At 44.1% G+C, this 140452-nt stretch overlaps 1 protein-coding gene across 1 annotated transcript; it reads right to left on the bottom strand.

Moving 5' to 3' along the window:
* Window positions 1-32870: 32870 nt before the first annotated feature.
* Window positions 32871-76201, bottom strand: LOC144592365 (neuromedin-K receptor-like). Its single transcript, XM_078396920.1, has 5 exons — window positions 75810-76201; window positions 55695-55871; window positions 49168-49318; window positions 44931-45127; window positions 32871-35012 (listed from the first exon to the last, which is right to left on the bottom strand). Exons 1-5 carry the CDS (start codon window positions 76199-76201, stop codon window positions 34697-34699), a joined length of 1233 nt encoding a protein of 410 aa, XP_078253046.1. The 3' UTR covers window positions 32871-34696.
* Between the last annotated feature and the right edge of the window lie 64251 nt (window positions 76202-140452).

The raw sequence follows: 140452 nt of genomic DNA, 5'->3' as shown, positions 1-140452 counted from the left end.
CTCTCCCTCCCTCTTTAGCGAACAGCTCGCAGAGGCTGTCAGGATACTTAGCGTGTGTTGTCTCTGTTACATTTCCCCCCTTTTGAGTGTATTGTGAATTGGATGACTCTGGACCTTGAGAATATTTAATCTCACATAATTTAGATATCTAAGTCCTTGCCATGTTACAATTCTATGTACAAAGCATGGCCATGCAAATAGTATTTTAAACTATTTGTGCTACTCTTAAAGCATCATTTTATCAGTTCTTATCCGTTCTCCAACATTCGGACCTTTAATCTTTGATAATGCTTCTGCAGGTAAAGTTTCATGTTTAACTTTCTCTCTATTCCCACTTTCCAACATTTGAACATCATATAAAAATGAGAACAACAACAATGATTCTAATGTGGGAAGCAATCCTTATTCGTGGATGATTTTGTTTCCCAGTTCCAAACCACCTGCTGCTTTCCCAACTTTGTTTAAACTTCCTTCTCTGATTGAGCTGGAATTGTTCCATCTCTGAGATGTAAATTCTCGGTGAGGTTATATATAATCTTGAGCTGCTCTGACATCGATCAGTATCCTATGTGTTTTCAGTATGATCAATAACTTCACTTTACAGTATGTCACATAGCTCTATAACACAAGTAATTTCTGCTCATATTTACAGTTCTATTTTCGTGCCTGTAAGCCAATATTCTGATAATTAGATTTCTTTTTTTTGCTTGCTATTTCAGGGTCGCCTGATCATTTTTCCTGGTTTGTTCCACTAGTGATGGTAGGTGGACGGGAGTCAGAGACGACATCTCATAAGCATCCACTGTAAGTGGTGCTGGGGGCTACGATGTTCATTGAATCATTGTATTTGATTGTATTTGATCCTGCTTTGCCTGAGTCCAGCAAAAACCTGTACACTGAGGTACTTGCTTTATTCACAACAGTGGGGCCCAAGATATTTAAGGAACAGGAAAGTACCCGGTTGATCAATCTTGAGCATAACTTTCTGATTTGCCTTGTATTCGATAAGCTTCACCTTGTCACTGTCATATACTTTATTACATTTCTTCATCTGTCATATCTTAACCACGGCTGCCATTTGTACAGCCTGCTTGTTGTCCTGTAGCTGTTATTCAACCTTTTCATGACGAAGGGCCATCACTTTGGGTGCTGAGATGTCAAATGCCAGGAGATATTCCCCTGGAGCCTCTCCTAGGCTGTCCTGTCATCTCCTCGGCTGTCCTGTCATCAAAACATGAGGGGTGAGCGCAATCAAGCTTGATGCTGTTTTTCTGCATGAGATCAAAAAGCAAGCAGAGTATTCCATTTGGAATTGTTCTATTGAACAGTTTACTGAATCATGGTTTTCATGGTTTTATTTATTCTTTCAATTTTCCCATTCGACTGTGTAGCTATGCTGTATGGAATTTCTGGTTTATTCCCATTCAGGAAAGTATGCATGACCTGGTCAGATTCAATACAGTGTGATTAGCAGTACATCAGCCATTGGTTTTAGTTGTCAGCCCTGGTGAGAAAAGCTTCAAGTCATTTGCTAAACTTCTCAGTGATTACCAGGATATATCTGCATCCCCCTTTGCATGATAGTAGGAAACAATATCAACTATCTGTAAGTTTGTCTAGGGTCCATTCACTGGTCTGTATGCCTGAGTTCTCCTTTATTAGCATGCTGATCTGGATTATTTGGGGCATACACCAAACAATTATCCATATAGTGCTTCATATCCTTATCCATGTTGGGCCGCCAACACAAAATTTAATTCTCCACCCCTTGGTGCAATGAATATCATGGCATTGGTATATTATTTGAATACGACTTTGGATGAGTACCACACACCATTTACAGTATCCTTAAGGTCAACATCCTCCACTTGTATCGTAGTTTTCCATTTATCATATAAGATAGAGCATGTTCCATCTCAGATTGGTTTTTGTTCATTGTCCATGGTTTGAGATTTAGTTTTAAAGCTACAGTATGAAAAAAGGTTCTTCGGCCCATCATATCCATGCCATCTATCGGTCACCTGTTCACAAAGGTTCTATGTAATTCCACTTTCTCATCCACTCCCTACCCATTTGGGGAAATTTACAGAGGCCAATTAACCTACAAACCCACAAGTCTTTGTGATGTGGGAATAAACTGGAGCACCCGGAGGAAACCCAAACAGTCATAAGAAGTATGTGGAAACTCCACAGAGATCGCACCCGAGGACACCAAGGCCACGCTTGGCCAGGCTGACTCCACAATGCTGTCAGGACAATGTACCTGCATGGTCAGGCCATGTACCTTGCACTTACAACAACTCGGACTTGTAAATGGCGGCAAAAACTGCTGATTCTGCGTACTGCTTCAGTATACTAATGCTATACACTTGTAGTGTATCTGAGATGCTTATCTAAGATGTATCTAAGTGCATGTGTATGGTAATACTTGTATTGAATTGCAGACAAATATGAATTTCACTGTACCTTGGTACATTTGACAAATGAAATGCCATTGAACCATTGAACCTTTGAGTCGAAGGCAGTAACATACTGAACCTGTGCGGGTTGTGCATTACCATTTCTGGACTGGTTGCTACAGCAGGTACGATTGGTGGGGGTGGTTTTATTTAACCCCTGTAATCAGTGGTGAATCTCCAAGAACCATCCATCTTCCCAGCTGGCCAAATAGATTAATTATTTGTCAATGCCGCTGGGTGCAGCAGTGTCTGTTGACAGGCTGGTTGTTACCTTTGAAACTTCCCTTCCACTTGTTTCAGGAATCCACATAGTCTATGTGGTCTTGGATCAGGGCCATAGGTGACCACTTTGTTCCTCATCCGCCCACAATCATGTCTATGGTGGGGGGAAGTGAAGACGTCTACGTGCTGACTAATCTCTTGCACCACTGGGCTCTGGAGGTTGAACCCTTAACTCTGCAGTGGTACAGATAGTAGTACAGGAGACTCCAGTAGCCCCACAAAAATGCCGTCTCCTAGCTCGCTTTCTGCCTGCCAGGTAGGTGTTCTATGGGTTCATCCCATTCCCTCCCATTAGGCACGACACACCCTTGTTCAAGAGGTCTGACACTGTATAAAAAGATAACGTTAGTGATTTTTCTTGTATCGGTACTGTTTACTGACACCGCTGAAAAGTTAAAGATCATTATTTCATTTTCCGGCGATGTAACGCATATGTTTATTAATCGTGCATACGAAGCACTGGTTTATCACAATCTGTCCCTGCAGCCAGCACCACAGGAGTGGGCGCCTATCCCATTTTCTGGGTTCTTTAAGCAATACATCTCTATGTTCTGCGCACTGGCAGGGTGCTTGGCATTCTCAGACACAATAGCCCCCTCGATCACAATTGTAACATTAACTGCTGTCCCTGACTGAAGGCTCAGTGGAGCAGCGGTAGATTTGCTGCCATACAGCACCAGAGACCTGGGTTCAATCCTGACTATGGGTGTTGTCTGTACGGAGTTTGTACATTCTCCCTGTGACGGCGTGGGTTTTGCCTGGGTGCTCTGGTTTCCTCGCACACTCCAAAGACGTGCGGGTTTGTAGGTTAATTGGGTTTGGTAAGCTGTAAAATTGTTACTAGTGTGCAGGTTAATGTATTGACCAATCATCCATTGCCACACTAGGATGCCAAATGTTGGCCCGATTACCTCTTTCGAGTATCAACTGACATGTCGAAGATAAGACTCTAAACCAACTTTTCGCACAACTTAATCTTTATTAGCGCTCAGGTTAAATTTGCACACATGCAAACCACTGACTGCTAATAACCTTTTCATTTGACTTACTGTTCCAGTTTATCATTTCTTTTACTAATTCGGAAGACTCACGGTTTAGACTCAGCTACCACCTTTGTGAATGAACAGGTCAGATTTACATTGTTGATTGGGGGGTGAGGGTAATCTTAGTCTCGAACTCATGGCCCTGCTTCTTGCAATGGTTGTTCCTGGGTTATCACTATCAATGTTCCAACCTGCTCTTCTTTTGTATAATTTTACCTTCAGTCTTCAGAAGGAAGCCTCTTGTTTTTATTCTAGCCCATGGCTCTCACGACTTTGAAGTCAATCATTTCAAGTTGCCACTCATCAATGGATTGAATAAACAAAAGATACCCTCTTTCCTTATCAGACTAGAGAATTAAAAATTATATTGCTGCTTGGTCATATTTTTCTTCTCATCATATATTCCCTTTATAAAATGGCCATTGCCAGATGCTTGATCCTGTCTGCACTGTTTATTCCAGGTCACATCACAAGGCCATAACCCAATCTTCATAATCATACTTTATTAGCCAAGTATGTTTAGCAACATACAAGGAATTTCATTTGTCAACATTTTCAGCTGGTTCTCACTAGGTGTCGGTCATGTGACTGTGCTTCACAGCTTCTTTGTTTTCCTGGTCATGGTTTGTTCTCTCTCTTTCGTTCTCTCCCTCTCTCTCTCTTTCGTTCTCTCTCTCTCTCTCTTTCATTCTCTCTCTCTCTCTCTCTCTCTCTCTCTCTCTCTCTCTCTCTCTCTCTCTCTCTCTCTCTCTCTCTCTCTCTCTCGCTCTATATATATATATATATATATATATATATATATATATCTCGTTTCCTCTGTCGGGATTCTTGACATCTTGTTTCTGGTTACACTCCGCTTGTGAAAAGTAGCTAACATGGAGCAGGCAGGTACAGCCAGAGTCTCTTGTAAACTTGTAGGGGTGGCACAATGGCGCAGTGGTAGAGCTGCTGCCTTACTGTGCTTTCAGCGTCAGAGATCTGGGTTCGGTCTTGACTACAGGTGCTTGACTGTGCGGAGTTTGTACGTTCCCCCTGTGACTGTGTAGGTTTTCTCCGAGAACTACGGTTTCCTCCCACATCCCAAAGACATATAGCTTTGTAGGTTAATTGGCTTTGTATAAATGTAAATTGCCCCTCGTAGGATAGTATTAATATGGAGGGATCGTTGGTCGGCGCGGACTCGTTGGGCTAAAGGGCCTGTTTCCGTAATGAACCTCTAAACTAAACTAAACTAAGCTAAATGTAAAGAAATGTTGAAATTGAAAGGAATCTCAACTTTATTCCCCCTAATATCTTAATAAAACAAAGTCCTGGCAAAGATGAATTAGCCATGAAGGCACAAAATAACACCAATGTTAATCATTATTATTTTGTAGCAACGTGTCTATGCTTTGGGAATACAGATCTGTCAAGTGAAGCCATAACCCTTTTTAACAACATTATTAACTTCAAACAAAACCCAGAGTGTATTTGTGAGCAGCCGAGGAATATGACAAAGAGCAGATTGAGGATGTGGAGAAACTGGAGGAAGGGAGGAGGCAAACTAAACAACCTCTCCATCTGTGTTACCTGTGAAGCACTTATATGAGCATGATTTCAGTCACAATTTTCCTGTTCGACCACCAACAGTTCCCCACACCTCTGTTGTTGACCATCAGTGTATTCAGATGCAAACAATGGAAAACTAAAAACCAAGTCAAATTTATAATTGAAATCACACCATATTTCAGAAGGAGATTCACTAATCACCCGGCCACCCCTTCAATGCTTTATCCTTCTTGTGACCTCTGCAGTGCGATACCAGTGACTGGAGTCAAGTAGGTGGGAGGATAATGACCATCAAGCAGGGTAAAGCTGTGGCTTTGAAGGTTGATCCCATGCAGCTCCAAGCCTAGAAGGTCCAGATGGGGAAGCATTATCTCGGCATGGGTGGCAACAGTCTTGGCTGGCTGGCTGATCAGCAACAACATCATGGGTAGAGTGGCAGGAATGGGAAGCTGATTGCTTCCAGTTTGAGAGGACAGCATGTTCACACTCCATGCAATCTTTGCCATTCCCCAGGGCTTAGAAACATAGAAATTAGGTGCAGGAATAGACCATTCGGCCCTTCGATCCAGCACGGCCATTCAATATGATCATGGCTGGTCATCCAAAATCAGTACCTTCCTGCTTTCTCCCCATATCCCTTGATTCCATTAGCCCTAAGAGCTAAATCTAACTTGTTTCTAGCATGTGCTGAAGGAAGTAATAACAATCCACATCCACAGGGTCATCTGAACATCCACTGAGCGAGGCAGATATGAAAGGGATGACTTTTGCAGATGACACTGCAGATGAAGCTTTCTTGCAGGTATCCCCTTGTACTGTGCATTTCACATGGCATTATAATCAAGCTTCCTTTGGTACTGTCCCTGCTATGTCCTTAATGGAGTCCTCTGGCAGACCTTGTCCTTGTGCCGCTTGTGCTTCCTACCAGGCACCACTGGGTTTCCAATGTCCAGATGTGACCTCCAAAAGAGAGGGTGGTCTGACAATGCAATCTTCTCTGGATATTGTGGTTGTCTCACTGTTGAATAGTTAGGTAGTGCATACACTCTAACTGCTCATGGTTGCCCATTGTTCACCTTCAGGTCCACCCGGTTCCTTGACATTGACTTCCCTGGCTATTTGTTCTCTCTGTCTGTTAAAGTGTATCAAGAGGGTCTCCGCGTGTCTTATAGATGTGCAAATCTTTGCTACTTTCCCCTTTCTCTAATGGGAATCAAATTACAGCATCCAAATCTTTGAAGCCTGCTCTCTGCAATGTGGCAATGTTCCTCATTGTTTCCCGACTGGAATTCATTTTGAGTCATTCTGCTACACAGCATGGAAACAAGTCCTTTGGCATAACTCTTTTATGTTGACCAAGTTACTTAACTGACCTCGTCTAACTTGCCTGCGCCTGACCCACATCTTTCCAAACCTTTCCTATCCTTGCACCTGTCCAAGTGTCTTTTCAGTGTCATAATGCCCCTATCACTTTCTCTGGCACCTCATTCCATGTACATGTGTGTGTTCGTAACATTTTCTGTGTGAAAATGTTGCCCTTTTAAAATATTTTCCCTCTCACTTTAAACCTATGGTTTTTGACTTCACTACCCTGGGGAAATGACTGTGACTGTTCACCTTATCGATGTCCATCATGATTTTATATACTTCTATAAGGTTACCCCTCAGCCTTTTAGATCTAGCCTATCCAGCCTCTCCTTATAACTCACACCCTCCAGTCCCTGTAACACCCCTGTATATATATTTTTCCACCTTCTCCAGTTTAATGACATCCTTCCTATAACAGTTGACCAGAACTGTACGCAGTACACCAAATATGGCTGTACGAACATCTTGTATGGCTGTATCATGATGTACTAACTCCAGTGTATGAAGGAACTGCAGATGCTGGTTTACGCCAAAGATAGACACAAAATGCTGGAGTAACTCAACGGGTTAGGCAGCATCTCTGGTGAAAAGGAATAGGTGATGTTTTGGGTCGAGACCATTCCTCAGCCTGAGAGTCAGGGGAGAGGAAACTAGAGGTATGAAAAGGTACAGAACAAATTAGAGTCAGCACCGATGACCAAGGAAAGGTGGAGCCCACAATGATCTATTGTTGCATGTGGAGGAGGTGATAATGAAGGGATACGAATAGTGAAACTAGCAAGGCGACAGTGAAACTAGTGTGGGGGAGGAATGGAGAGAGAGGGAATGCAATGGTTACTTGAAATTAGAGAAATCAATATTCATACCGCTGGATTGTAACTGCCCAAGCAAAATTTTCTTTTCAATCCACAATTCACTTGTGACATTTGAAAGATTACTTTGAGCATGCTGAATGCCATGGATTCATGATAGCAGAAGTGCGAGTGTATAAATATCAGAAAAGAATGAAGAGACTGAGTCTCTTGAGAAACGAATGCCAACGGGTGACCTGATGGAGGCCTTTAAAACGATGAAAGATTTTGATAAAACGAATGCAGACGGCAATTTTCTACTTCTGGGGAAGAGCATAACTGGACAGAGTGGCACTGTGGTGCAGAGGTAGAGTTGCTACCTTACTCACCGGAGACCCGGGTTCAATCCTGACAACAGGCGCTATCAGTTCATAAGTGATAGGAGCAGAATTAGGCCATTGAAATGTTTCAAAGGTCTTTTATTGTCACGTGTACCAATTAAGGCACAGTGATATGCCAATTACCATACAGCCATACGGAAAAAAAAAGCAACAAGACACTCAACTACATAAAAGTTAACATAAACATCCACCACTGCGGATTCCCCACTTTCCTCACTGTGATGGAAGGCAAAAAAGTCCAATCTCCTTCCTCTTTACTCTCCCGTGGTCGGGGCAATCAAACCATCCGCAGTCGGGGTCGTTGAAGACCCCAAGTTGTGGCGATGGAAGCTCCTGTGTCGGGGTGGTTACATAGAAAATAGGTGCAGGAGGAGGCCATTCAGCCCTTCGAGACAGCACCGCCATTCACCCTGATCATGGCTGATCATCCACAATCAGTAACCTGTGCCCAACTTCTCCCCATATCCCTTGATTCCATTAGCCCCCAGAGCTCTATCTAACTCTCACTTAACCTCATCGTGATTTGGCCTCCACTGCCCTCTGTGGCAGAGAATTCCACAAATTCACAACTCTCCGAGTGAAAAAGTTCCTTCTCCTGCGCTTGGAGTTCCCCGAAATCGGTCTCTAACCAGAGACTGCGAGCCCCGCGATGTTAAATTCCGCAGGCACCCACGGTTGGAGCTCCAAGGTCGATCCCTGGCAAAGGCATCGCGAGCTCTGTGATGGTAAGTTTGCAGGCTCCCCGCGATGGAGCTCCCGGTCGATCTCCAACAAAGGCCGCCAACTCCTCGATGTTCGGCCACAGTGCGCACGGAAATATGATACAGAAAAAAAATTGCATCTCTGTCGAGGTAAGAGATTAGAAAGTTTCCCCCAACCCCCTCTTCCACCCCCCACATAAAACAAGCTAAATAACACTAAAAACATACATTTAACACATCCTATTTAAACACAAAGAAGGAACGGACAGATAGACTGTTGGCGAGGCAGCCATTGCTGGCACCACTCGGCCCATCAAGTCTACTCCGCCATTCAATCATGGCTGATCTATCTTTCCCTCTTAACCCCATTCTTCTTCCTTCTCTCCACAACCCCTGACCCTCGTACTAATCAAGAATCTATTTATCTCTGCCTTAAAAGTATCCATTGACGGCCTCCACAACCTTCTGTGGCAATGAATTCCCAATGAAGTCTGTATGGAGTTTGTACGTTCTCCCTGTGACGTTGTGGGTTTTCTCCGGGTGCTCTGATTTCCTCCCACATTCCAAAGATGTGCAGGTTTGTAGATTAATTGGCTTCTGTAAAATTGTCCCTCGTGTATAGGATAGAACTAGCATATGGGTGATCGTTGGTCATCACAGACTGGGTGGGCCAAAGGGCCTGCTTCCTCGTTGTATCTCTAAACTAAACTAAACAAAACATCGATACAAAAATATCATGACAAAAATCCAGTAGGGAATTCAGAAGAAACTTCTTCAATTAAAGTGTGGTGAGAATGTGGCACTAATTATCACAAGGAGGTGTTGAAGTGAATGGCAGCTCATTGTTCGAATGACTAAATTGTGAGCTGCTGTTTGGCCATTCCATAGTGTAGACATTCCTCATGCTGGTAAACACAAAATGCTGGAGTAGCTCAGCGGGTCAGGCAGCATCTCAGGAGAGAAGGAATGGGTGACGTTTCGGGTTGAGACCCTTCTTCAGACTGAAGCAGGGTCTCGACCCGAAACACCACCCATCCCTTCTCTCCTGAGATGCTGCCTGACCTGCTGAGTTACTCCAGCATTTTGTGTCCACCTTCGATTTAAACCAGAATCTGCAGGTTTTTTTTCCTACCATCCCTCATGCTTCTGGGAATGAGAGTGTGGAATTATTCATGACCTTACTAATATCTACGTTGCGATCCTCTGGATCTACAGACTTCTCACTGCTAGATTAATGATTAGTACTGCCCATGGTGTATGGGTATTGGCACAGAGCTACAGTTGCAGGGGAAAGTACCTGGGGAGGGGGTGGTTTGTGTGGGAAGGGGCGAGTTTACCAGAGAGTTGCGGAGGGAGAAAAAAAGCGGAAGGGGATGGAGATGGGAAGATGTTGCTAGTGGTGGGATTGGAGGTGGTGAAAATGCCAGAGGATTATGTGCTGTATGTGAAGGCTGAGGGGGGTGAAAGAAGTCCTCACCTTTCAGATGCAACACCAGTCCCTATACCTCCCCCCGGAGACAGAGGTTTACTTGTACCTCCTCCAACCTCATCTACTGTATCCGCTGTTCCAGGTGTGGACTCCTGTATATCGGCAAGACCAAGCGCAGGCTCAGTGATCATTTCACTGAACATCCTCACTCAGTGTGCCTAAACCCACATGACAATAAAGCACTCTTGACTCTCTTGACTCTAGCTAACAATTATCTATTCTACATTTTTCTTGATCTCCACCCCCTTTGTCTTGTTTTTACACCTTACATTTCCTTATCTTTGTGTCACCCTATCCCCTGATTCTGTCTGAAGAAGGGTCTCAACCCGAAATGTCACGCATTCCTTCTCTCCAGAGATGCTGTCTGTCCCGCTGAGTTACTCCAGCATTTTGTGTCTACCTGGTTTAAATCAGCATCGTCAGTTCCTTCCTACAACATTCTACCACAAGTCTGCCTGGAGCGCAGTAAACATGAAGCATGTGCTTAAACCAGGTTCACTCTTTGCTTTTAGTTTCTGAAGGAATGTGAACTCGAGTGTACCTGGGATAACCCTCTGTGGAGTTTGGTTGAAAGAATATATTTGATGGTTATGCTAAAACCAGAGGTTTGTTCAGGAGGCCCTATAGAAAGCCAGTGAGACAGCTAACACAAGCCAACTTTCATTTTCTGGCTGATCTGTCATCATAGAGTCAAAGATAGATGCAGGCCAGTCAGCCCACTACATTCACTGCAACCAGTGGGATTCCTTGTATTCATCCCATCTGTTAGTACTTCACCTGACAGATGGGATTAATATGCTGAGAAGAATCTTTTTCACCCAGTGAGTAGTGAGTACTTGGAATGCACTGCTAGGGAGAGTAGTGAAGAGAGTTGCTGACAGCATTTAAGAGGTGTCTAGATGAGCACTTGAATAATTTATTCTATGTCCAAGTGATTCACATGCTGCTAGACACCTCTTAAATGCTGCCGACAACTGTACTTCCATCACTTGCTCCAGCAGTGCATTGCAGGTACTCACTACTCTCTGGGTAAGAAAGGTGCTCCTCAGATCCCCCCTACATTCTTATTTCGTCTCTCATCACAAGTGAAGCGCTCTATCCCATTCAAGAGAGAGCTAGATAGAGCTCTTAAGGATAGCGGAGTCAGGGGGTATGGGGAGAAAGCAGGAACGGGGTACTGATTGAGAATGATCAGCCATGATCACATTGAATGGCGGTGCTGGCTCGAAGGGCTGAATGGCCTACTCCTGCACCTATTGTTTATTGTCTATTGTCTAAGAACATCCTGGTGAATCTCCTCTGCACCCTCTCCAGTGCTATCACACCTTTCCTATAGTGTGGTGATCAAAATGCATGCTGTATTCCAGCTGAGGTGTGACCAAGGTTTTATAAAGATGGGGAATAACCTCCCTGATATATTCAATGCCCAGACTAAAGGAAAACAGCTTCCCATATGCCTTCTAGGGAGGTTGATAACGTGTATTTATTTAGCTGAAATACCACCTTCAAGGAATTGCATGCCAAGGTCCCTCTGTTCCTCAATTCTCCCTAAGATCTTACATCATAGTGTATGTCCTAGTCTCATTAGTACTCCCAAAATGTATCATCACACATTTATCAGGATTAAACAAAATCTGCTATTTCTGAGCCCATTTCAACAACACATCGTTATAATCCTGCAGCCTAAGGCTACTGTCCACGCTATCAACAACTCTGACAATCCTCATGTCAGTTTAAAATTTACTGATCACACCTCCTACATCTACATCAATATCATTCACATATATTACAAACAACAAAGGTCCCAGTACTGATCACTGTGGAGCATTACTAGTCATAAGAATCCAGTCACAAAACTACCCTCTACCATCACTGTTTCTGTCCGGTTGTCATGCTAATTTTAAATCCAATCTGAAATCTGCAATCTTATCTACCCGTACTTTGCTATCAGCCCCGGGCTTATCAAACATCTATTTAATTCTGCCTCAATACAAGCTTCTGCTTCCCTTGCCCTTTGAAAAAGAGTTTCTGTTATTCGTGTACTTTTGAGAAGTACAATTTAATGTTATCACTGACTACCAATGGGAGACTCCTTAATCTGAAAGAGTGACTCATAATTCTAGATTTTCCAATAACAGGAAACATCCTCTCAACATGTGCTGTGCCAAGTGTTTCAATCAAGTTGCCTCTCAATCTTCTAAAGAGCATTCTAAACTCACTCTAAACAAGTCCGATGGAGGCAATTTTTCCAATTGTTCCTTTGAAGGCAGCCTAGCCATCCGAGCCACCATACTGGTAAACCTTTTCTGAATTGCTTCCAAAGCATCAGCATTCATCCTGAAATTAAACCGACACCATTCCTGGTACTGCAGATGCTAATACTCTATATAATTATAGCATAACCCCTCTGCTTTAGTACTCAGCATCCTTCACAATAAATCGTAACATCACCTTAGTTATATATACCATCCCTTTATTAATCCTCATTAATCCATTCCACCCCCCCCCCCCCCCATCCTCATCAACTCCTTCAGATTCTACCACTCGCCCTCAGACCAGAAGCAATTTACAACAGCTAATTAACCTACCAACCTGCATGTCTGTGGGATGAAATCCAAGTATCGGGAGGAAATCCATGCAATCACATCTCCTTAGATTTTCTAGCTACTGGCAGTACCCTAGGATTCCTCTGCACCACAGAGTTCTGAAGCTATTTACCATTTAGGTACTTTTTATTTTTTCAGCCAGAATGAATAATTTCAAGTTTTCCTGTGATATACTTCATTTGCCAGTTCTCCACCGACCCAATTAACCTGCGTTTATCCCTTTGTAATCTCCTTCTGTCCTCTTGGCAACTTACTTTCCTATTTACCTGTGTCATGGGCAAATTCAGCAATCATCTTTTTGGAGCCTACGGCAAAGTTATTTGTATAAATTGTAAATTAATTATATCATTGAGATACTCGCGCCAATCCCAGTGGCATCTTGCCATCATGGAAAGGACCCAGCTTGCTGAAGACAGAGCTCACACTGGCATTGCAAGTGGATCATTCATGCACACTTCCTGAGTGGAATGAGGCCTGTGATACCGAATTTGCCCAGTCATCGGTTGATGGAAATGGAGCCTTACATAACGCTAAACTCCTGAAACGCACAATTTCTTGCAAGTTCCAACGTGCTTAAAGTTTCTTTGAGTTGTGCAACAACCTCACTGACCTCGCGGAACCTCTGGCCCATGACTATTTAAAGTAGAGGAGCAATTGGATGTAAGAACAGAAAATACAGGTGGAGAGTCACAGGCTATGTCTCCTCAGTTGCTGCCTGATCTGCTGAGCTTTTCCAGTATTTTCTGGTTTTATTGCAGATTTCCAGTTCCTGCGTTTTTTTTTAATTCCCAGGGAGTATTTGGTGTGGTATTGAGAAACTTGAGGCCATGAATCAGGAGTACCCGGAAACCCCGTATAATAGGTGGAAAGTGAGACCACCTTACAAGCTACTTACCTGTTCACTTGCTCTTCATCCTGCTCCTACCCCACCTGTGAAAGTGTCCTGCACTGACCCCATCAGTCACCTCAGAACCCACAAATCTGGCTGGAAGTACGTTATCTGGATCTTGAGCAGTTGCCTAATAAGAAGACTTTGCTCCACATAGCCATTCTGCTTGCTTTGTCATTAGGTTACTGCACTAATGACTGACTGTGTCTGCTAGTTTCTGCTCCAAAAAATATGTCTGCACTTCCCCTGGAAGTTTGGCCTTCCAATACATAGCAGGGCCAGACTTTGCTTGCATTGTGACATTGCAACATTTGTACATCAGGGTTTTCCCCCTTATTACTCTACATGGAAGTAAATCTGTCCAAATATGAAACACTCACCATGTGAAACAAGTTCTTAACATTGGACATAGTGGGCTTTCTCACCTGTTCATTGTGCAGTCATGGTTTAAATTGTAATAACACTGATGAAAAGTAGGGCACAGCTGCATTGCAGGCAGCTGGTGGACCATTTAATCAGCGAGGCTTTCAGTAATGTCTAATTATATTATCATTACATACCTTCTGCAATGACCAGGTAGCTGCACATAATTTAAATCTATAAGTCATCAAATATCTAATTGTACAAGAGTCCAAACATCATATTCAAAATGAAACTTTAAGTTTCCAACTGAAAGGTCATTAAAATTCAAATGTCCAGTAGATTTCTCACTTCACGACACCAGAGACCTAGGTTCAGTCCTGTCCTTGAGTACTGTCTGTGTGGAGTTTGCATATTCTCCCTGTGATTGCATGGATTTCCTCCCGATGCATTGGTTTTCACCAACATCCCACAGACATGCAGGTTGGTAGGTTAATTAGCTGTTGTAAATTGCTTCTGGTCTGAGGGCGAGTGGTAGAATCTGAAGGAGTTGATGAGAATGGGGATGGGGGTGAGAGGAATGGATTAATGAGGATTAATAAAGGGATGGCATATATGTAATGTAGGATTAGGGTCTTGGTCAGTATGGACTTGGTGGGCCAAAGGCCCCATTTCCATGTTGTCTGTCTCTGTGAGCCTGTGATGTTTCTACCTTTTATGTGTGTATTTTGGACTCACTGTTGTCATATCGTTATATTGTATAGTTCTGGCCTCTTCCATCAGAAGTTTAACTTCTCTCAATTTATATTTGTGCCCTTTTGTTTTCCAGTCTCATTCAGATTATTTTTATGCTCATTCACTAGGTTTTAAGAATTTCTGTACTTAAATATTTCTGTTTGTCTACTATTCCAAGCTGTTTTTCATTGAGAAAATATATTCTGATCAATCATTCTTAGTTCCAAACCAGACAACCTTATACGTTACCTCATTAAATTCTATTCTGTTATACTTTGGTATCTGAGATAATCTATGAATATCAATTTATCACTTTCTGGTCCAGTTGCACTATTTACTGTGGCATCAAACTGCCTGAGCATTACGATTACTCACACATTTGTTAAAAGGTTATGATATGTAAAAGAGCCCTGGGACATCATGAGTCATACCCTGCCGTTTTGAATATATAGATATTAACTCAACACCATGTATTCCCTGTCAAAGCAAGTAACTTGTTTTCACTTCCATGGATTATTTTTTTATTAACAACTTGCCCAGTTGAATGCCATAGAAACATAGAAACATAGAAAATAGGTGCAGGAGTAGGCCATTCGGCCCTTCGAGCCTGCACCGCCATTCAATATGATCATGGCTGATCATTCAGCTCAGTAGCCTGTACCTGCCTTCTCTCCATACCCCCTGATCCCTTTAGCAAAAAGGGCCACATCTAACTCCCTCTTAAATATAGCCAATGAACTGGCCTCAACTACCTTCTGTGGCAGAGAATTCCACAGACTCACCACTCTCTGTGTGAAGAAATGTTTTCTCATCTCGGTCCTAAAAGACTTCCCCCTTATCCTTAAGCTGTGACCCCTGGTTCTGGACTCCCCCAACATCGGGAACAATTTTCCCGCATCTAGCCTCTCCAACCCCTTAAGAATTTTATATGTTTCTATAAGATCCCCCCTCAGTCTTCTAAATTCCAGCGAGTACAAGCCCAGTCTATCTAGTCTTTCCTCATATGCAAGTCCCGCCATCCCAGGGATCAATCTGGTGAACCTTCTCTGTACTCCCTCTAAGGCAAGAACGTCTTTCCTCAGGTTAGGAGACCAAAACTGCACACAATACTCCAGGTGCGGTCTCACCAAGGCCCTGTACAACTGCAGCAGAACCTCCCTGCTCCTAAACTCAAATCCTCTTGCTATGAATGCCAACATACCATTCGCTTTCTTCGCTGCCTGCTGCACCTGCATGCTTGCTTTCAATGACTGGTGCACCATGACACCCAGGTCACGTTGCATCTCCCCTTCTCCCATCATGAAAACACACAAATAACATCAGTCGACTCTTGCTATTGGATTCTATTGTTTATTGTCTCAAAACACAACCGTGTTCATTATATATGACATGATCTTTACTGGCTATCTGATCAGCTTACATTCATCTACATGCACAGAAATTCAGTTTTCATAATTGATTCCAGTGACTATTATTAGATTAAAAGTCTTAACACTTCTTATTACACATTTCCTATATTTCTCAAGTAGTAAATTGGCAATGACAGGTCAGTCATTTTGCCATCTGTTTGTGCAGATGGCAAATTATTATTAGAAACATAGAAACATAGAAAAATAGGTGCAGGAGTAGGCCATTCGGCCCTTCGAGCCAGCACCGCCATTCAATATGATAATAGCTGATCATGTAAAATCAGTACCCCGTTCCTGCTTCTTCCCCATATCCCTTGATTCCATTAGCCCTAAGAGCTAAATCTAACTCTCTCTTGGAAATATCCAGTGAATTGGCCTCCACTGCCTTCTGTGGCAGAGAATTCCACAGATTCCCAACTCTCTGGGTGGAGGATTTTCCTCATCTCAGTCCTAAATGGCCTACCCCCTAAACAGTAGCCTGGATATAGGTGTGAGTTGCACCAAGAGTTAAAATTGGCATGTAACAAAGGTAACGCCACTGTGGTTATGGGGGATTTCAATATGCAGGTATACTGGGAAAATCAGGTTGGTTCTGGACCCCAAGAAAGGGAGTTTGTAGAGTGCCTCCAAGATGGATTCTTAGAGCAGCTTGTACTAGAGCCTACCAGAGAGAAGGCAATTCAGGATTTAGTGATGTCCAATGAGCCAGATTTAATAAGGGAACTCAAGGTAAACGAACCACTTGGAGGTAGTTTCCATAATATGATTAGTTTTAATCTGCAATTTGAGAGAGAGAAGATTAAACCAGGAATGTCAATGTTGCAGTTGAACAAAGGGGACTATGAAGGCATGAGAGAGGAGCTGGCCGAGGTCAAATGGAAAATGATCCTAGCAGGAATGTGGGTCCCTTGAAGGCAGAAACGGGTGAAATTATTATGGGTAACAAGGAAATGGCGGAAGAGTTGAACAGGTACTTCGGATCTGTCTTCACTGAGGAAGACATAACAATTTCCCAGATGTACTAATGAACAGAGGATCAAGGGAGACAGAGGAAGTGAAATAAATTTGCATAAGGCGAGAAATAGTATTGGGTAGACTGATGGGACTGGGCTGATAAATCCCCAGGGCCATAATGGTCTGCATCCCAAGGTACTCAAGGAGGGGCTCTAGAAATCGTGGACACATTGGTGATCATTTTCCAATGTTCAATAGATTCAGGATCAGTTCCTGTGGATTGGAGGGTAGCTAATGTTATCCAACTTTTCAAGAAAGGAGCGAGAGAGAAAACGGGGAATGAGAGACCAGTTAGGTTGGCATCGGTGGTGGGGAAGATGCTGGAGTCAATTATTAAAGAGGTAATAATGGCGCATTTGGATAGCGGTAAAAGGATTGATCCAAGTCACCATGGATTTATAAAGGGGAAATCCTGCTGGACTAATCTTCTGGAATTTTTTGAGGATGTGACAGGTAAAATGGATGAAGGAGAGCCAGTGGATGTAGTGTATCTAGACTTTCATAAAGCCTTTGATAAGGTCCCACACGGGAGATTAGTGAGTAAAATTAGAGCACACGGTATTGGATAGGTTGAGTGAGTGGGCAGATGCATGGCAGATGCAGTTTCATGTAGATAAATGTGAGGTTATCCACTTTGGTGGCAAAACAAGGTGGCAGATTATTATCTCAATGGTGTCAGATTAAGTAAAGGGGAAGTGCAACGAGACCTTGGTGACCTTGTACACCAGTCATTGAAAATAAGCGTGCAGGTACAGCAGGCAGTGAAGAAAGCTAATGGCATGTTGGCCTTCATAACGAGAGGATTTGACTCTAGGAGCAAAGAGGTCCTTCTGCAGTTGTATAGGGCGCTGGTGAGACCACATCTGGAGTATTGTGTGCAGTTGTGGTCTCCTAATTTGAGGAAGGACGTCCTTGCTATTGAGGCAGTGCAGCGTAGGTTCACAAGGTTAATTCCTGGGTTGGAGGGACTGTCATATGAGGAAAGATTGGAAAGACTGCACTTGTATTCACTGGAGTTTAGAAGGATGAGCGGGGATCGTATAGACATATAAAATTATAAAAGGACTGGACAAGCTAGATGCAGGAAAAATGTTCCCAATGTTGGGGGAGTCCAGAACCAGGGGACACAGTCTATGAATAAAGGGGAGGCCATTTAAAACTTAGGTGAGGTAACTTTTTCACCCAGAGAATTGTGAATTTGTGTAATTCTCTGCCACAGAAGGCAGTGGCGGCCAATTCACTATCTCCTCTTTTTCTCCTCTTAATATTTAAAATGAGCATGAATGATCTGATAATAATCACAACTCTGCAGTCTTCACCACTTGAAGAAATGATGTTAATGCATTGGAAACAGTTCAAGGAAGATTTATTGGACAAATGCCTGGAATGGAAAGGTTGTCTAATAAGAGGTGGAACAGGCTAGTTAATTCATTGAAGCCTAGGAGGGAATTGGATTGAATCATATAAATTCCTGAGAGATCCTAACAGTGTGGATGTGGAGAGGAGGTTTCCTCTTGTGAACAAATGTAAAACTAGGGTCATCTTTAAATATAATGGATTGTCCACCATTGTTTATCAAGAATCACTCTACCTCAAACTTATCAAAGCCTCTTTAATGAATGCAGAACTCATCTGTCCAACCTTCTCTTATTAGACAACCTTTTCCATTCCAGGCATTTGTCCAGTAAATCTTCTTTGAACTGCTTCCAATGCATTAACATCTTTTCTTAAATAAGAACACAATAATGCACACAGTACTCTAAATCTGACCTAAACAAAGCCCTGTACAATGGAAATATAAACTGCCTTCTATTGATTTAGTTCTCATGGTAATAAATGAGAACATTTTTGGACAGTCATAGAGCATGGAAAGGTCCCTTCAGCCCCCTGAGAACATGCTGATTAGTGAGCAGCTGTTTACACAAATCTTTTTATTTCCCCCACACTTCCGTTAATTCCCCCCTGTTCGTGTTTTGCCAATTAACCCATCAACCTGCGCATCTTTGTCATATGGGAGAAAATCGTACCAGTCTGGGGAAGCCCATGCAGTCACCAAAATAATGTAGAAACTCGGCATAGATTGCAATATCTACTGCCTGATCCATCTACAGACCCCCCTGGTGTTTCTTACCCTACTGCTTTGTTACTCACTCAATGTAGGCCCAGGGATGCTAAAAGAACGATGATATATTTCGAAGTCAGGATTGTGCATGACTTGAAAGGAATTTGTAGGTTTCATTGCTTCCCTGCCGACCTTTTGGCCAATAGAGTTTGTTGGTTGGCTGGTTCTGCAGAAGATGCCCTGGCGAATGGCAGTAGTGCATTCCGTCATACGTGCATACATTGTGCATTGGGGGCAGTGGGAATGACTAGTTAAGAGAGTGGATACAGTGTCAATCGTGCAGGCTGGATGGTCATGGATGATGTCAAGCCACTTGATTTCTATTGGTGCTGCCTTTATCCACTGAGTCACTCTGACCTGTTTCTTGTAGATACTGTAAAGCCTTTGGGAATGAGGAGCTGAATTTAACTCAATGGAATATCGGGTCCCTGCACATGATGATGATACTGATTTACTCAATTACAAGAGTCAAGAGTTTTTATTGTCCTATGTCCCAGTCATCACGGACCTGAGGTGACCTGCACGAGTCCTCATAGATATGTCATCAACTATATGCACAATTGTATAACTCATACTGGATGACAGTAGCATCCCAGTCTTAAACCGAACAGTGTTAACACCAATTATGGGCTAACACTTGACCAGAAGTTGAACTGCACGATCACGTCCACATAAATCTTCCAAATCAAAGTTGATGTAGGATGCTCTGGGATCAGGGGTCACTCTCTGGCTCCTCAAAATCTCTCTATCATCTAAACGATTCAAGTGATGAGCATAAACACATGTTTGGATGAAATAAATGGTACAGCCCTGCATGATATTGACCCATCAGAGAACAGTTTGTCTGAACAATGTACTTGCAATGGAACTCAATATTGGGTCTGCTTTCAAGTCCCACAATTAGGTGGGATCAAGGCAGAGTGTTAAAAGAAGGGAAGGAGGACTTTTGAAATCAAAGGGGGTATTAGCCACTCTTTTTCCATCCTGAACTGGGTGGCAGCAAGAACTCTGGCAACAACTAGTCAACCTTCTATTTAAATATTTAGCTGAACACCATCCAAATCAGTACCTGCTGAGCGATTTCAACACCAGTATTGGAAAGGATAACAGTGACTAGAGAGGTGTGATAGGATTAAATGGTACAGAGCAAATGAAGATCAACGCGCTCTCCAGATATTGTGGCAGAACACAGTTCACTCATTGATAATAATACTATTATACAAAACAACAAAACCAATCTGACATGGATGAACACACAATCCCCAAAATTGAACCAAGCCAACTACTGTATGCCTGCAAATGCCTTTCATGCCTAGATAGAGCTCTTAAGGATAGCGGAGTCTAGATAGAGCTCTTAAGGATAGATGAGTCAGGGGATATGGGGAGAAGGCAGGAATGGGGTACTGATTGATAATGATCAGCCATGATCACATTGAATGGTGGTGCTGGCTCGAAGGGCCGAATGGCCTCCTCCTGCACCTATTGTCTATTGTCTATGAGATCCTTCTCTCTTGGGCACAGCAACTGTGTGTTTTATGGTGATACAAGCATTTACACAAATCCTTCAGTCATTTTGTGTGCTGGCAATCTGTTGGTCTTATCTCAGATTCTGACAGTGGGAGTGTCCTTTTCGAGGTGTAACCAACAATGTTGCATTTTGCAAAGCTCAAAAGTACTGGGAATTTCAAAAAACGAATGTGAAATGTTTACCAAGTTTATATCAGTGAATTATGTCACTACAATAAATCATTAACACTGCACAGTTGCCAAAATATAATTGCAGATAGAACAAAGCCACATCGTTTTTCTCAAATTGTGGAGTATATAGGCAAATAAATAAATGATGGGTCTTTGTCCGAAACATTATGGAGGGCACTGTATGTCATCATCAGCCAACAAGATACCACTTTGTCTCAATTACCAAAGGCTGCAGAATGCTACACAGACCAGAGACGATGAAAAAATCCTTATAACTGCACATAGTACCCATCAACACAAGTGCCCAAAATCAGCAAAGCTGCTTCCAAAATTGCAAATCTTAGTTTAGTTGTAGTTTAGTTAAGTTTAGTTTAGAGATATAGCACGGAAACAGGCCCATTGGTACGCCGAGTTCGCGCCGACCAGCGACCCACACACATTAACACAATCCTACACACACTAGGGACAATTTACACTTAATTCAAACCAATTAACCTCCAAACCTGTATCTCTTTGGAGTGTGGGAAGAAACCGAAGATTTTGGAGAAAATCCCCGCAGTCACGGGGAGAACGTATAAACTCCGTACAGACCGCACCCGTAGTTCGGATCAAACCCGGGCCTCCAATGCTGCAAGCGCTGTAAGGCAGCAACTCTACTGCTGCACCTGCCTTAGTAGGCAACTCAGTGGTACAGTTGGTGGAGCTGCTGCCCACAGCTCCAGTGACCCAGGTTTAATTCTGACCTCCAGTGCTGCCTGAGTGGAGTTTACACATTCTCCGTGTGGATTGTGTGGGTTTCCCATGGGCGTTTCCGCTTCCCCCTCATCTTAAAGATATGCACATTGGTAGATAAAATGGCAGATGTAAGCCACCCCAATTGTACAGATGAGTGGTAGAACCTGATTGTGGGGGAGGGAGGGGGTTTCGATAGAAATCTGTGGAGAATAAAATGGGAGTAGTGCAGGAATCATGCAAATGGGTGCTTGATGGTTGGTGAAGAATGGTTGGGCTGGCTGGTCTGTTTCCATGCTGTCTGCTTCATTACCATTCACTCTAGTCTCAGCTGACACTTGACAACAGCCCTACTCTGCGTCCACAGAGAATGGAGCCGGTGCTTTGATACAGATAAATCAATACTCATGTTAAAAAAAAGGCTACATCACAAGTAGATTTGATGAGATCCGTGTCAAAATCTTAGGCAGTAGCATTTATTGACAAGCAGAATCTTGCTCTCTCCTGGAAACAGGATAAGGGACAAGCACCAGCAGAGCAAGTGAAGAAAATGCAATTTGAGTGAAGGAGAAAAAAGTCGCTAAAGCACAGCAATAGAAAGATGCCCAGAAAGATGTTATTTGAAGTGTACAGACTATTTAAATCTGGCATAGCTCTCTTGAATTTGACTGATTCTACAACTCTTCAACAAAGGCAAGAAAAATATCATGGAAATATACACTGAACAGTTCAATAATTTACACAACAGATCATCCACGGTGAACCAATGTACTCTTGATTAACCACCTGAGAAACCCACCGAAGAACACTTCAACTTCCAGACAAAGACAAAAACAAAGCTCTGTCAAGGCCTGTGGCAAGGAGGGATTTCCAGTCGAACTGTGCAAAGCTGCAGACCTAAAGGTGATCAAAGATAGTGATCTATGATATGTAGTGCCAAAAGCGTAGCCGACTCCTAGTGTTGTATGTGCATCCACAAACGAAGTTTACAACAGATTTGTTATCAATGGAAAGTTAATGGAAAGTTCATTTAGGTTCATTTGCAAACAAAATGCTGCAGTGTGGGTCGCCAAGTTTACATTTCTGCACAAAATGACAGATACGTCCACTTGCTTGGGAGAATGACCAGAGGACATGGAGTGAAAAGCAACTGTAATAGAGGGAGGAGGATTAGTGGCCAATGGGTTTTACGTAGGTGCCAATTTCCAATACACTTATCAGGGAGTAATTCTCCCACCCAAATCTGTGCTTCAATGAAGATATCAGAGGCAAAGAGTTTGGCAGCTTCTTTGTGTTGAGAAGAGACTGAAAGTTTCTTTCCTTCGGTAGCTTGGGTTGATGTTTTTCTGTGTGAATGTCCTGGAAATATCTGTAGAATGGATTGCTTTACATTGTTATCTTTCCAAAATTTCCTGTTTCGAAAATTATTTTCTGAATCTCATTACATTTTTTGCTGGGCTTTGATTCCTCATCCCTGTATCTGCTTACAGTGCATTAGTTCAAATGCTTCACCAGAATTAAGCAAAGGCTCCACTTCCTCCAGGAGCACACTCATGTGTTGTGTCATGTGTACCCAACTGCTATTCTTCTTTCAATTCAGTAATACTTCTCACATTCCATGGGTTCTTGGTGAGTCAGGTTATAAGATTATTTTTGGTCAATTCACGTCTGCAAGGTGGTCATCTTCTACCTTGGCAACACCAACGGACCTGGAAATGATGCTTGATTATATCATAATTTCACAATCTCCCTTTTACATTTGTTTAGAGTGGTCTGATTTCAACATTCAATCCAGAGTCTGTATTCGGAGTGAACTGCTATATATTTGCAAGCATTGATGTTCATGCAATTTAAATTGTTCTTAACATAAACTGCTGTGCTGTCAGCATAACATTTCATCACAAGTTTCCAACAACATATATAGATATCTATTCCAGCACAAATTCCATGATATATTCTGGTTGGCCACCAATTCTCCAGGACCCGGTCACATCTGGGTCATCATGACCTGGTTAATCTGCAATGTTCTTCACCTGCAGCAAGGGTTGCAGTGCATCTTATGCTAGATTCCAAAAACACATAAAAATGCAGATGCTACAATCTTGGGAAAAAAAGTGCTGGAGGAACTCAGCAGGTCAGGCAGCATCCGTGGAGGAAATGGACAGATGACATTTTGGGTTTTGATCCTTTTTGTGAAGGTGAGAAAGCCGGAAAAGAGAGAAGTCTAGCATGTGATAGGTGGAGTTGGGTGGCAAATGGTTGAAATGTGACAAAAGCTAGAGGTGAAAAGGTGACAGAAGGTGTAGGACAATGGAAGAAGGGGAGTGAAATGTAAAGCCAGAGGGATGGATATGGTGTGAGTGGACGGGTGGAGGGAGGAGTTGGGGAGGGGAAATAGAGGGGAAGAAAGCGAAATATGGGACTGAAGAACAGGGCAGGGTGACGGGTGACGGGAGATGGTGAAAGGAATGTGTGCGCAATTGGGGAAAGTGTGGGGGGTGGACATATTACTTGAAATTTCTATCAAATTGGAGAATTCAATGTTCATACCATTGGGTTGTAAGCTACCCAAGTGGAATATGCTGATCTTCTACTTTGCACGGGGCCCCACTCTGGCAATGGAGGAGGCCAAGGATAGAAAGGTCAGTATAACATTTGCACTCGAAAAGTACTTAGATCTCCAACAAGAGTGTATTGACCACAAACGCGTCAGGATTAGCCACATGGAAATATCATGGCTACAAGAACATGTCAGAGAATGGGTACAATGTGGCAAGAGATTCACCTCTTGTCACCAGCAAGCTTTTCCACCCTCTTCAATGTACAAGTCAGGAACGTGATGGAATATGCTTCACCTACCTGGATGAGGGCAACACTAACAACTCTCCAGAAGGCTGACACTACAAAGCAAATCTCTTGAATGGAACAAATACTGGGGAAACAAACACTGCAGATGGTGTAAATCTGAAATAAAACCAGAAAATTTTGGAATAGAAACAGAAAATAGGTGGAGTTGGTCATTCGGCCCTTTGAGCTAGCACCGCCATTCAATAGGATCTTGGCTGATCATCTAAAATCAGTACCCTGTTCCTGTTTTCTGCCCATATCCCTTGATCCTGTTAGCCCTAAGAGCTATATCTAACTCTTTCTTGAAAACATCCAGTGAATAGGCCTCCACTGCCTTCTGTGGCAGAGAATTCCACAGATTCACCACTCTCTGGGTGAAAATGTTCGTCCTCATCTCAATCCTAAATGGCCTACCCCTTATTCTTAAAGTGTGACCCCTAGTTCTGGAAACCCCAACATCGGGAACATTTTTCCTGCATCTAGCCTGTTCAATCCCTTAAATTTGTTATATGTTTCTATAAGATCCCCTCTCATCCTTCTAAGTTTCAGTGAATATAAGCCCAGTCGATCCGTTCTTTCCTCATATGTCAGTCCCGCCATCCCGGGAATTAATCTGGTGAACCTACGCTGTACTCCCTCAATTACAAGAATACACAATAGAATAGGCAGGAGCTGTGGAGAGTCAAACTTGGTTGATTAACATGGTCTTTCAGCAGTTAGAAATTAAAAAATCCAGAGAGGATAGAAGGCTGGCTGAAGAAGGGTCCTGACGTGAAAGCTATCCATGTTCTCCAGAGATGCTGCCTGACCCGCTGAGTTACTCCAGTACGTTGTGTCATATCTTGGTTGATCCTGTTGATGTAAGCTTGAAAGTTTCGGTATTTTAAAATGTTGAATTCAGTGGGTCTCAATGTTCCAAATTGGAAGATGAGATTCTGTTTCTTACTCTTATTCATCTTAATCTTATTCTAGAATCGCAGGATCAGGTGTGGTCACAGAAGACTGGAAAATTGCAAATGTTACTCCGCTGTTCAAGAAGAGAGCAGAGCAAATGAAGTTAGCCTGCCTAACTTCAGCGGTTGGTAAGATTTTAGAATCCATTATTAACCTGTTCGCTGCCAAAAAAATTATCACTATTGACCATGACCCGAGTTTAAGCGGGGGTGGCACTGAACAGGTTAAGGGTGAGGTTTCCGAGTACTTAGAATCAGCATGGTTTTGTGAAGGGGAGATCTTGCCTGACTAATCTGTTGGAATTCTTTGAGGAAGTAAATAGCAGGATTGACAAAGGAGAGTCAGTGGATGTTGTTTACCTGGATTTTTAGAAGACCTTTGATAAAGTGCCGCACTTGAGTGCAATCAAACTTGGGAGTGCTGGTGCAGGATTCCCAAAAGGTTCATTTGCAAGTTGAATCGGTAGTAAGGAAGGCAAATACAATGTTAGCATTTATTTTGGAAGGACTAAAATATAAAAACAGGGATGTTATACTGATGCTTTATCTGACGATTGACAGATCGCATTTGGAGCAGTTTTGGGCCCCTTACCTGAGGAGGGATGTGCTGGTGTTGGGGTCCAGAGGAGGTTTACGAGAATAAACCCGGAATGCTTGGGTTAACATATCATCAGCATTTGATGGCACTGGGCCTGTACTCGGAGTTTAGAAAGATGCGGGGGTGGGGGGAGCTTCAATGAAACTTACCAAATAGTGAAAGGCCTAGATAGAATGGATATGGGAAGGATATTTTCATGTGGTAGAGTCTAGGATCGGAAGGCACAAACCTGAGAATAAAAAGACGTACCTTTAGAAAGGAGATGCAGAGGAATCTCTTCAGTCAGAGGATGGTGAATCTGTGGATGTTGAGCCAAGTCATTGGGTATTTTAAAGTGTAGAATCGCAGATTCTTGATTAGTGCGGGTGTCAAAGTTTACTTATGAACCTGTATCGCCAGACTTGAATGTCCGAGATCTGGTCCTCAGTAGATCGCAAACCTCCTGGTTCATCCTAGGCTTCGACTATGGGTACATTAAGAAGCCCTTGGTGGGAACACAATCCTCCACACGCTTCCTTATGAAGTTCATAACAATCATGGTGTATTCATTCAGGTTCATTGCCGAGACTTTGAACATCGCCCTTTGAACAAGTAGTCGTGTCCTCAGTCAATGCCTATGCACAGCAGGAAGGACCACTGCCAGGGGTCTGATTTCCTAAAATATTTCTCTCAACATAAGAATAATACTGTTGTAAATATTTGTAAATATTTTGTAAGCTGTTGTAACTAACAGAGCGAAGAATGTATACGTATATACATGTTCCATCAGATAAACCAAAGTCATAACTGTGCAAAAGGGCTCTGGATTTGTGTCAATTGGGGCCAAACACGATTATTTTAAGTGTTGCATTCGGATGCTAATTGAGAAGCTGGACAGAAGCTGGGAATGTGCAGACCAATTATCTGAGGTCTTCACAAAAATCTTCAACCTGTCCCTTTTAAAATCCACCATCCCTCCCTGCCTGAAGTCCGCCACAATCATCCCACTGCCGAAAAAGTCTGTCATCAGCGGCCTTAACGACTACCGTCCGGTAGCACTCACACCGGTCATCACAAAGTGCTTCGAGAGACTGGTCCTGCAGCACATCAAAGCCAGCCTCCCACCCACCTTCGACCCATACCAGTTTGCCTACAGAGCAAATAGGTCTACAGGGGATGCCATCGACACTGCTCTTCACACTGCACTGACCCACCTTGAACACCAGGGGAGCTATGTGAGGATGCTCTTCCTCGACTTCAGCTCTGCCTTTAACACGGTCATCCCGAGCAGACTGGTCACCAAACTTTCTGACCTTGGATTTTCCCAAACCATCTGCCAATGGATCAAGGACTTCCTGACCAACCGCCCCCCAGACCGTCAAAATAGGCCCTCACCTCTCCTCCACCATTACACTGAGCACCGGCTCACCACAGGGCTGTGTGTTGAGCCCCATCCTTTACTCCCTCTACACTCACGACTGCGCCCCCACCCATCCCACCAACACCATCATCAAGTTCGCGGATGACACGACTGTGGTTGGACTCATCTCAGGAGGAGATGAGACAGCCTATAGGGATGAAATCCAAAGGCTGGCAGCATGGTGTCCAGTGAACAATCTTGTCCTGAACTCCTCCAAAACAAAGGAACTTATAATTGACTTCAGGAAAACCAGTGTAGAATACGACCCACTCTACATCAATGGGGTCTGTGTGGAAAGGGTACCCGCTTTCAGGTTCCTGGGTACGCACATCGCAGAGGATCTTACCTGGTCTACCAACACCATCACCACAGTAAAGAAGGCACAGCAGAGACTCCACTTCCTGAGGATCCTCAGGAAAACCAACCTGCAGGAGAAGCTCATGATGTCCTTCTATCTGGGCGGCACGGTAGCGCAGCGGTAGAGTTGCTGCTTTACAGCGAATGCAGCGCCGGAGACTCAGGTTCGATCCTGACTACGGGTGCTGCACTGTAAGGAGTTTGTACGTTCTCCCCGTGACCTGCGTGGGTTTTCTCCGAGATCTTTGGTTTCCTCCCACACTCCAAAGACGTACAGGTATGTAGGTTAATTGGCTGGGTAAATGTAAAAATTGTCCCTAGTGGGTGTAGGATAGTGTTAATGTGCGGGGATCGCTGGGCCGCACGGACTTGGTGGGCCGAAAAGGCCTGTTTCCGGCTGTATATATATGATATGATATGATATCGCTGCTCCATCGAGAGTGTGCTGGCATACTGTATAAGCACATGGTATGCCAGCTGCTCAGAAAAGGACAGGAAGGCCCTTCAGAGGGTCATCACGACGGCCCAGAAGATCATCGGCTGCTCACTGCCCTCCCTGGAGCACCTGTTCAGCCTACGCTGCCTCAGTAGAGCAGGCAAAATAATAAAAGATCCATCCCACCCCGGCCACCGTCTGTTTGTTCATCTGCCCTCTGGTCGACGTTTCAGGTCGATGAAATCCTGAACAAACAGACTTAAGAACAGTTTTTACCCCAGGGCCATACGAGAACTGAACACTACCTTCTGCACTAGGCAACACTGTTAAAAAATCTTTTGTACTTAATATAATTGTATTTATTTGTTTTTGCATTTATTGCATATATGTTTTTACGCACCGTCAGGATTGGCTATTTTTTAATTTCGTTGTACTCGTTGCAATGACAATAAATGAATATTATTATATTATTACTACAAACTGATCACGTTGGTATTAAAAGGCTACCTCCATTTTACCTGGTGCCGATAGGATGCATACTAAGCTGCTAAAGGAAGCAAAACAGGGAAATTACAGACGACCTGTAGTGTCAACAGTTTACATCACCATTTAACCAATGTTTCATCTAATTTGTTTACACTTTTTTTCTCACTGCATTTTCTCAAAGCACTCTCTGCATTTTTTGCTGTTGATCTGACTCTAATGTTCTTTCCATGATCAAGCCGGGCTGGCACTGGCAGAAAGCTGGTGCAGCAAGATCCCATGAAAGAACCAGAGGCCGATGATTAAGTGAAGATGGTTTTAATCAATGATGTTGAATGAGGAATGAATATTAGACAGGAGAATCTATTATATTATTGCACTTTGATTTTTTTTTGCTCTATTTCGGATTGCACTCTAATCTTGCAGCATTCTGCTGTTTTAGCACTTGTATTTATTGTATTTATTATTACTGTATATATATATAGTTTACTCTGTGAGCTTCATATGAACAAGGAATTTCATTGCACCTTGTTGTACATGACAATAAATTAATCTGAGTCTCATCTGCATGGGGAGGAGCAGACTGACCCCCTGCTATAAAACTTCACAACAATGACCTGGACTGTTTCCTTAAGTGTTCAGAATGATTGAATCACAACCTGCTGGCTAAAAGGTGAGACTAAACAATTTATTCAAGATTGACAGAGTAAGGTGTGGGTTTCTCAATGGGAATCTGTTTGTTATAGTGAAGAGGTTGAGGAAATGGAAGAGGGAAGATTGTAGGCTCAGAGTAAGGCTTTGTCTTTTGTCTTCTTCACTTATAATATCTAACTTGTTACCCGAACTTCTTGGCACTTAGTCCCCTACATGCCCTTTGGTTTTTACATGGCACACATCGGAAATACTCCTCTGAATTTTGTCTCGTTTGACAGTGCCACATATTGGAAGTCATAAGCCTTGATATGGTATTTGGTCCACATAATTGGTTTTATTCTGATTACATTGTGTATTTACAACCAGACTGAAATATATTTTGAAACAAATCTTAAAATATAGTAAGACCACTTCTAGTAAGACTACTTCTATATTTTAATCACACAATCTGTACTGAAGGACATAAACACATTGTATAAAGAATTCTGCATTTACAACAATAATGTTAAAGGCTTAATAAATAATGTACATCAGTACAACTCTATTCATGTCATACAAGTTAAATATTGTGAGCTGTAAAGAATATTTATTCCTTTAAGAGGTAATTGCTTTCAATGCATACTCAATATAACATCACATCAATGACTGTATTCGAATACATTTACATCTGAAGTATTTTTGACTACATTAAAATTAGGCTTCACTTAGTTTAATCAGTAAAATGTAGTTCGTAAAAGCTGAAAAAAATACAATATACTAGGTAGCATCAGTGAAGACTCAACTTTAAGTATTTGTCCTTTTCTGAAGACTGAGCATCGTTTAAATAAGAGCATAGTGAGTGAAAGAGCAGTGGTGAGTGGAAAGGCTGGAATAGTAAAGCAAATGGAAAGGAATCAGAAGACCTGTGACATATTTGGCTGAAGGACCGGAGATAATTAAATGGCAGAATTCAGAGAACAAAGGAGACAAGATACTGCATGTTTGAATAGTAGAATATGGGAAAAGGAAGTATGCAAACAAAGAGTAAAGGTATTCAGTCTGAGGCTGCCTAATCTCTGCTTAGCTTCCTTATTCCACAGGAGACCACTTGAACAGTGAATATGGCAGGTTAGCTCACTGTATGCAAGTTGTTGGCTCCATTATAGTCAATTCTTCCCTTCTACTGCCCTGCTGTGTTGCTTGCTCTACTGAGTGATAGGAATTTCAACTGTAACTCCATTAGAGCAGCAGCAGAATGGACCCCAGCCACCTGCTTAGGGACTTATGAAGTCTAAGAATTTGGTGCGAAAGAAGTCAAAACTGAGATTCCATTTTAACATGAAAACCACAAATCATCTCTGACAGTGAATCACCTAACATGAACGAAAGTGATAAACTGAAAATTGACTGAATAAGACATCTAACAAGAATGAAATAACTACAGATTTAAATTATTTCAACAGTGCTGGAAAATGCTTAGCTTCTCTTTAAATTACATAATACCAATAGTACTGCTGCACTATTCACTAACCTCCTAACAGAGCAATGGCATTGCCTCATGGGATGATTTTCTGTAAATAAATTAAATTCTGCACAGATTGAAAACTTCAATTAAAATATATCCAGCCTGCGATCACATACACAATAGGATAGAGTTCTCCTGATCCTTACCTTCCACCCCACCAGTCTCTGCATCCAACATATTATTCCCCGACATTTCCGCCACCTTCAATGTGATCCCACCACAAGTCACAGCTTCCCAACCCAACCCCATTCTGCAGAGACCACTCTCTCTGCAACTCCTTGGTTCACTCATCCCTTTCCACCCAAACTGCACTCTCCCCAGGTAGTCTCCCCTACAACTGCCGGCTATGTAACATGTGTACCCAGACCTCTTCTCTCACTCTCAACCAGTGACCCCAGCAGCATTTCCACATGAGACAGAGGTTCATGTACACCTCTTCAAACCTCATCTACTGCATCGGTGCCCGACATGGCCTTCATTATCAGCAAGACCAATTGTAGACTATGTGACTGTTCTGCTGAACACTTGATCTCTGCCAGCCAGGGTCTGCTGGATCTTCCTGTTTCTAACCATTTGGACTTATCTTCCTATTCCTATACTGACCTTTCTGGACCTCATCCTCCACCATTGCCAAAATAAGACCACTCACAAACTGGAGGAACAGCACCTTATATTCTGTTTGGGTAGTTTACGACTCAACAGTATGAACACTAAATTATTTGACTTCAAGCAATACCCTTGCTACATCCATTTGCTTTCCTGTGCCCCCACCTCCACCGCAGAGCACTCACATATCTCCCAACCCCCCATCACCCTTCTCCTCCCCCCATCATATACTCATCTTCCATCTCTGAATCTCCCATTCCCATTCCCCCCTGTCCTGTTCCACCCATATCCCTCCCTCCATTTTACACCACCTCCTCCTCTCCCTATCTGATACCCTTTGTCTCCTTTACATCTATTGCCTTTGTCACTTAGACCACCTATCTGGCTATCAAACCCTCCTCACCTGTATCCACCTATCTCTTACCAGGCTTTGTCCCAACCCCATCTCTCCTTTCAAGCTTTCATCCCCCTATTCCAATCAGTCTGAATAAGAGTCCCCAACCCAAAATGTTGCCTGTCCATTCCCTCCTCAGATACTGCTTGACCCATTGAGTTCTTCCAGCAGTTTGTGTTTTGCTCAGGATTTCAGCATCTGCAGTTTCTTGTGTCGACAAAGGCATTAATGTTGGGTCACAGCCTGATTGGGAAGGAAGGAGATAAGGGTTCTGAAATGTTTGATTAATTGCTTGGTTTTTCAAACTGAAAATAATTTTAAACCACACAACTGGAAGTTGCAGGAGTGGTATTGCAGAAAAGAAAGCTGATTGCAGAGAACTCTTTAATTATATATTTAGGAATCCACAGTCTATCTAACAATGCACGTCTTCCAACTTTCTATCTAATCTATGCAAGTGATTGGGAAACAAAGACACCGCTGCTGCTTCTGAGTTTTATTGCTCTGATTTGCTTAGAAAAGACATCATGGAAACCAGAGGAACGCACAGTGGACCTGAAATTCCAACATTTAAGCTGGAATGATCCTGACAGTGTTCTTTTAAATTCTGATGGCATTTCTAATGCTAGTTGATATTGTTAATCTCATGAACTGTTGAATATGATGGTTGACATGCTCATCAGGGTCCAATAATGGATGGCATTTATTCCTTGAGACAAGGACTTGTTAAAGGAAGTATTACAGGGCATGAGACTCCATAACCGTGTCAGTAGATTGGTTTACCCAATGAATGCAGGATCAAATCTGAATGTGGCTCTTTAAGAATTTGAATATGTTCTATTAAGATATCTGGCCACAAACACTGTTTGGCAGTATTTTGAATCTTTCAGATTAATATACGTTAATCTGAATAACCTGTGGTTTAACATGGTCAATTTATATGCGTTTGCAATACCACAATAATATACTTGACTCTTGATGATCTTGCCGTGGAAATAGCCTGGCAAAACATTCAGTTTTACTAAAAAACATTAATAAACACAACCGTTCATAAAAATCACCACCAGATTCTCAGAGAAACCACACATAGACAATGTACAGGTTCTGTCAATTAACAATTTAAAAAAAAATCGAGTATTACATTTTGCATTGAGAGCATTAATCCACCTGCAATGATCAGATTTGTTTTGCTTTCATCCAATCACATGCAGTCATGATGAGCCAAATATGATGCGAAAAGGAGGAAGAGGAAGATAGTCTGTGGATTCCTAAATATATATTTTGCAGCTGGGGGCATTATTTTGTGCAGCATTTTATTCAGTGCCACGAATAAATGAATATAAAGAATAGTATACCGTCACGGATATGCACATTTAAGATTTAATTCTTAATATCTTGTACAGAATGGCTAAAAGCACAGCATGATTATTGGATTCCCTTGGGTCATGTTGAAATATTTTTGTGCGTTAGGGAACTGGCAACATCTGCTTGTCACTGTGAATGTTGAACAACTGTTGACACTTACAGTGGCCGATGTGTCATCACTAATTGTAATTAGCTACTCTTAATGCAGCAGACAAAATCCTCTTGTCTGCACTTCAGAAAGTTGCTTTGAAACATTGGATTTGTTGACGCGCAATGGCTGCTTTATTTTTGTTCTTTTGTGACATCTCATTCCTTTTCCTACTCTGCTTCAAACTCTGAATATGTTCCCACTATAAATACATTTAAGGAAACCACAAGGTTGGGGAATTTAGCAGAATAAACTCTTCATTCTCCCCATTAGCAAAGCTCGAATGTGATTGCTTGAGAAATATATGCACAATCCAAAAATCAGTCGAATAGACAATGAACAGCTGTGCACACCAGTACTTTGCCAATGGTAACGTTTCTATTTATACATTTACTCTTAATAGACAAATAATATACAATATAATTTAAAAATCCAATCTGTCTCTATTACAAAAAATATGTACAATCCTGGTAGTGATAGAACAGAAATGGTACAGGGCGCACATCCTGCTTCTACTGAGCATTTCCAAAAGGTACTTAGTACACCATGGCCCTGTTTCCACCTTCTATCAGGAAAAGAACAAACGTGAAACTTGAGAGCACCTATCAGAACTGCAGGCCTCAGATTTTAACTACTTTTTGCTTTTAAGCCAAGTCATTGGGAAAGACAAAAGATTTTGAACAGCAAGATCCCCGAAAGAGTAAATACCCATCTAATCTTTTTTTGCTACTGAGTGGTTGCCATTGGTCAGGACAACTCTCCGATGTTCCTCAAAGACTGAGACAAAACATTAAAAAGTTACTGGAAATGTGCTACCTAATGTTCACTGCATGTTTGCTAAAACTGGAGCTACAGTTTCTCAGGTTATCTGTTTTGGTCTTCATGGACCACTGCCCAAGTAATACTACACCTGGCAATAAAAGTTCACCACTGCAAGTTTCACACACATGTATGTGAAACCTGCATTTACAAGCCGCAACGGGGACCAACTTGCAGAAACAGGGGTGACCATTAGCCATGCTGTTGCAGTGGTTAGAATCAACAATGGGAATCGAGCTGTGCATTCAGTTCTGCTTTCACCCCCTGGAGGCCATGAAAAATGGCACAATTTTGTCATTCAAAGGATACCAGTGTAGTAATAGCAACCAGTTCAAGTGCTGAAATGGGATTGAACCCAAGGCTTTGTGCTCAAGAGGGGAGAGTTGTAATTACAAAGCCAAAATGACATCCAGGAAACAGCCTCCATGTTGAATGGCACCAATTGTGCATGCCCAGTTGACTAATTAAATAACACAATCTATTGCTCTATGAGTAGTCGTCCAAAGATGTGTTTACTTGGCTAAAGTAATTCGAACTTCGGGAAGTGTTTTTAGAACTATTTCGAGCATGTCCATTGAAATTCACATTTCTTAAAACTGCACTCTTTTTCATGCATGTCTCCACACTATCGGTTTTAGATGTGTCGAACTCCACTGTCATGTTGGATTCCATGCGGGTGATGGTGTAGGCGCTGTTCTGCCGAGTAGGGTGAAACCTGTTCGACTGTAGTTCTAGTTCATCGTAGGTAGAAAATACAATGAAGGGGCACCACTGGAAAGCCCTCTTGAACCCAGCTCGAAATCTGCAAGCATATCAACAAAAAGAATGATGTGGCCACACGTATTTCCTCATTTTAGGGGAGCTGCACCCATAAAATGTTGCAGCAAAGGCTACGGGATCAGACAATATCCCATCTGTAGTAATGAAGACCGATACACCAGTAATAGCTACACTTTTCGCTAAGTTGTTTCTATACAGTTATGACAGGTGTCTCACTGACAACGTGGAAATAGGCCAGATACGTCTTATTCATAAAAACTAGGACAAATCGAATCCTGATAATACTGCACTATCAATCTACCCTCAATCATCACCACAATGATGGAACTGGTCATCTATCAACAGTATTATCAAGCAACACTTACTTATCAATGGCCTTGCCAAGAACGCACCTTTAGGTGTTGCTAGCCCTGACAACTCCAGGACTTAACACAGCCTTGATCCTAATACAGACCAAAGAGCTGAACATAAGAGGCAAGGTGGGACATTAAGGCAGCATTTAAAGGGATGTGGTAACAAAGAGGGCTGGTAAAACTAAAGTAATTGGACATAAAGAAAAAGAACCATTGGTTGGAGTCATATCTTCTACAAGGGAAGATGGTTGTTGCACCTGGGTTGTCCCAGATCAACAATAACACTGCAGGTGTTCCTCATGGCAATGTTCCATGCTAAACCATCTTCAGCTTCTTCATGAATGACTTCCTTCCATTATTATTATAGAACAGGGAATGTCTGCTGATAATTGATCAATGCTCAACTTGCAGTTCATCAGCAAATAAATCAACCCATGTTTACATGCAGCAAGACCGAGACACCACGGGCTGGACCGATAAGTGGATAGTAACATTAATACCACAGAGGTGCCATATAATGACAATCTCCAACAAGAGGAAATCCAGCCACTAATCCTTGCCTTGGCTGACATTAACATCCTGAGAACTTCCCAGTTCTCTGACCAGTCTTACTATCTCCGACTACATTTTACCTCTGTTTGCGTTGTTGTTACCTTCTCCCAGCTAGCAATGATCTATTTTACATTTTTCTTGATCTTCATTCCCTTTGCCCTGTTTTCACACCTTCTCACTTCCTTATCTATCTATCTCCCTCCCTCCTGGCGTCAGTCTGAAGAAGGGTCTCGACCCGAATCGTCACCCATTCCTTCTCTCCAGAGATGCTGCCTGTCCCACTGAGTTACTCCAGCATTTTGTGTCTATCTTTGGTTTAAACCAGCATCTGCAGTTCCTTCATACACTTAACATCCTGAGAGCTGGCGTCACCACTGTTCAGAATCTTTACTTGTCCAGTCATGTACTCTCAATTTCTCTGACTTCCTTGTATCTGCTCCCAAGATGAGGTATTCCAATCTAGGACATCCAAGATGTCCTCATCCTTTAGTAAACATGGTATCCCCCCCCTCCTCCTGTCATATATCAACACCTCACCTACATCTCCTAGATCTGCTCTGCTTCCCCTCCCCCCCAGACGCAACAGAGGTAAGAGTTCCCCTGGTCCTCACCTTTCACCCCACCAGCTACTGAATCCAATATATTATTCTCCGACATTTCCATTACCTCTACCGTGATCCCACTATCAATCACACCTTCCCATCCCCACCCCTTTCCACCTTCCACAGAGACTACTCCCTTGGTTCATCGGTGAGACCAAGTGTAGGCTCGATGGCCATTACATCAAACACTTACTCTTGGTCCGCCAAGGGCTGCAGGATCTCCCAGTTGCTATCCATTTTAACTCCTCTTTCTCTTCCTGTGCTGACCTTTCTGTCTTGGACCTCCTCCAGAATGAGGCCACACGCAAACTAGAGGAACAACATATATTCTGCTGGGTAGCTTCCAACCCAATGGTATGAACATTGAATTCTCTAATTTTAAGTAACTGCATAACCTTCCCCCTCTCTTCTTCCCCTATGTAATCCTCCTTCCCCCTCCTCTGTGCCGCACCTGGACTCATCTCTCCTCCCCTTATATTTCTTCTTCCAGCTTCACAATTTGCAACTCTTCAATCCTTTTGTCTCACACTTTCTGTTTTTTCATCTCTAGCCTTTGTTCAATCGTCTGCCTATCACCTGTATCAGCCTATTATTTGCCAGGTTTGTTCTGCTCCTCCCCATTCCAACTTTCTCCCCCCCCACCCCACCTACAATCAGTCTGAAGAGGGTGCCGACCCAAAATGTTGCCAATCCATTCTCCTCGAATGCTGGGTGACCCGCTGAGCTACTCCAGCACTCTGTGTCTTCATCAGTTATGTAAATAGCGGGTGCAGGAGGAGGTGAGAGGCTGGATGTCCTGTGGTGAGTGTCTAATCTCCGGATGATATTAAAGCCTTTTCCCTGTTGGCAAGTTTAAATTGGGATGTAATGGAATATTCTGCAATTGCCTGGATGAGAACAAAGCAGGCCATCAACTCTCAGGAACTTATATGATGGACTCAGCAGTCCACTGAGTGTTTGGGAGTTCCAAACACTACCCTTAATGTTCATTTACTCCATCATTCCTGCACTATGACTACAGTGTATAACATCTACAAAATATACTACAGCTATTTGTTCAGATGACTCTGTTAGTACCTCTCAAACAGACAGTGTTCACTGTCAAATATGAGAGGGGCTTCTTGTGCATGAACACACCATCACTTGTACACTCCACCCCTAGTTGTTCATCCTGACGGTCATATATGGCCCTCCTTCATCATTGTAGAGTGAAACTCCTGTAACTCCCTGCCCCACAACATGTGGGAGCATCTTCAACAGAAGGACTGCAGTGATTTAAGAAGGTAGTTCAACACTATCTTCTCAATGGCCAGTGGGGATGAGCAAAACATATTGGCCTTGCCAGTGATACCCACATTCCAATAGAGACATATTAAAACCAAGTCACATCAGTGTAAGTACATCCTTCAGTTATCTCCTGCACTGAGGGTTCATAAGTCCAGAGGGAAGGAGTGCAAGTTGCTACACCCTGCAGATGGAGAAGGGGATAAAATGAACACAGTACTTTTATCAAGAGGCAAGAAGTCACAGCCAAAGTTTGTTGGGTCAACAGAAGAACTAAGTTTTCTCCACCCCCAAGGATAAAGAAATAAACTCTCTCTGTGGTTCTGTGACAGGAGAGACTAGATATAGATCAAAATTCCATTAGCCTTTTTGCTTATTTTCTGTGCCTTCCTACAAGCCTCTTTGGACCTTCACAGCTTCTTGCTTTCATTGCTTTGGAAGTACATTTTTCTATTCTATTGAGGTCCAAAAACGATGACATTTTGACAGCCTACTAAGAAGTATACTTGGGAGAATTCTTTGTTATCCATTTGCATAAATGATTAAATATTAAATGGAAAATCTCTAGTAAATAAATGTCTGTGCAGACAAGTATAAGATCTTCTGTTTTGTAATTTGATGCTTTCATCTTCACTGCTTGGAACTTTCTAACTCTATGTCTGCACAAAGGTAGATATGTGCCTTTCATTCCCACGATCTGAGTGATTTATAAATACAATGGTTCTGGATTTGGCCAAGACTGACCGATGCGATGAGACTGTTCACAGTAAACTGGGCAAATCTGTTAATCGGTAAAATGATGGTGTAGTTGGTTGTGAGTGGTGTTCAGAAAATAACTTAATGTGATACACAATCACTTTGAACCCCAAAGGGGCAAGAACATTGCTTGATGTAAAAAAACAGCCATTGGTGACTAATGTTCAGCATCAAATAAAATCAAGCATATAAAATGGCAAAAACTAGCACATTTCCAGATATCAGGCAAACAAAGGATAAAATAAAAGTGACAAAATAATTAGAGCTACAAGAAGACGTACAGGTATGTAGGTTAATTGGCTGGGTAAATGTAAAAATTGTCCCTAGTGGGTGTAGGATAGTGTTAATGTACGGGGATCGCTGGGCGGCACGGACTTGGAGGGCCGAAAAGGCCTGTTTCCGGCTGTATATATATGATATGATGATATGATAAGAGGAGATTGTAAATTTTGCAAAGAATGTCAAAATCATTGCTGAAGAGAATTTGAACTATTATTTACTGAAAAGGAAGTGTTTAGGAGCCTGTTAAGGACCTTAACAGCTAAAAAGTGATATCAATAATGAAAATGTGAGTCATGAAGGGAAAGAGATTCTGTTTGACCTAATGAAACCAATATTGGATCATAGATGCGATCATGCCATTTGGAGTGACATATTGCAGAAGACGCAAAAAATGGTGGAGTTATGGGAAGTGAAGAAGGCTGTTAAAGGATACAACAGCATATATAGTTACATATATAGTAGGAGAAATGGCAGGTGGGGTAAAATCCAGGCAAATGTGAGATGTTGAACTTTGGGAATTCAAATGTAAGAGGAATGTATGGCAGACTCCTTAACAACATTATGTACAGAGGGATCTTGGGTTGAAGTCCATAACTGAAAGCAGCAACACATGAAGATAGAGTAGTAAAGAAGGCATATGGTATGCTCGCCTTTGACAGTCTGGGTATTGACTATAACAGTCAGGAAGTCATGTTGCAGCTTTATAAAACTTTGGTTAGACCTCATTTAAAGCATTGTGTGTTGTTCTGGTTGCCACATAACAGGGAGGATGTGGAGGCTTTGGAGAAGTCTCGGAAGAGTTTTACCAGTATGCAGCCTGGATTAGTGGGTATTAGCGATAAGGAAAATTTAGACAAACTAGGATTGTTTTCTCTGGTGCACTGATAGGAATTTATATTAGAGGGAATAACTTTAAGAAAGGAGAGGGAAACTTGCAGAGCAAGTTAAAGAAAAAGACAGAGTTGTAGGTGACGAGACCACACTGTCAAGTGTGGGTGGTGGAAACAGATATGATAATGGTGTTAAAGAGGCTTTGAATGGGCAGATGAATGTGCAGAGAATGATGGGATGGGGATTGTGTGTAGGCAGAAAGGATTAGTTTAATTTGGCATCAGGTTTGGCACAGGTATCATGGGCCCTTGGGCCTGTTCTCGTGCTGAACTGTTCATGCTCCGTGTTCCATCTCCTTAACAAGAATTTAACATCTTTATAGGTCTTTAACTTTACAGGTCTCTTTCCAATCCTGTTTTGAATAGAATCATACTCCGAACACCATAAAAAAGTTCATGAACCATTGGACTGTTAATTAAATCTATCTCATACATCAAATAACTTTGGATACGTAACGCCATCTCTGAATCTGATTGGGTGCCTGCACTTGAAAGTAAGACTCTCAGTTCAATTATACTATTTCTGCAGCTACTGATCTGCTCAAACCCTCAACTTTTGTACCAGTTCCCATTAAACCTATTGCTTTCCCTTGCCAAGGCTACACCTCAGGACTCATCTCCATGCCATTATGCAAGGATTGAGACCTAAACTCCTTTTGCAGATAATTCGGTTGGTCTCCTATTGTTAGATCTGACTAGATCACATTAAACATTGTTGGTCCTGTTCTTTTTCACCAAAACTGCACACAATTTCAGGATTTGCATGGAATACAAAAGTAATCCAATCGCCTTTTCTCTACTACAAACTGTCTTCTTAAAACTCTTACCCTGACTCTTCCACTTTTCCTCCAAGAAGTGTAACGATCTCATGAAATCTTTGACATAGAGATGAACTGCCTCTTGTCCTTTCTCTCATCTAAACCACCAGCCCAGATAACACTCTGGGCTTTTGACCTCAACTCAATATCTCTCCTTTCTCCCTCCAGGTCCTTTGAAAAATCTATGAGGTCCATCTACTTTCTCAACCCTATTCTTATGCTGACTACCTAAATTTCCTCCCTGGCTTCCATGCTAGATGATATTGTCAACAGTTTTCTCTCCTTAGGTACTGCATCCTTAACTTCTGATCTGCCATCATCACCCACTCCTTAAGATAGCACCACTTCATGCTTTAGGCACATGCACATTAATAGTCTGAAATAGGTTGTCGGCTCCAAAATCCAAGCCTTTCTTTCCAGGAACTCCATGTTAGAATCTCTTCAAGTACACTTCAACCAAAAGAACTTAGATCAAAATGACAAATTATATCCTATGCGGTGTGACATAGTTATTGGGTGACGTTTCGGGTCGAGACCCTTCTTCAGACTGATGTCTGGGGGGCGGGACAAAGGAAGGATATAGGTGGAGACAGGAGGATAGAGGGAGATCTGGGAAGGAGGAGGGGAAGAGAGGGACAGAGGAACTATCTAAAGTTGGAGAAGTCAATGTTCATACCACTGGGCTGCAAGCTGCCCAGGCGAAATATGAGGTGCTATTCCTCCAATTTCCTATTTCACATAGGCATGTTGACAACACGCAGCTGAATCCATGAGCACCACTCTTGACCATCCACTCTCTTCAAATAGTCAGGCACCTAACATATCAGTTATGCAAAAACTTCATCCAATTAAATGATGGATAGAACAAATCTTTCCTCTTCAATTACTTGTGAATTGTGAGCAGCGGATGCCGCTGCACTCTGGTATTTGACATAAATAGTTTCATGACAATGTCTGCCTGCGCTATCCAACTAGAAGCACGGAACTGGTTTCTGACCAATTTCCATGAGTAATATTGCTTTTCTTATGTTCTCACACTGCAGCATTCAATGCTTTCACTTTCTCAGTATTGTCTTCCAGTACAAGAATATTATTGGCTTTGAAAACAATTCCCTCACTCTCCATAAAATTTGAATGATTCACAAACTTCACTCTGCACTCTGTGGTTCCCTGTGAATCGAGCTTATACTTCAGCTGCCATTTCTTCTCTCACCAAAGTGCTGTTGCAGCATTACAGCCACTCGCGAATGCACTTTAACTCTCAACTTGTTCCGTTATTTGCAGGCTGATACCGCCGGCTTCAGTTTTACTTGAAAGGTCAATGAGTGTAACTTTGAGGATAGCTGCTGATTCAGTCAAAAACAGATACCTGGTGCTTTCTCTGTCTGCTTTTCATCTGCTGAAAGGACACTCATGAAAGAATGTACTGAGTCAACAAACAGGAGAGTACCCATTTTTGGCCATTTTGATTGAGACCATGGGACATTCACAGAATTGGTAAGATAATTGGTCCTAAAGGATCCATACTGATATTTTTCTTGATTTAAGAAAAAAATTCCACTCCTTGCCGCTAATCGTAATGTATCTTAATGTGATTGCAGCATACTGCTGAAATGTTGATGTTTAGTTTAACAAAGATAGATTAGCACAGCACAGAACAACTCTTGCGGCCTCTTTCAATGCATATGCTGAACACGATACCAACACCAACTCCTATCTGCCTGTACATAATTCACATGTCTCCATTCCCTGCATGTCCTTGTGCATATCCCAAAGTCTATTAACTGCCCCTATCATATCTGCATCCATTACCACCCCCAACAGTACGTTCCAGGCACTTACCACCCTCTGTGTAAAAAACTTGCCCCGCACATCTCCTTTAAACTTTTGCACCTCTCACCTTAAAGATATGCCTCTAGTATTTGATATTTTAATCCTGCAAAAAAAGGTTATGAGTCTCTACTCTTATCCATACCTTTCATAATTTTATATACTTTTATACGATACGATAAAGTTTATTCATCCCCGGAGAGAAATTGGTCTGCCAACAGTCACAACACCACAAGGTACACAAAAACCTGAAATTTAAAGTGAAAAGAAAAGACAAGTGACTGTTGGCTGGCTGCCGTGTGCACAGCGCCTTCACCGGAACAAATGCACAAACAGACATCCCCTGGGAAGAGGATTCTAAACTAGAGTGCCCCCCTCCCCCACACCAGGTCCCCCATTGTTCTCCCACCGTCCCTCACAGCGGTCCCCCCATGCCGGGTCCCCATTGTCTTCCTTCCCCCCCCCCTCCCTCGTGCTCCACTGCCACCGAGGTTCCCACTGCTGCCGCCGATGCTCCGTTGCTGCCGAGGCCCCCATTGCCGCCGAGGTTACTGATGCCGCCGAGGCCCACCACCACCGAGGATCCCGTTGCCGCCGAGGCTCAAGCTGCCGCTGAGGCTCAAGCTGCCGCTGAGGCTCCTTCAGCATAGACAGGCCTCACCGTCCGGCATCGCCGCAGTTCCCTGGGAGGTCTGTGGGGCAAGTCAGGCCTGCCGGGGGAGCGTTCCGGTCCTCGGTCGTTGTTCTGGTCGTCGGCGCCGCGGATGTTCGGCGGGTGGATCGGGCCCACGCGGCTCCCCGGGACATGACGTCTCCTCTCAACCTCCGACATTTGAGAGAAAACAATTCAAGTCTGTCCATCTTCTCCCTGTAGCTAATACCTCCTAATCCAGGCATCATTGTAGTAGACCTCCTCTGCACTCTTTCCAAAGGCTCCACATCCATCCTGTAATGGGGCAACCAGTATGCTTGCCTGCATTGGTCCGGGCACTGAGTACAAGACTCAAGAAGTCATGATACTTTATTCTAACTGTATCATGTAAGGAACTCACCATGCAAATAGTCTGTCCACCAGTCTTATTAAAATAACAACATACAAATACACATGACTTTCCATTCTACTCAATTGTCAGATATCCTGGAGTAATTAAATATTACGATTGTCTTCACTTGCTTCCACAGAGAGTTCGATGCCTCCCCATTCACCTCTTACCCTGACAACTTTGTGAAACTGAGTCAGACTGCAATGTGCAAATTCTGAATCAGAAAAGGTTACAGCATGAAAGGAAACCATTTGCTCCACCAAGTGTTCGATGCAAGTGATCCCTCCTGACATCTCTGCTTTGCCCTATAAATTCTGTCTTTTGAAGTATTTACCATTTACCTTTTGATCACTACTACACCCTTGGCAGTCATTCAAGACCCAACCACTTGTGTGAAAAAAGTAATTTGTCATGTTGCGTTTTTTTCTTTTGGCACCAGGTTTATTCTGGTAAACCTGAAACACTTCAGCGGTTGGAGTCATACCACACTCACAGTAAGATGATTATGATTGTTGAAGGTCAATCATCCCAACCCCGATAATCATTACAAAGCTTGCTAAGGGCAGTATCCTATGCCCAGCCATCTTCAGCTGCTTCTGAAAGACCAATGTTTAAGTGAGCCATGGAGATATCCACCGATGATTACAGAAAGTTTAAATCCATTTGCAGCCACACCGTGACTGAAGGAGTTCATGTCTGCATGAACAGATATGGGCGGATAAGTGACAAGTAACATTCATGGCACAAAAATGTCAGGCAATGTCTTCAACAGAGATTCCCACTGTTACATTGTTGGGTCTCCAAACAGAAAATCCTGGATAATCACCACCAGAGACTCAAGTGGACCAGTGACTTGTTCTGAAGCTCAACAAGAGCTCAGAGCTCAATGACTCACCTCCTATGCGCAAAGCCTTTTGACCATCTGCAAGACACAATTCAAAAGTGCGATGGAAAAGATTCCACTTGATGTCTAGAACTTGATGACTCTTGATGCCTGGAACTTCACACAATGCTCCACTTGTATCTAATCCAAAGTTTCAAAAGATGCATTATGACCTCCTTATTCTTAGATTCATAGAGCCAAAGAATCATAAAGGACCTCAGCCCACCATGTCCATGCTAACGATCAAATGCCTATCTATACTAATCACATTTACTAGCACTTCGTCCATAGCTTTCTGTGAGTAGGCAATTCAAGAGCTCATCCTAAAACTTAAATGTGTGAGAGTATCTATTTCCAGCCCTTTTGTCTTGTACACTATATGTCATACAGCATGGAAACAGGCCACCTACTTTAGTGTCATCTGCAAACTTACTAATCATGCCTTGTACATTCTCATCCAAATCATTAATATAAACCACAAACAGCACCAATCCTGGATTCACACCATTAGTCACTGTTGCAATGTTCTGAGTAATCTCCAACTTGATCACCTAGGCAATCAGAGGAACAGCAGGGTGTTAATCGTAAATCGTTTGGATTGAAATGTTGAGGAGAAATACAGCTTCAACCGAGAAGGTTTGACTTACCGGCTGTTTAGGCAGCAGTATATGATAGGGTTGTGCATGTTGGAACTCATTGCCAGTAGGAACACAGCCAAGTAAACCTGTTGTATTGGCTTCCAGGTGTTTATTCCTGGATACTGCTTGGTGACGAGAAAGAAGATGTGATAGGGCAGCCAGCAAATGGTGAAGGTGAAAACCACCACAATCATCATTTTAACAACCTATACAGAAAAGCAAATGAGCAAGTGAATAATAATCCAAGAAACAATGCATTCATTAGTTCCAAACATATGGCAAAGTGATGAAACTCATTAAATGGAGAGAAACTCATTTAGCTGCAGCCTTTTATGATGCCAGGACAATACTTCACGGCTCATGAAATGCTTGAAGAGTTACTTCTGCAGTCGTATGGGGAAACAGTAACAAACTTCACAGTGGAATCCCACAATAATAAATGGCCAAATCATTTTGGAAATACTCTGCAGAATCTCAACAAGTGTTAATATTTCAGGTCAGTGACTTTTCATCAGGCCATTAATGTACAATATTAGTTCTGTTTTTCTCGAATGACCAACTGGGTATTTCCATTACTTCACATGTTATTTCAGATTTCTAGCATCTGCAATGTTTTACTTTTGAGTAGATCAACTTTGGTAGTGGACAAATAATAACTGTATTGGTGCACCGAGCTGTGTTGTGGGACATTTTATGCCCAGCGCAGACAGCAGGCAGTACCATGTTTTCTGCTACCTAAAACTAGCCTTGCCCATAAGTCTAAAATTCTTCTCTTTCTATGTTCCAATTCCGTCCCAACTAATGGCTGGCTAAATAGTGCCAGAACAACAACCTTGCTCTCAATGTTAGAAAAAAAGAGAAATTGATTGTTGATTTTAGAAGAGGAAGCCGGAGAATGAACAAACCTGTGTCTGAAGAAGGGTTTCGACCCGAAACCTCACCCATTCCTTCTTTCCAGAGATGCTGCCTGTCCCGCTAAGTTACTCCAGTATTTTGTGTCTACCTTCACCAACTCTCAACTCAGTTCCACCAGCCATCACTGAAATGACTCTATGTCCACCCTTGCTCTCCCTGACCTTGTTAACTTTTGTGGGCTGCCTGTGCCTCAATGAATCACATTTAAAATTCCCATCTTGATAATAAAACCCTTTCAGAACACACTCTTCTCCAAGTCCCATCTTCAGCTCATCAACTGCCAAGAACTTAGGCTTGGGGCACTCTGGCCCTCCCCATCGTTCCACTTCCAGAGTCTGCATCAGCTGCCTGGGCATCAGAAGCATAAATACCTGCAATAAACCCCTCCACTCTCACTCTCTTGCTTAAAGACAATCATTTAACAATCAACTGTCTTAATTTCTGACGAAGGGTCTCGATCCGAAACATCATCTAATCCTTTTCTCCAGAGATGCTGTCTGACCCGCTGAGTTAGTCCAGCTTTTTGTATCTATCTTTTGTCTTAATTTATAAGAAAATAACTGCAGATGCTGGTACAAATCGATTTATTCACAAAATGCTGGAGTAACTCAGCAGGTCAGGCAGCATCTCGGGAGAGAAGGAATGGGTGACGTTTCGGGTAGAGACCCTTCTTCAGACCCTGTCTTAATTTCTCTGTCTGTGTCTTGGTGTCTAGTATTTTTCATGACATTTTCATGAAATGCCTCCTGACCTTCTCCAAAGTTAAATGCTCAATATAAAGGTAACTGACATTGAAGTGAAACGGTTTTGTCAGAAACTCAATTGATGAGCTGTTGTTTGTTTGATGCTTACGGATATGACAATCCTGTCAAAAAGACTAAAAGTAATTCCTATCAATACCTAGAATCCAACAAAAAGGATCATTAATATTCATCCCCCAGGAGGTATTCATGTAGCGAAAGCGTTGTCAGGCAGTGGCAAAGCAAATATCGTGCAGTCTTCCAGTCCAGTTGATTCGCAGTTAAGCATCTTCTGGAAGTCACTTTCAATATTTCACTACAATCTGTATGCCACCTTTTATACTCTTCACTTTCCATTCTTTTTGCTCAATTAAATTAAGAATAAAGTTTATTTTCTAAATCTTAAAATCTACATTATGTTATTTAATGGTAATCATGAGCCACACCCGTGCAAAAATTTACAGTGTGAGGTAACGTCACTATTGATTGATAGATTGTCAGTGTAGAAAAGATGTGCTGAGGCAAAAGAGCAACCATGGCCAAAGAATGGCAGAGTAAGCACAAGGGGTGGAATATCTTCCTTCTGCTTCTATTTTTTACGTCTGCATAAACGCAATAGACCACTTTGAAAATGATAATGCAGCAAATACAAAAGAACACAACAAAATAAGAATAGGAATGGACTGCTTAACCCCTCAAGCTTGTCCTGCCATTCACTATGATCATGGCTGATCTTCCCCTAGCCTCAACCCCCCATCATTTAGTTCCCCATACCCACAAATTCTCTCATCTTTCCTGTCCCCTTCGATGGATGTAAAAAAGCAAGTGCCATGTTTTTGTGCACATGGTGGGCTGAAGGGCTACAACTCGCTGCCCCATTGCCAGGGAAGTTTTCATATGGAATAATAAAACAAACCTGATTTGTATGAATGCCTGCATTTAAGGAAAATCTACATTGCAAACCTATCCTGCTCCTGTGGATTGAAGGTAAAGGAGTTTTCTTTCCTTGAGTTTAGCCAAGCTCCCCAAAGTAGTAGAGAGCAGCAAACTGTGACAGAGGAAGAGATCAGTAGCAGCAACCTTAAAGGTGAGAGTGGGAGTTTCCTTGAACTCGTGGGCAAAGTGTTCAAAGTGTGGGTAAGATGATGCTGAACAAAAATAAGAAATTGTACTGATGTCACTTCGGTTTGCTTTCTCTAATTTTAAGATCAAGGGCAAATAAACATCCTACTGCAGAACATGTTGCTGAATTTCACAATGATACTAACATGTCGAGATCAGGGGCAATATTGCTTTATTTCAAGTTCGGACAATTTTTTTGAGTTGCACAAACAAATTTCTACACCTAATCCACGTTCCATGCCAGATACTGAAAGGATTGCTGTACTTTAATCAACAGGCAATGTTCAGATGGTCGAGTTGACGTTCTCAGGTGGAGGTAAAGTGATTAAGGCACAAATTAATTTTCTGTCCGACACTCTCTCTGACCTCTTTTTGGCCTGGTAGTCCTGCACTATGCCAATGATAATTCAAGGAATAGCTAGTTTTCCATTGAGGTGGTACAGGTGGTTATGTTACTGAATCAGCAGTCACCTACAGTCGCACTGTACACGAGTTCTGAGTCCAGCACGGCAGATGGAGAAATTTAAATTCTTGTAATTAAATAAAATCTGTATTTTCTTTAGAATAGCTTGTCCATGTATTGGAAGCCATGAAACAACTGGTTGTAATAAATACCCATCTGGTTCACTAATCTCCTTCAGGGGAGAAAATCTGTTGTCTTTACCAGTTTGTTTTATACCTGCCTTCAAACTAATCCATGTGATTAACTCTCCATTACGTCTTTGGTTCAGTGGTAATTAGGTTTGGACTACAAATGGCAAATAAATAAATGAACAAATAAATAAAATAGCTTAGGAGAGTTAGGGACATATTGCCAATAGCCCAACCAATACTTATCCTTGAACCAATATTATTAAAACACATTATTGAGTTATTGCACTGTTATCAGCATAATTTTGTGCATTGCAGGTGGCCATTCTTCAAAACCACTTTGATGGCCATAGCTATGAAAGACACAATGTAAATGCAAGCCCCCTTCCTTCTTTCAGGAGCAGACCATTGGAGTCTGCAAATGCATCTGGGTGGGTAGCAGGGAAGAGAGGGGGTATTGGGGGGGGGGGTTGGGTTGTTACCTAAAATTGGTGAATTCAAATGCTCGTTCAGTTATTGTTCTTTTGGTCTTTGAGTGTGTCAGAAAGGCGGCAGAAACATGGCATTTTCAATACCAGCATTGTGATAATATAAAATGTGACAATATAAAATGTGACAATGTGCTAATCCAAATGGACATTATGGCTCTGTGTTATACAGAATAACTAGTATGATAAAAGGTTTCTGTGTTACATAGAAAATAGGTGCAGGAGGAGGCCATTCGGCCCTTCGAGCCATTCTAAAGTGAAATTATTTGTCTCAACCTCAGAAACATTTTGCACCATGTAACGTACAATGCTTCATTAAAAGCGACAAATTCTGTCAGAGTAAAACAACATTAGTTGCTTCTGAACATTTACAGCAGATCTTGCATTCACCTTTCGTTTAGCTTTGAGCTGGTCATGGTAGTTGTCAGATGTGTCACCAGGAATTTCTCCGCCCCAGAGCGTGATTCCAACAATGGCGTAGGTAATACCCATCACAACTAATGGCAGCACATATCCCAGAATCAGCAAAGCAATTTGGAATCTATAAGAGAGAGTTAAAGAATAAATGATAGCAAACTCCAAAGACGTACAGGTATGTAGGTTAATTGGCTGGGTAAATGTAAAAATTGTCCCTAAATTGTGTAGGATAGTGTTAATGTACGGGGATCGCTGGGCGGCACGGACTTGGAGGGCCGAAAAGGCCTGTTTCCGGCTGTATTATATATGATATGATATGATATGATATGAAACCGGTTGACAAAAAGGTAATAATTTCTCATAAAAATATGATGCTCAGGACGTTAACACTAGTCAGTGGAGTAGATCTGTAATTAACCTAGTTGGCTTCTCTGACAAATATTTTTCAAAGATAATAAAGCTACTGAAGTGCATTTAAATATTTTAAAAATATATATTAAATCCCAAGCCATCACCTAAGCTGCCAGACTTCCTATTCATTCCCCATATCATCTATTTCCTATGGCTTTGTGGGAGCATCCCTTGCTCCTGGTTTGATTCTCATTCCAGATGTTACCACTACTGGAGACTCTCTTCAGTCATGCACTCTCGTCATTCCAATCCTCAGCCTGATGCCTTCGTTCATACAAACCAACTTTGGATTGTTTCATATTTTGTATATCTTATTTGAGGGTTTGCTGAAGTCTTGCCCCCAACTGCACAACCTCAGTCCTCTGCCATATTTTGCAGCTAGTTCCACACCACATCTGCGCTACCTTTGAGCCTAATCATTCAGTTACCACCCTCATGTTATCTTGCCTTACTTCATCACATCTAACCTTTCATAAACCACAACGAAAATCAGTATCTCCCTTCTAATTTCCTGCTTGGTGCCCACAGTATGGGGGCTTGGTGATACAGTATGGAACAGGCCTTTGAGCCTAACTTGCCAACACCAGACACATGTCCCAGCTACACTAGTCCCACCTGCCTGCGTTTGGTCCATTACCCTCCAAACCTGTCCTATCCATGTACCTGTCTAATGGTTTCTTAAATGTTGGGATAGTCCCTGCCTCAACTACCTCCTCTGGTATCTTGTTCCATACACCCACCACCCTTTGTGTGAAAAAGTTACCCCTCAGATTTCTATTAAATCTTTTCACCTTCACCTTAAACCTATGTCCTCTGGTCCTTGATTCACCTACTCTGGGCAAGAAATTCTGTGCATCTACCCGATCTATTCCGCTCATGCTTTTAGACACCTCAAAAAAATCACCCCTCATCCTCCTGCGCTTCAAGGCCCACAAAACACCCCCTCCTCCTGAAGTTGTTATTACTATAGAGGGCTGGCTGCCCATTACTTCAGATACTAAGGTTATAATCAACAGGTATCTGCCATCTGGAGATTCCAAACCAAGTACAGGCTTCCATTTAAAACACTCTGGTGTGCTTGTCCTCTGTATTTATCACTGATATTACTTGAATTGGGTTTAGAGAATCAAACAAAATTACTTATGAAGGCAGAAGAGCCTCCATGAGAAAAATAATGGACCTGGGGTTCAAGTTACTCTCTGGACACACAAGAAACTTGCAAAATTGGAGGATTTTAAAAAATCAGGTAAAATATCAAACTGAGCTCCTATTTGTCTTCTCAAGTGAATGTAAACAATCTCAGGAAGCTATTCAAAGAAGTGGGGAGCTTGCTCCACTTTTAATGGCAACCAGGAACTCAACAAGCAACATTATTAAGCATTACTGCATTGCTATTTATTGCCTCATGGTGTGTTTATATTGGCTGCTGTGCTGGAACATTGTAACAGTAAATCATTGACTGTAACAAGTTCTGTGACATTTTCAGATCCGGAACAGCATAATTTGTTCAAATTAAATACCATCAGCCATCCACTTTATGGGAAGGAGTGTGTCTTCCTGGGACCTATGGCAGCAGAGGAGAACATTTCCTGAGGCTCCCCTAATACCAGTTCTGCTGCAGGGTCTGCCAGAGGAGCTCTCTAACACTGTCACTTTGCATTTCACTGAAACACTGATATGCCTTGTGGCGTTGTGAATGACGTCAGGTTCAGCAGTGGCCACACTGACGCTCGCAGTAGGGTGAACTCACATGAAACATTTTGTTTACTGTGGTAAGAAAGTTCAGGACCGCATGGGGGCACTGACCCTCACCATCGCACCCTCGCGTGTGAGGTGGCACTGATGATCTCGGGGCTGTAACGGCAGCCTTTGAAGGAGGAGGCTTGGCAATCTCAAGCTTCTCCCTGCAGTTGACCCCTGCTTTAAGAGGAGGCACTGGCAATCTTAGGTTTATCCTGGCGGCTCAGTCTTTGCCTATGTGTGGGCACAGTCCTTCGTTGTCCATGGACAGGAAGAGGTACTGGCATTTCAGGCTTTGCCCAGCTACTCAGTCTCAGCCTCAGTAGAGATGCTGGCTGTCTAGGGCTTCTGCCCAGCAACTCAGTCATGACCACACAGTAGTGCTGGTGATTTCACGGTTGTCCCAGTGGCTTAGTCTTCCTCAAATCTGCAACAACGGAAAACAGCTAGCAGGGAGGCCACCCACCTTCTCCTCCTTCCTCTCTTCCTTCCTCCCTCCCTTCCTTCCTATCTCATCTTCTCCACTCTGGTAAGAATGCCTGGGTTTACTAGGGCATAGGTTGACAAGGTTCAAGTAGCCAAACACTATCAGCTAATAAGACTCAGCCAACCATACCAATGATGCTGGGGTTTGGCCTCTCCTGGCCTGTCAGCCAATGCTAATGATCAGCGCGGCATCCAAGGGAGAGGGCGCTGCCACAGCCTCCATTCCAAATACCATTTGTGTTTACCACAAGCAACAGTACCCACACAGAGTGATAATTATAATTGTGGAGAGCAAAATGCAGAATACAAAGTCTGGATGAGGAGGTCTGAAATTCAGTCCCATATTTTATAATTTAAGAGATTAAAACTTGTAAGGAAACTCAAAATTAATCACAAATGAATAGACATTGGAGAATAATTTGTAAAGCTGTTCACTGAGTCCCTGTTATTCCCCAACAGTTCCAGCGACAACAAAGACTTACAGCGTTGACTTGTAATGCTGGGTTGAATACATGTGGCATTCGTCTACAGGATAAAGGGTTCCTTTGAACTGTGGAAAATAATGCTGATGCATTGAGGATCTTCCCCCTGCACATTTATGTACAAGACATGGGTATGAATGGTAGGTCCAGAATTTATTACCCATTAATATCTAAACACAAGGTGGCAGCCAGAATCACTGCAGCTCTTACAATGAAGTTAAGCCATTGTACTGCTTGCATCTCTTGGAATAATGACCAAAATAACAATGAGTGATAGACAATAGACCGGGTTGAGTTGTCATGTGACCTAGAGGGAATTTCATGTCATTACGTTCCTGTGTGCAGAATGTTAATGCCTTTTGCAGGAGTAGCATTTACTGGGTTAAGAGTTGTAACTGAAGAAGCTTCATGAGTTACTGAGTGAATCTTGTTGATGCCATACAACACTGTCATGGGTGCGGCAGCTTTTCCTGGATGACACAAGATTCTTCAGAGCTGTTTTAGCTACCATCACTCAAACCAGTACAGAGTATCTGGTCACAATGCCAAGCCATGCCATGTAAACGTTAGGTTGCCAGAATTGACGACATTTGCTTCAGTATAACCAGCTTTTAAACTTCTATTTTTGATTACTAATGATCCCCTGGAGGTTAATGGCATGAACTTCCCAGAATATGAAGAGAGGGTGATTAGATTCTTGTTGGACATGGCCATTGCCTTGCCATTGTGTTGCTGCAAGTTATGTGGCAGTTATCAGCTCAAGCATCAGTGTTGTCCAGTCCTTGCTGCATATCAGCGTCAACAAATTTATTATGAGTTAAAATTGAACAGAACATTAATAATCATTGCACATTACCACTTAAGGTCTTGATGATATAGGGAACATCATTGCAAAGGATGACGAAAGTTGCACCTAGAACATTTCCTCAAGGTGCCCACAACAGTGTTCTAGGTAAAGGACAAAGGATTGAGAGGATTCAATGCAGAAGAAGAAATTCAGAACTCGTAAAATTGAGAGTGGCGAATGTTTCCAAACATTCAATAGACTAGATGTTACCTTTGGGAAAAGTCAAATTTGCAAAGTTGGACTGTCCTCAACACATGGGAAAACTGCCTCTTGCAATATTGGTGTTCAGCTCCTGAAAAAATCAGTGCAGTGCTATTAGAAGTAGGAAATGACATCCGAAATCTGTGGTCTGTTCCATTGAAAAAGAATGAAAAAGAATGCTTTAGAGATTGTGGAGACAATGATAGTGATATTTCAAGAATCACTGGAGTCAGGAGTGGTTCCAGATGATTGGACAATTGCAAGAAGCCGCTGCACAAGAAGGGAGCAAAGCAGAATAGTGGGAACTAAAGGTCGGTTAGTCTGCCTTCGGTGGTTGGTAAGATTTTGGAGTCCATTATAAAGGATGAGGTTATGGAGTACTTAGAAATTCACAATAAAATAGGCCGAAGTCAGCGTGGCTTTGTGAAGGGTCGGTCTTGCCTGACAAATTTGCTGGAATTCTTTGAAGAAGTAAATAGCAGGACAAACAAAGGAGAGACAGTAGATACCGTTTACCTAGATTTCCAGAAAGCTTTTGATAAGGTGCCACACGGGAGGCTGCTAAGGAAGATGAGAGGCCATGGTATCGAAGGGCGGATACTAGCATGGGTAGCAGGTTGGCTGGATGGCAGAAGGCAAAGAGTGGCAATAAAGGGGACTTTTTCTTGTTAGCTGCCAGTGACTAGCGGAGTTCCGCAGGTATCGGTACTGGGGCCGCTACTCTTCACGTTGTATAGTAATGATTTGGATGAGGGGATTGAAGGCTTTGTAACCAAGTTTGCCGATGATACCAAAATAGGTGGAGGGCAGGTACTGTAGAGAAAGCAGGGACTCTTCAGAAGGACTTGCATAGGTTGGGGGAGTGGGCAGAGAAGTGGCAGATGGAATATAGTGCAGCAAAGTGTGGAGTCATGCATTTTGGTAGTAGGAATAAAGGCATAGATTATTTTCTAAATGGGGAGAGAATACAGAAATCGGAGGTGCAAAGAGACTTGGGAGTGCTGGTGCAGGATTCCCAAAAAGTTAATCTGCAAGTCGAATCGGTAGTAAAGAAAGCAAACGCAATGCTAGCATTTATTTCAAGAGGGCTTGTATACAAAAACAGGGATGTAATGTTGAGGCTCTATAAGGTGCTGGTCAGGCCGCATTTGGAAGATTGTGAGCAATTGTGGGTGCCATATCTGAGGAAGGATGTGCTGGCTCTGGAGGGGGTCCAGAGGAGGTTTACAAGAATGATCCCAGGAATGAGTAGGTTAACATATGATGAGCGTTTGATGGCACAGGGCCCATATTCACTGGAGTTTAGAAGAATGAGAGGGGAACTCATTGAAATAGTGAAAGGCTTGGATAAAGTGGATGTGTAGGGGATGTTTCCACTAGATCATGACCATCAGCTTGTCCGGCAGTGCCATGTCCGCCGGCCGGCTCCAGCAGACAAGCCACGCCCAGCGCCACCAGATCACTGAGCGCCTGGGGAGAGAGGAAAGAGGGGAGAGAGGAAAGAGGGGAGAGAGAGCAGGGTAAAAAAAACAGTTTTCAAGAGAGTTAGATTTAGCTCTTAGGACTAAAGGAATCAAGAGATATGGGGCAAAAGCAGGAACGGGGTACTGATTTTAGATGATCAGTCATAATCATATTGTATGGCAGTGCTGGTTCAAAGGGCCGAATGGCCTACTCCTGCACCTATTTTTCTATGTGTCTATGGGGAGAGTTTAGAACTAGAGCTCAGCCTCAGAATTAAAGGGTGTTCTTTTAGGAAGATGAGGAGGAATTTCTTTAGTTAGAGGTGTGGTGAATCTGTGGAATTCTTTGCCACAGAAGGCTGTGGAGGCAAAGTTAGTGAATATATTTATGGCAGAGATAGATGTTTTTTTTTATTAGTATGGGTGTCACAGGTTATGGGGAGAAGGCAGGAGAATGGGGGTAGGAGGAAGAGATATATCAGCAATGATTGAATGGCGGAGTAGACTTGGCCCAATTCTGCTCCAATCACTCATGATGATTTTATGAATGTATTGCGGGAAAATGTTCATTTGTTTATGTTTCCCTGCATAAAGTTATCATATTAGATTGTTGTATAACATACCTTGAACTGCTTGGTGTTGAAGCTGGCTATATGAAATGAAATCATGTTTTTTTCCCATCATGTTGATAAAAATGATATAAAAAGTAATAGTAGTCTTACAGTTTCCGGTTTTACATTCCAAACTCATGCAGCAGTTTACGTCCTCACTCACTCAGCCTCAGATGTGCACATCACTATTCCAAACGCGTAGTGCAAAGGCAGTGCTGTGCTTATGGGACCCCTTTGCGTAAAATTCGCTCACACTTACATGAAATCTCCTGGCCAATTCAGTTGGCAAAGAACACGCCCTGGCTGCTGTCTGATTTCTGAGTAATAGCACAGAGGGAATGCAAGGACAGTGGCCAAACCCCAAATGCTTGCAATGATGACTTTAGTTACTGTTGCTGACATTCTTGGCTGTAGAGGATGTATAATGGCCATGTACCTGCAGAAACAAAAATATGACCATTTAGGTACATCCAACAAAACATGTTTTACACTGGGCAAATTATATTCATTCCATTCTTTGTAATATTTGGAAGTAAAACACTTTCTGGTATGTCATTTGAATTTTCCTTCAAGCAACAATTCCATGGGGATAATAAGCATTTCCTATTTATTTCAAGCGTGCACAGCATTTTCGTCCAGCAATTACAAATGTTTCTGCTTCTAAGAACACAAGTAAAAGCAAGTAGACCCTTCAGACCTTTGTGACTGATCCTCCATTCAGCAAGATTGTGGATTCTACCTTTTGCGCTAACCTACTTTATTCCCTTAATATCCAGTAATGTAACACTTTGTCTTGAATACGTCAGTGGCTGAGCCTCCAAAGTGCCCTCGGGTAGAGAATTTCAAATTCAAATATAATGATCCATTTGTATCATCAGCACAAATGTATTACTTGATCCCTCATTTAAATCATTTGTGGAGACGGAAAAGTTGGCCCTTGCACCAAGTGCTCCGATATACTATTAGCCACAGTCTTTCTACCTGAGAATAATATGTTTAATCTTACTTGTGGCACTTTACCCGGAAATCCAAATACACCCATAGTTCACCCATAACTATTTTACCAGTTACAACTTCAAAAATTTCAGATTTGTTACTTCTCATAAATCCTTCTCAACTCTGCCCAATATATTATTACTTTTTATTAAATACATAATTTGGATACTTATCGGACAGTATCCCTATTAGCAGGCAGAAGCGACTAGTCTAACTTGACATTATGTTTGACACAGACACATCATGGGCCAAATGGTCTCTTCCTGTGTTGTACTTTTATGATTTATTTAGATACCACTTCTTTAACAATACTTTGCAGTATTTCTCCATCTTCTGTTGTCAATCTCACAAGTATGTACTTTCTTCTTTTCTCTCTCCCTCATATTACTCTGATTCGGCTGTGTGGAATTTACACATTATTTTTGTGGTGACACAGATTTTTCTAAATAATCCAGTTTCCTTCCACATCCCAAACATTTGACAGGTTTGTGGCAATTTATATTAGCCAATTAATACATAGAAACATGTATTGTTGGATGTACCTTAAGTGTTTGAATCCAGAATTCCAATCCTGGAACACCTTGAATACTGGGAATAGGCAGAAGTGTTTCCTGTCAAAGGCAAAACATTGCTGCTGTTTTCAAGTAGCCTCACTGAATGGCAGTCAGGAAAATGAAATAGAAAGCATTGCTTTACCCAGTCTCAAGTTACTTTGGGCACAAGCACTCATCGTCACTTATGTTCTCACTTCCCTTCATTTCCCCTGATATCCCCAGAATAAAAAAAGTTTACTGACTTGATAACACCACATTTATTGTTCTAATCTTCAGATGCATTCCCTGGACTGACAGCAGGGAAAGCTTGAGCCATGACAAAAAGATTTATTCACAGCAAAATGAATGTTAAATATTGACTGGTTAGAATGGGTGATGATTTAAGCGAAGCTCACTAAATGGACAAGAAGTTTCAAATCATTAATAATCCTAAAGTTTCCTTCCAAACTGATGAGGGAGACGTTTCCGTTTCTACACTCGGGGTGGCACAGTGGTGCTGCAGTAGAACTGCCAGAGACTCGGGTTCAATCCTGACTGTGCAGTTTGTATATTTTCCCCGTGACTGCGTAGCTTTTCTCTGGGAGCTCTGGTTTCCTCCCATATTCCAAAGACTTGCAGGTTTGTAGGTTAATTGGCTTCTGTAAATTGCTCCTAATGTGTAGAATGCAAAAAAGTAGTATAACATAGAACTACAATATGGGGGTGATCGATGGTCGGAGTGGAGTCTGTGGACAAAGGACCTGTTTTCATGCCGTATCTCTAAACTAAACTATACAATGTTTTGTGACATCAGCCCAAAAATCATTGCAATGAATAAAATTTGTTACAAGGGGAAGCCACTGTTCTTTTTTGTAGAAAATACAGCCATCAATTTGCATACACCAAGGCACCACGAATTGTCATATTATAATGATTGGAATAATTTGTTTTATTGTTGTTGGCTATTGGATGAATATTATACTTTAGGAAAAATCTCCTGCTTTCTTCAGCTTCATACCAGGAGATGCTTTGCATTCACTCAAGAAAACAGAACATGTTTAACATCTCCATGACGATAGATAGCATTTCAATAGTTTGGGCCAGCCTTCAGCAATGTCAGACTATCTTGCCAAGCGGAGTTTGGTGTCACATGCACAAAGACGTGAGATAGAGACACAATGTAAGATCTTGCTTGCAGAGCGTCACAGACATGGATGAAGACTATAACAGTGCCCTCTCTCTTGGATATTGCTCTGATACCTTTAACTGGCTGATAGGCCAGGAGAGGATAGTCCTACACACTAGCACAAAGGAAAATGGTTGCGGTGACTGGAGTCATCTCAGCCACAGAACATCACTGCAGGAGTTCCTCTGCTTCATGTCCAGGGCTCAGCCACATTCAGCTGCTTCATCAATTACCTTTCTTCAGTCGTGAGGTCGGAAGGAGGGATGTGCACTGAATGTTGCACAATGTTCAGCTCCACAGATACTGAAGCCATTCTAAGTCCAAATGCCGAAAGACCTGAACCATGTCTAACAATAGGCTGATAGGCGGCAAGTAAGATTCACCCACACAATTGCCAGGCTGTGACAATAACAAACGAGAAAATCCAACTATCATCTCCTGACATTCACTGGGATTTACTTATTCGAATCCGCAATATAGATTCCTGGGGATTATCATTAACCAGAAACTGAACTAGATTAGCTATTTACACAAAGTGGCTAAAAGAGGAGGTTAGGGGCTAATGATCTTGCAGCAAGCAGGGTGGCATGGTGGCACAGCAATAGAGTTGCTGCCTTACAGCACCCCAGGTTCAATCCCGACTACGTGTAATGTCTGTATGGGTTTGTACGTTCTCCCCGTGACCTGCGTAGGTTTTCTCCGAGATCTTTGGTTCCTTCCCACACTCCAAAGACGTACAATACAATACAATATCTTTATTGTCATTGTACAAGTACAACGAGATTAAGAATGTCACTTCCATATCGTGCTATAAAATAAATAAATAAATCACGGCGAAAACGGAAACAACAGGGGGGGGGGGGGGGGGGAGGAAAGGAAACAAGGTAAAGTGCAAAAAAGGTTCATGCAGGGGTCAGTTGTGCCAGATGACCTAGGGTTGTAGGTACAGGTTTGTAGGTTAATTGGCTTGGTATAAATGTAAATTGTCCCTAGTGTGTGTATGATAGTGTTAATGGTTTGGTATAAATGTAAATTGTCCCTCGTGTGTGTAGGATAGTGTTGAGGAGCGGGGATCGCTGATCGTTGCAGACTCGGTGGGCTGAAGAGCCTGTTTCCACACTGTATCTCTAAACTAAACTAAACTAAAACAAGCGACTCCACTCCTAACTCCCCAAAACCTGTCCCCCATCGACAAAGCTCAAGTCAGGAGCGTGATGGAATACTCTCCATTTGTCCAGATGGGCACATCTTCAACAATACTCAAGAGCCTTGATACCAAACAGGACACAGTGGTTCCCTTAATTGACACCCATTCACATTCATCCCCTCACCCCACCCCTGACACAGAGCGGCAGCAGTTTGCACCACCTACAGGATGCTCTGGAGCAAGTCATTGAAACTCTTGTGAAGGCACCTTCCAAATCCATAAGAATGACTAGGGCAGCCAAAGCATGGGGCCACCACTACCTGGAAGTTGCCCTGCTAGCCAGACACCATCCCCACTTGGAAACGTGTCACTGTTCCTTCACTGTTGATAGGTCAAAGTCCTGGAACTCACTCACTCACACACTCACAACACAAGGATTGCAGCAATTCAAGAAGGCATCTCACCTGCACCTGCACCTTCTCAAGAGCATCTAGAGATGAGTAATTCAATGCTGGCACAGCCTGTGATGCTCACATCCCTTGAATGAATGTTTTAAATAAAGAGTGGATTCACCGATACCAATTTAAGAACTCGACTTCACAGATTAAGAAGTTCTCTGTCCAATTTAGTTTTCATATCAACACATCAGAATATCTCTGCAGTAAACCCTGGCAAAACCCTGCAGTGCGTGTTCAGAATTCTCTCTCTGAGCTTCCGGAAAGCCGCGGAGAAGCCGGGACTGGAGCAGGCCAGAGCGTGGTCTCGCGAATCGACAGAGCTTTTTCTAATTAGCTTAATTAATTCGTGTGCAACTTTTTGCACTGATGAGTAATGAATTCCTTCTCAATTATTTTTTAATCTAAATCTGTGCCAAATTTCAAGTAGATACCAGAGATGGGTCACGAAAGTTAAAATCTAGACACATTTTCGATGTTCGGCCGTGGTCTAGTTCTGATGTGCCTTCTGATGAAGGGATTATCATTCTCAAAATAATTCGTTTCTCTCCCTGCCTGACCCATGGAACAATAAAATATCTAGTTTTATTCTTGATTTCTTGCAACTATATCTTTTGTTCTTTGGCACCATTTCCCACTCCTCAAACAAAATAATTCACTCTTCCTCTCCATGTAACTAACCCCAATGGCTGGAGCGTCTGCCTGCAGATTGTGACAACAATGCTACACACTCGTATTGACTGTGCACTTAAATTCCACTGGCAGTTCTCTGGCTCTAAACAAAATTCATTTAGAATCAGCTCATAAATCACCTATTGACGCGTAATGATACCAGTCTAGGTATCCATGGTTTAAGTGCTGCTTCCCCATACCTAACCCCCACTGTTAATTAACACCGGGTGGTGCCACCAGCAGTGGCCATCTCGCCAACAGTCTGTCCTTTCTTCTGTTTTTGTTATTTGAAGTATGTGTTAAAAAGTTTTAGTATTCCTTGGTTTGTTTTATATGGGGGGGGGGGGGGGGGTTGGGGGAAACTTTTTTTCACTTTCATACCTCGATGGAGATGCGATCTTTTCCCGTATCGTATCTCTGTCCCCACTGCAGCCTAACATCGTGGAGTTGGCGGCCCTTCCCGGAGACCGACGGGCGCTCCAAGCCGCAGGAGTCTGCGGGACTTTAACATCGCGAAGTTTGCGATCCCTTTGCCGGGGATCGAAGCTCCAACCGTGGGGCCTGTGGACTTTAACATCGTGAAGCCCACGGTCTCTGGTAAGAATAGGCTGACTCAGGAGCTCCATGTCGCGGAGAGAGTTTCAAACACCCCGACGCAAGAGCTTCGATCACCCCGACGAGGGCTTCGATCGTCGGCTGTGGGGACTTTGATCGCCCCGACTGCGGATGGTTTGACTGCCCCGACCGTGGGAGAACAAAGAGGAAGTTGTTTGAACTTTATTGCCTTCCATCCCAGTGAGGAATGTGGAATCCACTGTGGTGGATGTTTAAGTTAACGTTTATTTTATGTGGTTGTGTGTCTTGTTGCTTTTCACTTAGTCTGGCTGTATGGTAACTCAAATTTCACTGTACTTTAACTGGTACATGCAACAATAAACTGACCTTGAAACCTTGAATTGCACTAATTAATTACATCTCTTGTTCATGTTCACAAGAGCTCTCCAAATGAGCAGGGTGCAGGGATTGATATCAATTCTGCATGGCTCTCGTGCAAAAGCTTGGAAAACCATGGGAAGTGTAAAGTACTGTCCACTGACTACTAGTGGTAACCATTTTTTGGTATGTGAATGAATTTCCACTAGACATCAATTGTACAATGCGTAAAACATAAGCTATGTGATGCACAACTTATGCTTGGACTGCTACATTTTGGAAGTGAAGTAAGGAGCAGTTCAAACAACAGCTGCAGCTTCAATTTCTTGGAAACAAATACAATCCAGATTATTGAACTCTCCAATATTAGGTAACTATCAACCTGCCCACCCCATCTTTCCCCCCACTCCACTCGCCCTCTTCCCTGTGCCCTACCTGGACATGCACCTATTTCTTCCTTCCCCTTCCACCTACATTCCTTCCTCCAACTTCACAACTGTTCAATGCTTTTGTATCACACCTTGTTTTTCCATCCCTGTCCTTTGTCCAATCATCTGCCTGTCACCCCCCCCCCCCCCCCCCCCCCCCCCTCACCTGTATCCACCTATTATTCGCAAGGCTTTGTCCTGTCTCTCTTTGTCCTGTCCGCAAGGCTCTCTTCCAACTTTCGGTTCCCCCCACTCCATCACCACAACCAGTTTGAAGATGGGTCCATCCCAAAATGTCACCTCTCCAGTTATAGAGCTGGTAGAGCTGCTGCCTCAGCGCCGGAGACCAATGGTCGATCCGGACCTTCGACGCTGACTGCGCAGAGTTTGCACATTCTCCCTGTGGCTGCGTGTGTTTCCTAATGGGTGCTCCAGATTTCTCTCACATCCCTAAGACACGTGAGTTTGTTGGTTAAATTGGCCTCTGTAAATTGCCCTTGTAGTGTCTAGGAAGTAGGATAACATATAACTATATGTGATGGTTTATCATCAACCATGATCAATGGTTGTCATGAACTCAGTTAGCCGAAGAGCCTGTTTCCATGCTGCATCTCTAAGCCAAATTAAACAGGGATTAACACGGGTGACAAAATGTAAAGTAATGGCATTGCCAGAATTGGTATACAACAGCCAATAGGAATACAAGTTGCTCTGAAAACCCTGAACCTCACACTTTGTTACCCAAGCAGGGGAGGAAACTATCCACCGCACGAGGGCAGGGAACTGCAGGAAAACACAGGGAAACAGAGTTAGTGATTCATGTTGGTGAATTTCCTTGGGTCAGCTGCACCCCAGCAATCTCCAACCACTTCTGTGTGAATTTGTGCATCGGACTTGGGGAGACACAAGCCGCTCGCTGTTCCTGGTGGCTCTTATCTTCCCAACATACAACATACATCATTCTATCTGCAATCCTGCTCAGAAGATGAGTTCTTAACTGTGTTCTTAAAGCACATAATCCATATCAGCAGGTTTTGAAATTACTCAACTAATGTTCATTAAAGAACAGGTGAAGTTAAAAAAGTTCCTTGATATAAATGCTACAATAGTATCAAAACTAGAAAAGGATTGTCTCCTAAAAATGTTTAAATAGATAAAGGACAACAAATTGGAAGGACAAGGAACTGCAGATGCTGGAAGCACAGTTGGAATAGCTCATCAGGTCAGACAGCATCTGTGGAGGGAATGGACAGGTAACGTTTCTGGTCAGCTTCCTTCCGCAGACCGATTGTAATAAGGGGAGAAAGCTGGAAAAGAGGAATGACGGGCGCAGAGCAAAGTCTTCCATTATTCAATTATGGACACCATAGTCAAACCGCCATCACCTATATCCATCTATCACTTGCCAGGCTTTGTCCCACCCCATCTCATTTCCAGCTTTCTGCCCCATACGAAAATCAGTCTGAGACATGGTCCCAACCCAAAATGTCACCTCTCCATTCCCTTCACAGGGAAAATCCAAATTTGACAAGAATTGCAAAGTCTTAAACCAGCATCTGTATGTAGTTCCTTGGATTTCCTTTTTGCAAAATCGTCTTGTTGTGTACGAAATTGTAAATCAGTAATAAAACCATTGTCAAGTCAAGCATGTTTAAACAAAAATGTAAATAAATTAAGATGGGGTGATGAATAACAACTTGAACACAATTGGTATGCCAGAGAAAAGTTGATTTTTAAAGTATCATCAGGCTCTCAACCAAAATTTTTAAATTGGTGAAACACAATGAAGGCAATGCATCACGAGCCACCTACATCAAATGATGAGGTTGAACACCAAATCCAAATTACCTGAAGCAAATGATGTTTAATGAACCACGAGACTTTACAATTTGGTGACAATGATGTGGTAAATCCATAGAGACCACAAAAGTTCCTGAACTTTAATTTATTGTATTGGGTCCAAATGGCCTTATTCCCAATGACACAAATTGAATGGAATTTTCCCATACAGTCAGTTCAAGGATGGTTTGGATTAAAACCAGGAGTGATCCCAACTTTTAAAGTAGAATAAAATGGGTTGCATACCCCAAGATGGAAAACCCTATCAAACAGAATATTGAAAACTAAGAGGCAAGAATGTTTAATTGCCACATTCACTGGGAATGGAACAATCCAAATCTTACTTGCTACACCTTTGCAGCGACATTAAATGCAAAAGCACAACAAATAAATACAGTAAATAAAACAAGAAATTATCAACTATACTAGGTAAACAGACTTTAGTAGTTCTCAGGCCCCCATCCTTCTTCTTAACAGTAGCAGTGAAAAGAGGGTATGGCCAGGGTGTTGTGGGTCTTTGATGATATTAGCTGCCCTCATGTGCCAACACTTCATGTGGATCCCTTCGATGGTGGGGAGGTCAATACCTGTGATGGACCAGGCGAAGCCCACCACCTTCTACAGCCTCTTTTGTTCTTGACAGCTTGAGTTACCAAATACAGTCATGATGCAACCAGTCCGAATACTCACTATTGTGCACCTGGACACATTTGATAGAATATTCAGTGACATACTGAATCATCTTAATCTTCTGAGGAAGTGGAACCATTGTTGAGCTTTCTTTGTGATTGCATGAATGTGCTGGGCCCAGGACAGATCTTCAGAGATATGCACTTACAGGAACTTGATGCTGTGGCCTTTCTTCAGGTTCATGGATCTTCCGTTTTCCTTTTGCAAAATCAGCAATCAGCTCATTGGTCTTGTTTACATTAGATTTAAGATTGCTATTCTGGCACCATTCACTCAGGTTATCAATTTACTTTCTGTACGTTGACTCTTTGCTGCCCATTATTCACCCAACAACGATAGGATTGGTGAATTTAAGGACAGCATTGGAGCAGTGACTGGATACGCAGTCATGGGTATAGAGAGACTAAAGCAGGATAATGAGCATGCAGCCTTGAAGTGCTCCTGTACTGATGGTCAGCAAGGAGCATTATTGCCAATTTATACTGATGGAGGTCTGCCGATGTGGAAGCCGGAGATCCAGTTGCAAAGGGATGTGCAGAGATGCAGTAGACAAAGTGCCAAAATGTTTATTACCATGACTATGGCCTATTAGAATGGAATCCATTCTCAGGAGATTTACAAAGATCATAATCAGCAGACAGACAATTTTCTTCAAACCTGGAAGTTAGGATTTCATTAGTAGAAATGCAAAATGCAACAAAAATATTGATGCAGAACATTATGGCTGATTCAAAGAGGCACAGAAGAGATTTGGCGTTGATGTTTATGAATTACATTTTTAATTCTGCAGACCACATATTAATAAACCTTTACAAGGAACCTGTATTGAAAAACAATGCATTCATTTCCTTTGAATTATTTCTGAATGCCAATACCACTAAACGGTCCAGTTTAGTTTAGTTTATTGTCACATGTACTGAGGTACAGTGAAAAGCTTTTTTGTTGCATGCTAACCAGTCAGTGGAAAGACTATATGCGATTACAATCAAGCCGTCCACTGTGTACAAATACAAGATAAAGGGAATAGCATTTAGTGCATGCTAAAGTCCAGTAAAGTGCGGTCTCCAATGAGGTAGATGGCAGCTCAGATGGTGCCTCAGAACCGCTTTCTATTTGGTGATAGGATGGTTCTGTTGCCTGACAACAGTTAGGAAGAAACTCTCATCAATTCGGGAGGTATGCATTTTCACACCGAACATCCTGAACTTCCTAAACCTTCTAAGGAATTAGAGACGTTGATGTGCTTTCTTGACCATTGCTTCAATGTGGCTAGTCCAGGACAGGTTGCTGGTGATATTTACTCCTAGGAATTTGAAGCTTTCAACCATTTCTAGTTTACCACTGTCAATGTATACTGGGGTATGTGTACCACTTTGCTCCCTGAAGTCGATCACTATCTAGTTTGTCTTGATACCAGGTTACGAGGTTCTCAATCTCCTTCCTGTACTCCGTCTTATCATTATTTGTTATCCAGCTCACTATGATGGTGTCGTCTGTGAATTTGCAAATTAAGCCTCAAATCAATCTATGAATCCAAATCTGATCAAAATTGTATTGGATACACTATGGTGCACATTTGACAATGTGGGGTGAGTATACATTCTGTCACTGACCTGCAGTGCACTTACTGCTTTCCTTTCAACATTAGGGGATTTAAAAAAATCTCATAAGTTTGCTTCACAGGTTGTGCATTATCTTTGAATGGGCGAGTTTGTCTAGGTGTCATCCTACTGCAGCCTCATGTAACAGTTTGCCATCTTCCTGTTGGCTCATTCTTTAGCCAATCTGCATCCATTGATGATCTCCACTAAACAGCTCCACCATTTAGCTGAACATAATTTTCCATGTACTCTTATCATTCAGCCACAACCAAGATAATCATCTACAATAGTATTTGTTTCCAGTCTACATCAGCACATCCAGATGACTTTAAAAGCCATCATCATCATCATATATATACAGCCGGAAACAGGCCTTTTCGACCCTCCAAGTCCGTGCCGCCCAGTGATCCCCGTACATTAACACTATCCTACACCCACTAGGGACAATTTTTACATTTACCCAGCCAATTAACCTACATACCTGTACGTCAATTGTATCAAAAACACAAAGGGTTCCACGACAATGTCGATAAAAGGATTTGAACAGATTAGTGATCAATCTGCTGCCAGATATTCTCCACCAACTGGACAGCAGATTTCAAACTTGATACTATTCAAACAAGAGGGAAAAATATGGGAACAAAAAGAAACTCAAAAGTACAGCAGTTGCTACCTGGATCATCAATTTACAGCCAAAGCAGAAATTCCCTAACTTTATGGTCGTAAATATCCTCAAACCCGTTACCTTTGGCAAAGGTGGAGGTAGATATTGGAGCAGACGATGCTGCTTGCTGGCAATAATTCCACTGAGACTGGTGCACCGGTCAGCTTATTCCTGCCTGTGCTCGTTCCTGCTCCTTAAGTCAGCTGCTTAAACTGGGAGACCGTCCTTCAACTTTTTTTAAAAGAAAGATGCAGCATGGAAACAGGCCCGATTGTAGGGTCAGTGCTTTTTCTGGCTCGAAAGGGTTAAAAACGAGACTTTAAAAATGTTAGTAATCTTTTCGTAGCATTAAAAATTCTAAAGTTTAAAAATTAAAATGTATTAACTAAATTTTGGCAGTTAAGCTCTTAAACAGCTTAAACAGTGTAGAGGATGACAATCCACAATAAACGCCAACAGCAAGAAATGATACGAGTGCGAGCATATTTTGTCTACAAAAAAGCACAGTGTAGCTTTGCACAGCACAGAAACAGGCCCTTCAGCCCACCATGTCCTTGCAGACATACCCTTTTATTCTAATTCTATTAGTTCACAGCCTTACATTTCCACGTGCTAAAAAAATGAATGTTCTGAGAGTAACTACTCCCACCATCCTATCAGGCAACTTGTTCCAGATTGCAAGCGCTCTTTGGGTGGAAAAATCTTCAGTTATCTCTATTCCTCTTACTCTACTTAGCCAATGCCCACTGGTTTTAGACATTTCTGCCAATGGAGATATTTCTCATTACTCACCTTGTCATTTCCACTCAGAATTTCATATACCTCCATCGGCACCTCAGTTACCTCCACTCCAATGAAAGCAAACCCAACCTACCCAGTAGGTGTGGTCCAGATAGCTGTGGGAGTCAGTAGGTTTGTAATAGATGCCAGTCGATAATCTATCTCCTCTGATGGAGTCAGTGGAAACTGAAAGTCATTAAATAGACAAAGGGCGTGTGAAGAGTCTTGAAGATAGGTGGGAGGAGATTGGACCAGGTGGGATAGGATGGAATTGATGTATGTGGAAATTATTTCAGTGTGGCAGGAACAGACAGAAACAATGGGTCTGCCAAGGTAGCTCTGCTTATGGATTTTGGGGAGAAGGTAAAACCGGGCCGTCTGGGGTTGGGGAATGATAAGGTTGTCAATGGGGTTCAAAAGGATGGTATTCTGGTACAACAAGTAATTAAGAATGCTAATACAATGCTATTTTTTGTTGCTCAGGACAATGAAATACAAAAGCAGGAGATCGTGCTTGTAATGTAATGCTTTGGTGAGACTTAATTGGAAATAGTGCCCGGCATTAGCCTTATTGTGAATGAAAGGATATTATTGCAATGGAAACAGTCATAGGATCAGAGAGTTAAACTGCACCAATACATGCTGTTCAGCTCCATTTGTCCATGCCAACCAGGTTGCCGAGCAGAGATGACCCAATTTGCCTACGCCCCGCCCATATCCCACCAAAACCTTTTCTAAGGGTGACCAGAACTGTACAAACCATGCCAAATGTGGTCTCATCAATGCCTTTTACAGCTGCAACATGACATCCCAACTGCTGTACTCATCTCTGGGGAGAAGGAATGGGTGATGTTTCGGGTCGTGACCCTTCTTCAGACTGATGTCAGGGGAGTGGGCGGGACAGAGATAAAATGTAGTCAGAGACAGTAAGACTGGTGGGAGAACTGGGAAGGGGGAGGGGATGGAGAGGGAGGGAAAGCAAGGGCTATTTGAAGTTAGAGAAGTTGGAGAGGTGTAAGCAACCCAAGCGAAATATGAGGTGCTGTTCCTCCAATTTGCGCTGAGCCTCACTCTAACAATGGAGGAGGCCCAGGACAGAAAGGTCAGATTGGGACTGGGAGGGGGAGTTGAGGTGCCGAGCCACCGGGAGATCAGGTTGGTTAAGGCGGACTGGGCGGAGGTGTTCAGCGAAACGATCGCCGAGCCTGCGCTTGGTCTCGCCGATGTACAGGAGTTGACACCTGGAACAGCGGATACGATAGATGAGGTTGCAGGAGGTGCAAGTGAACCTCTGCCTCACCTGAAAAGACTTGTGGGGTCCTTGGATGGAGTCGAGGGGAGAGGTAAAGGGACAGGTGTTGCATCTCCTGCGGGTGCAGGGGAAAATACCTGGGGAGGGGGTGGTTTGGGTGGGAAGCAATGAGTTGACCAGGGAGTTGCGGAGGGAATGGTCGCTACGGAAAGCAGAAAGGGGTGGAGATGGGAGGATGTGGCTAGTAGTGGGATCCTGTTGGAGGTGGTGAAAATGTTTGAGGATTATATGCTGTGCGCGACGGCTGATGGGGTGTAAGGCGAGGACAAGGGGGACTCTGTCCTTGTTACGAATGGGGGGAGGGGGAGCAAGAGCAGAGCTACGGGATATGGAGGAGACCCTAGTGAGAGCCTCGTCTATAATGGAAGATGGGAACCCCCGTTTCCTAAAGAATGAGGACATCTCCGATGCCCTGGTATGGAAAACCTTATCCTGGGCACAGATGCGGTGTAGACGGAGGAATTGGGAGTAGGGGATAGAGTCTTTTTAGGCGAAGAGTGTGCGAGGTGCCTTGGACATAGGTAGGGAGTATATGCTGTACTCAGTACTCTGACTGATGAAGGCAAGTCTGCCAAAAGCCTTCTTCACAAACCTGTCACTTGTGTTTTGCGCTCCAACACTCTTTAGGAATCTACCATCTATCAGGCAAGTCCTGCCCTGGTTTGTCTTACCAAAATGCAATACCTAGTACTCATTTGCTTTTCTTCACTGGCGCAGTTGATCAAGATCCTCTGGTCATCTTTAGCCTATGCACTGAACTATACCACTAATTTGTATGTCATCCACAAACTTATCTCACGTAGAAAAGAATTGATAAAACATTCACATCAGTCACAATGATCTTTCTAAAGGACAGACTTTGGGTAGAAACAAGGAGTGATTCAGCGGGTCAGGCATCATCTCTAGAGAACATGGATAGGTGAAGTTTCAGGTCGGGACCCTTCTTCAGACTGATTGTAAGATGGGGGGGGGGGGGGAGGTGGGTGATGGGAGGAAGGAAAAAGCTGGAAGAGGAGAGGTAGGACAAAGCCTGGAAGGAAACAGGTTGCTGCAGGTGAAGGTTCAAGCTCAAGGTCAGCTTATTGTCACATGTACCAATGAAGGTACAGTGAAATTCAAATTACCATGCAGCCAGAAAAAGAAGCAACAGGAAACACAACTATATAAAAGTTAACATAAACATCCACCACAGCAGACTCCCCACGTTCCTCACTGTGATGGAAGGCAACAAAGTCTAATCCTCTTCCTCTTTATTCTCTCACGGTTGGGGCAGTCGAACCATCAGCAGTCGGAACGATCGAAGCTCCCGCGACTAGCGATCGAAGATCCCGCGTCATGGCGGTCGAAGCTCCTGCAGCTTAGAGCTCCCGAAGTCGGTCTCTAACCAGAGACCGCGAGCTCCACAATGTAAAAGTCCGCAGGCTCCCGCGGTTAGAGCTCAGAGGTCGATCCTTGGCAAAGGGATCACCAGCTCGGCGATGTTAAGTCCTGCAGGCTCCCGCAGTTGGAGCTCCCGAAGTTGGTCTCCAGAAACGGCCGCCAACTCGTCGATGTTAGGCCGCAGTGCAGACGGAGATACGATACGATACGAAAAATCGCATCTCCGTCGAGGTAAGAGATTAAAAAAAGTTTCTCCCAACCTCCCCCTCAACTCCCACATAAAACAAGCTAAAGAACTCTAAAGCATACATTTAACACATACTGTCAAATAACAAAGAAGGAAGGGACAGACTGTTGGCGAGGCAGCCATTGCTGGCGCCACCCGGTGGTGAGAGGTGGTTTTACATGGGCAGATGGTGGACAAGAGCCAGAGATGAAAAGACGGAAGGTGTGAGACAAAGGATTGAAGAGTTGCGAATTGTGAAGCTAAAGGAACTAGTCTATACCTCTTCTAATTCGGATGTTTCTGTAAGGTCTCAATAAGTTAATAAATGTGTCAGTAAGTTAAAATTATGGATTAACAATTCATTGCCCACAAAAGATGCAATAACACATTTTTTAATTGCAATTTTCTCCTTAAATGCTTCAAAGAATAGTTAAATGTGAAAATGCTATTTCATTTAATATTTTAAACTGTATGCATTCCAGGTCTTATTTTGCTTTCTATATAATATTTAAAATATTAATTAAAATGAGTATTCCCTGGTTTCAGTCTGATAATTCTTCAGGCACTATGGCTGTGTCGGTGATGGTGGAGACCAAGGATTTAATGTCCCACAGCAACCAATGTTATAAACGGGGAAGTGAATTGTTGTAATTTTGTGGCAGCTTTCTTCAACATCAGTGGTGAATGTTGTCATTGTATAGTTTTAACAAAAAATCCAGGACAACCTAAAGTGAAGTGGTATATAAAAGTAGCAAAGATAGGTCGACAGAATATACTGTGCCTTAACAGAAAGATAGCAAGGGATTAATAGGGACATCTGTTATTTTGCTGCAAATTTGGAAACTGCTCCTTACCCCTCCAACCACACATAGTAATGATATACAGCTCTGTGTTTGTTGAAGTATTCAGGATACGATTTAAGACTTGTACCTTGACAGTTTTAAAACACCAAGTCTACGGGAGCTAATTCACAGTCACAGTAATTCATGCCAAAAAACAACGTACTCAATGATCCCTTTCCTTCTCTGTCGCACTCAGTTAATAGAGAGATATCATTTGTTAAACTAATTGTTCTCTTATATTGGAACTGCTTCATGCTTGCGAATTTCTTCTCAAAGGTCCTTCCCAGATGCAGATCATTTTATGTTTATTCCCCAGATTCAAAATAAATAATACAACTATTATAGCTGTGATATTTATTTTACAATATAAAATTTAAAGGATAAATTACATTAAATAACCGATGTTAATTGCATCCTTTTGATCACAAGTTGAGATCGCCTCTGTCAAATTATTATTGTGAACTGTTATGGCAACTTTCCACTGAATACAAGTACATTGACTGTTTGTGTAATTGCAAACTCTGCCGACCAACTACTGTTCAGTTTACTTTAAGTGCATTATAGATTATTGCTCAAAAGTTACTTTCTTACCGTTATAATCCTGTTTATCTTGGAAATTCTACATTTGGAAATTTCACAGGCAGGAGATAAAGTGAGATTATTCCCATTATTGCAATGTCATGTTGCATAATTTAACAGCCTATTCTGCCAAGCCCGCAGCTAAACATGAAGCAGGATATTCCGAGCCAGTGTTCAAAAACAAATTATATGAAACCAGAAGCAATTATGGCACCACATGCAAAGAATGTAATTACCACGCTCCCATCTCTGTTTACTGATAGTGAGCTATCTTAATAGCTGCAAACCATCCCATCAAAACTGTGTCACCAATCATAACACAACTTCCTTGGAACATATGGAGGGAAGTGCTGGGACACTTACACACATACAGTTATGTCAAGGCTGATAAGTCACTTTGCCCTACTATGTCTGTGCTAACTACAAGTACTCACATCTACAAATCTTAATTTTCAACATTTGGCTTGTAATATTCTATCCCATGATATTTCAATTCCTCATCAAAATACTCCTTAAATATTGCAACAGTACTGCCTTCACCAATCGCTCACAAAGATTTCAACCATTTCCCTGGGTGAAACTAATTCTTCCTCAAGACTCCTTGTGTGTACCATCACTCCATTAATTTGTATCAGATCCTTTCATATCACGCACCTCCACCTGAAATCTGTCTATCTTTCCATCTCCAATTGTTGCAATATTCACAGCCTTCTGGTTAAGGACCAGACACAAGTAAGTGGGACTAAAATGGTTAGACAATTTAGACAGCATAATTGGGTTGGGCCAAAGGGCCTGATTCCATGTTGTATAACTCCAGGACTATGACCTCTGAGAGGAGAGAATTTATTCCAGTGTCTTTTGGGTGAAAATTGCTTTAAAATGGCTCCTTAATGGCCTAGTACTAGTTTTATAATCACTTCATTGTTTGGGGTTTTCTCAAATAGAGTTTGTTGGATCAGTTTAATTACTTTAAACACCTTACTAAACAATGTCTGAAGAAGGGTCTTGATCGGAAACATCACCTATTCCTTTTCTCCAGAGATGCTGTCTGACCTGCTGAGTTACTCCAACATTTTGTGTCTATCTTTGGCTTAAACCAGCATCTGCAGTTCCTTCCAACACCACTTTATAACCTTTCTCTTAACCATCAATTCATCATTTGGTAAATCTGTTTCCTCTTTAATAACTAAAGTTTTTTTTCCAACTTTCATTGCTCAAAATAACTATTACTCCAGTGGAGATTACAGCCACTTTGTTTTGCTTTCAAACGATGATCATACTACAATGAGCTGTAATTTAATATACCACAAGTATATTTCCCTCGGTACTCGTATCAACTCTCTTTATACATCGTCCGCTTTTAACAATCTAATCCCTCAACTCCCTGTTTCACTCTTACTTTAGTTTAGTTTAGAGATACAGCACGGAAACAGGCCCTTTGGCCCACTGAGTCCGCGCTCACCAGCGATCGCCTTGTACACTAAAACTATCCTACACACTGGGGACAATTTATAGAAGCCACTTAAACTACAAACCTTCTTTGTCTTTGGAGTATGGGAGGGAACTGGAGCACTGGGGGAAAACCCATGCAGTCACGGAGACAACGTACAAATCTGTACAAACAACACCCACGGTAAGGATCAATGGTCTCTGGCACTGTAAGGCAGCAACTCTACTGCTGCGCCATTGTGCCGCCCAATACTTCTCCATCAGGACACAGCTACCAGCCTTGGAGGGCATCTACAATACACGATGCCTCAGGAAAGCCACCAGCATTCATAAAGACTCCTCACACCCCTGCAATAGTCTGTTCGAACTTCTACCATCTGGCAGACGCTACAAGGCCTTCTACGCCCGCACCTCCAGACTCAGGAACAGCTTCATCCCCAGGGCCATAGCTGCTCTGAACCGGTCCTGCTGAGTCAGATGGTCACGTCGCACAGCGACCCGGCACAGACCTATTTGCACTTTATTCTGTCTTAACTGTTTCAAATTTTGTTTCTCTGTGTTGTCTAAATTTCTGTTGATTAGCTAATTAATTTATTGCATCGTATGGAAGTCGGATTAACAATCTCGTTGTACCCCTGTACAATGACAATAAAGATATATTGTATTGTATTGTGCCAACAACCACTGTCTCTCAGCACCATCCCATATGACCACAGAAGATGCAACACCCACCACCCCAAGACCAAAACTCCTTTCAGGTGAAATAGTGATATATGTGCTCTTCTGTGCTCAAACTACAGCCTGCTCTGCATTCGTGAAACCAACCACAGCCTGGGAGACACACTTCACAGGTACTTCTATTCAAATAGCAAGGGTGAATCTGAGCTTCCAACTCTTTGCCACTTGGTTCCTCTGTTCCACCCCCCATTCTGATCAGTAAGTGGCCTCCTACACTAATCTGACAATGCTAAGGCAAGTTTGAGGAGCTCATTTTCCATCTCCACACATGACAGTCCTTGGGATACAAAACTGAACCCAATTTCAGATAATCAGCTTGTCTGGTTTATGACAGAAATGGGCTGCTGTAATGCCCCAAGGTTTCTGTCCTTTCACAGAGGCTACTGACATGCTGAACATTTCCACCATATTCTGTTTTTATTCCAGATTAACTCAGCATCCTTTTTCAAGAAACCTGTATAGACCACTTTCCTTTTGGATGTCCATAAAATAATATATTTACATTTAGATGCTTCAAATCAACGTCATTTTGGGACTTACAAGTCATAAGTTCTGCAGTGAGGTAGTTTGGAAGAACGCGGTCACACCGAGCTGGAGTTGGAAGATTGGGACTGCTCTAGCTGTAGTTCAGTTCAGTGAAGACCGTTCAGTTGTCTGATAACAATGAGGAAGAGGCTGTCCTGAACCTGGTGTTGTGTGCTTTCATGCTTTAGTATCTTCTGCCTGACTGGCGAGGGGAGATGAGGGAACGGGTGGGGTGAGGAAGGTCCTTGATTTTACTGACTGATTTGCGTGAAGTGCATTTGCGTGAAGGTCCTTGGTTGTATTGGCTGACGCAGCATGAAGTGTAGATGGAATCGATAGTGGGGAGACTACCGGTGTGATGGGCTACATGCATCACCACATACCTGACGCGATTACATTCCACCTACCGAAGGTCCACCCAACCTTTCCTGCGACCAACTCGCCTGCCCATGAACTCCGCCCCGATTCGTCGACCCACCTACGCCGGGGAGAAGATGCTAACTCCACACGGACAGCAGAGGTGGTCAGAACCACCCGGCCCACAGCTGCCCCGCACCATCTTCACCCACTCAGCGAGCTGGAAAGGCGCCGGTTTGCGGGGCGATTTGTAACATTCATCACGATTTTCCGGGAGAATCGGGCCATCCGAGAAAAAGGTAAAAGTTACAAACGGGGGGCTTGTAGATCGGACACTGTGCTGGGATCCCCGAGATCAACAGGATCCTGAACTACCCGACCGTCGGTCCGCTGCGCGTTCGTCAAGGCTACTTTCTGCTCCGGGGTTTTAGGCAATGTGTGGGAGGGTGGGATTACAGATTACAGTTTAGGAATCTTTATTGAACACCTTTTTGAAAGTCCCTTTACTCTGCATCAGTAACCCTTTGTGGCAAAGAGTTCCTTGTTCAACACTCAGGGTTTTAAGCGGCTCGTCACTCTGTGCTTCTGTAAACATGGGCACACCAGTTGCGCCATCCACTAAAACATTTAAAAACTACTTATTTCTCCCCAATTACTCTTATAAAGTGCAGGTTTTAACCATTTGAAATAGGGATTGTCAACATCTCGACAGTTATAGAACTAACTGAAATGCCAGTGCCATTTGGGGCAACCACAAACCCAAATTGGATCCAATGTTGCCCCCAGCAAATGCTTTTGTGGGCGATTTTTGTCTACCTTTCCCCATCCCACCTACCTTTGGTTGACCGGTGGACCTGTTTCATGGTTTGTGACGGATCCAGGGGACCGGCAGGAAGGGGCCCGGGGGTAACGGCGATGCAGACAGTTTGCCCAGTGGACTGGGGCTGGAGAGGCCACTCTAGATCTCCAGCTGATGGGTTGACACAGAGTGGGGGTCCCGACCTTTGGGGCTGACCCTGGGAGAGGTGGGGTGCGGCATTACCTGTCTACGGCGATGGCCGTCATGGAGTAGATGCTGGCGAACACGGCGGCGATGGGGAAGAAGTTGTGGAAGCGGCAGTAAGTCTCTCCGAAGTACCAGTCGTTGTGGACGGCGTAAATGAAATTGACCAAGGTGTTGAAGGCAGCCACGGAGGCGTCGGAGAAGGCGAGGTTGACCAGAAAGTAGTTAGTGACCGTGCGCATTCTCTTGTGCGCCAGGATGACCCAGATGACGACCAGGTTGCCGAAGACGGCCACGGCCACCACAGAGCCGTAGGTGATGGACCACAGCGCGATCTGCCAGCTGGGCTGGATGAACTGGTTGCCCGGGGATGGTCGCCTCTGGCTCTCGTTCCCCCACGTACTGGTGACATTGGGCGTCAGTGTGCTCATCTTGTGGTGGCACTGATCTCCAGGGGTGGACAACCGAGCTCCCCACGACAGCTGCTGAACACACACACCAGCACACGGGCAGCTCCCGCGACTTTTAATCTCTGTGGGGCGGGTCAGTGGTGAATCGCTTGATGCAATCAGACAGGGAGGATAGGCTGAGTGCAGCGGCTCCCCGCCCCCGGCAGGCAGGGCGTTGCGGACCAGAGAGGCGGGGAGGAGGCGAGTTTTGTCCGGGACCTGTTGCGCCGATTGAGCGAAGGATTGAACATCCATGACAAAGATCCGGACAGTCCCAGCAGGAAAGAATCGGCATTTATTTCGGATATTGAAAGGAGTGTGTTGAGCAGCGTGGGTCGCTGTGCCGTCGAAGTGGCGGCTCTTGATGCGTGGATACTCCTCGCCTCTTCACCCTGCGACATCTCACGGCACGAAAAGACGTTCGGATGCATTCCCTCAACATTGATCTTTTTTTCGGGTTGAGACCCCACGCCAGGCTCACCTGTGGGTATTGGTGATTTCCGGGTTGAGACCCCACGCCAGGCTCACCTGTGGGTATTGGTGATTTCCGGGTTGAGACCCCACGCCAGGCTCACCTGTGGGTATTGGTGATTTCCGGGTTGAGACCCCACGCCAGGCTCACCTGTGGGTATTGGTGATTTCGATATTGTACTTCAATCAAAGTTCGATGTTGCTCTTCACATGTGAACGTTGTGACCAGCCGGCTACTCCACCACTCCATGACCATGGACAATCAAGACCTGGGACCATTTCGGACACACCAGATGCTGGGATCATGAGCAAAACACAAAGTGCTGGAGGAACTCAGCGGCTCAAGCAGCATCTGTGGAGGGAAGGTCGGGACATTTTGGGTCGAGAAGGGACCCGACCTGAAGAAGGGATCCGACCTGAAACATTGCATGCATCTTCTTTCTACGGGCGCTACCTGCCCGCTGGGTTCCTCCAGAAATAAATGTCCCTGTCTTTGCTCGCTATTCCGCTATCAAACTCAATCCTGAAAGCTCAACGTTTCGCCGCAGACACGCCGTTTGGATGGAGTGAGTGCCGCGATCTCATTATCTTTTGCTGAAAAGGTTATTCTTTCACTCCCGAACAGTCAGATTGCATGATGTTATTTGAGAATACATCGGTGCCACGGAAGAATTCACATTGGTCCTCTTTATTCTCTTTAACCATTAACCTGCAGTGACGTACTTTACACAAGTCAATTAACCAGACCACAGGCTTTAGGACATGGGAGGAAACTGGTATTCGTGGAGGAGATCCACTTGGTCTCTGGGGGAACGCGCAAACTCCACAAGGACATTACCCGAGGTCAAGTTGCAAGGGGATGGTGGGAGCACAGGCTGCCTCTGTTCTGAATTCCCCCCGAACAATTCTTTGTTGAAAAGCAAGGTAAATGAACATAGAGTATTATTGGAGGAGCAAGTTGCCCTGGAGGTGAATGTCAATTTCACACACTCAACATCTATTACAAGCCTGCACACTCTCTCAACGGTACATCCTCCCATCCGGCCTCCTGGGAAAACACCACTCCATTATCGCAATTGCTCCATCTCTCATACTGTATCTGTTACAATGACAAGACTTTTCACCCAGGTGCCTCTGAGATACATAGACAATAGGTGCAGGAGTAGGCCATTCGACCCTTCGAGCCAGCACCGCTATTCAATGTGATCATCCACAATCAGTACCCCGTCCCTGCCTTCTCCCAATACCCCTTGATTCTGCTAGCCCTAAGAGCTCTATCTAACTCTCTTTTGAATGCATCCAGTGAATCGGCCTCCACTGCCTTTTAAATGGCCTACCCTGTATTTTTAAACTGTGACCCCTGGTTCTGGGCTCCCCACCATCGGGAACATTCCTGCATCTAGCCTGTCCAATCCTTTAAGAATTTTATATGTTTCTATAAGATTCCCTCTCATCCTTCTAAATTCCAGTGAATACAAGCCTAGTCGACCCATTCTTTCATCATATGTCAGTCCTGCCATCCCGGGAATTAACCTGGTGAACATATGCTGCACTCCCTCAATGGCGACAATGTCCTTCCTCAAATTAGGAGACCAAAATTGCACACAATACTCCAGGTGCAGTCTCAGCAGGGGCCTATACAACTGCAGTTGGATCTCCTTGCTCCTAAACTCAAATCCTCTCGCAATGAAGGCCAACATGCCATTAGCTTTCTTCACTGCCTGCAACCTGCATGCTTACTTTCAGTGACTGATGTATAAGCACACCCAGGTCACACACCCTCCCCTTTACCTAATCTGACTCCATTCAGATAATAATCTGCCTTTCTGTTCTTGCTACCAAAGTGGGTAACCTCACATTTATCCACATTATACTGCATCTGCCATGCATCTGCCCACTCTTCCAACCTATCCAAGTCACCCTGCAGCCTTGTAGCATCCTCCTCGCAGCTCACACTGCCACCCAGCTTTGTGTCATCTGCAAACTTGGATATGTCACATTTAATTTCCTTGTCTAAATCGTTAATATATATTATAAATAACTGGGGTCCCAGCACTGAGCCTTGCGGCACCCCACTAGTCACTGCCTGCCATTCTGAAAAGGACCCGTTAGTTCCTACTCTTTGCTTCCTGTCTGCCAACCAGTTCTCTATCCTTGTCAATACCCTACCCCATGTGCTCTAATTTTGCACACTAATCCTTCTCTGGACAAAAGGATTAGATTACGTTTTTGGTCAAGACTCTTTAGACTGAAAGTCTGGGGAAAGGGAAACTCGAGGTATGAAAAGGTACAGAACAAATCAGAGCCATACCTTTTCATGCCTCCAGTGCCGATGAAGTCAATTTTGGAAATGTGGCCTGTGTGATGGACTGGGCTACATCTACAACTCTCTTCAATTTTTTGCAATCTTGGGCAGCGCTATTCCCAAACCAACCTGTGATGCAAGCCAACAGTATGCTTTCAATGGTGCATCTGAAGAAGTATGTAAGAGTCCTTGGACTCATGCTGAATTTCCTCAGTCTCCCCGGGAAGTAGAGGCAATTGACATTTGAGGTAGAAAGCCCAAAATGTTACTTTGGGCCTTATTAATGTTATTTAGGTATTCTTCCAGCACTAATCATGCCTCCTCAGACCACTTGCCCATTTCATAACAATGAGTTTCATGGCCCTTGCTGTACCAAAAGGTACATTTCAAGGTGGGGAGGGAGGAGCGTGCTGCATGTGCTCTGGTACGGGAACTGAAACCAATTGAGAACATTATGGAGTTACTGGCCGCGCATGTCTATTTTTTGTTAATAATTTCTATTCATTACTCTTTTGCTTAAAAACCTGTCCCGGAGTTATCTAACTCTAACAATGTGAAGCTGCTCTAACAAGCAGGTGGTAAGAATGGCCTGCTTTCAACAATGAAAGGATTTACATCATCAGTACATTAATTTTAACTCGGGTCTGTGCAGATAAATTACTATAGTATTCGCCTCATGCTAACCCTGGATGGAAGAGAATTAATCAAAGATACATATTTTTAAAGATCTTGTCTCTACCTCTTGAATTTCCCATCTTTACAAGATATCAAGAGTTCAAGAGTATTTAATTATCATATCAATTGGGACCGGAACAATTAAATTCGGTTTCCTGCAGCTCTACGGGCACATTAATGCAACAACAGAACAAATAAATATGCAAGCAATTGTCAGCGATTCTAGGTAAACCAGGCCATAATAGTGCAAGCCAAAATATGTAGTGAAACCTTAGTAGTACAGAAGTGCTGGGTAGATTTGTGGTTAGGCTTTTGCAGGGTGGTTCGGAAGTAATGGTTCTCAAGCTCCTGAACCTTTTCCCCGATGGTGGCTATGAAAAGAGTCTGCGATGATATTGGCTGGCTTTTAAAGCTACACCTCCTATAGATCACTTTGAAGGTGGGGAGGTCAGTACCTGTGATGCACTGAGCAGTATCTACCACCCTCTGTAGGTCCTTCACTTCTGTGTGTTCAAATTATAGGCCGTGATGTGACCAGTCAGAATGTTCTCTACCTGTAGAGGTTTGACGTCATCTCTTCAATCTCCTGAGTAATTCCCACAGGAAGTAAACTGGTGAGATGTTGCTAAACTTAGGTGTTAAAATAACCCTGTCTAGATTTACAAGGCTGAGGGTTTCCTGATGTCCATTCCTCTTCCTTTTAAAATCCTGACAGGAATTAACTCTTCATCTTCTTTATTTGTGAAATTGTTTCGAGTCTGCACTGTGTGGATTCTACCCTGAAGTTGCATTGGAGGCTGATGAACCTGTCTTTAAGACTCTTGTGTGAGATGTTGACATTATTGGAAAGCCCTACACTTTTACTGGTCTACCCTAATTACCCTTGAAACAACAGTTATAAGCTTTATTTTGTAGGTGGTGCTGTGAAGTGGGTTCTTTTGATCAAATGGTGATTAAAGAAAGGTGGTACATTTCAACGTAAGAATAGTGTATGATCCAGAGAGGATCTTGGAGTACAGCTGCATACCATTATTTAATGACTGCTCCTTGGAAAATAAAGTCTCCATTTAGGACTGCTTGCCCAGTCCTGTTAGAGCCCCTAAGGCATTAGTTTATATTGAAAACAATAGAGTCCTAGCTGTGGTTTAATATCACTATTATCAGCTGTTACAAGTCGCTAATATCTCCATTATTGTGAGAAGGGTTAATTCATCTCTATTGATGCGATATTCTTTCACATCAAATTTATTTAGTGTTATAAGCAGATTTTATTTTTAGGAGCTATTCAGACATAACTACACAGATAAATTAATACTAAATATAAATGCACATTTAATAAATATGAGAGTCATCATAAAAAAGTAAAATATGATCCTCTGACCTGTCAATTCAGATAAAAGAATGAAAATTAAAACAGCAAACATTGCACCAAAATATGACGCTCACACAAAGGTAGAGGACATGGCTGATGTACCAAATAAGTACTTTGCATCCAACTTTGTCATTGAGCTAGTTTCAAATAATATCACAGTAAAATAAGCTGTAACAAAGAAAGAGGACAGGTTAAAAGCACTTTGAAGGGCCAAAGTTGAAATGTCTGGATGGGTTTCACCCTCTGTTACAGAAGGAAGTGGTGCTGGAGATAGAGGAGGCTTTGACTTGGTCTTACAATCCCTTTTGGATTTAGGAGGTGTGCCAGAAGCATGGAGGATCTTGCATATTTGCACCATGGTTCAAAAATGGGGGAAAGGGACAAATTAGCCACTCAGCCTTACACTGGTTGTTGAAAATTTTAAGACTAATCTGTGAGAAGATTAATAGGCACTTGGACATGCAAAACTTGATGCTGGAATCTTGAGCAAATCACAAAGTGCTGGTGGAACTCAACAGGTCAAGCAGTATTTTGTGGAGGGAATGGATAGAAGACATTTTGGGATGGGATCTAGAGAAAGATGAACACATAACCAAGAATCGGCATAGATTTGTTAAATTAAATTGTATCTCATTAATCTGATTGAGTTCATTATCTATCTATCTATATACTATTAAAACTCAGATGTTGTATCTATATATATATATTCCACTGATGTCGGCTGAATACGGCAATTCCGGCAAAACGGTGAACCGTAGCGCCACGATTTTTGTACCGCCTTAATCAGCATGCGGTTCGCTGCTGGAAAATGATATTTTTATTTAATTCGGACGCATATTTTTTAAGTTACAGAGGTTTAAAAGTGCTGCCCCCCCTGATTTATCGAAGTTTTGACAGAAGGGGGGCGCTGCGCTGCGGATTTATTCTTCATTGTGATGTCACAATGCCCCTGTGAAATGAACTCGAGCAGACCCCCCTTCCCCCCCCCCCGTGGTATTCAGCGTGTGACGTCACAATGCCCCTGTGCCCCTCCCTCCCCTTCCCCCCTCCCCCTCCCCTACCTCCCCCTCCCTCCCCTTCCCCCCTTCCCCCTCCCATCCCCCTCCCTCCCCCTCCCTCCCCCTACCCCCCTACCCCCCCTCCCCTCTCCCCCTCCCTCCTCTCCCCCTCCCTCCCCCCTCCCTCCCCCTCACCCCTACCCCCTCACTCCCCCCTCCCCCCCTTCCCCCCTCCCCTCCCCCCCTCCCTCCCCCTCCCCTCCTCCCTCCACACCTCCCTCCTCCCTCCCTCCCTCCCCTCCTCCCGGTTACAATGGAAACCCTACGAGGACGGGCCCAATGGGGAAAGAGGGGTACTGGGAAAAGGGGAGGTCCCCCTCCCCCTTCCCCCCTCCCTCCCACCCCCTCCCCCCTCCCCTCCCCTCCCCTCTCCCTCCCCCTCCCTCCCCCTCCCCCCCTACCCCCCCCTCCCCTCTCCCCCTCCCTCCCCCTCCCTCCCCCCTCCCTCCCCCCTCCCTCCCCCTCACCCCTACCCCCTCACTCCCCCCTCCCCCCTTCCCCCCTCCCCTTCCCCCTCCCCTCCTCCCTCCACACCTCCCTCCTCCCTCCCTCCCCCTTCCCTCCCTCCCCTCCTCCCGGTTACAATGGAAACCCTACGAGGACGGGCCCAACGGGGAAAGAGTGGTACTGGGAAAAGGGGAGAGCCCCCTCCCTCCCCCCTTCCCCCTCCCATCCCCCTCCCTCCCCCTCCCTCCCCCTACCCCCCTACCCCCCCTCCCCTCTCCCCCTCCCTCCTCTCCCCCTCCCTCCCCCCTCCCTCCCCCTCACCCCTACCCCCTCACTCCCCCCTCCCCCCCTTCCCCCCTCCCCTCCCCCCCTCCCTCCCCCTCCCCTCCTCCCTCCACACCTCCCTCCTCCCTCCCTCCCTCCCCTCCTCCCGGTTACAATGGAAACCCTACGAGGACAGGCCCAATGGGGAAAGAGGGGTACTGGGAAAAGGGGAGGTCCCCCTCCCCCTTCCCCCCTCCCTCCCACCCCCTCCCCTCCCCTCCCCCCTCCCCTCTCCCTCCCCTTCCCCCCACCTCTGCCCCCTTCCTCCCCCCCTCCTCTCCCCCCCTCCTCTCCCCCCCCTCCTCTCCCCCCCCTCCTCTCCCCCCTCTCCTCTCCCCCCCTCTCCTCTCCCCCCCTCTCCTCTCCCCCCCTCTCCTCTCCCCCCCTCTCCTCTCCCCCCCTCTCCTCTCCCCCTTCCCTCCCCCCTCCCCCTCCCTTCCCCCCGCTGTTTATTTTAAAGTAAAAACGCGTTTTTTTTCATTGGGTTTCACCCTCCCTGTTAGCGCCCGATTGGTTGGGTCTTTACGTGGGGTACAGTGATTGGCTCCACCATCCCTGTTAGCACCCGATTGGCTGGGTCTGTACGTGGGGTGCAGTGATTGGCTCCACCCTCCCTGTTAGCGCCCGATTGGCTGGGTCTCTACGTGGGGTGCAGTGATTGGCTCCAACCTCACACTCGATGTGGGTGGAGCAGTTGATTTGAACTGACACCAACTGCCGTAACCAACAGTCCACCGTGCTGCTGCTGGTTGAGGACAGGCTCCAGCATCGCTCAGGAGGGCAGTTTAATCCAAATACAGAAAGAATATTTATAGATAAGTTTCTTATCATTTCCAACAGAAAAATTACTTTTATTTTAAACGGTACGAGATTTCCATTGCATTTAATTTTATTTTAAAAAAAAGATAAAAGACAGAGATTTCATAGATAAGTTTACTTTCTTTTTTAACAAAAGAACATTTATTTCACATAAGTTTAATTTCATTTATAACAAAGACATAAGTTGCTGCTCTATAGATAACTTTAATTTCTTTTTCAACAAAGGATGCTGTTTATTTTAAAGTAAAATAGGCCCCTCTCCTCTCTCCCCCCTCTCCTCTCCTCTCTCCCCCCCTCTCCTCTCCCCCCTCTCCTCTCCCCCCTCTCCCCTCTCCTCTCCCCTCTCCTCTCCCCTCTCCTCTCCCCCCTCTCCTCCTCCCCTCTCTCCCCTCTCCTCTCCCCCCTCTCCCCTCCCCCCTCTCCCCCCTCCCTCCCCCCTCCCTCCCCCTCCCCCCTACCCCCCCTCCCCTCTCCCCCTCCCTCCCTCCCCCTCACCCCTACCCCCTCACTCCCCCCTCCCCCCCTTCCCCCTCCCCTCCCCTCATCCCTCCACACCTCCCTCCTCCCTCCCTCCCCCTTCCCTCCCTCCCCTCCTCCCGGTTACAATGGAAACCCTACGAGGACGGGCCCAACGGGGAAAGAGGAGTACTGGGAAAAGGGGAGGTCCCCCTCCCTCCCCCCTCCCCCCTCCCCTCTCCCTCCCCCTCCCCCCTACCTCCCCTCCCCCCTCCCTCCCCTCCCCTCCTCCCTCCACACCTCCCTCCTCCCTCCCTCCCCCTTCCCGCCCTCCCCTCCTCCCGGTTACAATGGAAACCCTATGAGGACGGGCCCAACGGGGAAAGAGGGGTACTGGGAAAAGGGGAGGTCCCCCTCCCTCCCTCCCCCCTACCCACCTCCCTCCCCTCTCCCTCCCCCCCTTCCCTCCTCCCTTCCCCCCTCCCCTCCCCCCTCCCATCCCCCCCTCTCCCCCCTCCCTCCCCCCTACCCCCCTCCCTCCCCTCTCCCTCCCCTCTCCCTCCCCCCCTCCCTCCCCTCCTCCCTCCCCCAACCCTCCCCCTTTCCTCCCCTCCCAGTTACAATGGAAACCCTACGAGGACGGGCCCAACTCAGATGTTGTATCTATATATATATATTCCACTGATGTCGGCTGAATACGGCAATTCCGGCAAAACGGTGAACCGTAGCGCCACGATTTTTGTACCGCCTTAACCAGCATGCGGTTCGCTGCTGGAAAATGATATTTTTATTTAATTCGGACGCATATTTTTTAAGTTACAGAGGTTTAAAAGTGCTGCCCCCCCTGATTTATCGAAGTTTTGACAGAAGGGGGGCGCTGCGGTGCGGATTTATTCTTCATTGTGATGTCACAATGCCCCTGTGAGATGAACTCGAGCAGACCCCCCTTCCCCCCCCCATGGTATTCAGCGTGTGACGTCACAATGCCCCTGTGCCCCTCCCTCCCCCTTCCCCCTCCCCTACCTCCCCCTCCCTCCCCCCCTTCCCCTCTCCCTCCCCCCTTCCCCCTTTCCCCCCTCCCCCCTTTCCGCCCTCCCCTTCCCCCCTCCCTCCCCTCCTCCCTCCTCCCTCCCTCCCCCTCCCCTACCTCCCCCCCCCTCCCCCTTCCCCCCTCCCCCCTTTCCCCCCTCCCCCCCTTTCCGCCCTCCCCTTCCCCCCTCCCTCCCCTCCTCCCTCCCTCCCCTCCTCCCGGTTACAATGGAATCCCTACGAGGACGGGCCCAACGGGGAAAGAGTGGTACTGGGAAAAGGGGAGAGCCCCCTCCCTCCCCCCTTCCCCCTCCCATCCCCCCTCCCTCCCCCCCTCCCCTCTCCCCCTCCCCCCTCCCTCCCCCTCCCTCCCCCTCACCCCTACCCCCTCACTCCCCCCCTTCCCCCCTCCCCTCCCCCCTCCCTCCCCCTCCCCTCCTCCCTCCACACCTCCCTCCTCCCTCCCTCCCCAAAAACGCGGTTTTTTTCATTGGGTTTCACGTTCCCTGTTAGCGCCCGATTGGTTGGGTCTTTACATGGTACCTCCCCTCCTCCCTCCACACCTCCCTCCCTCCCCCTTCCCTCCCTCCCCTCCTCCCGGTTACAATGGAAACCCTACGAAGACGGGCCCAACGGGGAAAGAGGGGTACTGGGAAAAGGGGAGTTCCCCCATCCTCCCCTCTCTCCCCCCTCCCTCCACCTCCCCCCTTCCCCCCCTCCCCTCCCCCCCTTTCCCTCCCCTCCTCCCTCCACACCTCCCTCCTCCCTCCCCGCCTCCCGGTTACAATGGAAACCCTACGAGGACGGGCACAACGGGGAAAGAGGGGTACTTGGAAAACAGTTGGTCCCCCTCCCCCCCTCCCTCCCCCCCTACCCCCTTCCCTCCCCTCTCCCTCCCCCTTTCCCCCCTCTCCTCCCCCTTCCCTCCCTCCCCCTCCCCTCCTCCCTCCACTCCTCCCTCCCTCCCCCCTCCCTCCCCGCCTCCCGGTTACAATGGAAACCCTACAAGGACGGGCACAACGGGGAAAGAGGGGTACTGGGAAAAGGGGAGGTCCTCCTCCCTCCCCCCCTTCCCTCCCCCCTCCCCCTTCCCCCCTCCCCTCCCTCCCCTCCCTCCCCCTACCCCCACCCTCCCCTCTTCCTCCCCCTCCCCTCCCCTCCCCCCTCCCATCCCACAACGGGGAAAGAGGGGTACTGGGAAAACAGGTGGTCCCCCTCCCCCCTCCCTCCCCGCCTCCCGGTTACAATGGAAACCCTACGAGGACGGGCCCAACGGGCCCACTTGGTCTAGTATACTATTAAAACTCAGATGTTGTATCTATATATATATATTCCACTGATGTCGGCTGAATACGGCAATTCCGGCAAAACGGTGAACCGTAGCGCCACGATTTTTGTACCGCCTTAATCAGCACGCGGTTCGCTGCTGGAAAATGATATTTTTATTTAATTCGGACGCATATTTTGTAAGTTACAGAGGTTTAAAAGTGCTGCCCCCCCTGATTTATCGAAGTTTTGACAGAAGGGGGGCGCTGCGGTGCGGATTTATTCTTCATTGTGATGTCACAATGCCCCTGTGAGATGAACTCGAGCAGACCCCCCTTCCCCCCCCGAGGTATTCAGCGTGTGACGTCACAATGCCCCTGTGCCCCTCCCTCCCCCTTCCCCCTCCCCCTCCGCTAACTCCCCCCTCCCTCCCCCTCCCCCCTCCCCCCTTCCCCCCTTTCCCCCCTCCCCCCCTCTCCGCCCTCCCCTTCCCCCCTCCCTCCCTCCCCCTCCCCTACCTCCCCCCTCCCCCCCTTCCCCTCTCCCTCCCCCCTCCCCCCTTCCCCCCTTTCCCCCCTCCCCCCCTTTCCGCCCTCCCCTTCCCCCCTCCCTCCCCTCCTCCCTCCTCCCTCCCTCCCCCTTCCCTCCCTCCCCTCCTCCCGGTTACAATGTAATCCCTACGAGGACGGGCCCAACGGGGAAAGAGTGGTACTGGGAAAAGGGGAGAGCCCCCTCCCTCCCCCCTTCCCCCTCCCTTCCCCTCCCCCCCTACCCCCCCTCCCCTCTCCCCCTCCCTCCCCCCTCCCTCCCCCCTCCCTCCCCCTCACCCCTACCCCCTCACTCCCCCCCTTCCCCCCTCCCCTCCCCCCCTCCCTCCCCCCTCCACACCTCCCTCCTCCCTCCCTCCCCCTTCCCTCCCTCCCCTCCTCCCGGTTACAATGGAAACCCTACGAGGACGGGCCCAACGGGGAAAGAGGGGTACTGGGAAAAGGGGAGGTCCCCCTCCCCCTTCCCCCCTCCCTCCCACCCCCTCCCCCTCCCCCTCCCCCCTCCCCTCCCCCTCCCCTTCCCCCCACCACTGCCCCCTTCCTCCCCCCCTCCTCTCCCCCCCTCCTCTCCTCTCCCCCCCTCTCCTCTCCCCCCCTCTCCTCTCCCCCCTCTCCTCTCCCCCCTCTCCTCTCCCCCCCTCTCCTCTCCCCCCTCTCCTCTCCCCCTTCCCTCCTCCCTCCCCCTCCCTTCCCCCCTCCCTTTCCCCTCCCTTCCCCCTCCCTTACACCCTCCCTCCCCCTCTCCTCCCCTCTCCCCCCTCCCTCCCTCCCCACTCTCTTCTCCTCCCTACCTCATCCCTCCTTCCCTCCCTTCCCCGCAGCGCTGACCGCCGGGAAGTGTAGTCGCCGTCGCCTCTCCCGCTTCTGCTCTATAGATAAGATTAATTTCTTTTTCAACAAAGAATGCTGTTTATTTTAAAGTAAAATAGACACCTCTCCTCTCTCCCCCCCTCTCCTCTCCTCTCTCCCCCCCCTCTCCTCTCCTCTCCCCCCTCTCCCCCTCCCTCCTCCCCCCTTCCCCCCTCCCCCCCCTCCCCCCCTCCCCCCCCTCCCCCCCTCCCCCCCTCCCCCCCTCCCACCCCTCCCCCCCTCCCACCCATCCCCCCCTCCTCTCCCCCCCCTCCTCTCCCCCCCTCCTCTCCCCCCCCTCCTCTCCCCGAAGCGGAAGTGTAGTCGCCGTCGCCTCTCCCGCTGTTTGATTTCATTTATAACAAAGACATTTATTTAAAATGAGGAATGTGATTTTCATTAAGTTTGATTTTATTTATTTTAAAAAAGCTGCTGCTCTATAGATAAGTTTATTTCCTTTTCAACAAAGAGCGCTGTTTTAAAGTAAAATAGGCCCCTCTCCTCTCCCCCCTCTCCTCTCCTCTCCCCCCTCTCCTCTCCTCTCCCCCCTCTCCTCTCCCCCTCTCCCCTCTCCTCTCCCCTCTCCTCTCCTCTCCTCTCCCCCCTCTCCTCTCCCCACACTCCCATCTCCTCTCCCCCCTCTCCTCCTCCCCTCTCTCCTCTCCCCTCTCCTCTCCCCCCTCTCCCCTCCCCCCTCTCCTCTCCCCCCTCTCCTCTCCCCTCCCTCCCCCTCCCCCACCTACCCCCCCTCCCCTCTCCCCCTCCCTCCCCCCTCCCTCCCCCTCCCCTCCTCCCTCCACACCTCCCTCCTCCCTCCCTCTCCCTCCCCTCCTCCCGGTTACAATGGAAACCCTACGAGGACGGGCCCAACGGGGAAAGAGGGGTACTGGGAAAAGGGGAGGTCCCCCTCCCTCCCTCCCCCCTACCCACCTCCCTCCCCCCTTCCCTCCTCCCTTCCCCCCTCCCCTCCACCCTCCCATCCCCCCCTCTCCCCCCTCCCTCCCCCCTACCCCCCTCCCTCCCCTCTCCCTCCCCTCTCCCTCCCCTCCTCCCTCCCCCTTCCCTCCCCCAACCCTCCCCCTTTCCTCCCCTCCCGGTTACAATGGAAACCCTACGAGGACGGGCCCAACGGGCCCACTTGGTCTAGTATACTATTAAAACTCAGATCTTGTGTTATATTTATATATATGTTTCATGTTTTTAGTTTGTACCTATCAGTGATTTCGGCAAAACGGTAATCCGTCGCGCCACGGTTTTTGTACCGACTGAATCGCCAATCTCCTGGAAAACCGGCCGTGATATTTTCATTTAATTTGGTCGTATATATTTTAAATTACAGAGGTTTTAAAAGTTTAGACATCTCATTTTTTAACTGATTTATTGGTCTTCAGCGTGTGATGTCACAATGCCCCTGTGAAATGAGCTCGAGCTGTCCCCCCTCCCCCCCCCCGCGGTATTCAGCGTGTGACGTCACAATCGACAAGCAGCTGCTATTGGGTGTCTACTATTTACAGAGGTTTTAAATTTACATTTTTATATTTCTGACCTTTTTTTTCAAGGTCTTCAGCTTGTGTGACATTGTTGCGAAGAGCAATTACATATCGCGGAGAGAGCTTACATATCGCCGTGAGAAGCACTTAGTCACCGGGAATGTTGCAAGAAAAGCACTATTTGTTTTAAAGTAGCGTTTATTGTTATTGCGAGTCACTTAACATACACAGAACAGCATGGGGCCCCTATGCTCGTGGGCCACCGGGGCAGGTCTTTCGAAAAAAGCATTTAGAGTGTGTCTGGGGGAGAGAGAGAATGGGGGGGTCTGAGAATGGGGACTGGGAGAGGGACAACAGGGGTCGTTGCGGAGGGGGCTTGATGGTGGGGGAAAGAGGGGTACTGGGAAAAGGGGAGGTCCCGCTTCCCCACTCAACCCCTTCCTCCCCCTCCTTCCAACCTCCATCCCCAATCCCTCCCCCCCTCCTCCCCAACTCCCTCCCCATCCCTCCCCACCTCCCTCACCCCTCCACCTCTAACTCCCCTCCTTCCCTCCATCCCTCCCCCCTCCCTCCTCCCTCCACCCTTCCATCCCTCTCCCCGTCCCACCTCATTCCACCCTCCCTCCACCCCTTCCGGTTACAATGGAAACCCTATGGGGACGGGCCCAACGGGGAAAGAGGGGTACTGGGAAAACGGGAGGTCCCCCTCCCTCCCCCCTTCAACCCCTCCCATCCCCCCCTCCCTCCCACATCCCTCCCCCTCCCCCTACCCCCTCCCTCCCCTCTCTCTCCCCCTCCCCCCCTTCCACCCTCCCCTCCCCCTCCCCTCCCCCTCCTCTCCCCCCTCCCTCACCCTCCCCTCCTCCCTCCACACCTCCCTCCTCCCTCCATCCCCCTTCCCTCCCTCCCCTCCTCCCGGTTACAATGAAAACCCTACGAGGACGGGCCCAACGGGGAAAGAGGGGTACTGGGAAAAGGGGAGGTCCCCCTCCCTCCCCCTCCCCCCCTACCCCCTCCCTCCAATCTCTCTCCACCCTCCCCCACCTTCCCCACTCCCCCCCCCTCCCCCCTCCCCTCCCCCCCTCCCTCCCCCTCCCCTCCTCCCTCCACACCTCCCTCCTCCCTCCCTCCCCCTTCCCTCCCTCCCCTCCTCCCGGTTACAATGGAAACCCTACGAGGACGGGCCCAACGGGGAAAGAGGGGTACTGGGAAAAGGGGAGGTCCCCCTCCCTCCCCCCTTCCCCCCTCCTTCCCCCCTTCCCCCTCCCTCCCCCCTCCCTACCCCCCTCCCTCCCATCTCCCTCCTCCCCTTCCCCCCTCCCCCCCTTCCCCCCTACCCACCCTCCAACCCTCCCCTCCCTCCCCCTCCCCTCCCCACTCCACACTTCCCTCCTCCCTCCCTCCCCCTTCCCTCCCCCCCACTCCCCTCCCGGTTACAATGGAAACCCTACGAGGACGGGCCCAACGGGCACACTTGTGCTAGTACATTAATAAAAATAGGTGACATGGAATTGCAACTAATATGTTTTCTAAAGTACCACATAACAGACAACAAAAATAAAGCCCCACAATTAAAAGAGCAATGTCTATTTGAATGCTAACTTAGCAACAAGATGGAAAATCCCAAATAATGATGAACAGTTGTTTTCTATATGTAAGGGAATTATCCAACAGTGTACACAGAATTATATAACTAGTTTTCAAAACAAAATGATAGCTTGGTGTACAAGCCATAATTTGCAGATGACATAAAACTCGGAGGTATAATAAAAAGAGTGAACTAGTGAAACGTGCAGATTAACTGGAGATGTAATTAATGCAGAAAAATGTAAGGTAATACTTTTGGTAAAAAGTTAAGGGAAAAGCTATACAAACTGAATTTTACAAATTTTAAGGGATGCACGAACAAAGAATTCTTTGGATACATGCAGAGAAAGTTTCAAGTTGGCAGGCCAATGTTGAAAAGGCATTATAAAGCAGATAGGATCCTTGACTTTATAACTAGGGTAACTACAGAGTACAAATATAAGAAAGATAAAGTAAATCTTCAATGTGCTCAATGTTGAGCACTACATTGTGGGAAGATATCAATGCCTTAGAGAAAGTGCAGAAGGGATTTACTAGAATGGTATCCAGGTTGAAGAACTTCAGTTACTGGCAATGATGAGAATTGTTTTCTTTGGATCAGAAGGTAATGGAAGATTTGATAGAGGTGACCTAATCAAGTTCAGTACTCGTAGAGGTATTGGCAACTAAAGAAGACAGATGATGGTAACTGACAAAAGCTTCAAGGAGAATTTTATTTCGTGCAGTGATCTGGATGCAAATTTAGTAATAATGTTCTGCAGAAATAATAATACAAAGGCAAAAGAGTAACAACATGGAACTAATTGGCTAGTTTTATAAAGAACTGGTGCAGTCATTGAAGGTCAATGGGCTTCTTGTGTACTGTGTTATTTTATGTGTCCGGATCGAAGAAGAATGAACAGATAGAGGAAAGTAAGATGAAGGGGTTTTGAAAATCAGCCTTGATCAAATTGAAATACGTGTCAGAGTCAAAGGGCTGAAAGGCCTACTCCTCCTCAGACTGTATATTCCAATTTTCTATGAGGCCATATGGTCTCTGGAATGCTAGGAAAACCAAAGTAGCTTTGATCGTACAATTACTGATGAATAGCCATTCTGCAATTCCCCTTCTGAACAGAATGCCAACTCCTTTGCCAAATGAATATCAGTGATCCTCAATTAATGCTTCTCATTTTGTTTTTGAAAGTACTTAGTGTAATATTTTGTGGGATTTTGGTCCAAGGGGATTGATCATTATTTTCACTCAGTTGTGCAAGTATAAACTTTGGCATGTTGAAATGTTATCCTTCAGTCTGTTAAATAATTAAACGTAATCAATCACTTTAGCCCAATCGTAAATTGTATTAGTCTGTAAGTTGAAAAACAGAATATTTTATTTTAAAACATAACAGGGGTATTTTAGAGAAAGAGTGAATACAGATACAATCTTGGTACTATGCCAATCTGTTACACATTTTTGAAATTTTGCTTTCAGACTGAAATATTGGGCAAATCTTGGTAAAATATGCCAGAAAATCCCCAGATGTGTTTTAAATGTCCGGGGAAAATGTGCTGAAAACTGAACATTGCTGTAAAATGCCCCAAATTGTCAACATAGCTTGCCATCTATGTACTATGCAACCAGCTAGCAGCCAATGCACTTTAATTGACATTAAACTATCCTTCACAAGGTTGTTCAGCATAAGCGTTTGCTCCTTTAAAGGAGGATGATACCTTGCTCCAAGCATAGGCCAAGCTGTCACTGTACTCCATAAAACCATTTTAGGCACCAAACAAAATTATATCAAATTAATTCTGCAGCCTGACAACTTTTCAGATTTTACCGTGGAGGGAAGCTGCTTGAAAGTTTTGCTTTTAAATAGAGTAAATTTGTTTAGATTGGCCCATTATTCCAAAATAGAAATGCACTCTGTCTAACAGGAGAACATAGATGTCAGCAAATTACAAGTATAAAAAGAAAGGGGCGATGTGAGAAAGACAAACCACATATCTAGGAATGATAAATGTTGATTTCCTTGATAATGTTGTTGTATTGATTGCCCTGCCTCTTTCTGATGGAAATTGATATAGTTTGCCTCTTTCACATGAGTCCTGTCTGAGAACTGAGTCCTGCAGTTTTCCTATCAATATAGAATCATAGTCATACAGCATGGAAACAGGCCTTTCGGCCCTAATTTCCTAGCCGACCAAGATGCCTCATCTACGCTATTCCCACCTGCCTGCATTTGACCCATATTCCTCTAAACTTTTCCAATCCATGCATCCGTACAAGTCTCTTTTAAATGTTGATATGGTACATGCCTCAACTACCTCCTTTGGCAGCTCATTCCATATACCCACCTCCCTCTGTGTGAAAAAAGTTGCCTCTCAGGTTCTATTAAGTCTGCCCCTTCTCACCTTAAACCTGTCCTCTGGTTCTTGATTCCCCTACTCTGGGCAAAACACTCAGCTCCCTTAACTAACGAGTGTTCCACCACTATTGCTCTGCCTGAAGTATCTCTTCTTCGCTGTGTCACGGGGAGAGGTTCTGTGCCACAGACCTCACTGCTACTGTTGCTCACTGCTGAATTATCATGCCCCCCACCCAACAGTATCCAAATGGATATACCTTCTTTGAAAGTGATGGCCACAGGTATCACCTGAACTCTCTGCCTACTCACTTTCCTCATAGTCACCAATCCTCTTCCTGTACCTTCAGTATGACTACCTTGCTATAAACCCTATTTTTGAAACTCTTATTCTCCCAGACAATCTTGAGATCGTCAAGATGTAGCTCTAATTCCCTAAAATGGTTTGTAAAGAGCGGTGCCTTGTAATCATCAGGGATGTCAGAAGTTTACCAGACTTCCCTCATCCTGCAGGAAGAACATTCCACCGTGCTTTCTCCTATCTACTACACTAAAACCAACTTAAGACCAACAAGGAAAAACAGCACAACAATCACACACAAGTAACAATTGACTGTACCTTTACCACCTGTCACCCTCTGTTCAGCCTTTGCTCAGCATCCTCGCCAAAGCCTCACACTTAACCTCAACACAGCATTTAGCCTCAACACTGCACTTAACATCAACACAGCAGCCTCACTCTCAACACAGCTGCTCCCAATAGGCTGTTCCACAACACCTTGTTATTTATATATTATATATTACACATTCAATATAGTCAATACATTCAATAACTACTGTTATTGAAAAGCCACAATGCCTTTTTATTGACTACTCAATTAACCGATTTATTGGCCACAATTAGCTAATCCCAATGGCTGCCTTTTGAAATCTCCAGCTACAGGGCAGCACAGCGGTAGAGTTGCCACCTTACACTGCCAGGGACCCAGTTTTGATCCTGACTACGGGTGCTTGTCTGTACGGAGTTCTCCCCATGACCTGCTTGGGTTTTCTCCGGGATCTCCAGTTTCCTCCAACACTTCAAAGATGTTGCGGTTTGTAGGTTAATTGGCTCGGTATAATTGTAAATTGTCCCTAGTCTGTGTAGGATAGTGTTAGTATGCGGGGATCTCTGGTCGGTGTGGACCCGGTGGGCCGAAGGGCTGGTTTCCGCGCTGTATCTCCAAATCTAAAAGCTAAACTAAACTACTGCTCCGACACTGAAATACTGCCACTCAGAGTGTCACAGTACTACTTCTCACAGAGGGTAATGAATCACTCCATGTCCCTACTCCAAAGGGATGCGGAGCATAGATTACTGTATATACAGTGGAAATAGATAACATTTTGATAGGTCAGGAAATTGAGGTGCATGGATAACTTGTAAAGAAGAAGGGATGAGACATGGGGCAGATTTATTGTGGTCATCCTGAGTAGTGGGACAGGGATGAAGAACTGAATGGCCAACTGCTGCTTCTATTTTCTAATGTTCTTGTTGGTGCCAGTGGCTGTACCAACATTTCCTTGTTGAGGTAGCTACTTCCAATCTGATTTAGATATAACTCACATCTTGAGCAAATGTTTTTCTTTTCTGTTCATTACTGCAGGGATTAAAGAACTTATATTGTCTCTTCCTCTTCCTTATTTATGTTCTTTCTCTCATCTACACACATCAAATAAAGATAGAAAATGCTGGAAACACCCAGCAGGTCAAGAAACATCCATGAAAAAAGAGTTAATGTTTCAAGTCCAAGACTAGGAAAGAGGCAAAGAAGGTTTCAAATTACAAAAATGATAATCTGTGAGCAGGGAGTTGAGCCAGGGGATTGTTTATCATCTGCCAGTCCTTGGAGTACAGTTGTCCTGCAGGTCTCTGCTGAATTTAATGTAAGAACCCATCCTGTTATTTATCTTCAACTATTTCAGAGACGTAGCCAGGTAGATCCTTGGTTTGTCAGGCAGGAGGGAAGTAGAGCAAACCATTGGTTGAAGTTGGTGGTCAAATAAAAGGAGAGGAGAAACCACCAGCAATGCAGGGATGAGCATCATCTTAACGTGGAGGTAGTCCTATTGTGTTGGAGAGCATCTGGTTAATCATTTAACATCATTTAACACTGAGACAGATGTTCATTTGTAGCTCTTCCAAGCTCATTGAGCATGCTAGCTACTGTAAACAAAGAGCCGCCTGCAAAAAAACAAAGTGCTGGAGGAACCTCAGGCAGCATTTATGGAGGAAAATGAACAGACACGTTTTGGGTCAGGATCCTTCTTCAGACTGATGGAGGAGAAGGAAGAAAACTGGTAAAGAGAAGTGGGGGTGGGACAAAATCTGACAAGCACTAGATGGATACAGGTGAGGGAATGTGATTGGAGATAGTGATTGAGGCGAGAGTTGAAAATGAGACAAATGGGTGTCAATGGGAAAGAAGACCAGGAATTATATGTAAAGCTGGAGGGAGGGGCATGAGTGGAAGAGAATAGGGATAGTGAAAGAGGGGATAAGAGGGAGATGGATTCAGAGGGGTGGAAGCTGAGCATAAGGATGACTGGAAAGGAACAGGGTGACAGGGCTGATGAGAGAAATGTGTAGATATCAGGGGAAGGAGACGTTAGAGTGAGGAGGAGTATTCCTTGAAATTGGAGGAATCCATGTTTTACCATTGGGTCGTATGTTACCCAAGAATAAGAAATGCTGTTCTTCCAGTTTGTATGTGACCTCACTCTGGTCATGGAGGAGGTCAAGGACAGAAAGGTAGGTATGGAATGGGTAGTCTGACATGTGTTCCTGTTATCCAGATGGTCCAGGGTGGAGTGCTAGTGAGGTAGCAAATCTGCTATTGACCAATTGTGGCGACAAGCAAATTGATGATCTGATCACTTCTGAGGCAGGGGTTGACTTGTGCCTTAACCAAACTCTTTAAGCACTAATAAAGTGGATATGAGTGGATATAAGTGCTACCAACTGGTGATCATTAAAGCAGGTCACCGTGCTCTTGTTGGCCACTTGTCAGAAGCATACCAGAAGGGCTTCTTTTAAGTACCTCTCTCTGCTAATGAAGATCGGTATATAATCATGAAAGCGTGCTACACAGAAACAGCCCTTTCAACCTACCTCATCCTCATCCATGCCAACTGTGATGCCTATCTACACCAATCCCATTAGGCCATTATCCCTCAAAACTTTTCAAATCCACACCAAAGTCCAAATGCCTTTTAATCAATGAAATGATTTCTTTGTCTACTACTTTCTTTGACAACTCATTCCAGATCATCACCAACTTCTTTGTGAAAAACCTATTCCTCAGATCTTTCAATTGCTCCCCGCTTACCTTAAGCCTGTGCTCTCCGCCGTTCTAGACTCTGCCCTGGGAAAGAAATAGTGATATCTATCCTATCTGTGCCCCTCATAACTTTAGAAACTTCAATAAAGTCGTCTCTCAGCTTCCTATGTTCTACAATAAACCCAGTCTTTCTAATTCCCCCATTTCAGGCAACATCTTGCCCTCGAAGGTAGACACAAAATGCTGGAGTGACTCAGTGGGTCAGGCAGCATCTCGGGAGAGAAGGAATGGGTGACACGTCATCTTTGATTTAAACCAGCATCTGCAGTTTCTTTTCCTAAACATCTTGCCCTCTCTTTATTGCTTAGTCCTTTTATAGTAACCAGGTGGTGGGAGTGGAGGTATTTGCAATAAGCTCCATGGAAAAATAAAGGTGCAGTATCAGAAAGGTGGTGCAAAGGTGGAAGGGAGTAAGAAAGACATAAATGATAACAGCAACTTGTATTTACATTTCTAAGTTAACGTAGCAAAATGCCTATGATGCCTTGTCGGAATCACGTCAAACACCTTTTAAAAATATTTAAAGGCAGTTGAGTTGTTAGGACATGGTAAAATAAGTAGTTCTAAGGAGTTTCTTGAAGTTAGCAAAGGAGTTATAGGGGCAATGAGTTTAGGCTAGAGATTTCAAAACCTTTTGCCTCAGCAGCTCAATACATGACTACCAGTGGCACTGCAGTTACATCCGAGGATGTGCAAGAGGTCATATTTGTAGGAGTGCAGGTGTCTCAGTTAGTTACAGGGCTGCATAAGAGAAGCTGAGAGAGACAGTCCATGGAGATGTTTGGAAACAATATTGAAGTTTAACATTGTACTACTGGATAGTATACATCTATTCCCCCAGAGCTCAGGCTGTTCAGTCAATCAGAATCCAGTCCACATTTAATCAAGATATAGATAGTTAAACACTGAACTAATTGCACAGAAGTTTCCTGAATGTTTAACTGCTTACTCCAATTTAATATCTGATTGGGAGTTTTTCTGATGGCTAATTCTATTTTCACCATTCACCAACATGAATGGAAGGATTCATGACTTTGCTGGATACGTATAAGGAATATGTATTGATGTGCTTGCATGGGAATCAAGCGCAGCTCCATCTGCTGGTGTCTGGTGGGCACAATGAATTTGAGAAGACAGCGAGTGTAAATATTATGGAACATCCAGGTATCAGGGAAGGAGCCATATAAATGCAAACCTTTCTTTTTTTAAACCCCAATAAAGAAACTGTGTGTCAGCTGGGTTAGTTAATGCTCGAGATACTCAGCAGGTCAGGCTGCATCTGTTGGAAGAGAAACAGAGTCAATGTTTCAGGTGAAAAACCCTTCGTTAAAGAAAATAATCGAGGTCGAAGGCCTTCTGACAAAGCTTCAACCTGAAACATTAAAGCTGTTTCTCTTTCAACAGATGTGGCCTGACTTGTGGAGTACTTCCAGCATTTTCTGCTTTTATTTCTGATTTCCAACATTAGCTTTTTTTAATTTTTCACTTTCTGGGGATTTTCTCGGATTGCTGCTGTAATGTCAAAGAAGGTTCCCAGAGACTGTTAATCCATACAGAAAATAGCACCTCAGCTGATTTGAGTTTAGTTTATTGTCACATATACCGAGGGATAGTGAAAACTTTTTGTTGTGTGCTAATAAGTCAGTGAAAAGACAATACAATACATGATTACAATAAATGTTAAAGGGAATAACATGAATAATTGTGGGTGGTCAAAGAAAGCATAAATGGTGTGATATAGGAAACTTGCCATTCCTACCTATTCTAACTCATATCTGACTCCAGTCGCATACCTACAGTATTCTCTGGGGTGTCCAGCAAGTAAAAGTAAAAGGCTCGCCAGCTTCTCAGGACAGCAGGCTTGTAATGCCACATCCTGGGATTGAATAGTAATAAAACATTGGATTGCATGCCTACGTCAATTTTTTAATCTTGTTTTGTTTGATATATTTCCAAGAGACTGGTTCACTTGAATTTACTTGGTTTGAAAATGTTACGCCTGCCATTGTCAAACACAAATGACTAATTTGTCTGTTCTGCTCACAAGTGTTGACTGATCCAACAAGGGAGTCCAGCATTCTCTATTTTGATTTCTTCTGTTTGGTCACTGTCTACAGCTGGATTCAATTTATGGCTGAAGGTTTGTGGAAGGTTTGTGGGAAATATTAATATTTCATAACTCTTTGAATCTTTGCATCCACAAGTTTCATAATAGACTTCATGGTCTGTTACCACCAACATCTATCTGCCAATTTTTTTTTTTTTCTTTTTTTTTTTCTTTCATATTTCAGATACAGCGCGGAAACAGGCCTTTTCGGCCCACCAAGTCCGCACCAAGTTTCTTCCAGGTAATTATACTTACCTTTAACATATCCCATGATATGCATAGTAGCCCAATGGCCATTATTTTAAAAAGGAAAATATGTGTTTATCTCTGGTTGTGTGAGTGTAATCTCAGCTTGTGTTGCCTCAGAGCCATTTGCATTCAAACTTGGGTTCCTCGTTGGGATTGAGAGTACTGGTGGGTGCTATTTAAATGAAGAACAACAAGAGAGGTCGGCATGACATGTCTCCCTCACACATAATTTGAAATCTTTCTTGAAAGGAGTGCCTTACATTCATAGAATGCCTTTCATCGCTTGCTACCATCTGAGGTACAACTGTCACTTTACGAGCAGCAAGCTTCCACATTTACTGACACTGAATAATGATGGACCGAAAAACTTGTGAAGAGACCTGCTATTAGAACATTGATCATAGAAAAGTATGGCAATGGAACAGGCCCTTCGGACCATGATGTCTATGCCAACCATGGTGCCAATCTAAACTATTCCCTTCTGCCTGCACATTTAATTTTTCCGTTAGTTTAGAGGTACAATGTGAAAACAGGCCCTTTGGTCCAAGTCCGTGCTGACTGGCGATCACCCAGACAATAGCACTATCCCATACACCAGGAACAATTAACAATTTTACCAAAGCCAATTAACCTACAAACCTGTACGTCTTTGGAGTCTGTACATCATGGACTATACACATCCATTCCCTATCTGTTCATGTGCCTGTTAAATGCCTTTTGTGTTGTTTTCATATTTGCTTCCACCACCTCCCCAGGCAACATGTTTTAAGCACCCAAATATTCTCGGTAGAAAATAAAACTTGTCTCGCGTATCTCGTTTAAACTTTCCACCTCTGACCTTAAACCTCCTGTGCCCTCCATAATGTTTGGGACAAAGACCCCTCATTTATTTATTTACCTCTGTACTCCACAATTTGAGATTTGTAATAGAAAAAATCACACGTGGTTAAAGTGCACATTGTCAGATTTTAATAAAGGTGATTTTTATACATTTTGGTTTCACCATGTAGAAATTACAGCAGTCTTTATACATAGTCCCCCCATTTCAGGGCACCATAATGTTTGGGACACAGCAATGTCATGTAAATGAAAATCATCATGTTTAGTATTTTGATGCATATCCTTTGCATGCAATGACTGTTTGAAGTCTGCGATTCATAGACATCACCAGTTGCTGGGTGTCTTCTCTGGTGATGCTCTGCCAGGCCTGTATTGCAGCCATCTTTAGCTTATGCTTGTTTTGGGGGCTAGTCCCCTTCAGTTTTCTCTTCAACAAATAACAGGCATTCTCATTTGGGTTCAGATCGGGTGATTGACTTGGCCACTCAAGAATTGACCATTTTCTAGCTTTGAAAATCTCCTTTGTTGCGTTAGCAGTATGTTTGGGATCATTGTCATGCTGTAGAATGAACCGCCGGCCAATGAGTTTTGAGGCACTTGTGTGAACTTGAGCAGATAGGTGTATCTATACATTTCATAAATTCATTATGCTACTCCCATCAGCATTTGTATCATCAATGAAGATAAGTGAGCCAGTACCTTCAGCAGCCATACATGCCCAGGCCACAACACCCCCACGACTGTGTTTCACAGATGAGGTGGTATGCTTTGGATCTTGGGCAGTTCCTTCTCTCCTCCATACTTTGCTCTTGCCATCATTCTGATATAAGTTAATCTTCATCTCATCTGTCCACAAGACCTTTTTTTCCAGAACTGTGGTTTCTTTTTTAAGTACTTCTTGGCAAACTAACCTGGCCATCCTATTTTTGCAGCTAACCATTGGTTTGTATCTTGCAGTGTAGTCTCTGTATTTCTGTTCATGAAGTCTTCTGCGGACAGTGGTCATTGACAAATCCACACCTGACTCCTGAAGACTGTTTCTTGTTGGTGTTTGGGGATTTTTCTTTATTATAGAGAGAATTCTTCTGTCATCGGCTGTGGAGGTCTTCCTTGGCCTGCCAGTGTATACACTGGAATTTAGAAGGATGAGAGGGGATCTTATCGAAACGTATAAGATTATTAAGGGGTTGGACACGTTAGAGGCAGGAACAATGTTCCCAATGTTGGGGGAGTCCAGAACCAGGGGCCACAGTTTACGAATAAGGGGTAGGCCATTTAGAACAGAGATGAGGAAAAACTTTTTCAGTCAGAGAGTTGTGAATCTGTGGAATTCTCTGCCTCAGAAGGCAGTGGAGGCCAATTCTCTGAATGCATTCAAGAGAGAGCTAGATAGAGCTCTTAAGGATAGCGGAGTCAGGGGGTATGGGGAGAAGGCAGGAACGGGGTACTGATTGAGAACGATCAGCCATGATCACATTGAATGGCGGTGCTGGCTCGAAGGGCCGAATGGCCTCCTCCTGCACCTATTGTCTATTGTCTATTATCCAATTGGAGCATAGATCCAGGGTGAAACAGGGACATAGAATGTGTAACCAGTGCTTTTTTTCCATCTCCGGAAAAAACGTGTTCATCAGGTGTGAGGTGCTCTTGGGGTTGTTGTACATGATGCAGGTATGGCCCATTCCACCTCGCTGGTGCAATCATCCCATTTTTTCAGGAGATCAAATTGGGTCATGTCCCAACTTGGCCCTCGTCCCCATGGCCACCTTAATGTGTGGACGAATCTGGGTGTGCAAACACCAAGTGCCCCTTCTGGAAAGTTCTACCTGTTCCCAGTATTGCAAAGGATAGTCTGGCGTTGTTGCCATGTACCGTGCCATAAACCTGTCTCACCAATAAAGTTTGTGCAAAAAAGCACCTTTGGCCACAAGTCAATCAAACAGTCACTTGCATAGAATATCTGAGACCCTGTTGAAGGAGATTATGGATCCTGGCACAGACTACCCAACATATTTAACAGAATGCCTCATCTCCAAATCTTGTCTGCCACGGTACAGCTGAGACCATTTCCATCTCCTTGTGTGTGCATTTGGTATAAAAGTCTGGAAGGGAATGCTCCTTGTTGAGGTTCATCTGAAGGAGCTGGATAACTCATGCTTCACAGGCCGTTCTGGTCTGCACACTGAGACAAACAGTGACAGCTAATGGAAGATCATTAACTCAGTGAAAGGCACACTTTGGTCTGCCCGAATCTCATTGATCTTCTAGTAGTCCACGTACATACGCTGCGGGTTGGCACAGTGCTGACTCAATGTGACCGACTCAAGATTGATGAAGCTCTGCAAAGGTTCAACGACGCAAGGCCATACTTTAGATTCCTCCTGCCACAGGATACAGAAGAAACTGGGCCCTGGAAAAAAACTCTTCAATCTGTTGCTGATAGAATGTTTGGAAATGAAAAAAAAAATTAATGCCTTATTGACAGAATCCAAATATTTGAAGTGAATGTAATGAGTTGGTCAGTGAATAAAGACTTAAAAATGTCCCAAGATAGACACAAAACGCTGGAGTAACTCAGCGGGACAGGCAGCATCTCTGGATAGAAGGAATGGGTCATGTTTCAGGTCAAGACCCTTCTTCAGGTGTCTTATATTATTTAGTTGCACATCTCTTTTGAACCAACTATACTTCTTGAGTAAACAAAGTGAAAAAAAACCACATCCCACAAGTACATTTAGAAACACAGAATCAGAACTGGACCTGGGGATTATCCACAGAACAATAATCTGGTTAATTGTAGTCAGCATTGTTCAGACAAGGAAGATCCTATCTAATATGCCTAGACTTTGACTAAATGACAGCCTGACTGAACTGTCAGAGGCTGAATGGCTTGATTTACCTTGATTTCCAAAAGCTATATTTTCTTTCTCATTACGTTTTGATCATATAACAGTCACTGAAATATATTTCACTTAATTTCTTTACAGTCCCCCTATTGCAACTCACTTATCAACTCTCCACTCAAGTTTGAAAATGTGTTCCTCCTTCTTCGGCTTGAGCATGTCTCAGAAGACCAAGGAAATCATTTACACATCAGTCTCTGTCAGTCACTCACTTGCACTCAGCACAGTTCTGAGCCACCGTGCACACTGCATGAAAGGGAATTAGTCTACCATGAGCTGGTGCAATTCTTTCTCACCCACGCATTCACTCATTCATTATTCCATTCTTTGACTCACTGGGATTAAAATCATTGAGGTGGTAACCGTGGGCTTTATAAATATGGAAAATGTCAGAAATACTTACCAGGTCAGCTATCATCGCAGCCTGCAGCTTTTCAGCATCTGCACTATTTTGCTTTGATAGATACTGTATACTTATTTTGACCTTTATTTTCTGCTCTCAGAATTCTTTGCAGAGGCTCACTGCTGGGCAGTCATCGAACTTCAAAGTCAAAGTCAAAGTCAAAGTCAATTTTATTGTCAATCCTCAGCCAGTTTACACAGACAGAAAATCGAAATACCGTTTCCCACAATCCCGAGGAACAAAGTGCATAAAACTAAGTTAAAATTAAAAAGGCACAGCAAACAACAATCAACATAAAATATAAAATATAGTCACTTCAAATGCGTTAAAAAAAAAGTGTCTGGTGCTTGCTTGTTTTAAGAGTTAGGCACTTAGTAACATTCAATAGGAGTCCTATGATTTGCTTGATAATCAGTTTGGTTCAGTTTAGTTTATTGTCACATGTACTGAGGTACAGTGAAAAGCTTTTGTTGCATGCTAATCAGGATAATCAGAAGAGAACCGGTTGGAATCTGCATTACACTCTCCAATCAGTTTTACAAGCAATATATCTAGAAAGGGCGTAGAAATGTCAGAAAGTTTTCTTACAATCTCTCCACAAGGAACCTGGCTGCTGTTTGCAGCCCCGTCCATGTCATGCTCTGTGGAATGGCAACCACATTCACACAGCTCTCATGTGCCTTTTTGAGTGAGATTTGCAGATGAGACAGTTTCTGCTCCTGAGAATGTCACCACTATCTCACACACACCCGAGTAGCCCACTCATGACAGGAACAACGCTGTGGAATGAACCATTCAGCTGTAACAGAGATGGATGTGGTGGGACTAGCTGTTGTGCACGTAACTCTGCTTCACCCTGCTGGTTCTGCACAGTGTCAGCAGGACTGAACTAGTTCCTTCAGGCTTGCACTAAGTTTGTAATCTTATTTGTCCACTGCCAACTTATTATCTTGTACACCTATGGATGTTCTTACTGATCATGAAGAACTGGGCAGCACGGTGGTGCATCGGTAGAGTTGCTGCCTTACAGCGCCAGAGACACGGGTTCTATCCCGACTACAGGTGCTATCTGTCTGGAGTTTGTACGTTCACCCCATGACCCTGTGGGTTTTCTCTGAGATCTTCTGTTCCCTCCCACACTCCAAAGACGTACAGGTTTGATTGGCTTGGTATAAATGTAAAGTGTCATTCACAAATTGCTGGAGTAACTCAGCAGGTCAGGCAGCATTTCAGGAGAGAAGGAATGGGTGACGTTTCGGGTCGAGACCCTTCTTCAGTGTAAATTGTCTGTAGTGTGTATAGGATAGAGTTAATGTATGGGGATCGCTGGTCTCTGGGGACTTGGTAGGCCAAAGGGCCTGTGTTCCTCACTGTATCTCTAAACTAAACTAAACTTTAATGGAGTTTTGCTGCTGTTGAAATGTAAGGAAATGCAACAGCCAACATGTGTGCAACAAGATCCTACAGACATCAGTTTTACAGTGACCCAAAAGTCAGAGTTTTTTTGTGATCTTGACCAGTGGATAGGTTTTGGCCGGAACACTGGGTAGAATCAAGCACTGTGCAGATGGGCAGTGCGTATCTCTGAAATACCACAACTAATACTGCCCTTGAACGAAAGCTTAAGTTCAAGCCTAGGAAAGGAATTTGTACCCACAGCAATCTGACTGAAGGGTGAAAATGGATACAAAGAGCTGGAGTAACTCAGTGGGTCATGGAACATCTCTGGAGAAAAGGAATAGGTGATGTTTCGGGTTGAGACCCTTCTCCAGACCCTGCTGTGCTGAACAAAGAAAACAATGATGTCAATTTTGGAGCTTGCCAATGGGCACATTCCATGGTCTTTGGCCAAGAGGAGATTAGTGATGCAGGCAAAATGAAGGATTTCATATTTTTAACAAACGTAAGAATTCTATTTAAGACCTGCAAGCATTTGGCAAGATAAATAATTATGATTTATATATACCTATTGCTCTATGGTAGATATATGACTGGGTACTAAAAGTATTATTCTCTTTAATTGCTGTTTGTCTGAAGTACATTGGCTGAAGCTGTCAAAAGTGAATTTTTAGAAGTAGTAAAGAATAAAAAGAAAAGTTTTTAGTTTTAAATGAAATTTATATGTAAAAGCAGCAGTCGTGGGCCAGTAGTGGAGAATGTAGAACGTATCTCAACTCACTGACATGAGGCCTGTGTAATTTAAATCTTCGGCCTCATTTAAGTACTTCGGAGATGAACTGATTACTAAGCGATTAGATTTTCTCAGTTACTTGTATCATTACAATTTTAACACTGAAATTTCACCCTGTATACCAACAAAACAACAAAACACTCCCAAATTAAGACCGAAAGGTTTAAAATGTTATAAGATAAAGTATAACATAAGATACATATCTGATTAAGGTAATTTAAAAGAAACTTAGATAGATGCATGGATAGGAAAGGTTCAGAGGGATGTAGATCAAACATGGGCAGAAAGGACTAGCTTAGATGGGACATTTTGGTCAGCATGGACAAGTTGGTCCGAAGGACCTATGTGACTCGATGACCTCATGTCTATGACCCTAACATGCTGCATCTCTAATGTGTTGAATGGTGATGCTAATGTATAAGGAGGTATTGTGATTCAATTCTCAAATGAGAAACCTCTTGGAATATGAACAAAAGGAATGCATTATCTTCTCCACATATTCCTCAGCAGACAGGCGAGTTAGAAGAATAGAATTGCAGAAACATGAACACTTAAGTGCAGAAGGAGGAAAGTTTACCTGTTGTGCCCATGTCATTTAGGAAAGAGCAACTTGGGCTAATACCACTTCCCCACTCTCACTCTGTGGCCCAGAGAGCTAAGGCACATCAAGGGCTTATCAGATAGTTGTAACTGTGGTGAGGAGTCCCCTTTATTTCTTTGTTTTCTCTCCACAAATGATTTACCTCACATCTGGATGGATTCCACTTATTGCTTATCTCCTCATCTGGCGATTTGGCTTGTAGATCAGAGTGCCTTGCAGGATTTGGCTAACCCCATCACTGAAATTGATATTGATGCTATCAAACGTGTTATTCCCATTCACCACCCTTGTTATCTCTTCAAGAGATTCAGTCGGGTTAGTTAAACACCGTTAGCAAGTCCATGGTGATTGCCCTTTAAAAAAAATCTGTGCCTTTTGCAATGATTGTTCAATTTTTTGGGGAATAATTTGCCTAACATCAAAATATGGCCGACTGGCCTTTTATACATGGCTAGGACATGTTGATCTGTTTTACTAGATTGAATTTTGCTTTTGTTTTTAGATACTGCTTCACATGGGAGAAATCCTACCATCACTAATTTTAATTGAGTTTATTGAGGATGTATTGAAGGAGATTTGACAAAAACATTGTGTTTATGGACCTCAGTAAGGCCCCACATGGTAGGCTGGTCTTGAACTTTGAAACCAAAATTATCTTGGTGATGGAAGGGAGAGGGTAAATGGTGAAAAGATTCTTTGCTGATTGGGAATCTGTGACCAGTTGTGTTCTGCAAGGATTGGTGCTGAGTCCCTCATTGTTTGCGGTATGTGGTAATGACGAATGTGAATGTAAGAGAAATGATTAGTAAGTTTGTGGACAACACTAAAATTATTGCTGTTGTGGATCGTGATGGAAATTATCTAAGGCTATATTAGGATATAGATGACATGGAAAGTTGGGAAGAATGTTGGTAGATGGAGTTTAATCTTGCTGAAGTCTGAAAATGAGTTCAGACCTGAAATTTCATCTATCCATGTCCTCCAGAGATGCTGTCTGACCCGTTGAGTTACTCCAGCGCTTTGTATGTTTTTTTAGTTTAAATCTTGACTCAAATCAATGTACTGCAAAGTCAAATAGAAGTAGGGCATATATAGTATATGGGTAGGGAACTAAGGAATATTGATTTACAGACCATGAGGGTCAAATCCAAAGTTCTCTGAGATGCAACATAGGTCAATAGGATAGTGAAGAAGGCACATGGCATCTCAAGAAAAAAACAATATGCATAAAGAATTATTACAAAACACTGGTTATACTGCACTTGAATTATTGTATGCAGTTCTGGTCACAGCACCAGAGGATAAATATAATTGTGCTGGAGAGAATGCAGAGGAGATTCACCAGTTATGGAGAGAGATTGGATAGGCTGCACTTATTTATCCCAGTGCAGAGGCTGAGGGGTGATCGATTAGAGGCATATAAAATTATAAGACGCATAGATAGGGTAGATGGTCAGAACCCTTTTCCTATGGTAGGTGTAGGATAAACAAGAAGGCATATGCTTAATGTGAAAGAAAGAAGTTTAAAGAGAATCTGAGGTTACATTTTTTTACACAATAGAATAGTTGATATCTGTAACTCGCGGCCTGAGAGCTGGTGAAGTCAGATACAATCACTATATTCAAGAGGCATTCAAAGTGCCACTTAAATAGGCAAGACCGTAGGTGGATATGGAGCTAATGGGGACAAATGGAATTAGTTGGATGAGCGAATAGATTATCATGGATGGGTGAGCCTGTTTATCACGTTGCATGCCTGATGACTCCATGAACAAGAACTGAAGATGCAAAAGCAATCCGTTGAGCTGTTAATATAAACATACTGAATTGCATAAAGTTTTGGCGCAATTTTGAAGGTTTCTCATACATATGATATGCTTCCCCTTTAAGATTCCACTGGAGCATGGCTTTGGTCTCAGAAGTGCATTGGTCTCAGAAGTGAATGTATTATAATCCATGACCACCATTTCACTCATTTAAAACCAAATCTATATATATCAGAATTTCTAACAATACTAACAATATTTTTTAAATCGTCTTTCATGTCTGGCAACGTATGATCTCCAGGATCCATGAACTCCCTGATGGAATCCTGGTCCCAAATGAACCCAACCTGTGAGGCTGAGATCGAGGCCTACGGCGACCAAGACCTGAGGCCTACTAGGTTTCTGAAGCCTCTGCACAATGCTACCAATGCTGTCCCAGAGCTGCCAACCTCACAACCAGACAACAGGACCTGACTGAGCATAGGCACTGGCCTGGAGTACCTGGCTATGAGAACTGACAAGACACAGAATCACAGACCACAGCTACAGGAGAGGCCAGCTACTCACTAGCCTTTCGAATGAGCATCACGAACAATGATAGCAATGGCTGGAAGTGGCTAACCTCACAACATGACAACATGCCCTCCCCCCACCCCGAGGCCCGACTGAACAAAGAGCCCCACTACGTAGAGGGCTCGCCACTGTGGCACAAACATCCTCGACCACTACTACCCAATCATCACAGATGCCTTCCACTCCATCTCCTGACTGATAACCTGGTTGTGGTTTTACTCAATGCATACCAACAGAAACAGAAGAACCTGGTACAGAGAATATTGCAGTGCTGGTCTGATGGGAGTTATATACAGGCCTACGAACAGTAGCCAATATGTAGGATACAAATTACATCAGGAAATACAATCGGCATGTAAGAAAGGTAGTGTTACAGTGGTCACGGGGGATTTCAATATGCAGGCAGACTGGGAAAATCAAGTTGGTACTGGATCCCAAAAGAAGGAATTTGTAAGGTGCCTACTAGATGGTTTCTTAGAGCAGTTTGTAGTCGAGTCCATGATAAAATAGGTTGAAGTCAGCATGGTTTTGTGAAAGGGAGATCTTGCCTGACAAATCTTTTGGAATTCTCTGAGGAAATTAATAACAGGATAGACAAAGAAGCCAGTCAATGTTGTTTACCTAGATTTTCAGAAGGCCAATGAGAAGGTGCCGCACATGAGACTGTCAAAGAAGATGAGAACCCATAGTATTAGAGGGAGGATACCAGCATGGATAGAAGGCTGGCTGAATGGTAGAAGGCAAAGAGTGAGAATAAAGGAGGTTTTTTCTGGTTGACCAGTAATGTTCCACAAGGGTCGGTGCTAGGGCTGCTCCACTTCATGTTGTATATTAATGATTCGGATGAGGGAATTGAAGGCTTTGTTGCAAGGTTTGTGGGTGATACGAAGATAGGTGGAGGGGCAGGTAGGGTAGAGAAATTAGGGAGTCTGCAGAAGGACTTGTGCAGGTTGGGAGAGTGGGCAAAGAAGTGGCAGATGGAATACTGTGTGGCAAAATGTGCAGTCGTGCATTTTGGTAGTAGGAATAAATGTGTAGACTATGTTCTAAATGGGGAGAGGATTCAGAAATCGGAGGTGCAAAGGGACTTAGGAGTGCGGGTGCAGGATTCCAAAAAGGTTAATATGCAAGATGAATCGATAGCAAGGAAGACAAATGTAATGTTAGCATTTATTTTGAGAGGACTAGAATACAAAAACAGGGATGGAATGTTGAGGCTTTATAAGGCATTTGGAGTATTGTGAGCAATTCTGGGCCCCATATCCGAGGAAGGATATGTTTGGCGTGGGAGAGGGTCCAGAGGTGGTTTTTGAGAATGATCCAGGGAATGACTGGGTTAACATATGATGAGCATTTGACGTCACTGGGCCTGTACTCGCTGGAATTTAGAAGGATGAGGGGGGACCTCATTGAAACTTACTGAGTAGTGAATGCCTGGATAGAGTGGATGTGCCAGAGGATGTTTCCAGTATGAGAGTCTAGAACCAGAGGGCACAGCCACTGTTATATCAGAAACACAATTAGGGCCAGAAACAGGAACTCCTTCCTCACATCTTTCTACCATTTTGTCATTTTCTTTATAAGGGACTGAGTGAGTTTTAGACCCTCATAAGTCAAATTGGGAAACTGCTCAGATGCAACTGAATTGGCTTCCACAGATTGTTGGCCAACATTACAGGAAAAAGAAGTAAACAGTTTTACAGCTAATGATTTTTCAAATTTGATGTTAGATTTATGGAGTTTCATACTTTATTGGATGCACTAAATGTTGTTTCGGATTGGTGGTTGAAATGTAGACAGATGGAATAAACATTGTCAAGACTGCAGTGAGTTGAACTACAAATGTTTGTCCTTCTACATCAATACAGAGCTTTAATAGGATTTGGAACCAAGTCATATCTGTATGAGGAGTTAGCTTTGGACAGGGAGAATGAAGAGAGTAAGAGGGCACCATTTCCAGTTCTATCTGATGTGAATAGTGAATAGCTACTCGCTGTTCAAGGAATACCAGCTGACTACCAGTTTCAGATGGAAAATCGCTCAGGTTGAAGTTACCCAGTGAATGTGGTTAAGTGGCAGGCTTGACACTAGGGGCTGGCTTACAAAGGTCCCTGAGACCAGGGAGTGAAGGACACTTTCGTAGGAAATCCAAAAAATATAGGATAAAGTCAATGAAACAAAAATAAAGTAAATGAAACAAAAACAAAAATGAAATGAGAATATTACTATAACTAAGGGTATGAGAGGATACAGTGCAGGACCAGGCCCTTCGTCACAACTGATACATGCTGACTCCGATGTCTCATCTAAGCTAGTTTCATTTGCCCTGTTTGGCACATATCACTATAAACCTTTTCTATCCATGTCCTGTCCAGGAATCTTTTAAATGCTGTTATAGTAACTGTCACAACTACATTCTCAGGCAGCTTGTTCCATATGCCCACCATCCTCTGAGTGAAGTTCCCCCTCAGATTCCTAGTAAATCTTTCCCCTCTCTCTTTAAACCTATGTCTTCTGGTTCTTGATTCCTTTACCGCAGGTAGAAGATTTTGTGCATTCACCCAAACTATTTTCCTCATGATTTTACGCACCTCTTCAAGATTACCCCTAAGCATCCTGCATGCAAGGAATGAAGTCCTATCCTGCTTAACCTTTCCCTATACCTCAGATCATTGAATCCTTGTAAATCTTCTTTGCACTCTTTCCAGTTTAATGCCATCCTTCCTATTGCAAGGTGACCAATATTGAACACAATACTCTAAATACAACCTCACCAATGCCTTTTACAACTGTAACATAATGTCCCAGCTTCTACACTCAGTACCCTGACTGATGAAAACCAATGTACCAAAGGCCTCCTTTATCACCCTATTTACCTGTGACACTATTTTCAAGGAACTATGTACCTGTACTCCTAGATCACTCTGCTCTACAAAACTGCCCAGGCCATTTACTATGAACGTCATGCCCTCGCTTGACTTCCCAAAATGCTCCACCTTGCACTTTTCTGCATTAAACTCTATTAGACATTTGTCAACCCACAAGAGCCTACTGTAATTTTTGATAACCGTCTTTACTGTCTATAATGCCACCTACTTTAATGTCAACTGCAAACTTACGAATTGTGCCTTGTAATTTGCATCCAAATCTTTAATGTAAGCCATAAACAGCAATGGGCCCAGCACCGATCCCTGAGACACACTATCAGTGACAGATCTCCAGTCTGATAAACAATCTTCTTAGTTTAGTTGAGTATAGATTAGTTTATTGTCACATGTAACGGGGTAGAGTGTAAAGATTTTTAGTTACTTGCTATCCAGTCAGTGGAAAGACTATACATGATTACTATCAAGTCATCAACAGTGTACAGATACAGGATAAAGGGAATCCGTTTAGTGCAAGATAAAGTCCGGTCAAGTCTGATTAAAGGTAGTCTGAGGCTCTCCACTGAGGTAGATTGGAGGTCAGGACCACTCTCTAGTTGGTGATAGGATGGTTCAGTGGATGGAGATGGATAAGAGGGAGTCTATCTAGGGTGAGACTCGTCCTTGATTATGCTGGTGGCCTTGCCAAGGTAATGTGAAGTGTAGATAGAGTCAATGAAATGGAGGTTGGTGTGCGTGATGGTCTGAGCTGCATCCACAATTCTTCCTCCACCATCTGCGTCTTCAATGCACAGAGGTTCCAGTGTGTGGATCAAACGTCCCAGTCCAACAGGTTTAGGTTTAGTTTTGTCCCATGTATCTAGATACAGTGACAAAAAGACTTTGTTTGATATGTTATCCAATCAAATCAGACAATACTGTACATAAATACAATAAAGCCAAACTCAAATATACTAGGTAGAGCGAAGGAAAAGGTAAAGAGTGCAGAATATGGTTCTCAGCATTAGAGCATAACAATTCCAGAGACAAAGTCCAGTCAGTGTCTGCAGTACAGGAGAATTGGACTGTACTCTAATGTATGGAAGGACTGTTCAGAAGCTTGATAACAGAGGGGTTAAATCTGTTTCTGAGTCTGGTGTTGCACGCTTTCAGCATCTTCTGCCCAACCAGACTGAGGAAAAGAAGGAATGACGGGTGGGAAAGGTCTTAGATTAGGTCCTTAAATGGAGACAGTTGGGAATTCTTTAAACCATTAGGATTATGTTCAAATTTGCGATTAATATTACAGGATGTTCTGGAGCATGGTGTGAAAATGACAAAATGTCAATGAATGAGCCTTGCACCCTGATTTGCACATGACCTTACTGCTCTGCGAGCTGCAGATGATCATTGCGTCTGCACATGAGGAAACAAGGTGGTGTTCTGTGCACTTTCCATGCACATCTATGTGCACATCCTTGACTTCATGTTGAGGTCTTTTTTGGTCATTGGTATCTGAAGGTGGCTCTTTTTAAACTTTTCATCAGCTTGAGGGAATTCAGCACCAAGCAATCGATTTTCTCGACAGGCTCACTGTTCCCTGTCCCTCCCCTTCAATGCAGGTGTATTAATTTCTTCAGAGAGGCTTGTTTACCCCTTGGTCTGATTGTCACCAAGCTCCTACAGATGCTGGTGATGGATGTCAAAGAAGTCGCTGCAAAAATTAATATTTCAAAAGGGTCGATCATCATATAAAATACCATTATCAAAGCTGGGCTAATGTAATACATCCTGAGCATTAACAATATGCTAAAGCATTAAATAGTCTGACTAACACAGTCCAGGATACTCCATGAATCAAACAAAACCCAGCATGGGGCTTGGAATAAAAACACATTTTCTTTGATGTTCAAATGTAAATCATGGCTTGCATATTTAACAGCTACATTTCACAGCAGACTCGAGATACAGACTGAAATGAAACACAACTAGAATGGTCTGCCAAATACTGCTAATGAGAGACCTAGTACTTTCTGAGGAACTTAATCTTGATTAACGAGGTTCCGTCCAGAATTATTCAGAGGCAACCAAATGCAAACGTTTTAATGTATTTTACTGGAACCAGAAGTAGATGTGGTCACTGTGACTACAGTCTTATTGGCAGGCCTCAAACTTTCCTAATCCAATCCTGTGGCAGTCTGAAGTTCATTTCTGTCAAGGCCTGAGCTACCTCTGGATGTCTCACTGGCTCTGGTAACTTGCTCTGAAAGTGAAGCTACAGGGCAGCTCAGACCAGACTTAGACTGATATCTACCCAGAGAGTTTAATGGCACAGAAGCAAAGACTACTCTTTGCTACGACAAGGCTACTCCATGTGCCTTGAAGAAGCCATTTCACTTATTTTGTTATGTAAGGAGGTGTATTGCAAAGATAGGACACACAGACACACACACACACACACACACACACACACACACACACACACACACACACACACACACACACACACACACACACACACACACACACACACACACACACACACCACACACCACACACACACACACACAAATTCAGCAACATCTGTGGAAAGAGAAACCGAGTTAATGTTTCAGGTCAAAATCATTTTGTCAGAATTATGAAGGCAAGAAAACAAATTTGTTTTATGTTGCCGAGAATGTTGGAGAGTGGTGGGCAGGACTGAGGAAATATTTCTGAAAGGGTGAAGGCAGCGTGGTCAGGGAAAAAGCTGCAAAAGCAGTCATCTGGTTGATAGGTTAATGAGGGGAATAAGAAAGAGAGAACACAAGGAACACAATAATTGTGAATTGAGCAGCCAGAGAGACACAAATATCATGAAAGCTGGCTTCACAATTCTCACCTCTTCCATCCATATCTCATACCTTTCGTCTTTTCATCTCTGTCCTTTGACCAACCATCTGTCTATCAACACCCCCCTTCCCCCCTCCCCTCCCCCTACTCACCTGGAACCATCTTTTACTTACTAGGCTCTGTCCTGCACCTCCTCTTTTCCAGCTCTTTTCCCAACATCCCCACCCCCCTCCACTTCCCCACCACAATCAATTTGAAGAAGGATCTCGACCTGAAATGTTGTTTTCCAGGGATGCTACCTGACCTGCTGAGTTACTCCAGCCTTAGATTGAATGGCTGCTTTGCTGAGCATCTGTACTTGGACTGCAGACTACAGGGCTTCCCCTTGTTTGTCACTTTAATCCTCCATCCCACTCCCACTCTGACCCACCAGTCTGCGACCTCCTGCACTGTTGCATGAAGCCCAACAACCACTTGAGGAACAGTAGTTAATCTTTCATCGTGGAACATTGCAGGCTTCTGGACATGCTGGCCATTTCCCAAAGTCCTACAATTCATTGTGTTTATGCTCCTTTATTTGTGGTCTCTCTCTAAATACCCTCATTAATCAATCAATCAGGACAACATTAACTACAACTTATACCTATAACAAGTCTGACCTCACAGACATTCCCTGTGACCCATCTATCCCTCCACCACCCTCTCTGCATCTTAAAACTATTTAATGTTCAATCTTTCCCAATTTTTGACTTGAAATGTTAACTTCATTTCTTTCACCACATGTGTTGCCAGACTTGTTATTTCCAGCATTTTCTGTTTCATTTCATAGAAACATAGAAAATAGGTGCAGGAGCAGGCCAGTCAGCCCTTCGAGCCAGCATCGCCATTCAATATGATCATGGCTGATCATCCAAAATCGGTACCCTGTTCCTGCTTTCTCCCCTTATCCCTTGATTCCATTAGCCCTAAGAGCTATATCTAACTCTCTCTTGAATACATCCAATGAATTGGTCTCCACTGCCTTCTGTGGCAGAGAATTCCGCAGATTCACAACTCTCTGGGTGAAAAGGTTTTTCCTCATCTCAGTCCTAAATGGCCTAACCCTTATTCTTAAGCTGCGACCCCTGGTTCTGGACTCCCCCAATAACCACCCCCACACCATGCAACCAGGAATTAAAGATGTATTTCAACCATCTGGCAAATACATTGAAATTTGTTCACACAAATGAGATATTCAGTGCACATGCCAAACACTGGCATGAAATTAGCTATATCTTCTGCAATGTTCATCAGATAAAAATCCTGTCATGATCTCTTCAGAATAGATCTGCTGCGTGATAAAACCAGGGACTGGGAGAGGGGAAGTGACCAACTAGTGTAGACCCACTGAGAATTTTCAATGGCCAATTCTTCAGTTCACTGCAGGGCTTACTTGCCATTGAACAACATTGTGTGCCTCCTATTATTGTCTTTGCACAGAGTATCGCCAAAACTCCAGACCAATCGTGATGCTCTCCGAATCTTCAAGTTTACAAAAACCTCAGAAGAAACGTCAATGGAGCTGGAAGAAACATTAGTGCACAATGGCGCAGAGAGAGAGTTGCCGCCTTACAATGCCAGAGATCCAGGTTTAAACCCAACTATGTGTGCTGTCTCTATGGAGCTTGCAAGTTCTTCCTGTGACCGAGTGGATTTCCTTCCACATTCCAAAGACATACAGGTAAGCAAGCTAATTGGCTTCTGTAAACTGTCCCAAGTGTGACAGTTTCAGACTTCCGACATCTGCAATCATTTCAGTTTCAAGGCAACTTTTGCTCTTTATTTTCCCATCAGTATGTTGAGCCTTCAGCAGTGTTCTGAAAAAAATGGCGACATCTTTAGCCTGTATTTTATCATGAATAATAAATTTTTGCCATATTATTTCTAACAGTACACAGTTTGAAAAGCAGGCAAGCAGTCCAGGCAGATGTCTAACAAGAAAAAATATATGCCATGTGAGGCTTAAAATCACTACTTATAAATGGTATTTATTCACAAAATGCTGGAGTAACTCAGCAGGTCAGGCAGCATCTCAGGAGAGAAGGAATGGGTGATGTTTCGGGTCGAGACCCTTCCTCAGACTGATGTCAGGGGGCGGGACAAAGGAAGGATATAGGTGGAGACAGGAAGATAGAGGGAGAACTGGGAAGGGGGAGGGGAAGAGAGGGACAGAGGAACTATCTAAAGTTGGAGAAGTCAATGTTCATACCGCTGGGCTGCAAGCTGCCCAAGCGAAATATGAGGTTCAATGTTCATACCGCTGGGCTGCATTCAATGTTCATACCGCCGGACCACTTATAAATGGTATATTACTGATCCCTGAGAAGCAGAAATCAAGCACAACATCTGCCAAATGGATTACAGGGCTCTTCATTCCTTGATCCTTTCTGTGAGATGCAAAGACTGTTTGGTCTGAACCCAAGGTACCAGGGGGAACCGTGCCACATTTCAAAACTGGGATTGAAAATAGCATGAAACATATTGTTTGATTTTGCTTTTCCTTTATTTTCTAATGAATCTCCAGTAATTTGCTTGGTGGATCCTGCCTACTGGGTACCATATCTTGGAGAGAAGGTTGGCAAAAATTGACATGTCAAAAATCGTTAACACCAAAGTGGAATCTAGTGAGGGAACTCTTAATGAACCAGATGAAGCAGAGAAAGCTGAAAGTACACAGCAGGTCGGGCCATGCCTGTGGAAAAAACGAAAGCGTTGTGAGTTTTGTGCTGCAAATCACTATGCTCATGTAAGGACAGAAACAATTACTCTCTCCACGATTCCTTTCGCAATCCTGGGATATGGTTATTTGCTCAACATGTAGACACAGATACTTTTCCACAGGTAGTGGGTGACCCCAGTTAGGTAATAATCTGCAAACTGTTTCAGTGATTGTCATTGAGGGATAAATGTCGGCATTGATTCTGGGGAATAACTGCTCGTCTCAAAATGTGCCTTGGGAACCTGCCATCCACTTGAGAGAACGAATACAGTGTTAATTTAAGGGCTATTTGAAAGAAGGTGCAAATGTATGCGATGAGATCAAACCTCCAGTGTGCAAGGACAACCCACAGATTTCTGACCAGGGAGAATGATAATGCTTAAGCCAGACCTGGCGGCAGAGGACTTGGGCTTTTGTAAAATGGCCGCCACTCATTGTTGCAGGTTTTACTTTACTTTTCTTCCCCTAAATTCTTTTCTTTTAACTCAATGGAATAGTCCACATCATCGCTTTCTAATTCTTAATGTCAATTTGGCACAATGTGGCAAAAAAGCATTCAAGTTTCCTAACATTTATAAGTACTCCTTAATCTTATTTTGAACATTTCTAGAGCATTAGTAATAGCTGCAAAAAGGTTAATTACACAATTAATAATTGTGGATAAAAGCTTCTCTTTACACCTACACTTCATTTTGCTCAAATGGATCAATCAAATTTCATGAAGCTATCAGGCAAATCTTATGCATTAGCTGGAAGTACAGAATATAGTGTTACAGTATTATTGTGTTACAGTTAAGAAGAAAAGATCCAAGTACGCAAAGAGTTAGATTTGAAGATGGGGACGACACCTAAGCTTATGGGTGGATCATTCAGCAGTTTGATGACAGTGGGGAAAAGGCTGTGCCTGAGTCTGGTGGTACGTGCTTTCAAGCCTTTGTATCTGCTGCCCGATTGGAGAGTGGAAAAGAGGAAATGACCAGGTCCTTGTTCATCTTGGCTGCTTTCCTGAGGCAATGTGAAGTGTAGTTGGTTCGGATGGGGGGAGGCTGGTCTTGAGCAGATCTGTTCCCAAGGAAAGCTGTGTTGTAACCTGATAGTATGCTTTTTTATGGTAAATCTGTGGAAGCTGGCGAGAGTTATTGGAGTAAGGAGCCAAACGTCCTTAGTCTCCTGAGAATGTAGAGGCATTGGCATGATTTTTTGGCTATGGCTTTAATGTGGTTGGTCCACGACAAATTGTTGGTGATTTAAGAAGACCACTATCATCACTGCCAAACTTGAAGTTCTTAACCATTTCCACTCCAGCACCATTGATGCTGATGGGGGCTCCACCATACTTCCTGAAGTCAATACCTAGCTCCTTCATAATGCTGACATTGAGTGAGGTTGTTGTCTTGACCATGTTACTATGCTCTCTATCTCCTTCCTGTACTCCGTCTCATCATTCTTTGAGATCCGGCCACATGGTCATGAGTGTATATGAGTCTAGTAGGGAAGTGAGAACGCACCCCTGCAGGACACAGGTGTTGAGAATTATTGTGCAGGATGTTTTGTCACCTATTTTCACTGATTGTGGTCCATGGGTCAGAACGTCATGGATCCAGTGACAGAGTGGGATACTGACTCCTAGGTTCAGGAGTTTGGAGATGTGTTTGGTTGCGATTAGGGTGTAGAAGGCAGTTATAGTCAATAACTAGGAGTCTGACAGAGGTGTGTTTGTTCCAGAGATGAGTGTAGGGCCAGAGAGATGGTGTTTGAGGTGGAACTGATACATAGTTTGCTCTGTTCGGCAAAGTACAATGGATCAAGACAGTCTGGGAGACTGGGGTTAATGTGCACCATGACCAGTTTCTCAAAATCTTTCCTCAAGGTGGCTGCCACTGGCCGATTGTCATTAGGAACTCTACCTTTGGCAAGAGGATGACAGCGGTCTTCTTAAAGCAGATGGAGACGTTAGAATGGATTACTGAGTGGTTAGGGACATCTGTGAATATTTCTGCCAGCTGGTCTGTGCAGATGTTGAGGAAGTGGCCAGGGACCCCATCCGGACCAGATTCTTTCTGCAAGTTTACTCTCAGGAAGGGCAATCTGACATTTGCTGCAGTGATCGTGGGTGCAGGCACACCTGAGGCTGTTGGATTGATTGACGTCATTCAAAGCGAGCATAGTGTGCAAACCACTAAGATTTGCCCCGCAGGGGCTGATGTTTGGACTTCTTACCTCTGCCATATTTATCGACGACATGAATGGAGCTGTCAAAAGATTACATTTGTGAATGTTAGCAAAAACATTGCAAGAGTATGCACTTTAGATCAGAAAATGGATTAGAGGCGGATTGATGAAGGGCTGCACGTGACAAAGGTTTGTCAAAGATAAATTTATGCTATACTTTGCATTTGAATAACGTACATAACAAGAATGCAGTGGCATCCCTAACTCTGCAGAACAAAAGAGGTAGCTGGCAGTTGTACTTCATGAATCCATGAAATTATAAAAAAATATTTTTCACATAATAACCATCTCCACAGCCACCACATCCTTCCTCAGCTATGGTGCCCAAAATTGCTCATAATATTCCAAATGCGTCCTGACCAGCACCTTATAGAGCCTCAGCATTACATCTCTGTTTTTGTATACAAGCCTTCTCGAAATAAATGCTAAATATTAATACAGTGAGAGTAATTTATGGGGCGTATAACAGATTTATTAGCAAAATTCAAGTCCATGGGATTAAAGAGTCATGTGGATGTGATGTTGTTGAGGACTTAAGGCACTTGTACTGGTGAACAGCTGCTTTCAAGACTGAAGGCTTATCCCCGAAGTACATAAATTGTTGAATGTGCCAAGCTGACAAAGCTGTTTATAAAGATCCTTCTTGGTTTGATAAAAGGAATTTGGCTGCACAATATCAAGGTTTGGCTCATAGAGGTGTCAATTCATCTTTAGTTTGGGACATGATGTACATGCACATTTGTAATGTGAGTCACACCGGCCGCCTTATCAGGAAGAGTACTGATGTGTAGGAAGGAACTCCAGATGTTGGTTTAAACCAAAGATAAACACAAAATGCTGGAGTAACTCTGCGGGACAGGGAACATCTCTGGAGAGAAGGAATGGGTGACGTTTTGGGTTGAGACCCTTCTGCAAAGCTCTTGCATGGGCAAATCTGGCAGATTCTGATGCCAAATAATGTGTAACACTGATTTGCTGCCTGTATTGATAAATTGGACTTCAATGATGAAGGTATGGCAACATGTTCAAAATGCACAGAGAATCTAACAATTAACAAAAGGATAGGAACTCCGTCTGCAGTTCCTAAAACATTTACTTCAAAGTTTCAGCAAAATCCAGAAGCTCCGAGACGTGGATGATTCTTTGCAAAGAGTGCAGCATATGAGGGGAAATTAGGGCATGCAGTGCAGTGCAGTGCAATCAACTCGGGGAAGATGAAGCGGAGGTGCCTCATTTCTCTACATGAGGCACACGAGATGCAACACCTGTCCCTATATCTCTATGACTCCATCCAGGATCACCGACAGTGCTTTTAGGTGAGGCAGAGGTTCACTTGCACCTCCTCCAACCTCATCTACTGTAACCACTGCACTAGGTGTATATTCCTATATATCAGTGAGACCAAGTGCAGACTGAGCTGTCGTTTCGCTGAACTCCTTCGCTCAGTCCGCGTTGGCCTACGCAATCTCCTAGTTGCCAAACACTTTAAAGGGCCTGTTCCAGTTAGGCGATTTTAAGGCGACTGCCGGCGACTAGGCTGTCGCTGAATGTTCGCCAAGGTGTCGCGGGCACGATCGTGAGGAGTCTTCAATGGATCGTAGCGGATCTCGGCGCGTCGCGGAAAAATTTACCTGCTAGAAATTTTTCGGTGACAGCTGGCTTGTCGCCAGGTATCGTAGCTTATTGTGGGCGCTGTCGCATGCTTTCCCCAGGTTTGCTAGGTTGTCGTCAGTACTGAGGACAGCTGCATTCCATTGTCGACTACCAACGTCAACCGGAGACAGATACCGGGATCAGGAGAAGACAAGGTCAACCCATTTTGACAGCTGACAGAAGTGCACCTGCAACAGCCAGGTGTGGAATGGGGGCGTGGAGACCGCGATGCTGTCAAAGGTGGGTGGACACTTGAACAAACCGACAGCAAGGTCCGGCCAGTGACATTTTTAGGCATATGTTGTAATCGTTTGAAGTGTCCGTTTTAAAAAAAAGATTTTGGCACGTAGTTATCCATCTTTCATAGGAATATATTTTGTTGTAATAAAGTCAAGTCAAGTCAATATAAGAAAATAACTGCAGATGCTGGTACAAATCGATTTATTCACAAAATGCTGGAGTAACTCAGCAGGTCAGGCAGCATCTCGGGAGAGAAGGAATGGGTGACGTTTCGGGTCGAGACCCTTCTTCAGACTGATGTCAGGGGGGCGGGACAAAGGAAGGATATAGGTGGAGACAAGAAGATAGAGGGAGATCTGGGAAGGAGGAGGGGAAGGGAGGGACAGAGGAGCTATCTCTAGATGCCAACTTATTTACATCGGCGAAACCAAGCGCAGGCTCGGCGATCGCTTCACTGAACACCTGCGCTCGGTCCGCATTAACAAAACTGATCTCCTGGTGGCCGAGCACTTTAACTCCCCCTCCCATTCCCAGTCTGACCTTTCTGTCATGGGCCTCCTCCAGTGCCATAGTGAGGCCCGCCGGAAATTGGAGGAGCAGCACCTCATATTTCGCCTGGGCAGTTTGCAGCCCGGTGGTATGAACGTCGACTTCTCCAACTTCAGATAGCTCCTCTGTCCCTCCCTTCCTCTCCTCCTTCCCAGATCTCCCCCTATCTTCCTGTCTCCACCTATATCCTTCCTTTGTCCCGCTCCCCTGACATCAGTCTGAAGAAGGGTCTCGACCCGAAACGTCACCCATTCCTTCTCTCCCGAGATGCTGCCTGACCTGCTGAGTTACTCCAGCATTTTGTGAATAAATCAAGTCAAGTCAAGTTTATTTGTCACATACATATACAAGATGTGCAGTGAAATGAAAGTGGCAACGCCTGCGGATTGTGCTAAACTACAAAACAGAATAGAAAGAAATTTTTTAATACAAAAAATAAATTAATACAGTAAATTAAATTAGTCCCCAGTGATATGAGAGTTAATAGTCCTGATGGCCTGTGGAAAGAAACTCCGTCTCATCCTCTCTGTTTTCACAGCATGACAGCGGAGGCGTTTGCCTGACCGTAGCAGCTGGAACAGTCCATTGCTGGGGTGGTAGGGGCCCCCCATAATGTTGCTTGCTCTGGATCTGCATCTCCTGATGTATAGGTCTTGCAGGGGGGCGAGTGTAGTTCCCATGGTGCGTTCAGCCGAACGCACTACTCTCCGCAGAGCCTTCCTGTCCTGGGCAGAGCTGTTCCCAAACCAGATTGTGATGTTCCCGGACAAGATGCTTTCTACAGCCCCAGAGTAGAAGCACTGAAGGATCCTCAGAGAGACTCTGAATTTCCTCAACTGTCTGAGGTGGTAAAGGTGCTGCCTTGCCTTACCAGTACGGCAATGTGTGTTGTCCATGTCAGATCCTCTGTGATGGGGACTCCCAAGTATTTAAAGCTGCTCACCCTATCCACAGTAATCCCATTTAACTCCAGTGGCGTGTACGTCCTCGGATGTTGAGCCTTTCTAAAGTCTACAATCAGCTCCTTAGTTTTTGTGACATTCAAGAGGAGGCTGTTGTCCTGACACCAGAGTGCCAGATCAGCCACCTCCCGGTAGGCCTTCTCATCGTTGTCGGAGATCAGGCCCACTTGATGATAGAGTTTGAGCTGAACCTGGCCCCACAGTCATGTGTGTACAGGGAGTACAGTAGGGGGCTAAGGACGCAAACCTGGGGGGATCCTGTGTTCAGGGTGAGGGGGTTAGAAGTATGTCTCCCCATCTTGACCACTTGGGGCCTGGCAGTGAGAAAGTCCAGGACCCAGGCACACAGGGGAGTGTTAAGCCCCAGTTCCAGCAGCTTCTCTGCCAGTCTGGTGGGGACTATTGTGTTGAAAGCTAAACTAAAATCAATGAACAGCATCCTCACATAGCCCCCCTTCTGGCTGTCCAGATGCGAGAGAGCAGTGTGCAGAACCTGGGAGACCGCATCATCCGTGGATCTGTTCGGACGGTATGTGAACTGCAGCGGGTCCATATTGCGAGGGAGGAAGGCACAGATGTGGTTCTTGATCAGCCTCTCGAAGCATTTCATGACAACCGAGGTGAGGGCCACCAGTCGATAGTCATTCAAACAAGCTGGAGAGGCATTCTTTGGCACTGGTACAATGATGGATCTTTTGAAGCATGCAGGGACCATGGACTTGGCCAAGGAGAGGTTGAATATTGTGGTGAGCACTGGGGCAAGCTGAGTGGCACAAGACTTTAGTACTCGCCCAGATATGCCATCTGGGCCTACAGCTTTCCTCGTGTTCACACGCGTCAAAGCCCTCCTCAAGTCGTGCAAAAAGGAGGTACAGGGACAGGATGGAGTTGCAGATGGAGCAGCAGGACACCAGGCGCCTTTGGCAAGGGCTACGGACTATAACTAACTACCGGTGCAGCCCCCCCTCAACCGGAACTGCCGGCACCTCCCTAGCTGATGACTTGAACTCCTTCTACGCACGAGAATGTGTGCACATCCCCAGCGGTGGATCCTCCTCCAGCCTTGCTAGCCAGCGCACTGGCGGTGTTATTTTTAGACGGCGAGCTAGGGGTAATGTTGCCCATCTCGAACTGTGCGTAGAAGGAGTTCAAGTCATCAGCTAGGGAGGTGCCGGCACTTCCGGTTGAGAGGGGGCTGCACCGGTAGTTAGTTATAGTCCGTAGCCCTTGCCAAAGGTGCCTGGTGTCCTGCTGCTCCATCTGCAACTCCATCCTGTCCCTGTACCTCCTTTTTGCGTCCACCACCCTTCGCAGTCGGTCGGACTCTACCTTGTAGTCGTCCAAGTTGCCGGATGCCAGGCCGGAATGCAGCGGTGCGAGCATTCAAGGCAACGCGAATAGACCTGTCCACCCAGGGTTTTTGATTAGGAAAGATACTAACTCTTACCGTGGGGACGATGTTATCGGCTATTGTTGCAATGAAGTCCATAACCGCTTCCGCAAACTCACTGACCTCTCTGGAACTTGCTTGGAACATATTCCAGTCGACATCACTCAGTGCATCTTGCAGCGTGGCCTCTGAATGGTCAGACCACTGCTTTACGTCCCTCGTCACCGCCGTTTCTCGTTCTATCCGTTGTTTATACTCCGGCAGCAGGAAAATGGCAGCGTGGTCAGATTTTCCAAAAGGAGGGAGAGGAATGGCCTTGTAGCCTTTCTTGAACAGCATGTAGCAGTGGTCCAAAGTTCTATCCCCCCTGGTGACACACGTGATGTGTTGGCAATAGCTGGGCATGACCTTTTTGAGATTTGCCCTGTTGAAATCTCCAGCCACCACCACAGCCGCATCAGGGTTCTTGTTTTACTGTCGACACAACACATCGTGTCGGGCCGATAGTGCCACGTCGGTGTCCGCATGCGGTGGAATATAGACGGCTGTGATGATCACCAAGCTGACCTCCCGGGGAAGGTAGAATGGTTGGCATTGGGTAGTCAGATGCTCCAGGTCCGGCGAGCAGGAACAAGAAAGCATCTTAATATTCCTAGAGTTGCACCAGTTATTGTTGGTCATGAAGCAAACTCGTCCGCCCTTGGATTTCCCGGATTCTTCCGTTCTGTCCGCACGGAAAACAGTGAAGGACTCGGTTGGGTAGATCACCTGATCCGGCACCAACGGGGTCAGCCATGTCTTGGTCAGACAGAAGATGTTGCAATTCCTTGTGTCCCGCTGGAATCTGATCCTCGCCCTGAGTCATCCAGCTTGTTCTCCAGGGACTGGACGTTCACCAGAAGGATGCTGGGCAGAGGTGGACGGAAGGCTTGGGCTCTCAGCCTATTCCGAATCCCCCCTCGCTTCCCTCGATGTTTTCTTCGACTTTGTCTCGGAGCCGCGTTCCCATTGTTGTTGCCGCGGCGCGCTCTCTTGATCTCTGTCGGCCATGCTGGATCGGTGTGTACAGTGTCTAATAAGTCTACGGTTGCGCTAAGGTTTAGTTTTACGAGTGTTTTCCGGTCGTACGTTATTAGTGTTAGTGTGTTAGTACTTAAAAATAAATTAAAAAAGAATATACAAGTTAAAAAAATGCACAATCTCCGTGGACCTATCACGGCGGCGACTGGACTCGGCAGCGCCATCTTCAGGTGAAGTTGATTTTGGTGATTTAAAAAAAAATTAGAGCCTGAATTTATTGTGTTTCTAAGTACTTTATCATGGCATCTCATTCAAAGATTCCAGCCTCATTCATTTTGACCAATGAAATAAAACGCTGACACAGGCACTGCACTCTGAGAACTCTTTTCATTCATTTATTTTGATCAATAAAGCAAACACAAACGCAAGCATTTCACTACGTTTAAAGGCAAACGCTCACACAAAGACAGACACTACTAACACAAAGACAAACGGAGTTACTGCGATGTTGTTAAAGGGGGTATGGACACATGAACATAAGGACAACAAGGTCCGGCCAGACCATTACCACGTCACTGGCGCCTCCGTGCCTGACACCTGTGGTCAAAACCCGTCCACTGAAAAGTAGCTGCAACAGCCAGGTGTGGAATGGGGGCGGAGACCGCGATGCCGTCAGAGGTGGACGGACACCTGAACCTGACTGCAGCAGGTTACAAGGAATCGGATCTCCCAACAGTGGGAGGAAGAGTGGCAGGAAGATTTTCAGCGGGACTGGATAAGTAAAAGATGTTAGAAACATAGAAACATAGAAACATAGAAAAATAGGTGCAGGAGTAGGCCATTCGGCCCTTCGAGCCTGCACCGCCATTCAATATGATCATGGCTGATCATCCAGCTCAGTAGCCTGTACCTGCCTTCTGTTCGTCTTCACCTCCTCCACAACCAACACTGGACCATTGTGGGTTCTTTGGCCATTGGTGCCGCTGTGATTTGTTCTGTACCTTTTCATACCTCTAATTTCCCTCACCCCTGACTGTCAGTCTGAAGAAGGATCTCGATCCGAAACGTCACCTATTCCTTTTATCCAGAGAGGCTGCCTGATCCGCTGAGTTACTCCAGCATTTTGTGTCTACTATGCATGAGGCAATTTGGCTTCGATTTGGAGGACATGTCAGAAATATGGCCCATGCAAAAGCCACAGTTACTGCTACATATTAAGGGCAAAACTGCTTTGCAAAGGTCCCCTGAGTTAAGATGCCATCAACCTTTTGCTTTTAGTTTTTTCTCACTTGGAACAGGAGGTCCATAAACATTTTAAAGTTTGCAGCATGGTGCCATGTAAAGGAGTTCACAAACATTCTCAATTCCAATGGAACTCCACTCATCCTTCCTTGGCAGAAAGTGGCAGGCAGCCTGAGATGGAGATACGCAAGGATTACAAGTGCCTGACAGTGCAAGTTGCCACTGACAGTGGTTGCGAATTTACAACTGTGAGGGCTTCCACTCTCTGAATGTACAGCTGGGTGTGCCTATGTGCCTAAGCACCATAGCGTCATAGAGTCATTTGTGGAAACAGACGCTTCCTCCCAACTTGCCCACACCGGCCAACATGGCCCCTCTACACTAGTCCCACCTGCCCACGTTTGGTCCATATCCCTCTATATCTGTCCTATCCATGTACCTTTCTAACTGTTTCTTAAAAATTGGGATAGTCCCGGCTTCAACTACCTCTGGCAGCTTGTTCCATACACCCACCACCCTTTGTGTGAAAAAAAGTTACCTTTCACATTCCTATTAAATCTTTTTCCTTTCACCTTAAACCTATGTCCTCTGGTCCTCGATTCATCTACTCTTGGCAAGAGACTGTGCATCTACACAATCTATTCCTCTCATGATCTTATAGTCCTTTATAAGATCACCCCTCATCCTCCTGCTCTCCAAGGAATAGAGTCCCCCAAAAAGTCCCACAAAACGCCCTTCTTCCTGAAGGTGTTATTACTATAGTGCCCCAGCCTACTCTCCCTATAGCTCAGACCCTCGAGCCCTGGCAACATACTTGTAAATCTTCTCTGCTCCCTTTCCAGCTTGACAACATCTTTCCTATAACATAGTGCCCAGAACTAAACACAATACTCTAAAAGCCCAATCTATCACACAGAACTGACTTCCCACCATTGACCATCTAAACTTCACGCTGGCTGGGAAAAGCCGCCAACATAATCAAAGATAGACACAATGTGCTGGGAGTAACTCGGCGGGTCTGGCAGCATCTCTGGAGAAAAAGGATGGGTGACATTTCGGGCCTGGACCCTTCTTTAGCAACATAATCAAAGACTTCCAGCACAATCAAAGACTCGTCCCACCCCGGTTATTCCATCTTCTCCCTGTTCCAGTCCAGCAGAAGGTACAGAAGATTGAAAGCTTGGATTACCAGACTCCGGCACAGCTTGCTGCTGTCAAAGGGCTTTGAACTGCTTTTAATTGTCACCAATTGTCACCAAAAAGTTAAAAAACATTCAAATAACTTGAAAGACAAAATCTACGAAACCAAATGTAAGGAAAAGTTCATTAAAAACATTGTTAGTAAGTCAAATTAAAATGACAAAGATTTGCTGCTTGAAACCTTTCAGAGAAGGTCATCAACCCTATTTGAGTGAGACTGTGCTACGTTCTGGTGTAAAGCTGAGAGGCCGGTTGAAAAGCTGTGATGTGCTTTGTCCTGATTCAACAGTGGAGTAGGAGGTGAGATGATCTGCCAGCTCACCTCTAGCTCCTCTCACTTGCAGTTCTTTGTACAATCTCAGGCGTCATGGAGGTACATTGTGCCCATTACATTTTTAGGATGAATTTGATGATGGCTCTGAATCTCATAAGGCTTGATCGTTATCGTGTCATTGATTTATATCGTTCCATCATTTCTGAGGTGATCGATTAATGCAGGTGTAGCGACCATAGAGAATGGTCCAGGTCGTCGAACCCTCGGATTGGCCAGCGAGGTCACGTGGGAACGCGACCATGGGGATTGGTCCAGGGAACGACATCGCTGATTGGCCAGCGATGTCAGGTGCGCGTTTGGCGCCCGTTTTAGTCAGTTCGGCGAAGTCTTCAAGGAAGACAGTAAGTTTGTATTGGTTGTCCTGTACCTTGTTGTTTAACTCTGTATTCGTGTATTGCGGCTGCAATAAACTTCGTCTACAACCAACAAGTTTCGGACTCGCCATACAGGCACATTTATAACCATATAATATGTAGGAAGGAACTGCAGGTGCTGGTTTAAACCAAAGATAGACACAAAAAGCTGGAGTAGCTCAGCGGGACAGGCAGCATCTCTGGAGGGAAGGAATGGGTGATGTTTTGGGTCGAGACCCTTTGTTCACACCAGTGCTATCCGTCAAATCAGAGGAGGCTTGATGCAGTTAAGCCAGTCAAAACAGCTGATATTTGCAAATCCATGCCAACAGCTAGAGGCATGTCCAAATAGAAATGGCTCAGAGCAATAGCATAAAACCATAGCAACCACCCTCTGTAGCTTTCATGATGTAAATAAAGCAGCCAAGAGATTCATGGACAGGCCACATATGTGCAAGATATCCTCTGCCAGGCAAAGACAATCTACTGTAAAGCTTATCAACAACGCTCTGGGCATATTTCTGCACCAGTATTCCAGAGGGATTTGTGATTCTCTATTGAAGCTTCAGCAGACGAAGTGAAGATAATTCAACTGAAGTTCACCTGCTAGGGTCTATGGCTTTTGTGAGGCTGGAAAATAGAAACTGTTCCATTTCATTTCAACTCAATAGCTTTAGTAGCAGTTCAGAGCAATATTCCAAATAATTTGAGCCAAAGTATCTTCGGTGCAGCCTGACAATTTAGATTCCATGAAAAAACAGTCAAGAAATAAATGAAAAAACTCTCAGATTTTCCTGGTGAATATCATGCAAACTGGATGCTAAAATCGATGGTGCATTGAGAATCTTAGCAGCATGATGCTGAGGGATTTTAAATTCAGTGATTTACTGCAATGTGGCCTGAAATTTTCATAATTTAAGTCTCATTAAGTTTAATTCTACGTCCCCAGTGCTGAATTTTTCTACTTTGTAATTGCCCAGAAATCAAAAGATGAGAATGGCTAGTAGACTCTCTGCACCCTCCATATGCACAGATACACTAATTCCATCTGCTTGTCCTGCTTCCAAAACCCCTTTGCCTTCCTTTCATCAAGCATGCATTCTACATGTTCCTAAATGATAACATGGACCCTGCAATATTCCTTAACTCAGGGTACATTCTGCAGTGCTTTTTTCAAGGTGTCTTTGTCCTAAATCCCTTACATTCCACTTAGGTAATCTAATTCTGGAACCCTCAACCACTGGAAAATGGCTGCTTCTGTCAAAGCTGGTCTCTCCCTGCATAATTTATCAACTCCAATAATTCAACTAATCCCAGGGTTGTAAAGAAAACGGCTTCATTTTTTTTCAATCACCATCTGTTGTGAAATTGTTAGCACTTAAACTAGGTTAACTTTTGTGTCGACATGGATGTGTGCTGTCCAGACTGTTTACACGGGGCCTAAACTGCCAACACATATGGGTCTTCAGCACATCCATTAGAATTCGGAAGATAATAATGTTGCAATCAGCTGCAACCCACAAGAAACAACGTTTCATCTGAAGAGTTTCAGTCCTATTTTCACTGAGATCCTGTGAGGGAGGAATGTTGGCCAGGACATCAGGAGAACTCCCTGCTCCTCTTTAAGATTTGCCGTGAAGTATTTTATCTCCTATGATTAGGCAGAAGTCTGTTCAGTGTTCAATATGTAACACCTCATCCCAAAAGACAGGATTTCTAACAAGGCAATATTCCATCGATGCCTCAGAGAAGTGCCAGGCTAGATTATGTTACAAATATCCAGCTGTGATATTTGACCGAAACGGAATTGTTTTTCGAAAAGAAAACCATTAAAGGAAATAAATGAACAGGAGTAACAAACTTGGCAAATCACAGGGAATCAATGAATTACTAACAGTACAGGAAAATTCAGCCCTGCTAGACGAATAGAGGCATTATCGACCCTGAATTTATTATGGAATGGGATTGGTGCTTCAGCAAGTGCAAAGCTCATTTGATGAGCCTTTAAGAGAGTTTAACTCTTGGGCTGCATTTCAACACTCAGGACCCAGCTCCCACCTAAATGGGGCTGCAACCCGTTCCCACCTGTTAAGAGCAGGAAGCAGGAAGATGTGATGAGATTGCTGTGGGAGCAATGCCCAGTAGACAGGGAACTGATGGTGAGGTTCTCCAGTGAGAGTCCAGTTAAAGATTCCCTGAATGGGCTGGAACAACATATCTGCCTCTTGCAAGGAAACCATGAAACAAGATTAGAACTTATTTCATTCTGCTTCTTCTAATTCTTGCTTCATGGAGCACAGGCTTGTCCTGGTGCAGATGGCAGCACTGGCCTGCCACTCAAGTTGTAAGTTAAAAGAGATCAGCAGTAATTCTATGGATACAAGAAAATGAAGATGCAGGTTTACAAAAAAAGACACAAAGTGCTGGAGTAACTCAGCCAATCAGGCAGTATCCCTGGAGGAGATGGATAGGTAGCGTTTTGGCTTCTTGCTAGGTGGATGGTGGACAAAGACCAGAGATGAAAAGACAGAATATGTGAGACTAAAGAATTGAAGGATTCAAATTGTGAGTCAGCACTGATGGTTATCTTTGATAAAACAATTGATAAAGAACCTGCTCATTTCCAGAGCACGTCCTACCTGCCTGTGAATTAAAATGATTGACAATCAGATCAGGACAGGAATTTGTAATTTTCATATAAATTATCTTCCAACCCCCCAAGCCCCTAATCCCCACTCGCCCACCACCATTCATCCCCATTTAGTTTCAGACAGGCAGCATAGATTTAACATGAAGACCAAGTGGCACCACCATGAAATGCCAGAATACTAACAAAAGACACAAACAACCCAGAATATAAATATAGAAAGGGACTTTAAATGCAAAAGAATTGAGGACTGCTTTGTCTCTGAAGCAAAATGGTAAAAATTCAGGAAATTTAATCACAATAATGAAAAGATTAGGATCGCACACTGCAATGTTAAATCAATTGTTTCCAATAGAAATTGACAGGTTAAATTGCAGAACTCTCAGCACCTCTACCTCTTGACTCAACATAAGACCACAACTTCTCTTCAACCTGCAAGAACCAACTGAAAATATCCTGATTAGCAAGCATTCAGCATCAGTGGAGTGAAGGGAAACCTATAGTCACAGAGGCTAATTTAGATCAACATCAAACTACCATTAAAACACAAATGTGTCTGCCGTCATTTCCACTGGAGAGCCAAATACTTGACATCATTTTTATGTCAGAGTTAAGATTTTACATTCCAACCAAATGGCAAACCTTTTAAAGCCTTAATCAGAAAGAAAACTCAACACCAAAAAGCGGAATGAATTTGAAATATAAATCAAAACTTAGTTGAGGCAAATTCCCATTAAACTTAGCCCTGGTGTTTATGCTAAATTCTCCAATACATACTCCATATTGGGAGAAAAACTTTACAGTTGACTAACACAAGAGAAAGCAAAAAAATATCCAGCATTTGTGCAAAATTTTCCAGGAATCATTGTGGTATTTTAGAAACACATGGCACAGCAAGGTCCCACAAGAGCAACGAGATAAAACATTGCCTAGTTCGTTTCAGATAATTTGCTTCCAACCTGGATTACACTCCTGTGTTGATTGTCCACGATTTTTTCTCAGTCCATCCATCCTCCATATCTCATTTACTCTCTTCCATTGTTATTACTGCAATCTCTAATTTCTCTTATCCTGTCATCCACACTTCCAACCTTTCTCTCCCATAATTATCATTGCTTTTTCTAATTTATTTTCATCCTGTTTCTTGTTTCAGCTTTTCTTGCATCCCTCATGCCTCCTTTCTTACCATTCCTTTTGTCATTGTTTCCCTCTCTATTTCCCCACTATCTTCTACCTTTGGAGCATACGAAGCTAAGGAGTGACCTTACCAAAGTACACAAAATCACGAGGGGTATGGATAAAATGAATGCTCACAGTCTTTCTCTGTAAGCCACTAATGGAAGTGACTTCTTCATTAGGCTTTGTGGAGCAATGGCAGTCATTTCAGTTCTTGCAGCCAGGGCAATCACTCACCACCACTGGATCCATTCCAGACAGATCACTGATCTGTTTGTAATGAAGTGGTTCACAGCAGCTATTAGCAAAGGCACATAATACTCAAGCATTCCACCAGGATCCAAGTGGCAAGGAAGTAAACACACAAGGCAATCACACAAGGTTATAAGGTCATGTGATAGGAGCAGAATTAGGCCATTCGGCCCATTGAGTCTACTCCGCCATTCAATCATGGCTGATCTATCGCTCCCTCCTAACCTCATTCTCCTGCCTTCTCCCCATAATCCCTGACACCGGGACTAATCAAGTATCTATCTTTCTTTCCTTTAAAAATATCCATTGATGGCCTCCACAGCCTTCTATGGCAAATAATTCCACAGATTCACCACACTCTGACTAAATAAATTCCTTCTCGTCTCCTTCCTAAAGGAATGTCCTTTAATTCTGAGGCAATTACCTCTAGTCCTAGACTCTCCTGCTAGTGGAAACATCCTCTCCACATCCACTCTATCCAAGCCTTTCACTATTCGGTATGTTTGAATGAGTTCCCCCCTCATTCTCCTAATGAGTACAGGCCCAGTGCTGTCAAACGCTCATCATAAGTTAACCCACTCATTCCTGGGATCATTCTTGTAAACTTCCTCTGGACCCTACAGGGCCAGCACATCCATCCTCAGATATGGTGCCCAAAATTGCTTACAATGCTCCAAATGTGGCCTGACCAGCGCCTTATAGAGCCTCAGCATTACATCCCTGTTTTTGTATTCTAACCCTCTTGAAATAATTGCCACAAATGTGTTTGCCTTCTTTACTGCCTATAGAAGGTACTCTGCAGAATAGTGAAATAGATGAAGGCCAAGTGGAATGAATTTTAAGCAGTATTTACTCCATAGGTAGCAACCAAAGATAATTATTATTTTGGATTCTATGACTCAGTAGATTTTGTGAATTGTTTCATAGGAAAATCACATAAAACAATGCAGAACATTGCAATTTCCATTATAGGTCTCTGTGATCATGCCGTATTATATCATTGCCTGGGGAGTGTTCATAGGTCAAATGATTCACTCTCACATGTGTAGACATCATCCATGATTGCAGGTCAATTATATTTAGATATTTCATTTGTTTATCTTATGATTTGCTATGGATGTTGCGAAAGATTAAAACGTTTTTGAGTGGTATTCTGTATTCTGTAGGATTTGTTTGAACATTTGCTTTTTTCAAACAACGGATGATGTTCAATAAGTTAGCACCATTCTATTGTTTTCAACAATGGCAAATTGAAGAAATCCAAATAGAAAAGGCTGACTGAAAATGTGAGTAATTACATATCAAACACAGCCAGTTTTAGTAAAAGCTCCCCTACGAGTGTCTTTCAAAGAAGCACAGATCATGGGGTTATATTGGTTCAAGGAAGCCAACATAGACTGGACTAAGGGAAATTATGTCTAACTGATAAAAGTTTTTCTAAATAGGAAGAGGGTCAATGAGGGAAATGTGATAGATGTCGTTTTTTAAATAAACTCCTAAAAGGCATTTCATAAGGTGTCACATAGTAGGCTTATTGTCAAGATTGAAGTCACGGAATAAAAGGGCTGTAACTTGGATCGAAAATTGGCTATGTTACAGGAGACAAAGCAGTAGTAAAGAGTTGTTTGTCAGATTGAAGGGAATTGCCTCAGTACATACATTGGCTCTAGGCACAATACAAGGATCAGCATGTGGGATTATGATATTCATGCAATCATGGACATCTAGTTTAATGAAGGGTTAGCAGCTTAACGTTCTGAGGTACATAACTTTGAGATGTGAAAGAAGTGAAGCAAAAGAGGAGGGGGACTGCACTTCTGATTATGTAGAGAGGATAGATTGAGGGATCATCCAACAGAGCCAAATGGGGAGGACTCACAAATATGAGAAGGGCAATCAATTTGCTGGGTTATACTGGAGGCCTCCCGATAGTCAGCAGGAAAGTGAAGAACAGTAATGCAAGAAAATTACAGAAAGATGTAAAAGTAAGAGGGTTATTGTGGTGGGGGATTTTTATTTCTGCAATATTGACTTGGATTCCCTAACGTAAGGGGCACAGTTAGGGCATAATTTGTTATGTGGATCCAAGACCATATATAGATGCTTCTTATCTCAGGAAATGAAAAAAGGGAAGTGATGGAAGTTGGGGAACATTTTGGAAACAGTGACCACAATTCTGTTAGTTTCAAGATGGTAATGGAAAGGAACATGGTTGGTCCTCAAGTTAAAGTCCTAAATTGGGGGAAGGCTGATTTTGATAGCGCAAGAGAGGACCTGGTAAAAGTAGATGGTAACCAGGTGCTAGAGGGTAAAATAGTATTTGACATGTGGGAGTCTTTGAACAAGGATCAGCAGGAATTTAGGGAAAGAATGTTCCGGCAAGGGTGAAAAGAGAAGATGGAAAGAGTAGAGAACATTGGATAACAAAGATTTTTGAAGGTAAACACAAAATGCTGGAGTAACTCAGCGGGTCAAGCAGCACCTCTGGAGCGAAGGAATGGGTGATGTTTCGGGTCGAGACCCTTCTTCAGACAGGGGTCACCCGTTCCTTCTCTCCAGAGATGCTGCTTGGCCTGCTGAGTTACTCCAGCATTTTGTGTCTACCTTCGATTTAGACCACCATCTGCAGGTCTTTCCTACACAAAGGGTTTTGAAGGATTGATCAGGACTAAAATGGAAACCTGACAGGTGCAGGCAACTACAATCAAGTGTGTCCCGTTCGAGAATCATATTGTTATTCAGCATGGAAACCGACCCTTCAGCCCAACTCTTCCATGCCAACTAGGATATCTATCTCCCATATACCTGTGTTTGCCCGTATATTTCTTACCCTTTTCTATTCAAGAACTTATTCAAATGTCTTTTAAACATTGCAATTGCACTCACCTCTGTTTTCTTCCTCTGGCAGCTTGTTCCATATACCCAACAACCACTGTCTGAACAAATTGCCTGCCAAAGATGTTTCATGACCTGTTTTTCTTACCCTAATTTTCTTCTTAAGTACTTTCCTATACACTCTACATTCCTCAGTGCTGGGTGCACTGTTGTTTATTATTTACATTAATCATTTGGACAGGAATGTTGTTAAAGTGGTTAGTAAGTTTGCAGATTACACCAAAATTGGTGCTGTGGTGGGCAGTGAAAAAGGTTATCTAAAATTACAACATAATCTAGATGAACTGGGGAAGTGAGCCAAGGAATGGGAGATGAAATTTAACTCGGTAAAGTGCAAGGCATTACATTCACATAAGTCAAATCAGGGCAAGACTTACAGTAAATGATAGGGCTCTAGAAAGTGTTGTAGAACAGAGACCACAGGTTGCACAATCATAGTTCCCTGAAAGTGACCCAGGTAGTCTGGGTGGTGAAGATGGGTTTTGACACTCTTGCCTTCATTGGTCAGGACATTGATTACAGGGGATGGGGCACAATGTTGCAACTGTGCAAGACCTTGGTTAGGCCACACTTGAAGTATTGTGCTGATCGCCCAGCCATAGGAAGTATATCATTAAATGGGAAAGGATGCAGAAATTATTAACAACAATGTTATTCACTTTGGAGGGTATTGAGTTGTAAGGAAAGGCTGGATTGACTGGGTCTTTTTCCCCTGGAGCATAGGAGGCTGAGGGGTGATCTAGGGGAATGTATGTCTTTCAGGAGGATGTTTGTGAAGAGTATTGAGGCATGGACCAATACAAGTAAAGAGAGTTTGAGGTAAAGATGGAGTATACATCCATGTTAGCATAATATGTGATGTAGAGGGGAATATGGAGATCATTCCAAGAGAACGAGTTCTAGTGATTCGAGAACCTGGACAGCAGCCAGCCAAAGAATATCACACTATTCCCTGTATTAAATAATTAGTTGCTTTTAATGATTGATATATTGCACCTGGCATTGAAATTGTTTACAAAGGCCTAAAGCCAACATCATGAAATATAAATAATCATTAAACCAAGGACATCATCATAAAGGCTGATGATTGAATAGTTCTCTCATATCCAAAGAGGATTCTTTTTTTTATCCTGGCTGTTTTAGGTGAAGTTTAAGATTAATTAAATTGCAAAAAAACATGCCACAGTGTATGTACTTTTCTTCCAGTTGGAATGTCAATTAAAGTCCACTCTGCCCACTCAATTGTTGGATAATTGGGCAAGTCACCCAAAGCAATTTAACCATTTTAGATCTCTGTCTTCCAGATCACAGTATTGATTTTTCTGAATTAGTATTTGTTTGAAAACTAAAGTTGCTTTGAAAATTAAAAGACTGTTCGAAGATTCTGATAGTTAAAGTTCATTTCTGCCTTTGCAATTCAAATGTTTTTTTTTTTTTTTAATTGACCACACTTTGCCTTTTTGGTGGTAGGGGTGCAAATGAAGTCTAATGCACATGGGCACATTCTGGTTGATAGGGTGAGTGACTCTGTAGCAAGCTCTTGTCATCTAGTCACAATCCCAGCTTCATAAGGAAAGATTAATGATTAAATCAATGCATGCATAAGGTGAATATCCATAGTTTATTCCTCAGGGTAAGGGCATTAGTTTAAGGTGAGAGGGGAAAGAAGTAAAATGGACCCGAGGGCCAACATTTTTACACAGGGGTAGTGGGTATATGGAATGAGCTGCCAGAGGAAGTGGTAAAGGCGGGTACAATTCTGACAGTTAAAAGACACCTGCACAGGTACAGTACATGAATAGGAAAGGTTTGCAGAGATACTGGGCAGATGTGGGACTCACTTGGTTAAGGCAACTTGGTCATCCTGGACGAGTTGCACCGAAAAGCCTGTTTCCATGTTGTATAGCTCGATACCTCAATAATAGTCTTTTGGAAAAGGAGCGGCACAGTGGCATGGTGGTAGTTTGATCCTGACCAAGGGTGCTGTCTGTACGGAGTTTGTATGTTCTCCCCATGACCTGCATGGGTTTTCTCCGGGAGGTCCAGTTTCCTCCCACACTCTAAATATGTACAGGTTTGTAGGCTGATTGGCTCAGTAAAAATTGTAAATTATTCCTAGTGTTAGTGTGCGGGGATTGCTGGTCGGCGCAGACTCAGTGGGCTGAAAGGCTTGTTTCCGCGCTGTATCTCTAAACATATAATCACTCTGCCTCCATCATGACTATCTGTAAAGTATCAGCAGTAATGGAACACAGTTTGCACATAATTCTGAGGCAAATGTCATTTGAAGCAAACTGAGCAGGGAATCTCCTCACAGCAAGGTTATTATTTCTAGCATAATGCAGCAAAACTACATACAACGGTCATTTGGATTGTGCAATTGTTCCACACATATGTAATGCTACCACTCGGGGCATATTTCAAATGGAACTTTTCCCTCAAGTCATCTCAATAAGTGTCAGAGTTTGTTTTAAATGAAGTCTGGTCACCAGATGCATTAACCATTTTGTACACAGGAAGATTCCACAAACACCAATGTAATAAATGACCTGAACTGTATTCAAAGCTGTTGGTCATGGGATAAATGCTGGCTGAGACACAGGAACAGGAGATGCTATGAACAGGAGATCCTGAATTTTGCCAAACTAATTAAAGAGAAAGATTAGTGCTGGTTTGGCAGATCCTTAATTCGACTGATACTTAATTCAGAGATACTTTTGTTTCTAGTAATTACTCTTTGAAGTTAACTTGCAATCGCATCAAACAGGTGTATTTAACAGTCCGTTCAAGTTTTCCATAGGCAGCATCATCTCAACATTCATTGTGATATCACAGTTTTGCGGGCTGGATTTTGAGAAGGGTCATCTCCCAAATTGTTCCATCCACCATGTTTACAGAATTTATTCAATCAAACAAGCCAGAATTTCCAGTACATGAATGCTGCTCATGCTTGAACCGGAAACTGCACATAAAAATTAAATCAGAATACTGATAAATATCTTTTGGAGCATGGGTCTCCATCTAAAATGGAAAATAACTATACAAATCCGGAAGAACGGATAAGTGGACAATCAGTTAAATGAACCATTCATCCTTTATTACTTATTAAAAATGCGAAGCACTTGAATGTATTAATAGACGTTTGAACCAAAAAACGAATAAAGAGCTTCGTACCTTTTAGGAAAGCTTTCATTTCAAATGGAAGTGTTAATGCAACTTAAAAGAGAAGGTAATAAAAATAGCTTTTGATTGTGAAATGTTTGTTTGGTTTGCTTACTTATTAGTCTGTTCAAATTAGAATGTGAAAAAGCTAGGTATGATAGACATGTGTGAGCTTCTCATCTTTGTGGGAGGAAAATGAATGCTTTTTATTGAACGTGCACTTATGCTCAAAAAACATTTTAAAGCATGGATGCTTTATTATTCTTATTATTTGGTAAGAATAATGTAATATATCCAGTATTCTTTATCCTATAAAAAAAATGGCGTTGGACAGGCAGCAAAGAGACAGTTGAGATCCATTACAGAGGGACAGTATCAGAAGACCATAATCAGAATAACCTTTATTGTCATCCAAAAAACATGTCTTTTGGACAAAATTCTGTTACCCACAGTCCAACAATAAGAAGCAATAAAAAATAAAGCAATAACACACACAATCACAAAACCAACACAAAACAAAAAAAATCCATCACAGTGAGTCTCCTCCAGTCACCTCCTCACTGTGATGGAAGGCCAGAATGTCTTTTCTCTTCCCAGCCGTCTTCTTCCGCGGTCAGGCTGTAGAACTTGCCACGTCGGGGCGGTCGGGGCTCCCGACATTGAAGCCCCCGCCGGGCGGAGAAAATCCCGCGGCCTATTTCAGACCGCGCCGGACGGTGAAAGGTCCACAGTGGGCCGACCCAAGCCCCGTGATTTGGGGCGGGCGAAGACGCTACCGCTGCCGGAGCTCCCAAAGTCGGCCCCTACCCAGGGGCCTACGAGCTTCCAACGTCCACGTGGCCCACGGCCGAAGCCTCCGAAGGCGAGTCGCAGCCGCTCTCGCAGCGCCACCACAGCCTCCGAAGGCAGTCAGCTCCGCAGATGGTAAGTCCGGTCCGTGGGCTCTGCGAACCAGAGCCCCAGGTGGTCCCAGCTGGAGGCAGCCAGCTCCAGGTGTTTGGCCGATGGTAGGCCGCAGCGGGAATGGAGACACGACCCAGAAACAAAGGTCGCATCTCCGTTCGGAAGAGACAATTTTTATCGTTTCCCCCACCCCCACACATAGCACACAACCACAAAAAACACTACATCACATCTAAACACTACAATTAAGACAAAAAAACAACAAAAAACACAAAAGACAAACGGACTGCAGGTGAGCCACAGCCGCTTCACAGCGCCGCCACTTCCTGGAGTTGAATAGCTTCAAGAAAACTGATTTAAAAATTATGTATCATCTTAATTTTTCATATAGGAATTCGTGTTTGGAATTAGTATTCATTAATTATCCTCTAATTCTGCAATAGGAGGCTTCAATGTTCCTATGCACATTTCTGTGTTCTCCATCCCACTCACATGTTGAACTCAATGGTTCCATGGTACTTTATTGTTCCAATTAAGCTCAAATCTTTTACAGGGCACATGAGCATTCTCTAGATTCAATACTTGACAACCGTAAGTTCAACTATTCCAGTCTATGTTCTCTAGTATTTTCAGATAATTGTTCTGCGCTTCCTATTTATCCCTCCTCCAGTCCCAGCTTTTGTTATTTATTCATCTCTTTACCAGTCTTTACTGTAACAATTAATTGTCGTTTATTTTCTCCTCCTTCTGCCCAACCACAGACCTGAATTCTGAATTGATTGAATTTTCTGTTCCCCTCCTCCGCATCGTAACATCTATATACTAAAACTCTCGTTTGTTTGTTTATTTGTGATTGAACTGCAGCCAAAACGGTACATGATAGCTTGACAATTTTAGGCCCACCTTACTCACCGTCATCGCTTTAATGGTAAAGCAAGTCGTTTTATTGGAATCGGTGTTATATTTTTAAAGTTATTCACATTTAAAAGTTTAAATCTATCTCCTAGGGAGGGAGGGAGGAGGGAGGGAGGTGGGGGGGAAGGAGGGGGGGGGGGGAGGAAGGTGGATAAGGGGGGTTGAGGGGGATGGAGAGGGGGAAAGAGAAGTGGGATGGGGAGGGGAGGGAGGGGGAGGGGGGAAGGAGAGGGTGCTACACCAATGCAGTAGTTTTATTGAAATCCGTGTTATATTTTTAAAGTTATTCACATTTTAAAGTTTAAAAGGAGGAGGAGGGAGGAGGGAGGAGGGAGGAAGGGGGGAAGGAGGGAGTGGGGGTGAAGGGAGAGGGGGGGGTTGAGGAGAGAAGGGAGGGGGGGAAGACAGGGTGCTGCACCAATGCAGGAGAGGTTTGGGCCTAACGGGTCCACTTGGTCTAGTTTGCTTTATTTTTGAACATTTCTCAGTTCTGAAAAAGATTCCCTGGCCCGAATTAACTCTGTTTTTTTAATTTCACAGCTGCTTCCTGATTTGCTGAGCTTTTATACGATATTTGCTTTTATTTGAGATTTCTAA

This window comes from Rhinoraja longicauda, chromosome 3 (genome assembly GCF_053455715.1).
Source record: "Rhinoraja longicauda isolate Sanriku21f chromosome 3, sRhiLon1.1, whole genome shotgun sequence".
Classification (NCBI taxonomy): Eukaryota; Metazoa; Chordata; class Chondrichthyes; order Rajiformes; family Arhynchobatidae; genus Rhinoraja; species Rhinoraja longicauda.
Note: the sequence above shows the minus strand (reverse complement) of the source record. Positions and strands in the feature narration are given on the sequence as shown.

Bases quoted from the DNA above. Each gene is read 5' to 3' on its own strand.
- LOC144592365 (XM_078396920.1), bottom strand. From the start codon at position 76,201: ATGAGCACACTGACGCCCAATGTCACCAGTACGTGGGGGAACGAGAGC. The intron at 49,319-55,694 runs GTAAGTGTGAGC...TCTCTCTTATAG, and splicing joins AATTGGCCAGGAGATTTCAT to ATTCCAAATTGCTTTGCTGA. The intron at 35,013-44,930 runs GTAAGTCAAACC...ATATGCTTGCAG, and splicing joins TACTGCTGCCTAAACAGCCG to ATTTCGAGCTGGGTTCAAGA.